The sequence below is a fragment of the Diplotaxodon limnothrissa genome, linkage group LG15 (assembly GCF_057381915.1).
Source record: "Diplotaxodon limnothrissa isolate DT_005_m linkage group LG15, D_limnothrissa_male_GT1.1, whole genome shotgun sequence".
Classification (NCBI taxonomy): Eukaryota; Metazoa; Chordata; class Actinopteri; order Cichliformes; family Cichlidae; genus Diplotaxodon; species Diplotaxodon limnothrissa.
The window spans coordinates 27,029,646-27,170,227 of record NC_140610.1 but is presented as its reverse complement, the minus strand read 5'-3'; the positions used below and the strand labels follow the sequence as shown (position 1 = coordinate 27,170,227).

Genomic DNA, 140,582 nt, shown 5'->3' with positions numbered 1-140,582 from the left:
GCCCGGTGCCAAACAACTCACGGACGGGAACCGGTCCGAGGGCCGTGGGTTGGGGACCGCTGCAATAGAATACAAGATGTATTCATGGCTGCAGGATCATAAGCACTCTGAGTTTGCTGACAATCAGAAAATCAGCACAATTACATTTTCAAAGGGGTTATTAAACGTGTTGTTCTAAAAGCAGCTCATCTATAAAATCTGTTATCTGTGTTCTGTCAGAGCTGATTTACAGCAGCCTGGTGTCTTAAAAGGTAGAACAGCTCTCTGATATGACAGCTGATATCCAAAACATTTTTAAACATATACAAAAAAAGCTAAACAAAAGTCACATGTACAGCAGTAATCTGATTTATTAGATGAACAGTAATATGACTAAATTTTTTCAGGGTTACACTTTGTGTTGTTAGTGCATAGGCTATATCAGACTGGTAGCTGCACATATGTCTTTCATCTAAATGTAAATGCTGGATTTCAAGCATTGTGAATTATGAAGAAAAACATAGAAATGCTCCGGCCTCGACCTACTTCTACTTCAACAATCAAAACAACTTTATTGTCCACGTTTGGAGGACAAAATGCCTCACAGCACATCTCACGTGACCAAACAGACCCTGAGATGCAGCTACTTAAACATTTGTCGATAAAATATTAAACATAAAAACGTTCATAATAATGTTATGTTAGTTTAAGAAATAAAATGCTGGATTTATTCGGCACTGCGTGGACTTCGGGTCCACACTGACGTCACATAAATGACTGCAGTCACTGACGCCGCGGCGGACACACACCGACCTGTTTGATCTTAACAGATACTCAAAGGGTCTCGATTTCTGACGTTTCTATGGTAACACGGTTACAGCAGTAATCTGACAGCACGAGCAGAACCTCGGAGACAAACACCGGCACGCGGACCTCACTCACCTACACAGATAGGAAAGACGCTCCGCGGAACAGCAGCCGGACAAAGTGAAAGTAAACCGAGCAGGAAGTAGAGGGAGAAGAGGGAGGGTTCCCTTCTACAACGTCACATTTAAACAGCTGGAGACAGCACGGTCTGCTACAGTATTCACTGTGACTCGGTTTAATCTGAAACCTAACAGATCAAACATGGAGTCATTCTCCTCACCGATGTATCAAAATAAATGGTAAATGGCCTGTATTTATATAGCGCTTTACTAGTCCCTAAGGACCCCAAAGCGCTTTACATATCCAGTCATCCACACACACATTCACACACTGGTGATGGCAAGCTACATTGTAGCCACAGCCACCCTGGGGAGCACTGACAGAGGCGAGGCTGCCGGACACTGGCGCCACCGGGCCCTCTGACCACCACCAGTAGGCAACGGGTGAAGTGTCTTGCCCAAGGACACAACAACCGAGACTGTCCAAGCCGGGGCTCGAACCGGCAACCTTCCGATTACAAGGCGAACTCCCAACTCTTGAGCCACGATCGCCCCAAATAAAGGCTGAAAGAGACCGCTCGTCTCATTTAAACATACAAACGTTTCTGTGAGTCCTGACGGTTTGAATAGATCCCTCCTCACAGCAAGTTTAAAGAGAAATATATCACACTTCATAGAAAGTCACACGCATTTAGGTAAAATCACGATGATAAAAATTCACTGTACATCAGACATGCCTGCATATAACAGCCTTAGAGAAAAAATATGTAAAATCACATAATCGCAACAGGATTCAGTTTTACCTGAACTGTAAGGTTTGAGTTTAATTTGTGGCGGAGATGTGATGCTTGTATTCCAGTGGTCTGGAAAAATCTGCCAGGCAACCTGAGCTGTCCCAGTTCTCTGAATCCTAAGGAAAAGAGCGTCAATGCTTCCTTTATTGCCTTCTTTAGAAAAGGACACACTGCACCACCCTTTATGATCATATTATTTATGAATATATAAGTAGACGTCACATGTGCCAAATATGGCTGCTCTCCAACCTCAGACAGAATAAAGGTGGAATTATGGAGGTGCTTGATTATCTTAATCATTTTTTTACACTTTATATTTATTATTTTTTATTAAAAAAAATTTAATTATTTAAAACCCTCTTATACTGACAGTCTTCATCATGGTAGACAGTTACAAGCCATCTCTCTCTCTCTCTCTCTCTAGTATGACAAATGACTGCACAACAACCTAAAAATGAAAAACGTTTTTATGCCTGATCACCTGTGTTATTGCTGACAGTTTACCTACATACAGTGGGCTTTGATCAGTGGTTGTTGATCAATGGTCATGACAATTTGCATAATTACGATTAAGGAACTGACCTCCCAGCCCATTGTTCCTCCAGTGGGCTGGTTTCAGTCATGCAAATGTACTGTTTATAAGATTGGGGAAACCTGCAGTCAGCTGAGACTGAAGAAGTCACTTGGATGAGTGACGAAACGTTTCTCCCACTGAAAACGCTACGTCCAGATGAACAGAATCAACTTTTGGAGATTTACCTGGATGATTGAGCATGCTTTTCAAGTGCCATTTTCAAGTGCCCTCATCATTTCAAATGTTAATAACTAAAGACAGTATTTTGGCTGTTGTGTAGACTCACAACTTAGGAATAAGCAAAGTGCATACAGCATACATAAATTAAATGTTTTAAAAATTAAATTTATTCAAAACCGACGTCGGGATTTGGGTTGTGAGAGCATCTGTGTTGAATTTAGAAGCCATGCCCAAAGTTCACTCTGACGCCTCTGTCTAAATGGAAGGACCATAACTGTGTGTGTATATGCAAGCGTGTAAAAACTGCAAATAATAAGATTAACAGCAACAGTATTTTGTCTCTATCTGCCATTGTAGAAATTCATCTCATGTAAACAATGGGGGTGTCCAAATTCATAGGCTTGCAACCTCCTGAGGATGCGGTCTTTGTGGGCTGGGTCCTCCAAAGGCCAGGAAGACCAGAAGTGAGTGGCTGTGAAATTGGACGGTCTAGCCTTCAGATGAACTTTTGCAAGTTTATCTTGATTTTTTTCTCTCCAGTGTCCCTTGCGGGCCTCAGTAATTATCTAAAATGTAACAGGACACTGGCGTAAATTCTCGAACATTTCACACTTCTGTTTAATCAATTTTCAGTTTGACGTTTATTCAGCTGTAATCTCAGGGAAACCAGTTTACTCACGAACAAATAAAACACTGAAAAAGTCAAACAATAACATTTTTAAGTTATCTAAGTGACTTATATATCACCTTTAATCTGAGTAGCGACAGATCGCAGGGGGTTTGAAAATGATGTGCCGGGAGTTCGCTGTTCTGCTAGCTATCGAGCAGGTGGGTAACAGACGTCTCCGAAAACTTTGGAGCACTTTTGCAAATATGTGATGTCTTGACAAACCGAGCAGATATTTGAAGTTTACACAGCTACATTCTGAAATTTGAACATTACCTAATAAGACTGATTCAGGACAGACAATTAGTTCTATTAAACTTTTCTAGCAGTCCTTCACAAACAGGGAACAGTCTGTCTCTCCATCTGTCAGCTGGTGCTGACTCTTCCCCCTCCTCTTCCTCACACACTGCTGAGTTTGTCCTGGTGGATCATCAGGGGTGCAAAGCCTCACAGATGATGAGCAGCAGTGGGTCCCTCAGTCTGTCCTCACTCTGGACACTTGCAGTTGTCACACATGGAAATCAAATGTGTGATAAGCTGCAGAATTCAAACACAAGTGTAACTTATAAATACATGTTCAGACTTTTATTCCACAATCAGAGAGAAAGAAACAGAGAGAGAGAGTGCAGGACAGACAGAGAGGTGACAGTCTCAGGTGTATACACTGCTACAAAACAGCACAAGAGAAGGAGGATTTAGTGTTTGTGTTATTACAAGTGCTAAACAAGAAGAGTTCCCAGATGGTACAGTGGACACATGTGTGACTCCTGTGATTAAAGCATCTTTCTTTCAGCTTAACGAGTGAACCGTCAGCTCTTTCAAACACACGTTAAAATCCTTTTGGCTCGACACCACCGAACAGAGGCAGCAATATAACATAGCGAACATTAACAGTGCAGTGGATCCTGCTTGTGCCGTGATATTCAGGACTGCAAACCGAGCAGCATCACTGACTTTCTGCTTGTTGTGTTTATGGATATATTGCTGACTTTAATTATCCATAAAATCATGGCATTCTCTCTAAGATTAAAGTCAACTATTGAACGGAGTATATTTTAAAGTAAAGGCTTTAAAGCCAAGTTAGTACAAACATTGCTAATGTCACATAACTTTGCCGACATGTGGCCAACAGTAATGTTTTAATGTTCTTTGTTATTAAGCATTTGCACATAAATAAGTGACATAATATTCAGTACTTACTTTTAAGAGTTTACTCTTTGGCTGCCCCGCTTCAGCCGTCCTCTGTTTTTTTTTCTGGCAAAATTATCCAACACCAGTGTTTTAGCTAGCAAAGCGGCGTGGCTGATGTGGAGCCACGCACACGCACTAACACATCCTCCAACCACACACACCCATATTTTGCTCCATTGCGGTTTATTTCACACCTCAAACATTTAGTAAACAATTAAGCAAGTACAAGTAACCTCCAATAAATGACAGTTAGTAATAAAATAAACTACTAACTCTTTTACGCTACGTCCGCACCTACATGGGTATTTTTGAAAACGCATCCACACGTAAACGGCGTTTCGAATCACTGAAAACGGAGAATTTTTAAAACACCTTTTTTTTGCGGATGAGGAATACAGAGTTTGTCTGGCAACGTCAAAGGAATGTGCCTCTTTTCACGTCAGGCTGGGCGCCACGTTATTGTTTACATGAGATGAATTGCAGAATGGGACATAGAGATGAAATACTGTTACTGTTATTCTGACTGTCTTCAGGTTTTACACGCAGTTACTGTCCCTCCATTTACAAAGGCAGAAGCTTCACGGTGTGATTATTTTACATGTAGTTGTTTTTTTTCTTCTGTGTAATAATATTCAACATTGCTATCAATACATTTTTCAAAAAATGCCTCTCTGTGCAAAATGGGTTTAAAAACATAAACAGCTGTGGGATACTGTTAGTCCGTGATTTGAACCGGGGGACAAATCCTGGCAGGATCAACCTGATATTATTTTTATCTCGCTGTAACTTTACTGTATACAGAGCTAACATCTCCAAAATGTCAGGAGTAGTTAGTCATTACAACAAGTGTTTGTGAACTAAAAATCAAGAATGTGGGATACTGTTTGTCCGTGATTTGAACAGCCCAGCGCATGCTCCCGACAAAGGGAAAACCAATTCTGCAGGGGAGACCTACCTTGGCACTTGTGCAGGTGAAACCAAAGGGAAGATATGCTTCACCATATTTTCTAGTCTTTGGCTTAGAATGAAGTTGGTTTGGAAACTTATTCAGCGATGCTTCATCTCCTGCTTTGCGTTTCTGTGGGCGCCTGTGCTAGCAGTGTCCAAGCGTTTTGTTTTTTTCCTTTTCATACTGCCAGTCTAATGGAAACACCTAAAATCAAACTGATTTTAGGTGTTTCCATCAGCATAACCGGCTTCCTGAAATAGGGCCCAGGGCCCTATTTCAGGAAGCCGGTTTAGAAAACTCAGAGTGAAAAACGATACTCAGGGTTGAGTAACCCCGAACTGTCCAACTCGGAATATTCGGTTTCAGAAAGGCTGATAACAATTAGTTCAGTCAACGCGGAGTTGCTTTAACCCCAAGTTAAGCGCGCGCACGAGGATACATAAAGCCCTGATTAGTGGAGCACAGATTAAGCGAGTCACCATGGAGACGGAGGGAAAGAAGGCGCGGTCAATGTATTTTACAGCGCTTGAGGCCGAAATTCTGATGGCAGCATATGCCGATAACATGCAAATTCCGCGGAAAAAAAGTAACACAGCCTCAGCTGCAAAAGAAAGGGAGCATGCATGGCAAAACATAGCCGACAGAGTCAATGCGTGAGTGTTAATTTAAACATTGAACTAGGGATTTCCACCCATTTAACACGTTATTTTATTCTATTTTATTTTATTTTTTATTTTATACATTTTATTTTGTGATGTGATTTGAGCGCAGGTGCAACCCAACAGGCCCCAAACGTTCCTGGCAGCAAGTAAAAATGAAACATAAAAATATAGTCCAAACAGGTAAGGTGTAATTGTATTAGTGCTTGGTCTGTTTGTCCGATGTAAATCAATTGCAGTTAGATTCTACATGAATTTTCTTTCTGTAAGCACTTATTGAAATTATCTGAGCACATTACAAGTACATATTTGCTTACTCTGTATGCTCAAATGTGACCCGCTATAGCCAACAGAAAAAAAGCGGAGGCCCGAAAAACAGGTGGGGGTCCTCCACCACCACCACTCACAGAGGCTGAGCAGTTGGCTTCCACATTTGTGATAATGTTGGCAGCATCACATATGATCTTCACAGTGCAGAGAACACAAATTAGCATCCATTACTATAATGAAATAATTTGTTAGTTTGAAATGCTACAGGGAACTATGTACCTGTACATTAATGCTGTGGAAAGACTTCCTGTTCACATAGTCTCCTTCATTTACTAAAGGAGCAATGATTGGAATGTGAGTGCCATCTATACAGCCAATCACGCCTGGGAACCGTGAGAATAAATGTAAAATTTAAGTAGTAGTTCAAATATCACCACATCATGAATTACGTTTCGTTCATCCTGATACCTGCAATTTTGTGGCATCCCTCTTTGATAAATGTTGTAGGTCTATGACCGGGGAACACCACAAACGAGTACAGGAGACATTTCAGTGCAACTGTAACATTCCTGACTGCCCGACAGACGGTAGCCTTGGAAACGTGCTCAGCGTCACCAATATTATACAGAAAGCTCCCGTTTGCAAAAAACCGAAGTGCAATACAAATAATATGTACAGAACTGAGAGGATGTCCGCGATGTGTCACATGAGCAATCAGGGATTGTAATATCTAGTCCTTTTACTGAATCTGATTCATTGTATGAGCTGTTTTAAACTCCTTAATCTCGAAAGCACAAATGCAATCATACAAAACCCCATAGCCACAAAACCAAAGTACTCAGCTGGATGGATCATAAAAGGTCTCAGGTACCTCCACAGGTTTACATATTGAAAAAACTAAAATGTGACATAAACGGGAGTCTAACTGCAGTGGAAGCAAAGTAGAATTTTTAAATCCAAGAAATCTGAACCCCCGAAGACACATCTGAGGAAGTGCTGCATAATTAGAAGAGCAATAAGACAAAAGAAGAATTAATTCACAAATTAAACATTTAAAGAGAGCGAAAATAGAAAATCTGTAATGGTTTAATGATATGAGAACTCCTCAATTGGTTTTTGTAATGTTCAAAAATAATTTCAGATATTCTACCTGAACATAACAATAAAACTCAACAAGATAACACAATATTTTCTACTAGCTCAACTATTATAAGAGCTGTTTAACAGCAACACCCACTCACACTAAAATGATTTAAGATTAGGTTTACTTTTGGATGGTGGAAATAAGAGAAAGTCAAATTATTCATCCAACAATGAGACTGACCAAAGAGGATAAACATGTAACTCACACCATTCAAGGTTTTTAAGTGTGTTAGCTCTTAACTCTTCAAATTCAGGGGCTGCCTTAAGGAAATCTGATAACAGAGCTGCACTAACAGTCACATGATGACCCTTGAACTCTTTAAACTCATTAAACATTAACTGTATAAATCTTTATGTCAGATCATAACTCTCTGAATTTGCAGTTGGGAATTGATAAGAACTTATTGATATCAACTTATCAATTCTCTGTTGTGCTCTGAGAGTACCGTAAAAGAGTCTCAGTTTTATTCTGGGAGGAGACACAAACCCTGCCTCACTGGGTCACTCAAGTGTACTTACAGGCAGTGTCAAGCCCAGATAAACAGGAAACCTGCAAGAAGGGTGCTGTTGTGATCCTTCTGCAAATAAGCAAACACTGAAGGTACCTTGCCTCCCAGTAGTGGTATCCACTACCAGCCTAAAGTAGCTATTAAAGAAGGGCAGCTGTGGTTCTCCTGTATCCCACTGGTCATCCTGCTGAAGGTGTGTGGTTAACTTAAGAGCAGGTGTAAAAAAGTTCCATCAGACTTGCCAACAGGGTAGTTGATGATGGCGATACATCAAACCTGTTTCTTCCTCTAAACTCCTACTGTGTTCATGTCAGCGGTCGTGTTTTAAATGGGTTTTAACATTTTGTCTTTTTTTATTTACAGAAGCAAGTCATTAAAAAGATTCAGCCCATCAGCCCTATCATAACGACACAGATAATATTATGAGTAATACAATAAAATAAATACATATCTAAATTTAAGAAAGTAACAAGAGGATCCTGTAGAGAGTCTATGTCTCTCCTCTTGGTAAACCAAATGTGTTTGACACAAAAAAAAAGCAGAATAATAAATTTAAAAAACTCAGTTTAACTATTAACCTTCACGGCTTTATATATTTGGTGTCCTGATACCAAATCTGTAAAAACATTTGTTCAGCTACTTCTGCTTATAAGATAGAACAGCATTAAATCACAATCAATGATTTGAACGTTTGACATTTCTATTACAGACTTTGAGATTGTGTCTAAATGTCCAAAGGGTTTTCTTCTTCTTCATTCTTCAAAGAACACAGAGACAATGTGGAACCATAAGACCAGAATCCAAACCCAGGATACACAGGTTCAGTGAATGTTGTGTTGACTGTGTGGAGGTGGATCAGAGTGTCAGAGGAGACTCTGTAGAACGACAGAGTCCCAGCAGGACAGTCCACGTACACTGCTACTCTGTTAGACATGGAGGATGAGGAGGGCGAGGAGAAGGAGATGGTTGTAACTGTGTTATTGTGCCAGACAGAGTAACCAACAGTATCAGAGCAGCTCAGACTCCATGACCGATCATTCTCTCCAAACCTGCAGTCAGTTCTGTGTCCTCTCCTTCTGATTCCTCTGTAACTAATAGATATGTGAACTCTTCCTTTCCATTCAACCTCCCAGTAACAACAACCAGTCAGACCATTTCTACACAGCAGCTGCCACCAACCAAATCTGTCTGGATGATCAGGATATGGTTGCTCCTCCTCCACAACTGTCACCATCTTGTTGTCTTCAGAAAGTTTAAGGTTTATGTTTATTGAGTTTGTGTCCAGTTCAAGATCACAGACATCTGAAGGCAAGAATAAATAAAAAGTTTACAAGAGGGCACAGTTTTTATCTTACACATCTAATGGCTTTATTCTGTAATTACTGATATGCTGTCATTTGTAGAAAGTTTAATGATAATGATTTGGATTTAATTAGAAAGTTTCACATCATTAGTCAAACTTACACTTCCTCAGACCAGGTTTTAACCACTGTTCACCACTATGGTCCACCCTGGAGAACAAAATGCAAAAACAATGATTGTCTATCCAACTTTCAACGCGTATTAAATGTTGAACATGAACTGTACAATGTTTAATTTAATATAGTCATTTATATAGTATTGCTTTGAGTTTTTAATTTATTTTTTAAAAAAAAAGATAAATGGACAGCTTTTATATTTGGGAAACTTTTCATAGCTCGAGAAAACAGAGGGTATCAGAAAACTTCACAAAGCCTTTTATAAAATGAAAGGTTTCAACAAGCGCTAGATAAAAGAGCTTATCGAGATAAACAGAATCCAAGGGGAATTACCAAATAACTGTCCAGATGTATGGTTAATTCAATAAGCTAGAAATGAAGATTGGGGCCTCTCCTCCTCCACAGCCTGTGCTTCCTAGTGTGGTGTGATGCAAAATATGTTGATGAGTCTACTCATTCACTGGGGACATTTGTCACTCAAGGAAAAATACTTTGTGTGTTCATTACCTGAGAGTTTCAAGTGTGGAGAGCGGGTCTGTCAGTCTAGCCGATAGCAGCCTCACTCCAAAGTCTCCTAGATGGTTGTAGCTCAGGTCCAACTCTGTCAGATGGTAGGGGTTGCCCCTCATAGCTGAGGCCAAAGCAACACAACCTTCCGCTGTGATCATACAACCTGAGAGCCTGGTTTAGACGATATTAACACAAAATGTAAATATTAATAAAAATTAAGTGACATAAACAGAAAACAGGCTTTAATTGATCCAAAATTAGCTGTAATCTGACCTGAGAATTTTCAGTTTGCAATGTGGATTTTCCAGCCCAGTACACAGCTGCTTCGCTCCTAAATCCTGCAGTTTGTTGTTACTCAGGTCTAGCTCAGTCAGCCTACAGGACTGGGAGCGGAGAACTGATGACAAAGCTTTACAGCTTCTTTCTGAGAGATTACAACAGCTGAGCCTGAGAAAGATTTAAGAATGAAAGCCAAAAAAAAAAAAAAAAAAAGGCTATTGCTCAGATAGTAGAATTGAATGTCCACTGATCACAGGATTAGTGGTTTGATCCAATATTTCTTCGATCTGTCTTGGACAAGACATTGAACTGTAAGGCCACTTTGCATGGCACCTTGACTGCCAGGGGTTTTTCAATGGACGAATAACACATGCAGTTCAAACCTCTTCATGGAACATAGGTAAAGTTAAAAGGGTCATTTGCAAATAATTAAACTCCGACTTTTTATTGAAATGTATACAAAGGCAATATGTCACCTGTTTAAACTGAGGGAAATTGAGCAGTAAACAATCTATCCATCTGTTTTACATCATATCTTATCTTACCATATTTATGGGGATCTCAGTTTAATTTAAATCATTTTTGAACATAAGAACATGTTTATAGAACACTTTGATTTGCATTTATGGAAGACGACAATGTTCTTTAAAGTGTCTGTGAGACCCTCCAATGATTTATTTTAACAAAAGGTTCTTTTGCTTAGATGATCCTTGTTTCCTGCATTTCACTGGATTCTGTGAACAATTAAATTTCCAAATTATCTGCAGTTATGCAATGAGAAAGATTTTTAAATTATTGAACTACACTGAACAAAAATATAAACGCAACACTTTTGTTTTTGCTCCCATTCCCCATGGGATGGACGTAGAGACCTAAAATTCATTCCAGATACACAATATAACCATCCCTCCCAAACAGTGGTCACAAATCAGTCCAAATGTGTGGTAGTGGGCACATCTGCTATATTGAGATAATCCATCCCACCTCACAGGTGTGCCACATCAGGATGCTCTTCTGACATCATGAGTAGTGCACAGGTGTACCTCAGACTGCCCACAACAAAAGGCCACCCTGGAATGTGCAGTTTTGTCTCACAGCAAAATGCCACAGATGCCACAAGCAATGAGGGAGCGTGCAATTGCCATGCTGACAGCAGGAATGTCAACCAGATCTGTCGCCCGTGCATTGAATGTTCATTTCTCAACCATAAGCCGTCTCCACAGGCGTTTCAGAGAATGTGGCAGCACATCCAACCGGCCTCACAACCGCAGACCTCGTGTAACCACACCAGCCCAGGACCTCCACATCCAGCAGGTTCACCTCCAAGATCGTCTGAGACCAGCCACCCAGACAGCTGCTGGAACAATTGGTTTGCACAACCAAACAATTTCTGCACAAACTGTCAGAAACCGTCTCAGGGACGCTCAACTGCATGCCCGTCGTCCTCATTGGGGTCTTGACCTGACTCCAGCTCGTCGCCGTAACAGACTTGTGTGGGCAAATGCTCACATTAGATGGCGTCTGGCACGTTGGAGAGGTGTGCGCTTCACGGATGAATCATGGTTCACATTGTTCAGGGCAGATGGCAGCTGAGAATGTCCCAGTTCTTGCATGGCCAGCATACTCACCGGACATGTCACCCATTGAGCATGTTCGGGATGTGCTTGACCGGCGTATACGACAGCGTGTACCAGTTCCCACGAATATCCAACAACCTCGCACAGCCATTGAAGTGGAGTGGACCAACATTCCACAGGCCACAATTGACAATCTGATAGACTCCATGCGACGATGTGTTGCACTGCATGAGGCAAATGGTGGTCACACCAGATACTGACCGGTTCTGGGTCCCCAGACCCCCAATAGCGCAAAAAACTGCACATTCCAGGGTGGCCTTTTGTTGTGGGCAGTCTGAGGTACACCTGTGCACTACTCATGATGTCAGATCAGCATCCTGATGTGGCACACCTGTGAGGTGGGATGGATTATCTCAATATAGCAGATGTGTCCACTACCACACATTTGGACTGATTTGTGACCACTGTTTGGGAGGGATGGTTATATTGTGTATCTGGAATGAATTTTAGGTCTCTACGTCCATCCCATGGGGAATGGGAGCAAAAACAAAAGTGTTGCGTTTATATTTTTGTTCAGTGTATTTGTCCTCCCCGTTTTTATTTTAAAAAGTTTCAGTTTATTTGTCATGCTCTTTTAATACCCTGCATAAAAAGAACATTAGTCGTTTTAGGTTTTAGATTGCCCAGTCTTTTTTTCTTCTTTTGTTTTTTGCCTTGATGCGTTACTGATATTAAATACAAAATGAAAACCTTTCAAACAGTGATTTTAATATTAGTACCATTTTCAATGACTATTGTAATAATTCTGTGTTTAGGTTTTCTTTTATTTCTACTTTATACTGCACAAACATTTCTATACATGGGTTTGTAGATGTCTTGTACTCACAGAGCTTTGTTGGAGGCTTTGACCACTGGCAGCAGCCTCAGAAGAGCCTCCTCTGAAGAAGAGTATTTTTTCAGGTCAAATCCATCCAGATCTTCTTCTGATGACAGTAAGATGAAGACCACAGCTGACCACTGAGATGGAGACAGTTCATTTGTAGAAAGACTACCATATCTTATGGACTGTTGGATCTCCTCCACTAGAGAACGATCCTTCAGTTCATTCAGACAATGGAACAGATTAATGCTTTTCTCTGCAGAAAGATTCTCACTGATCATCTTCTTGATGTACTGGGCTGTGTCCTGTGAGTTACTTCCCGTCTGTGTCAGCAAGCCTCGTAGGAGAGTCTGATTGGTCTGCAGTGAAAGACCCAGGAGGAAGCGGAGGAACAAGTCCAGGTGTCCATTTGGACTCTCCAAGGCCTTATCCACAGCACTCTGGTAGAGATATTTTAGTTCATGTATTTCTGTAAACACTTCAGGCGAATAAGATGTTGCCTGTTGATCTTCCAGCAGGTTGACTCCAGAGTTGATGAAGGTCAGATGGACATGAAGAGCAGCCAGAAACTCCTGAACACTCAGATGGATGAAGCAGAACGCCTTGTCCTGGTACAGTCCTCTCTCTTCTTTAAAGATCTGTGTGAACACTCCTGAGTACAATGAGGCTGCTCTGATGTCAATACCACACTCTGTCAGGTCTGATTCATAGAAGATCAGATTTCCTTTCTGCAGCTGATCAAAAGCCAGTTTTCCCAGAGATTCAATAATCTTCCTGCTCTCTAGACTCCAGTGTGGATCTGTCTCAGCTCCTCCATCATACTTGACCATCTTCACTTTGGTTTGAAGCACCAGGAAGTGGATGTACATCTCAGTCAGGGTCTTGGGCAACTCACCTTCCTCACTGGTTTTCAGCACATCCTCCAGAACTGTAGCAGTGATCCAGCAGAAAACTGGGATGTGGCACATGATGTGGAGGCTTCGTGATGACTTGATGTGGGAGAAGATCTTGGTTACCTGCTTCTTATCTCTGAATCTCTTCCTGAAATACTCCTCCTTCTGTGGGTTAGTGAACCCTCTGACCTCTGTCACCATGTCAACACATGAAGGAGGGATCTGATTGGCCGCTGCAGGTCGTGTGGTTATCCAGATGCGGGCAGAAGGAAGCAGTTTCCCCCTGATGAGGTTTATCAGCAGCACATCCACTGAGGTGGACTCTGTAACATCAGTCAAAATTGTAGTTTTGTGGAAGTCCAGAGGAAGTCGACACTCATCCAGACCATCAAAGATGAACACAACCTGGAAGTCTTCAAAGCTGCAGATTCCTGCTTCTTTGGTTTCAGTAAAGAATTGGTGGAACTTGTTCATCACTTCTTTACTGAAACCAAAGAAGCAGGAATCTTCTGTGTTAGGACTGTTTTCCCAATGCCAGCCACTCCCTTTGTCAGCACTGTTCTGATTGGTTCATCTCTTCCAGGTGAGACTGTAAAGATGTCTTCTTGTCTGATTATCGTTTCTGATCTGTTTGGTTTCCTGGATGCTGTTTCAGTCTGTCTGACCTCATGTTCATCATTCACATCTGAAGTCCCTCCCTCTGTGATGTAGAGCTCTGTGTAGATCTGATTCAGAAGGGTTGGGTTTCCTGCTTTAGCGATCCCCTCAAACACACACTGGAACTTCCTCTTTAGGCGAGTCTTGTGTTTTTGGCGAAACTCTGCAGCATCAGGGTTTCCTAAATGAACAAATAAGAAACATATCACAGTTTTGATCATTTTTCTAGCGTATATGCATGTTTGTGAAAGACCAGAATTTTAAAACCTGCAACATCAAAGCTTTTTTTAAATTTTCTTGTGCATACATGAAAAGTTAGATACAGCAAGAGCAGCAACAAGACACCCCGTAACAGCCACACCGCATATCAGGCACTAAAAGCTTCAAGTAGAACATATAAGAAAATGTTTGGACAGCTTTTATTGCAGTAAGATTTGTTGTATATGCAGTCCAAATGTTTGTTCATAGTAAAGGCAATGTTTGTTTTATTCCAATATAATATAATTTATTTTATTATATGTGTGCTGGGAACGTCTAGCAGAGGCCCCAGTCCGCGAGATCTTCAACGCACACCTCCGGCAGAGCTTCAACAGCATTCCGAGGGAGACTGGGGACATTGAGTTCGAATGGACCATGTTCAGCGTCTCCATTGCCGAAGCTGCTGCATTGAGCTGCGGCCGCAAGGTGGTTGGTGCCTGCCGTGGTGGTAATCCCCGAACCAAATGGTGGACACCAGAGGTGAAGGGAGCCACCAGGCTGAAGAAGGAGTCCTATCGTGCTTGGTTAGCCTGTGGGACTCCGGAGGCAGCCGACAGGTATCGACAGGCCAAGCGGAATGCGGCTCGGGCAGTGGCTGAAGCAAAAACTCGGGTGTGGGAGGAGTTCGGAGAGGCCATGGAAAAAGACTTTCGGACTGCCTCGAAGAGATTCTGGCAAACCGTCAGACGTCTCAGGAGGGGAAAGCGGTGCTCTACCTGCACTGTGTATAGTGCTGGCGGAGCGCTGCTGACGTCGACTGAGAAAATTGTCAGGCGGTGGAAGGAATACTTCGAGGACCTCCTTAATCCCACTGACACGTCTTCCGAGGAGGAAGCAGAGTCTGGGGATGAGGGGAATGACCCGCCAATTTCCGGGGCCGAGGTCACTGAGGCAGTTAAACAACTCCTTGGTGGCAGAGCCCCTGGTGTTGATGAGGTCCGCCCCGAGTTCCTGAAGGCTCTGGACGTTGTAGGGCTGTCCTGGTTGACACGCCTCTGCAATGTTGCGTGGAGATCAGGGGCAGTACCTGTGGACTGGCAGACCGGGGTGGTGGTCCCCATCTTTAAGAAGGGGGACCGGAGGGTGTGTTCCAACTACAGGGGGATCACACTCCTCAGCCTCCCTGGGAAAGTCTATGCCAGGGTGCTGGAAAGGAGAGTTCGTCCGTTAGTCGAACCTCGGATACAGGAGGAACAATGCGGTTTTCGTCCTGGTCGCGGAACACTGGACCAGCTCTTTATCCTCTCCAGGATACTTGGGAGTTTGCCCAACCAGTCTACATGTGTTTTGTGGACTTGGAGAAGGCATTCGACCGTGTCCCTCGGGGTGTCCTGTGGGAGGTGTTGCGGGAATATGGGGTGTCTGGCCCATTGCTACGGGCCATTCGATCCCTATACAACCGTTGCAAGAGCTTGGTTCGCATTGCCGGCAATAAGTCGGACTCGTTCCCGGTGGGTGATGGGCTCCGCCAGGGCTGCCCTTTGTCTCCGGTTCTGTTCATAATTTTTATGGACAGAATTTCTAGGCGCAGCCAAGTGGCGGAGGGCTTTCGCTTTGGTGGCCTCAGAATCTCATCTCTGATTTTTGCAGATGATGTGGTTCTGTTGGCTTCATCGGGTGAGGGCCTCCAGCTCGCACTGGAACGGTTCGCAGCCGAGTGTGAAGCAGCGGGAATGAGGATCAGCACCTCCAAATCTGAGGCCATGGTTCTCAGCCGGAAAAGGGTGGAGTGCCCACTCCGGGTCGGGGATGAGTTCCTGCCCCAAGTGGAGGAGTTCAAGTATCTTGGGGTCTTGTTCGCGAGTGATGGGAGAAGGGAGCCGGAGATCGACAGACGGATTGGGGCTACAGCTGCAGTAATGCGGACGCTGCACCGGTCCGTCGTGGTGAAGAGGGAGCTGAGTGTAAAAGCGAAGCTCTCAATTTACCGGTCGATCTACGTCCCTACCCTCACCTATAGCCACGAGCTGTGGGTAGTGACCGAAAGAACGAGATCGCGGATACAAGCGGCAGAAATGAGCTTCCTCCGAAGGGTGGCTGGCCTCTCCCTTAGAAATAGGGTGAGAAGTTCGGCCATCCAGGAGGGGCTCAGAGTAGAGCCGCTGCTGCTCCACATCGAAAGGAGCCAGCTGAGGTGGTTCGGGCATCTGACAAGGATGCCCCCTGGGCGCCTCCTGGGTGAGGTGTTCCAGGCATGTCCCACTGGGAGGAGGCCCCGGGGCAGACCCAGGACATGCTGGAGAGATTATATCTCTCGGCTGGCCTGGGAACGCCTTGGTGTTCCCCTGGATAAGCTGGAGGAGGTGGCTGGGGAGAGGGAGGTCTGGGCCTCTTTGCTTAGGCTGCTGCCCCCGTGACCTGGCCTCGGATAAAGCGGATGAAGATGGATGGATGGAAGTTACAACTATTTTACTAAATGTTGTAAAAAATGACTCGAAAAAACATGTTTTTGTAAGTTTTAGAGCTAAATGTGGATAAATGTTGCCGTTAATTTCGGCATGTTTCAGTTTACAAACGGCGCCCCATAATAGTCAACCTTATTCTTACAGAGATGTGATTATTTTATGGATAATTAAAGTCAGTCATACATCCACAAACACAACAACTGCTCGGTTTGCAGTCCTGAATATCACGGCACAAGCAGGATTCACTGCACTGTTAATGTTCGCTATGTTATATTGCTGCCTCTGTTCGGTGGTGTCAAGCCAAACGGACTTTAACGTGTGTTTGAACGAGCTGACGGTTCACTCGTTAAGCTGAAAGAAAGATGCTTTAATCACAGGAGTCACACATGTGTCCACTGTACCATCTGGGAACTCTTCTTGTTTAGCACTCGTAATAACACAAACACTAAATCCTCCTTCTCTTGTGCTGTTTTGTAGCAGTGTATACACCTGAGACTGTCAGCTGTCTGTCTGTCCTGCACTTTCTCTCTGTTTCTTTCTCTCTGATTGTGTAATAAAAGTATGAACATGTATTTATAAGTTACACTTGTGTTTGAATCCTGCAGCTCATCGCACATTTGATTTCCATGTGTGACAACTGCAAGTGTCCAGAGTGAGGACAGAGTGAGGGACCCACTGCTGCACATCATCTGTGAGGCTTTGCACCCCTGATGATCCACCAGGACAAACTCAGCAGTGTGTGAGGAAGAGGAGGAGGAAGAGCCAGCAGCAGCTGACAGATGGAGAGAATAGACAGACTGTTCCCTGTTTGTGAAGGACTGCTAGAAAAGTTTAACATAACTAATTGTCTGGCCTGAATCAGTCTTATTAGGTAATGTTTAAATAATTTTATCATTCCAGTGTTTTCAGTGTGGGAGAAAGTACTCAGGGCCTTCAAGTTACACACTATGAAAGGCAGCAACAAGTTTAATACTCAGAAACCTAAAGTATGTATCAGCAGCAGAATGGACCTAAAAATAAATGTTTGTTTCAGTTCTATGAAGCTTTGAGTATTTTGGATTAGTAGTACTGCTGTGTTTGTCGCATCATATTGCTGTAATTGTTTATATGCTTTATATATTCTGAGGTAAGTTGATCTATAGTGTTACATCATATTTTATAAGGATGTTATGTGTTTGTATACTTTCTGCCCAGTTTGACCCATTTAGCAGAATTCAGCCTGTTTAAGGCTCTGATATCTATTCTGTATGACTTAAAGCAGTTATGACATGGTCTGATTTTCTCACCCAATAAAGGAATATTTCATATATCAGTCTACTCTTCATTCTATCAGAAACAGTTATCACAGCTCGTACATTTGCTTTTTACACATATATGTAAGCATTGAGCCAAATGTAATAATGCCAACATACTGAAGGAACAACATTTGTCTCTTATATATGATACATCTATATATACACTGTCAAAGATACTTGAGTGTCTTTGAGTGAAGATTTAAGGTGATGGGACATATAAATAGCTGCAACTTGAATCTTTACTGAAGCTCAGTATTTGACACAGAGTTCACTCACATGTGCTGTACCAGTGTACCTGCACATGTGATGTGACAATAGAAGTGATTTGATTTGAGAGTTCAAACTCACTGCTGTAATAACTAATAATGATTAGTATAATAACTATAATATTGGCCATATCATATTTACACTGACTTTAGTCTCATGAACAACATTAGCTAATTGTTATTTACTAGCTAATCTTAAACGACTGTTCAGTACAGATATGAAGCCCAACAATCATGTTTTACAGTCCTGTGGTCTCAGCCTCAGATACTTATTAAATCACACAAAGCTCATGTAGAAACAAACAAACGAACAAAATATTTTCTCCTTCATTTCTGTCAACCACACGTTTCCAGCTATCATGGTTGCTAGGCAACCTGGGCAGCGCTACGGAGGCTAGACCATCCCATTTCACAAGCCTCGCACTTCCGGCCTTAGCGGTCTTTGAGTACACGGCCCTTGAGGACCGTTGAGGCTGCGTACTTTAAGGCTGCAGACCCTGAATTGGGATACAGCCCATGTGTACACCTAAGAGGCTGACATGCAGACCAACAATGCTGAATCTAGAACCTTCTCCCCGTGAACATGGAGCCAGATGTGTTTGACGCATCTCAAACACAACCTCACCTGAGTCAGAAACCACATCAGATGATCGAGTTCTACCATCTGTCCACTAGATGGAGATGACTGACAAAGATATCAGCACAGGTCTGAAAGCATGTGTGGATCTCACACAAATGCACACAGACAGTTTATTAGGCACATCTGTTCAACTGTATGTTAAAGCAAAAATGTAATTAGTCTGACATGGCAGCACCTCCTGGTTCAGGACCGCCTGCTGGAGTTCAGACTGAGGGATATTCCGGCTCAGAGCCTTTCTCTTCGTTTAACACGATCAGCACACAGACAGGATTTACCTCAGTGTGACAGGAAGGCTTTTATGCTTTCTGTTTGGTGAAGTCACCTGATTAAACACGTCACCTGTTCACGTCAGTGATGCCTGTTTGAGTTCATCACAGTGTAGACCAGGCTTGTAAAACATACAGCCCAGGGACCAGATTCTAAAAGTGTGAACAGCGATCTTCATAAGTTTTACAGCTATTCCTACTGATACAGATCAGTGCCCATTCATGCTACAGCAAAGTAACGAAGTTGTATCTATCCATCCATTATCTTCTGCTTTTCCTTGTCAGGGTCGGTGAGAGATGGGGGTACACTCTGAACAGCCTGAAGTTACAGATTTCTGTGATTTTACACTTTCACTTCTTAAAATAAGCAAAGAGTTGAGCTTTTCATTTTTTTTATTTAATCTCAGGGATTAAATGTGTAGTTAAACGTCTGTGCACTGGCAGAAAGAATGTTTCACCGGTCCGGCCCACATAAGATCAGAATGGGCTGGATGTGGCCCGTCGTGTAAAATGACACAAGTTTACGTATGGGGACCTCCAGAGCCTTTCCAACGGCTGCGGACCTGGAGGAAAGCAGTGTAGTGGAAACGACACACTCTTCACTAGTTAAAAGCTTTCTTCTTTGTGAATGAGCGATACATGTTTTTATTAAACATTTGAACATAATACTACACAAACTCTCGTATAAGATATAAAGTCAGATACATGTTTTGAAATGACGCATAGAGCAGCTACAAAAAAATGATGTACAAACAGAGCGCTGCGGTCAGCGAAAGTTTGGGTCCTTCGCTCCAGCTAGCGGTCAGCGCAGCGCGTGCCGTGTCCTGAGAGGGCCTTTAGACGTTTTTAGTAAGGCTGTGTGCTGGTGAGCCTCACAGCTTCCTCGTGTTGTTTCAGTGTCCCTGCTTTTATGGCGTGCGTGTGTTGGGGGATGTCTGAGTGCTCTAAATATTAATGGTAAATATAGTTCTCTGCAGCTAAGTGAGAACACTGCTGACCAAAGGGTTAAAAATAAAGGTGCATTATACTTTTCGGGTGTTCCTTTAACCGTGTCTCATTAACACCGTTTGTAAAAATTTAGAGGACTTCACACTTTAAACATCATATTGTTCCAGTCCCACCCTGATAGGACTGTGAAAATACTGTGTGAGTGTGTGTCTCTCTGTGTGTAGGTGTTTTGTCTGTGTGTGTGTGTGTGTGGGGGGGGGGGGGGGGGGGGGGGGGGGGGGGTATGTACCTGTGTGTAAGTGTGCGTGTTTGTGGTTTGCGGAAACAGCAGCAGGGTGGGAGCGCCCTTCTCTGTCCCCGCCCCCTCAGTGTCCCCGCCCCTCTCCGTGCGCTTCCTGCTCAGGTGAAGCAGCTGAGGGTGTTGGAATGTGTCGGTGCTGTCGGTGATTCGTGCTGCGGGACAAACATGGAGGTCGGACTTCTCCTCTTCCTCCTATGACTATGAGCAGCGACGCGTGCGGGAACAGCAGAGGATCTTGGCTGTGACGCTGCGGGCACTCTTGAGGCGTCCAGGTGTGGCTGCTCCACCTGCGGCTGCGCGATCACTGCTGCAGTTTTGACGGGATTTTTGCGCCCCCGGTCAGTTTGCGTCTGCCGGAGCTCACCATGCCGGAGCTGATCAGCGTCACGGAGTTCATCGACGAGACCAATGAAGACTACAAAGCTCCAACCACCTCCAACTTCACTACCCGGATGGGCCACTGCAGGAACGCGGTGGGAGCTCTTGAGGAGGTGAGGAAACAAGGACACACACACACACACACACACACACACGGTTGGAAGTCGGGGATTATAAGAGTTTAATAAGGTGGTAAAAAGGCTTCCACTGAGCCTCTCTGTAAATACCCGGAAAGTCCGGTTTGTTCCTTTTTTCATGAACGTGGTTTGTTTTCCCGTGTGTGGGATTGAAGAGGGTTTTAGTCACAGCCTGTTTTCACTGTTTGTGGACCTACAGTGTGAATAAACGGTGATTTCTACTGCTTTTCAAACTTTCCAAGCAACAGAGCGTCAAACGAATCTGTTTTATTCGAAAGAGGAACTGAGAGAAACACTTCCTTCTGTAGACATTTTGTAAGATTTAACAGCTTCTTTTTATTTTCTTTTTGCAACACGATGATGAAGCATATTTCTAAAACTGAAGAGATGAGGAAGCAGAAGTTAAAGGTCAAAGGTTTCAGGTGGGAGAATAAGATGGGGCTGAAGGCTTTCCCCACAGGGATGCCCTGGGAAAAAACAGGGCCGCCCTGGGAAAAAACAGGGCCGTGGGCACAGACATGTGAAAGGCCCCAAACTGCCCTCAAGCTCAGGAGGAAGTCGTCACTGGCTGTTTTTAGTCGTATTTAGAGAAAATATCTTAAAGTAAATTAACGTGATGATTGTACTGTAAACTCAATGATAATATTCATGAAAGGTTAAGGTAGTATTAGCGAAGCCACTCTTCCACTATCACCAACTCGGCTCAACTCGATTCACCTAGACTGGATCGTTTCAGTTGTTTTCCATTACAGTGGAGCACCACCTCAGTGTGGGTGAGATTGTCATCAGTGAAGGACAGTGAGGAGATTGTGGACCTGGTGCTAAACTGAGGTTAAATGTCTGCAGCACATCGTTGGACCATGTCGTTGGGTTTTGTGCAGTGTTTCACCCATATTGGAAAATAAAAAACAGACCTTCAATAGAAGCATATTTATGAGCAGCACATGAATGAAAAGTCTGACAGCCCCCAATTTTAAACAGAATTAAAAACACAAGTAATGATGATGCTGGCGCAGTTTAACGTGGAAGGGAATCTGTTTACACGCTGCAAAGAGGCAGAGCCATTACTGAGTTGGTGAGCTCAGGTTGAGTGGTAGAAAACGTGTTTCCAGCATCCACAGCAGCTGTTCCTATGATCAACATTTTTTTTCCTGTGACCACCATTAAAACCTTTACTGGGAAACAGCGAGCGGGAGTCCTTTGTCAAAGCAGCTAACACATTTTAACATGAAGAAAAGCAAATTCTGCAGCTGCTCCGCCCGCTCCTGTTTGTGTTACATGGAGAAAAATCTGCATAAGCCTCCAGAAGTTGTATTAAAATTTGCAGATGAACTGTTAACTTAGTCTGATACATGTTTAAATTATACAGCTAGCTGAAGGCTGACGTTCTATTTTACATGGAAGCGGTGTTACATGGTGTGTGTTATCTGGCTTCATGGATAGATAGAGTTGGGTGTCATTTGCATAGCAGTGAAAATGTATGCTATTCCTTCTGATAATACTGTCTAAGGGAAGCATGTATAATGTAAATAAAATTGGTCCTAGCACTGAACCCTGTGGAACTCCATGATTAACCTCAGCATGTGAAGAGGACTCTCCATTTACATGAACAAATTGGAGTCTATTAGATGGATATGATACAAACCACTGCAGTGCAGTACCTGTAATACCTACAGCATGTTCTAATCGCTCTGATAGGATATTATGGTCGACAGTATCGAACGCTGCACTAAGGTCTAGCAGGACAAGCACAGAGATGAGTCCACTGTCAGAGGACATAAGAAGATCATTTGTAACCTTCACTAAAGCTGTTTCTGTGCTGTGATGAGCTCTGAAACCTGACTGAAACTCTTCAAATAAGCCATTCCTCTGCAGATGATCTGTTAGCTGTTTGACAACTACTCTTTCAAGAATGTTTGATATGAAAGGAAGGTTAGCAATTCGCCTATAATTAGCTAAGACTGCTAGGTCTAGAGATGGCCTTTTTAGTAAAGGTTTAACTACTGCCAGCTTGAAGGCCTGTGGTACATAGCTGATTAATGGAGGTGATTGACAAACATTGATTATGTTTGCTTACTAAAGGAGTTAGAAACTCCTCTATATCAAACATCTTGGCCGAGCATAAGAAAACACACGCTTAGGTCGTATTAGGTGTGCTCATTTAATTGTTTCACAAATCTGGCCATGTCTTTGAAAGCTGACCTCAGGGCAGGAAAAGCTTAGGCGTTAGTGATCACACTTTGTGCATACTGGCCTGAGACTGTTAATGGGACAGAAAGCTGTTCAGTGAGGACGTTGTTGTTGTTGTTGTTGTTGTTGTTGTTGTTGTTGTTGTTGTTGTTGTTTTAATACATATATGCTCTTTTGTGGTCATGTTTTAGTTTTTTTTCTCTCTTTGAGTCTTTGATATCACGTTATAGTTGCCAGCAAGTCTTTCAGGACAGGAGTCCATTGGTTATTCATGGCTTCCTGTCAATAATGAAGGCATTAAATATTTTTTTCACAGGTTTCCTTGTTGATGGATAAATAGAACAGTGTGTCAGAGAGGTTATTTATTAATTTTTAGCATAAAGAGTCAAATGCTCTGAAAAGAAGAGACAACCTGGATCTTTTTTAGGGAGGTGATCACGTGATTCAGGGATGGATTAAACAATCTCTTATTTCACTTTGTGTGTTTTTGTGGGGACTTTTGTTTGGGTTCCTCTTTTCTTTTTCTTTTTTTAATGGTTTCTAGTTTTTCAGATTCCTTCTGAGACTTTATTGGTTCTAAGGACAGTAAATATTTTTCCCCATCGTTGTAGAGGCCATCTGTTGTTGTTGAGGAGCTGTTGGATTACAGCTCAGAGCACAGAGTTGAACGCTGGTTCCTCTCAGCATAAAGTGAAGAAATCTATGTCCTTGCAGCGAATGCTTTAAAAGCACAACTGAAAACCTGACGTGAGGTCTGTAGAAATCGCAGGTCTGCTGATCATGTCCTCCTCCTCCTGTTGCATGCTGGGATGTTCCCACTCAGTAGACCCGAGGCGATGGTAGAGCCTCACTCCTCTGATCAAGTCTCGACATGATTCGCCTCACCTTGGTCCTCCTGCTGTCTCCGATCTTTGCTTTCCTCTCAGTTAAATCCCTCCATTCTCTCCTCTTTCCTTTGTCATCTTTCTTTGTCTCGTCCTCTTTCTCTCTCTCCTTTGGTCACTTTTAAAGCTCTTCTCTTCACGTTTGAAGCTCATCTCTGTTTCTGTTGTGTCTCAACTTGTCTGAAGTGATGTGAAAGGAATTAAAGTCTCCAATAAATCATCAGCTCCTCCCTCATCTTCAGACGGTAGAATAATTACAGTAAACACATGAAATCAGCATCAGTGTGCTGAATGGTAAAAACAGCAGATGAGTACTTTACACAGTCCCTGCTGGTCTGATCAGTGTTGTGCCCATTCAGGTTTCTTTATCTGCTTCATCTTCCACTCGTCACACTGATCTGCTCACCTGCGTTCACTAATGTAAAATGAGTGTTGTTGCACGTGTTAAAAGCAGCTGAGCAGAGCTGGTGTGCAGAGGCTGTGAAACTGAGGAAACCCTAAAAACAGGAAGCGTCTCGGCTGCTTCTACTGTCAGAAAACTGCTGTGAAATGTTCTGTTTTGATGATTGCCACTCTCCAAATCCACACTTTGGCTCGTGCCTCATCCTGTAGACCTGAGACCTCTGTTTGAATAAATATCACCACTACTGTGAGCTTTAGCAGCTCTACATTGTTGCCACTCGGTTACAGGAAAATTCATGATGATGATTACTTTTAGTCAATAACTGTAATCTCAATGATTTTACAGTCATTACATTAACAGTTTTACAGACTGTTTCTTTGAACTTCAGTGTAAAAACCGTGAGGGTGGTGGGGACATGCGACGTCCTGCAGACAGTTTTAGACACACGTTGGTGGACGTTTCTGACCTCACAAGACAAAGCAGCGCCCCTGCTCGCCTGCAGCCTCCAAGTCAGGATGTCTGCAGGTGGAGGTGGGGCGAAAAGAAGTCAGGGCACCAATAACCTCACCTGCCTTCAGACACCTGCATGCATGCTGAGAGTGATGAAGGCCAACTACCAGTCAGTTAGTTATGATTAGTCAATTGGGCATCTTCATCCATTAACATCCTCCTAGATGTTTGCCTGCAACCTCATAGTAGGTTCCAAAGTCCAAAGAGCTGCATGTTGGGATCACTGGTGATTCTAAACTGACCATGAGTGTGATGTAGATAAGGGGGGGGAAATGATGTACTTGATTTATAACACAGGGAAAAACCAGAGCTTTGTGCTGAAAATGAATTCAGTAGGTAACAGGGGTAATTACCATTAATTATCATTAAATATGAATCCTCTGACGTCAGCCTGAAACAGTCTGAAGGGGCTGCTGGTAAACTTTGATCAGACAGTTTGACTGACGTATCAGCAGAGGAAGTGATCCCCCTTTATCTTTGCTGACCAGGTCAATGATCTATGTGGTGTACAATCATGCACTAAGTTACTATATTTAACCTTTATGACCTCTTTACACCCTTGCAACACCCTTATTAGGGACATAATGAAAGCTCGTGGGTGGGCTGCTGTGACATGAGCCTGTTGGCGTTTGTACCAAGATTTCAACGCTGTCCTCAGAGACCTGCCCTGTGTGTTGTTTGTGTGTTTGCAGGCGTTTCATTGAGATTATTGCATCATTCATCCTGTAGGAACGGTGTTTTCTACGTTTAACCCGTCCTGTAGCTCTTTTTCAGTGAGTGCTTTGGTGAATTTGCAGGTAAACTCTCACAAACACAAGAAGACCATGAATATTTATCTAGAAGGCCCTGCCAGGACCTCAGTGCTGTGAGACCATCAATCATCCACCGTACTGAGTTGAGCTGTTTCTGAGTTCTTTGTATTTGTGCTCGATCTGTTGTTTGGTCTTTGGCTGAGCTGAATGAAGTCGCTGCTCTACACCTGAGCTCACCTGTCGCCTCGCTGTGTTTCTGTGCAGAGATTTGAAATCGGCTCCGGTGTTTGATGAGTGGCTCATCTTGAACCAGTTTTTGGTCAAAGAATAACCAAGTGCATGTTTTTCTCTCTCAGTCATGGACCTGTGACTCAGAGCTGTAGACGCTTAGGTGAACCCCACAGATGAGGTCGGCAGGAAAACACCTGAAGGTCATGTGACTGAACCTCTGTGGTCTCATCAGTCATGCAAACTATGGTAAAGGCTTAGATCGCATGGCCTCTTCAGTCTCCCTCCCACAGCCTCGGGTTAGACACAAGCAGACTTCATGTTCCTGACTAACATGAAGCTAATGCTGTAGCTCGTGTTACCACTCAAAGGTTTAATTTAGGCTGCGTTTTAGCCTCAGGCTAACGAGGAGAGTTTCAGGAACTAGTAGACGTTAGCTTTCAGATCAGCTCTCCTGCAGGCACGCCGGCTTTACAGAATATGAGCTCCCTTTGGGTACGTCAAACAGGTGAAAGAATTCCTTCTGAAGCCCTAACCAGATTCCTGTGAATACAGTGGGCGTGGCTATGTCAGGTTCTGTGTGTTCGCCAGAGCTGATCGTGCCAATCAATACAATACTGATGATTCCATGTGATGTCCTGCAGATCACAGAAGCAGCGCTCTTATTTTAGGGACTAATGCACCAAACTGTACCGCTCAGATGAGAAGGGACACAGGAAACAGGAACAGCACAGAGAATCTGATCATTTTCAGAACATAAGATTCAGTTCATTACAGATTTATTAATATACAACAATGCACATCTCAAGGTGCTTTGTAAGATAAAGACCCTAAAATAATAAATATAATACTACAATAATACCCCCTGTGAGGAAGCACTTGGTGACAGGGGGGAGGAAGAACTTTCTTTTAACAGAACCAGGCTTATGTTTGGGGGAGGCAAAAGTTGATGCAACAGTAAAACACAAAAAGAACTGACTAAACTTTATGAAATGCTGCCAGCATTCTAAAGCCTTGAGAAGGTCAGTAGCTGTGGCCGCTGGGCGCTGTCCCTCAGCAGGCGTCTTCGGATTATGTTGAACTGCAAGAATAAAAAGATCTGCTTCAAAGGTCTGAATGAAACAGTTTCTGTGAGTGAGAGGTGTCTGCTAAAAAAAAAAGCACCTTTAATAGCAGCACTGTTTTCATCAGTCTCTTATTAGATGTGTGATGTCTTGATAATAACTCTGCTTCGGGTAAAACATGCAGACTCTGCAGTCCGTCCACGCACGTCAGCTCAGGGTATGAAGGGTGACAGTCTGAGATGAACACCAGCAGTGGTGAACGGTTCATACTGACTATAAACACACTTTTTCTTTAACTTTGACGTGTAAGCATTAGAGGCATGGCTCCTAATCTGCGTGCTGTTTCTTCTCCTCAGGCTCTCGACTTGGACCGGTCCGTTCTCTACAAGATCAAGAAGTCGGTGAAGGCCATCAACTCGTCTGGTCTGGGTGAGAGATGCAGTTTCATGTCAGTCTGACCCAAAATAACAACGCTTGTCACCACAGTCTCACTTTGACTGTCACTTCCTGTTTGTGGTAGCACACTGCGCTCAGATACAAACTACCAAAATAAAAGCAGTTTTTTTATTCAGGTCAGTGCGGGTGGGGTGGGTTCGTCAGCAGCCGCGTGCTGCTGGTGGGTCTCTGCTCGGGCCGGTGGAGTCTCACCTCCAAACATTCCTGTCATGCTTCCCCGTGTCCCGGCATGCTGAGGGATACGCCCACATCCACACTACAGTGCAAACAGAGGAAAGGCCGAGTCCTTCACACACTCAGCAAACACACAAGATCCGAACATTATTCAGCACTTCTGCAAAAACTGACAGGAAACGCATCATTCAGCAGTTTCACAGACAGAAGGCACTGCATGACCAGAAGTATGTGGACAGCAGAGAGGTTCTGAAATATTTAGCTTCTCTCTGTGACCTGCAGGTTTATGTTGGAGGTAAATCTCCATGTATATACCAAAGATTCAGAGCGGCTCGGTGCCTCAGCTCGAGGGGAACAGGCCATTTTCTCTGCTAAAGAAATGCAGCGGGTACACACAGACATGTCCAACTGAAGCCCAATAAACACTTTTAAATCATCAGAATTATTTAAAGCTGAAAAATTATACGAAAAACTGTAAAAAATTAAGATTTTGTTTCTCTCCTTTTATTTTTCTACTTTTAATTTTTCGTATCAAAAGGGACTAAATTAAATTAACTAGAAATGTTTTTGGAAAAATCTTTTGTTGCAATATAAAATTCATTTAAATTAATTTAAATATAATTTCAATAAATTTACATTTATTTTAATACATTCACATTCATTATTTGTTTAAAATATTTAAAATAAATATTTATGTTTTAATTGTTTAGATTTGTTTATTTTAATTTGAGGTGTGTATTTTATTTCTGTTCATTTATATATCTCCAGTTTTTCTCAGTATTTAGTATCATATTTTTATTTATTCTCTTTGTCTCCTCTTATATTTATTGTTTTTAATTACTTTTTATTTTATTACTTTTTTATTCACACGTGTTTGTTGTCCTTGTTTTTTCCACATGGTGGAGTGGATGGTTTTTGTTTTCACACAGAGTTTAATCATTTTTGTTTTTGGAGTTAAATGAAAGATGATCCGAGCTGCAGTCCGCATTTATTTAAAGTGTTTTCTGTGTCGTAGCTCACGTGGAAAATGAGGAGCAGTACGTTCAGTCCATGCACAAGTTCGGGGAAAACTACCTGACCCGGGGTGACAGGGATGACGGCGATGTCGGCTCTGCCTTCATCAAGTTTGTCGTTTTCACCAGAGAGCTGACAGCCCTCTTCAAGAACCTGGTGAGGAACCAAAGTCAGCCTCAGAGAGTGAAACATCAGACATTTTATTGTGAAAAGTGTTAAATGTAGAAAGTGTGGTGTGTTTTGCGCATTTGTGCTGTGACACAACTTCCTGTTTGCAGCTGCAGAACATGAACAACATCATCACATTCCCTCTGGACAGTCTGCTGAAAGGAGACCTGAAAGGAGTGAAAGGGGTTGGTGTCACTTTCTTCTTCCTGCTGAAACAAACCCGCAGACACTCGCTCAGTTACACTTCACTTCCTGTTACTGTGGCTAAAAATGAATCATGTTTGGTTAGATGACATGTTGACTGTGTATTTACAATAATTACATCAGAACTGTAATCATTTTAAACACACAGCTTCAGATTTAACAAATAAAATCACGCTGGGGTCCCACATTAATGTCTAAATATCTTTGTACCACAGCAGCAAACCAGCCACTGTAAAATCCTCCGTTTCCTGTCATACGAAAAAACAAAAGCAGGAAATCGAAATAAAAGATAATTTTTTGTTTTTTCTGATTTATTCAATATTATTTTTCCTGCTTTATGCTCAGTTTGAATAATTTTAAAAAAAACTGCTTCTTGAATTATAAAATGTAGGCATGTTAGGTAAGGTGGCCCTGAGGTGCCAAATACAACATTTAATTTCTGCAAAACACTGAACAGTTTTTCTTGTAGTTGTGCGATGAGCATAACTTCCTGTTTGTAATGGTGGTGTCGTCCTGCAGGCTGTGGCTCGTGGCATAAAGACTAAATGGCTGAATTTAAAACACCTCTGTTGTGACACGGTCACCATTGTGTTTGTTTTTCTAATCTAACGCACATGCTATCATCTAGAAATATTTCCAGAGTGACTCAGAGGTTAGAGTCCTGTGTGTGTGTGTGTGTGTGTGTGTGTGTGTGTGTGTGTGTGTGTGTGTGTGTGTGCGCGCGCGCGCGTTTATGAACTGTGACTGTGTGACGTCTGTTTTTCCTGCAGGATCTGAAGAAGCCGTTCGATAAGGCCTGGAAGGATTACGAGACCAAACTGTAAGAAGGGCTCATTATCAGCTGCTCTCACTGAAATGTTAAATCACGGAAACGAGAACACGTTAACCAGTCGACTCATTCAGCATTTAAATGAGAATGTTTGAATAAAGTTATCTTTATTGTTTCTGTCTCCACAGACTGATACATGCTCTTTTTTTCCTGTTTTCTCAAAAAAAGAAGAAAAGATAAAATATGATGATTGAAATCATGGCGTTTCTTGGCTTCTGTATTTTAGCATCTTTCTATTTTTTCTTCTCCTCAGTTTGTTGTTTTGATCACATTTTTTTGTGTTGAGATTTTAACATGACCTTTGACCTCTGCAGAGCGAAGATTGAGAAAGAGAAGAAAGAGAACGCCAAGATGCATGGCATGATTCGGACGGAGTTCAGCGGAGGAGAAATCGCAGAGGAGATGGAGAAGGAGAGACAAATGTTCCAGCTGCAGATGTGCGAGGTGAGGTCAGAGGTCACACAGGTGACCTGAATGCTAAAACAATCATCTCTATCCTCTGAGGTCAGACCGAGAGCAATGTTTGTTTTACTGCCTCGACCAGTCAGCGCAGATTTTATATGACGTGGAAGATTTGGTGGACAGAGGTCTGTGACGGATTCTTTTCAGAAGTTTTCCAGTTTGATGGTTTTCAGGGTTTGTAGCTTTTTTGGCTTCATCAGGCGCTGATCTTCAGCTCAGTCTGTGTTTCTCGTGGTTTTTTGTTGGTCATGAGTAGAGAAGGAGTGGAGGGTGAATTCTGTGGATATGCTGGTAAAGAGGTGACAGAAAAAAAGCCGTGAAAACGAGCTTCCTCTGAAGGCTGTCCAGGCTCGCTGTTAGAGACCCGATGAGGATCAGCTCAGAGTAAAGCCAGCCGAGATGGTACTGACCAGGATGCCTAAACAAGATGAGGTTTAAAGGCCAGGAGAAGACCCCGGGCAGACCCAGGAAATGCAGAGATGATCTCTCAGCGGTTTGGGAATGCCTCAGTGTCCTCCTAGAAGAGCTGGAGGAGGACAAGGAAAGACTGGTCATGCAGTAACGGTTATTTTCTTCAGTTTTTCTTGATTCTTTGGCTTTTCTCTGCAGTACCTGCTCAAAGTGAACGAGATCAAAGTGAAGAAAGGAGTAGACTTCCTCCAGAACCTCATCAAGTTTTACCATGCTCAGTGCAAGTATGTCCAAACGTGACCAACAGGTCCATGTATGAGTAAGGTGTTAAAGAAAAGATAATAAAGTGTGAATATTAAAACATTAATTTTGTTATTGATTCACTTTTTCCTTGGAGGTTCTCAGACGTTTTTTTCTTCAGTTTTTTCCAGGATGGACTGAAAGCTGTGGAGACTCTGAAACCGGCCGTAGAGAAACTGTCCACAGACCTGACAGCGGTGAGGACGCTTGTGTTCCCTGCAGGAGCATTAAAGCTCACAGCTCACTTACCGATCGCTCTGTGCGAACACAAAAATGGGCTTAAAGTTAGAGTTTCTCTTCCTCTGCAGATCAAACAGACTCAGGACGGCGAGAGGAAGCAGCTGGCTCAGCTCCGAGACACCCTGAAGGCGGCACTGCAGTCCGATCAGAAAGAGGTAAAAAACATCAAACATGGTGTAACATCCATTTGACTGATGGCACAGACCGAAAACATGAACACAGTTAAAATGCAGGATAAACACGAGGGTAAAGAGTCGCTAACATGCGCACAGCAGTTAGAACAAACATGGTCTGAACAGATGTCATGAGTCTGATGGTGAGCATAACCAGGTGAGCTCTGACAGGCTCACCTGTTACTGGAAAGGAAGTTGATTAACAAAGCTGTCCATCAAACAGAGGCTGCTCTGAGCTCTGAACTCTGTGTAGGGTCATAGTTCTCACGTCTTTCTGTCATAAGAGCTGCTTCACATAAAGTGTCTGATTTATTGACAGGACGCCCAGGCCAAACAGAACGCAGGTTACAGCCTCCATCAGTTGCAGGGTGACAAAGCCCACGGCAACGAGCGCTCTGGTTTCCTCTACAAGAAAAGTGAAGGGTGAGCGAACTCAGTGTCCCAGAATGCCATATGAATGTGACTGACATGCACATGCAGTTCCTGTGACGTCCAGCAGAGGCAGCATTTAGTCAGTCTACACAGACTCAATGTTAAATGTAACATATTTACAGATTTAACATGTTTTCCTCCTTCTGCACACGTGTGTTAGTGGTAGCTGCCTCAGTCACGACTCCACTCTATGACCTTTCACACTAAAAGCTTTGTCTCTCTCCTCGTCAGACTGAGGAAGGTGTGGCAGAAGAGAAAGTGCTCGGTGAAGAACGGCTTCCTGACCATCTGTCACGGGACGGTAAGGTCCTCTTCTCCCATTGGTCCATGACAAGCCCCCGCCCTCCAGCCTGCACTACATGTCCAATCAGAAATCTCCTCATGAGTTTATCGTCTACATCAGGGGTAGACAACTCCAGGCCTCGATTGCCGGTGTCCTGCAGGTTTTAGATGTGTCCCTGTTCCAACACAGCTGATTCAAATTGCTAAATGACCTCCTCAACATCCCGTGAAGTTCTCCAGAGGGCTGGTAATGAACTAGTCATTTGATTCAGGTGTGTTGACCCAGGGTGATATCTAAAACCTGCAGGAACCGGCACTCGAGGCCTGGAGTTGCCTACTCCTGGTCTACATTAAGTGGGGTTAAATAGTACATTATCTATTTATTTATTTTTTTAGTTTCTTTTCTGCCTTCTGTTTTTTATTTTGAAGTTTGAGCAGTCAAATGGCCAATCAGGACTGAGCTAGCAGAACACAAAGAGCAGAAGGAAAATGATTAAAAGAAAAGGGTGGGAAAAGGATTTGATTTGAAATCTGAGGGCTGCTGGAGAGAAAGTTTCTAATTCTTCTTAACTGTTTCTCTTTAACTTTCAGCCTTTTGTTTCTCCTTGAGCTTGCTGAAAAGCAAATTCAAAGAAAAACAAACCTCATATCTACAGATTCACAGTAACACATATCTTCAGTTCTATTTAAGGTAAATTTCAAGATTAGACTCATGTTTCTGAGAACCGGGTTTCCAAGGTAACCTACACCTTCTTGATAGCTGTCGGTACATCCTTGGGTACATCCCTCCTTCAGAGTAATGTTCCTTCATGAAAGCATTCCTTCAGAGACACGTTTCTTCAGCGTAACATGTCCAGGATTACGCCAACCCTTCACAGCTGGTAGAAACCTTCCACATTTACCACTCAGACTCAAATGAAGACAGGTACTGCAGACAGAGTCCTCGCAGTGCTCCATCTGAGGTCAGCTCACCGAGTTCATCCGTCTTATGGTCCAATGTGCACTTATTCCCACTCCCATTCCCACTCCTTTCTGAGGATAGGTGAAGCGATATTGGAGGGTATTTCTAGTTTAGTATTTCTTTTTTCTTTTCTTTTCCTAAATTGCATTTTGTTTACATGATCAAAATGAATTGAACACAAAGATACAAACGTTGCGCATGATGATCAGCTCCAGCTCTGAAACCTGACTCTTGCCTTGCTTTGGGGAGTAGAACCGTCAGCTGCAGAAGATCCTCTGATATCAAAAATGTGAAGGAAAAACGTCATAAAACTTTAGTCTACCAGACTTAAAACGGGTCCATGGGCCCATAGTGGGTATGTATGGGTGAACTGTGGGGCCCGCATGGTACGCCCATTTAGGGAGGCAGGAGACAGTGGTGGAGGCAAGAGGAGGAAAGGAAAACCCTGTGGTTCATCAATAGTTTCCTTATGAATGAGACGTTTTGTGGCATGAAAAGCCAGAGGATCAAAAGTCATCAGGCTTCAGAAAACAGTAGAAAATGAGATTACAGAAAGTCACTGAGGTTAATCATCTCAGAACTTTAAATGATATGTGCAGATGTTTTGCAAGATGAGGGAAGGTTTTGAGTTGTGCAGCTTAAAGTCCTTACAGGTTCTTGCTGTGGGCTGAACCTAACTGGGATCCAACTATTGTCCATGTTATGGTATATAGCAGTACAGACTCTGTGACAGTTTCAGGATCTTTTCTCTGTAACGCTGAATGTTTGATATCTGAGTGAGGTTCAGTCAGAGCTGAGCTCTCACCTCCTCTCGTTGTCTTGCAGCCAAACAAACCTCCAGCCAAGGTCAACCTGCTCACCTGCCAGGTGAAGAGGAACCCCGATGAGGAGAAGAAAAGCTTCGACCTGTTCTCCCGTATGCTGCAGACTTCCTGCTCACATGTTCCTCTGTATATATGTGTGTAAAGTCTAAACTCTGTCTCGTGCCCCCCCCCCCCCCCCCCCCCCCCCCCCCCCCCCCCACACACACAGATGACCGGACCTACCACTTCCAGGCCGAGGACGAGGCCGAGTGTCAGATGTAAGTACGAGCAGGCATGGCCTGAGCTGCCGGGCTTCGCGCTACTGCGAGCGCTTATGGTTTGGTGTTTTTTAGCTGGGTGTCGGTGCTGCAGAACAGCAAGGAGGAGGCGCTGAACAAGGCGTTCAAAGGAGACCAGGACGAGGGTGAGAACAACATCGTCCAGGAGCTGACCAAGTCCATTGTGGGAGAGGTGAAGAAGAGGACTGGAAACAACAGCTGCTGCGACTGTGGAGCTGCAGGTCAGAATTATTCAGAAGTCTCTCTCAAACAAACACCACTCATGAAAGGAAACAAAATTCAAAGATTAAACACGGAAGTCCAGTCACTCACGGTCAGGTCAAAAAAGTAGTGACGCTTGAATGAGTCTTTCACCTTTCCATCTGGTTTGAGGGTCTGGACTTGGATGCGTTTCTTTCAGAGGATGCTGATTAGACTCACGGTGGTGGCCTTGACAGTCTTGTTTTAATTTTAAGGCTTCCTGCACATACGCAAAAACCAGTGACAGCTTAGTTCTGCCGGCGTTCTAACCCCACTGACCTCTGCAGGACTGCTTGTGGAAAGCTCTGGGCCTTCAGGCAGTTTTTTTCCTTTGCGGTTGTTTTGTGTGGGGTTTTTTTGTTTTTGGCATTGAAGTTGTTTTATGCAACTTTTTTAGTTGGTCTGTTGCTTTAAACCTAGCTGATATTCTTGTAGATGATGGTTTTACTGAACTGCACTGTGAACACTTGATGTGGAACTTCATAGCACTTCTATTTCCTGTCATGGTTTACAGAAGTGAGAACACGTTAGTGTCATGAGAGAGGGCGCATCAACAGTCTCTCTAATAACACCACAAAACACGTTTTCATCTGTTCATCTCAGCACGTCCAAAGATTAGATTAATAACATACAGTTTTTTTTATCAATTATATATTCAACATTCACTATATTGCCAAAAGTATTCACTCAGCTTCCTCACGTGGACCTGTAGTCCAAACACATTTCTGCTCAGAGCTGCAGAAACTTCCCAGAATTCTTTTCCAGGTTTGTCTGTCAGCAGATTGTTAATTCATCTCATTCACTTTGTTGTTTCTTTAGTCTTGAAATTACATTTTGAGGATGTGAAGGCACCGCTTGTTGTTTCTGTGCCCCCACCCACCCTCTACAGATCCCTCCTGGCTGTCCACGAACCTCGGGGTGCTGATCTGTATTGAGTGCTCAGGGATCCACAGAGAAATGGGGGTCCACTACTCCAGGATCCAGAGTCTGGACCTGGACGTCCTGGGAACCTCTGAGCTGCTGGTGAGTCCACTTCACTGTCCCGACAGAAGGTCAGAGCATTCTGTTTGTCAGTTTGCGGTGACTCATTTCATCATGACTTTAATCTGTTAAATAAAATTAAAATATTTGCAGGAAAAAGCCAAAAAAGCAAAGCAAAAAACCCTCAGATTTTTACCATCCTGCAAGACTGTCTCCTGATTCGTTTAAAACTGTTTCTTTGAAATCTCTTAACCTCATTATATTCACCTGTGTGAAGACGTGAATGGAAGGGACATTCTGAATGTTTGCAAACCTTTTCTGGAACAATCAGGGAACCAGAACCCTTGCCGAGCATGTCAGTCGTCTTCAGCTGTGAAGAATCAGGAAGTGTGATCACGTGTCTAATCTTAGGAGCTACAGCCAGAACCGAACCAGAGTTGATGTTGGGCTTTTGTTGCCTTTTAGTTGGCGAATAATGTGGGAAACGCCAGCTTCAATGAGATCATGGAGGCAGATCTGTCAGCGCAGGAAGTGACCAAACCAACTCCAACCAGCGACATGTAGGTGACGGCATCAGGAGGTGAGTCTGAGCTGTAGTAGGATGTCGTAGTGACTCGTCCGTCTGGTTTGCAGGCAGATGAGGAAGGACTACATCACAGCGAAGTACACCGAGAAACGCTTCGCCCGGCGGAAGTGCACCGACGCCGCGTCCAGGCTGCGGGCTCTCTACGAGGCCATCAGGAACCGAGACATTCTGTCGCTTATCCAAGTCTACGCTGAGGGGGTGGACCTGATGGATGCCATCCCACAGCCCAACGAACATGTATGACCTCCTCATCTCTAACACGAGTTTGACGGACTGACTCATGCGTCTCTCTGTTGTGTCTTTGTGCTCATTTTGTGTCTGTTTTTACTAAGCTTTTACTCTTAAGCTCTGCTTTGTGTGTCCATTCAGTAACACGTAGACACAGCTCTGTGCAGGTGTCCGTTGTTGCTCTGCAGACTGACTGTGTGTGTGTGTGTGTGTGTGTGTGTGTGTGTGTCAGGAACCCGGGGAGACGGTGCTCCACCTGGCGGTCCGAATGGGCGACAGAAACTCGCTCCACATTGTCGACTTCCTCGGACAAAACAGGTGTGACTGTTCAATTAAATACCTGTTCTCCAGGTGTGTGTATGTGTGTAGTGACCGGGTCTGTGTTTCAGCGGTAACCTGGACAAGCAGACGACCAGAGGAAACACGGCGCTGCATTACTGCTGCCTAACCAACAACAGCGAGTGCCTGAAACTGCTGCTGAGGGGGAAAGCTTCAGTGTCCATCAGTAAGAACACACACACTTGCACATATATCAGAGCGTGCTGAATGCTGACGATGAGTGACAAGTGCTCATATCATTCATATGAGCATTACACACTCAAATGTTGCTTTTTATGATCTTTTACCATACGACTGGTCTGAAATCTGTCCAAACTTGAGGTTTTAAGATGTATTTATGCAGTGTGTGATTGTTCTAAACTTTATGACATCGTTGTAAAGTCGTTGGATGTCATTTTAGAAAAAAAAAAGAAAAAGTGTGTGGTACAGCTCTTTTCATGCCCTTTAATATGATATATCACTCGATAAGGTTTCTTGAAATGTTTTATAAGAGGAACTTTGACATGGGCGCTAATGATGAAGGTCAAGTTCAAATAACCAGCCAACCTGGCTCTAGTTTATTGTTGTGAGGTTTGAAGAAATAAAAGCAAGTTTCACAGCTGGTGTGACCCTCATCTGGGGCCGTTATTGTTTCTACCATCACATAAAATTTAAATGATGTCTTGAGAACAAACAGAGCTGAGTACTTTGTCTTTTCAGGGGGAGAAAAACCTGCAGTAACACAAGAAAAGTGCAGATCTAATCATCTTTCCCTTTTGGAAACAATGTGCTGACATAATTCACCAAAAGTCTGAATGACTGAATTTGTGTCCACAGCTAACGATGCAGGAGAAACACCGCTGGACATTGCCAAACGTATGCGACACAAAGAGTGCGAAGAACTGGTGAGAATCCAAACACTTCCAGGCTGTTCAAAGTAAAGCAGTTCCTGTGCTGTCGAGTGTCTGTACCAATAAAGTTTGATTGATGTGTTCCAGCTGACTCAGGCTCAGACCGGAAAGTTTAACGTCCATGTTCACGTCGAGTATGAGTGGCGTCTGCAAAACGAAGACCTGGATGAGAGCGATGACGAGATGGAGGACAAGGTAGGCTGCTTTTCTGACGTCCTGCATTAAACTTTCTGTTGGCTTTAAGTGACCGTGTACTTCCTGTGTTTTCTGTGGGTCCTGCAGCCCATCCCACAGCGGCGGGAGGAGCGCCCGGTCAGCTGCTTTGTGCCTGGAAGTGGACCCGTGCAGCCCAACCTGGCGGCGCTGGCGTGGGATGTTGCCTCCCTGGCATTAGACAAGCAGCGGCCTGCGATCCCCAGCACCATTATTAGCAACGAGACTTACGGCACCATGCTGAATGTGAACCTGCCGCCCCCCGGCCCAACGCCCCCGCTTCCTCCCCGAGGACCCAGCAGAGGTCAGAGGGCGCCTGGGCTGAGATCAGCTCTGCTGTTCAGACCCTGTGAAGCTGTGAGGAAATAAAACTGATCTGATTCTGTCTTGTCACCATCAGGTACCAATAAAGGCACCTCCGTGGAATCAGTAGGCAGACAGCGGTCGTCCTCCGACCCCCCCAACCCTCAAACGCCGGAGAGGAACTCCAAGTACGGTGGGTGGACTTCCTGTCAGATCCACAGCGGAGGGTCTCGTTTGTGATGTTTTTCTTTGCGTCCGTCAGCTTTATTTGGCTTTGTTGCTTTATTTTCACGAAAAGAGCAGACAGTTCTGTCCTCTTTCTGAGGTATGAACCGGCTGTATGAGGCTTTCAATTCAATTCAAGTTCAGTTCAATTTAATCCAGTTCAGTTCAATTCAATGAATTTAAATTCAGTTCAATTCAATTTTAATTATACATGGCCAAATCAAAACAACAGTCGCCCCAAGGCGCTTAATATTGTAGGGTAGAAACCTAGATACATACGGAGAATACCCAACAATCATATGACCCCCTATGAGCAAGCACTTCGAGACAGTGGAAAGGAAAAAAAATCTCTTTTAACAGGAAGTAAGCTCTGGCAGAACCAGGCTCAGGGACAGGCGGCCATCTGCTGCGACCGGTTAGGGTGAGAGAAGGAAGACAAGATAAAAGACATGCTGTGAAAGAGAGCCAGAGATTGATAACAATTATGATTCATATGATTCATTCATGATTTATTCATGATGCAGAGAGGTCTATTAACACATAGTGAAGGAAGAAGAAGAAACACTCAGTGCATCATGGGAATCCCCCAGCAGCCTACACCTATTGCAGCATAACTAATGCTGGGCATACACTGTGCGACTTTTGGCCCATTTTGAGGCAATTTTTTTTTTCAGTCGTGTGACCATTTTGGTGATCGGCCCGAGTTTCACCTTCATCGTGTGTCATGCGTCGTGTAGTATTGTGACAAAGTGGCTAGGACTGAATTCATTTACCATTTGTCACATGCATAAATTGTTATTTTGTGTTCTGTTATCTTATAGAACACAAAATAAGCACATGTAATCTTGGCTCTACATACTATCCCGGGTCTGTTTGTATTAGCATTGGTTATATTCATTTCATCTGTGCAAATGTTCTTAAAGCTAAGAACAATCTTTCATTTGTTTATATAGTTTGGTTATACTTACCATTGTGTGTTCCTTTGAGCAGGTCCTATGTGTAAAACAGGTATGTGGGAAGGGCTGCCCCAGTACTTCCTGATTTTATAGGTTATGATGTCATTGATCATGTCAATTGGGTGTAACCAAATGTTTCTTTTGTGTAAAATTGTTTATTTCATTTAAAATAACCTCATGAGTCAGATTAAGTGAAGAGATTGACTTTTCAAACTGTTTAATTGGGTGAATGAGTTTGTTAAGTGGAAAAATTATTTTTTTCCTGTTTCTGATGGTGGTTGTATGTCTGTGTGAATGAAAGACAGAGAGGGAGAGCGAGAGACAGATTTTGTTTTATAACCTTCATGTTAGGGATGCACAGTGTGAGCACTGAGGTCGCATCAGAGCATCAGGCCGCATAGTGTGAGACCCTGCATGGTGACCTACAAACTTCTAACCCCTGCAAGTCAATTGTACAGTTTGAGCAGAAGCTGATTAACGTGACTAAAAAAATCGCACAGTGTATGCCCAGCTTAAGGGAGGATTCAGGGCCACCTGATCCAGCCCTAACTATATGCTTTAGCAAAAAGGAATGTTTGAAGCCTAATCTTAAAAGTAGAGATAGTGTCTGTCTCCTGAATCCAAACTGGAAGCTGGTTCCACAGAAGAGGGGCCTGAAAATGGAAGAATCTGCATCCCATCTACTTTCAAATACTCTAGGAACAAGAAGTAAGCCTGCACTGCACGAGCAAAGTGCTCTAATGGGGTGATATGGTGCTACAAGGTCATTAAGATAAGATGGGATCTGATTATTTAAGACCTTGTATATGAGCTGGATTTTGAATTCTGTTCTGGATTTAACTGGGAGTCAGTGAAGTGAAGCCAATATAGGAGAAATATGCTCTCTCTTTCTGTTCCCTGTCAGTACTCTTGCTGCAGCATTTTGGATTGCTTTCAGGCTCTGACTGTGGAGGTGTGCCTGGAGCCACTGCTCAGGGCTTTCTTGACTCTTGTTCTGCCCTCTTCTCCCAGTGCTCTCACTGGTTCCTCCTCCTCCTCCTCCTCCTCCTCCTGGGCCCAGCAGGAGAACCGGCATGTTGGAGACCAAAGCCGCCACAGCCAAGACTGCCCCCCTCCCTCCTCTGCCTCCCCTGCCGACAGGACTACCTACAGCACCTCCAGTCCCGCCACCGCCCTGCATCCCACCTCCATCACCACCCCAGCATAAAGTTCCTCTCCTCCCACCCAGCCACCAACACAGAGGACCACCAGGATCCAAAGCCCCTGTCTCTCCTCCCGCGTACGTACTGGTCTGATTGAGCTGGGTCTGCTGGGAGGAAGCACACCAGTTTAATGTTGTTCTTATGATTACAGAGCAGCGAGGGTTCCTCCTCCTCCTCAGAGACCTGCAGGCACGATTCCGTTGGAAAAACAAGGTACACGCACACACACACATGAGCACACACACTAAAATATCCACAATCAGTAACATGAAAATATTTGAATTTCACTCAGGCTGCAGCACCGCCTTCTTGGATGTTAGTACAGTAACTCACAGCAGCATATTATTGGTCGTAAGATGTCATTAAAAATGCTCTAAAAGGCTCCAGCAGCACAAACATGGTGCAGACATCCAGTTCAGGTGAAGCTAGCAGACAGCTAGCAGCTACAGGCACCTGTGTCAAACTTTAAGCCTGAATATGATGTAAGCAGGTGTGTTATAAAAACATAACTGCTGTTAAAAGGCTGAAACTTTTGTGCTTTGACAAGGGACTGTTAATAGAGCTCTGTGGAACACCACGACCTGCAAGAACACACTCACATGATCTCTGATGTCACTCATTCAAGGAAAGCTGTGATTATGGTGTACAATACATCAGTGAAATACCCCCGTCATGGTTTAATGAGGTCAGGTGCTCATTAAACCTCAACACTGGATGTTTCTCTGTGTGAAACTTAAGGGTATCTTTGCAGTTTCGTGCCATGTCAGATATTCTGGTGCTTTACTGCAGTGGTTCCCACCCCTTGGGTCTGTGAGTGGTTTGGTACCAGGCCATGAGAGTTGAGGCTCGAGTGTGAAATTCGTGGTTTTCAGGGGTTTTATTGTTTTTTAGCGTTAACTCTGTTTCCCTGGGTCTTTTCCCATGTGATAACATAAGATAACATAACCTTCATTAGTCCCACACATGGGAAATTTGTTTTGTTACAGCAGAAAGTGGATAGTGCAAAGTTGCATAGAAAAACACTGGAATAGGATAAAAATAAGATACTGTACACAATAGAATAAAATAAAATCCAAATGCAATATACATCTGACAGCAGTGTGGAGGAAAGACCTGCGAAATCGCTCTGTCCTACACTGTGGAGCTGCTCAGTGCTGTCAGAGTCTCCTGCATGGGGTGAGAGATGTTGTCCACCAGGGATGACAGCTTAGCCACCATTCTCCTGTCACTCACCACCTCCACTGGGTCCAGCGGGCATCCTAGAACAGAGCTGGCCCTCCGGATCAGCCTGTTCAGTCTCTTCCTGAACCAGCAGAGATGCTGCCACCCCAGCAGACCACACCGTAAAAGATGGCTGAGGCCACCACAGAGTCATAGAAGGTCTTCAGGAATAGGCCCTTCACTCCAAAAGACCTGAGTCTCCGCCGCAGGTACAGCCTGCTCTGCCCTTTTCTGTAGAGGGTGTCTGAATTATGAGTCCAGTCCAGTTTATTGTTCAGATGAACACCAAGGTACCTGTAGCTGTCCACAGTCTCAATGTCCATGCATCGAATGTTTAGTGGTTGCAGTGGAGGATGTTTGTGCCTGCTGAAGTCTACCACCAGCTCCTTGGTTTTACTAGTGTTCATCTGGAGGTAGTTCTGCTGGACCCAGTCCACAAAGTCGTGGGTCAGTTCTCTGTACTCCCTGTCGTCCCCATCACTGTGGCCAACTATTGCCAAGTCGTCAGAGAACTTCTGAAGGAAGCACTGGGTGGAGATGTGGGAGAAGTTGTTTTGTTGAAGCTGGTTCTCCATCTTCTGCCTGTAGCTGAACTTCCCTTTCCTTATCAGTCCTCCAGCTCTCTCTGCAAGGCCCTCCTCTTCTGCTCGAGGACGGTTAATCCAAGGTTTGTTGTTGGAGAAACAGCGCACAGTCCTGCTGGGTGCAACGTTATCCACACAGAAGTTGATATAGTCCGTAATGCATGTCACAAGGCTGTCAATGTCCTCTCTGTGGTCGTCACAGATCACCTCCCACACAGTAGACTCAAAACAGTCCTTAAGAGCCTCCTCGCTCTCCTCTGACCATCTCTGCACTGTTCGGGCAGCTGGTAGCTTCCTGCACAATAAGGGCTCATACACAGGTTGTGATGAGATCTGCCCAGGGGAGGGAGAGGTGATGAACTGTATGCCTCTTCTGCATTGGTGTACAGTAAGTCCAGTGTTTTATTGTCTCTGGTTGGGCGTGTCACATACTGGGTGAAGGTGGACAGTGTGGAGTTCAGTGAGACATGATTAAAGTCCCCTGATATTAGGAGAAGTGATTGCGTTTGCAGTCTGCTGACTACAGAGTGGAGAGAGTCACTGGCTGCATCCGCGTTGGCCGAGGGGGGGGACATGCGCTGTTATCGTGATAACATGCGAGATTTCCCGGGGGAGCTAGTACGGACGCATGCTAACGGCTAGAGGAATTTCAATACACAGCAGTATATTCACAGTTTAAACCAGATATTTACATACACTTTATGGAAAACACAAGAACATTTTTTACTGTTAAACATCAATTTAGAGTAAACTTGTTTTGGATAAATAAATATTGAAAGATCTTTTGAATTAGTTAAATGTCGGAATAAGAGAGAGAGCTGTCATTTTATTATCACTTTCATCAAATTTAGGAGTGCATATACACTAAGTTTATTGTTAATTAATAAGAAAACTGCAGACGATTCCATTCTGAGCTGAAGAAGCTTCTGATAGGTTCGTAGAGTCCATGTGAGTAAATTGGTGACACACCTGTGGATGCATATAAGGCAAAACACAGAGCCTGTTTCTTTGAAATGGGAAAATCAAGAGATGTCAACCAAAACACCAGAAAAAGAACTGTGGAGCTCCATAAGTGTGGCTCAGTTTTGAATACAATTTGGTGCCATTTACAATTAAGAAATACAGATAGTTTCTCTCTTTACTCTTAAAGTTAACAAATATGTTTTTATATTTATCAATCTAAAAAAAATAAACATTTAGTCTGATTTGATGTTACAATTAAAAAAGTGTTTTTATCTGAAGAGTATGTAAATATCTGGTTTCCACTGTATGTTTGATGATGTTGATGTTTGCCGTGATTGTCAGCACAAAGAGGGAGAGAGAGGAACAGAGAGGGAGAGAGAGCAGGTGAGACACACATGTTAGTCAAATGGTTGTTTGCCAAAAGTATCACCGTATCATAGGTCCTCATGTATCTCGTACCTAGTGTTTCTTTTTAGGTTTACTATTTTTCAAATTCTACATTTATTAAGTTATGCAGGCTTGTTTGCACAACAAGGCTAAATAATTATATAAACTTTTCTCAATCTAAATATTGTACTTTGGTAGAATTAAAAAATAAGTGTAGTGCAGGTCTATGATGATTTTTAGTGCTACTATCATCTAGTTCTGATTCTGGTTCTGTCTTGGTTAAGTCCTCAGTAGTCCTGATTTTGAACTGTTGTGTCCTGTTTTAATTCCGGATCAGTTCTGGGTCTGGTTGATTTGGGGTTTAGTCCTCGTGTCGTGATGCAGCCCTGATTTTGTTCTGCCTTGCTGCTTAATTAAAAAACTAGTTTAAGGTGTCCTGCATATGTGATATATATTTTTCCCTATATGAAGGCATTCCTTTTTTTAACAAAACTCAAAACAGAGCCTATTAATCTTTCAGTCATTTCTACCCCCCCCCCCCAATCCCACATGCATACTACCCTTTAGGCCTAAGCCCCGGGTGTATCAAATGTCTGCCTCCGCCTCTGGTTCAAACAAAGGTGAAGTTACAGAAGAGAAACTTTTTTCTGAAGTCTGTGGGGGCTTTATCTCTCTTTGGCAGGTCGTCCGATCGTGTCCCCTCATAATCCGTCTCCTCCACCCCGCAAACCCAGAACTACATTTTCTGTAAGTCCTCAAACACACCACCTCATTTATTTCTGCACACAGACACAGTCATCATCACAAGTCCAGCATGTAACACAGCTTTACTGCTAAATGTGTGCGTGCGTGCGTGCGTGCGTGCGTGCGTGCGTGCGTGTGTGTGTGTGTGTGTGTAGAAGCAGAGGCCTCAGAGGGTGAGGGCCATCTACAACTGTGCAGCGGACAGTCCAGACGAGCTGACGTTCAGCGAGGGAGAGCTGATCGTGGTGGACGGCGAGGAGGACAGCGAGTGGTGGGTGAGTGAGAAACGCCTCCAGCACAGGAAACGCATCATCAGCACAACTTCATTCACTTCACAACATTTATTACAGCATGTGTGTGCGTTTAGATGAAAACCCACCTGAAGAACAATCCTGACCCGTTGTCCAGGTTGTGATTTAACCACCGTCTGCGTTTCAGATCGGTCACATCGAAAGCGATCCGACCAGGCGGGGAGTGTTTCCTCGCACCTTTGTTCACTTCCTGTCGGAGTGATTCGTGCCTCCAACTGTGGTCAGACTGAGGGCACATCTGGATCCTCCTGTGGACCTGAGAGGAGAGTCCGACATCCAAAGAGATCTGATTGGGGTCTCGATCTTCACTCATGCTCTTCCTCAAAAGCTGTCGGCCTGAGTTTGAAATGTTCTAAAAGCTATGCAGCGGACACAAAAAGGGCAGACCAGACCAAAAGTATGTGAACAGTGTTCTTCAGTGATACGTTTACACACAGCAGAGCTACGTTAGTACAGCGCCTCCACAGACAGAGAACAGGAACTACAGCTGAACACAGTTACAGTAAAATCCTTCACTGCCTTAAAAAAACGCGACGAAACAACAGCTTTGTTTTTTTCTGCTTCCTGTTACAAAACCAGCTTCATTTATAGAAATAATCAGTTTACTATGAAAGGACTTCATCTTCACTCTGTCAGGATGACCGCACCGGCACAGCGTCCACATACTTTTGGCAGATGTGATGTACATTTCTGTGGTTCTGCTGCTGGGATCTAGCTGTGTTACATCAGGAACATTCAGCTTGTTTGTAAAAGCTTCAGGATGAAATGATTTTTATTATTTTAAGATCAAACATGTAATCTGAGCAGAAAATCTGAGTGTCCTTTAAATTTTAATGTATTTTCGACTTATTAAAATCATCATAAGTGTACCTGTGAGAGTCTGTCCTGTTTTTCTTTCCCAGCACTCACTTTTTCACTCTCATTTATTTCCCACAAGTTTTGTCAGTGGCACAGATTTGTTTAGACGCTTCACTGCTTCAGTTTTTATTTACATTATTATTTTACATGTTTCTGTGAGTCAGTGAAGAGCAGTCTGAAGCATTTCATAAGTTGGAAGACAAATAATTGGCAAAAAAATCAAATGTAAAGAAATGGTCAAACTCTGCGATCACTTAAAATATTTCAGTTTACTCTCATATGAGTGTTACCTAAAACAATGACATATGTTCAGTTTTATGTGAGCGGAGCCTTTTCATTTTCTACATACTTGGAAAATCATCAGTTTGGACTTTCAGACCAGCTGGAATTACAGATAATCAGGCAGACATACCTGTGTACTAACAGGACATCGCTAATTACACCGACCATCTTAACCACACCACACTGTGGTCAGAGCAGGAATTACAGCCATACGGAACAGAACAACTACTGATGATCTGTGAAGGATCTAGGGCTGAAACTCATCAGAAACATACACTCTAAAAACTATTGTTTAAGCTCAACAAAAAAATTAACGCAACAGTTTCCATTACTCTTTTTGAGTTATGATAACTTATGTTGAAATTAGATTGAACCAACAAACTATATTGAGTTACGGGAATTAAATTATCCTCCATAATCAAAGGTGATTTTAATTACCATTTACGTAATATTTGGTAGCTTAAAAATCATTTCAAATAATGTGGAAAAAGTAATTGGAGGAACATAATTTTTATGAGTAAACAACTTAAAAATATGTTTTTAAGTGTTATGTAATTAATTACAGCAATTACAAAAACAATTTTTTAAAGTTCATTATTTAAAATATTAAGTTGCTGATTTTCATCATTATTATCATCATTTTAGCTTTCTCTTATTTTTTTTTTTATTGTAATAGCTTTTAAGAAAGGAATTCATTCAACATTTTTTTTTTATCAAATAACTTTTTTATTTTTTAACAGTAGGCATTTCAACACTTTGTATTTAAAAAGTGAAAATAAACCAGAAATTTAGATTTATACCATCACAGCCAAGTTATAGAATATGCCTTTATGTATTTAACACCACAGAAACAAATGTGTTCAATTGGTAAAAAATCTACTTAGAAAACATTTTGTTGCAGTAATACTTCCATGCAAGTGTTCAGTAAATGTTAACTTTCAATGCCTACCAAACTTTACAAGATCTTGCATCTTTCTATTACACAATGCAGCAAACACCTTTAAGATCAATTTTACACATACAGGATTCAAAACACAATGGTTGCAGTCTTATGGTTAGATCCACGGGTGTACCGGTTACTGATGATGGCAGTTTTCATCACCTGCCTTAAGTTCTTCAGTGTCCTTGTAAAGCAAATTTTAAAAAATAGGTTAGTGAATTATAGATTAGACTTTTATACTTACTGAATCTTAATGAATTCAGATGATCAATGGATACCCCACATACACACACACACACACACACACACACACACACACACACACACACAATGCTGAATTACTTACACCAAACTCCAAAACTCCATGAAAAGGTCCTCGTCCTTCTCTCCAAGGAAAGTGATAAGGCAGCAGATGGCTACTTCTCTGCATGTTTCAATTGTATTGTGCTATTTAAGAAAAAATAAAGTATGAGTATAAAATACATGGGTGACTGCCAACAAAGTTCATTTCAAAGCTACCCAAAGTCTAAATAGTTGTCCTACCTCAAGAAGCATGTCCTTGATCTGCCTGATTCTCACTCCCTTAGCTCCTCCCCTTGATAAAATGACATCCATCAGTTTTGGGGTGCAATGGTCAAGTGTAGCCATTCAAGGCTTACAGTGGTTATTCTCTTGAACTCCTCCTGTATCTGTAGACCACACAAACAGAAGAATTAAACCTTGCAGACTATTAGCTATACTGCATTAATGAATGCTGTAATACATTATTTAAAGAGGATAGATGTGATCTAAGGCTACCCCAAGTTTTGAGGGAACAAAAACAATCTTGGTGAAGACAAGGGAGACTTCCCCACCATAACCGTGGTGTAATCTGTAATGTTTTAGCAACCCTGTTTTTGCAGAGGTTTCGAATTTACACATTGTTCACTCCCAGCCCATTTTGTAAAAAATGTGTCCCAGTTTAACAAAGCACTAATGACCCCAGATTATCACACTATACTAACTGCTTACATAAAGTCTTAATATTAAGTAGATTCACATAGCCTATGCCAGAATAATGCTATTGGAATGACATTAACAATATTTCACACAATCTGATTTTTTTTAAAAAAACAAACAAAAACAAAGATAGCTACAGCTCTTAAGATCAAGAACAATACTTACTTTAAGCTGTATCACAATACTAACCAAAATCATTTACAATGTAATATTACGTATAGGTCATGCAAGTTTTATAAAGACATAAAATAGGTGAGCCAGATGGAAAAAAGAAGCCTCTAGGTTATCCCTCTGACAAAACTATTCACAGTTTAAGGCTTCTAATTTTGGTAAAAAGAAAAACAAAATCAGCCTATGGTCGAAATTAGATTGCACTGTGTAGCAAAACTTTAACCACGCTTTTCCTAGCCACAGTTGCACTCTCTAGCTGAAGACTTTTGTCAAATGAAACTTTATAAGTCTTATCCTCTGCTGTGCTAAAGTTTAGAATGGCTAGCATTAGCTACATGTGGTAGTGCAAAGTATTTCCTTATCTGTATGAGCATCACATCATACACAAATCCACTACAGGTGACTAGCACAAATGCTTTGCTTTGGTAGAACTGTTATTTGTAAATGAAATGTTACTTACCTTGAAATGTCTTTTACAAAAGCTTGCACCATGCAACCCAACATGTGTGAATTTGCCCGGGCTAGTTAAGTCGGTAGGGGAGGGAATTTGAAATCAGAAGTTACAGTGGAAAAAAAATAAGTTATCTATTCAATTTCTTTAAGTAATTACAACTTGAATTTTATTTTGAACCCACTAACATTGGGATTTAATTTCAAATTACATATAAAATTAATTTAATGTAATTACCAACATTATTATTTCAACACAACCCAAAAAAATAAAGTTTGCAACTTAGAAGGTCTATCTTAATCAATAAATTAGAATTTTTATGTTGCAGCCATGGATTTAATCAAGTGGTGGTAAAAGGCCTGATGAATTACTTAGTCAAAGAAAGCACTCCTGTTCTGAGATGGACCTGTAAAGCTCTTTGTCAGCGCTGACACGTGAAATAGACTAATAACTGGGAGATGATGAATCGATACACAAGAGAAAACTGACAAGGACACACAGGATGAACAAACTGTGAAAACTAAACGGCATTAAAAAAAAAACCCAAAAAGGCATTTCCAGGGGAACAAATGGGTTTTGAAATGAATAAAAACAGAAAACATGTCAAAATAAAAAGCTGGTGTAAAACAGCTGAGGAAAGAACAACGTGGTTCTATAAACAAAGTGGTTCACACAAAAATACTCAAGTTCAGTCTAAACGTTTCCTTTAGTGCATAAAAGAGTTTCTCACTTCGAGACCTGAAAGCAGCTTCGGAGCTGAGGACTTTACTAAGAGCCGAGTTTAACACAAACAGCTTTTCGCTGTGAGCTGTTCGGTGTCCGTGTTTTCCTACATCACTCTTTCTAAACTTCTCAAATCTGTTAAAGTTACTGCATCACTCTATTTATACAAACTCGAATTATCCTGGATCTTTTCAAATTAATAGTCCTATAAAGTCTCGCTGGTCAAAATAACTTTCTTGACAGAGCTTTTATTGTGAAACATTTTTAAGAACTTGTATGAAATTCAAACTGTTTCCACCTTTTATTAGAAAACGATCAATAATATTCATGCCATATCTGTGGCTCTGATGTTCATCCTGATTATTCTAGAAGAAAATCAGTGAGGGGGGAAGCATCAGCGAGCAGAGCAGGATGCATTTTGTCAATGTTTTTATGTAAACCATTTGTTTTTATTTATTTATTATTGTTTTTTAATACCTTGAGTACAAAATATTTAAATACTCAAATATAATACACAAAAACATAGTCATGTATATGATTTTAAATTTAATTAAAGCCAATTTATAGAATGAATTTGTTTAAAGAGTTTTAAAATCTCCTAAATTAAAAGTGCATAGACTTAAAGAGCAAAGATACAAAAACGAAAATAATTTTTGTTTGTAATTATTAGTAGTATATATTTAGTTAATAATTAATTTGAGCATTTATTGATGAATACTATTTATTTATTTGATACATATTAATCTGATTTTTTTTTAAATATATTAGATTGCTTTAAAGCACACTTCTCCTCCGGGATTCATCGCGGAACAAAAAGTTAGGACTAATGTTACTACACGGAAAGATTTCACTGGGGACCGGAAGTTACATATTAGTAAACCTTGTGGAGCCGCTGTTGATAGCAGGTGGCTAACTAACGGAGTGATGACGGAGTTTGTTTGTTTGTTTTTCGGCGTGTGGAAGTAAACAACATGGCGGCCAAACGTAAACCCGACGCGACGGTTCCGGCGGAGGAGAGCGACCAGCTGCTGATCCGCCCGCTGTGAGTTTAAGGCAACTTCAGCTTCTTTCTGTGTGCGGGCTCCCCCTCCTCACAGAACTACATTCAGAAAATCACTCATTCAGGGTTCATAAATAAACTATAAAACACGTAAAACACACAACTTAAAAAGGTCCGCGGAAGTTTCCAGTGAAGCGCTTTGATTCAGAACTCATTTAACAACACTTATAATCTGAAAAGATCTCCCTGCCAGCTTCGACACAGCTGATAATTAAATATAAGGTCGTCTGTCAGTGCATATTTAATCTTATGAGTGTAGTCATGTGGCTCCAATTCTTTCAGGGTTTTGCTCTTTTACAAATAAAAATTGACTGATTTTTGAATGGAGTTTGGTTTAAAGTGAGTTTGAGCTGGATGTTGGGGTGAGGTGTGGAGTGTGGTTTCAGTGTGTGTCTATGTGCAGGGGGGCCGGTCAGGAGGTGGGACGGTCCTGCATCATCCTGGAGTTCAAAGGAAGAAAGATCATGGTGAGATAGTGAATATGAACCTTCCAGCTGTGAACGTGAAGCCTCAGTGTGTGTAAAGGTCTGTGTCTCTTTGTGTGTGTCAGCTGGACTGTGGGATCCATCCTGGTCTGGAGGGGATGGACGCTCTGCCCTACATTGACCTGATCGACCCAGCTGAGATCGACCTGCTGCTCATCAGCCAGTGAGTTCACAGCCTCCGAGTGGTCACATGACTGCCTGCAGCATGATGATACTGATGTACCGCAGATGTTTATGCTGACTCTTCCTCCTTCCATCAGCTTCCACCTGGACCACTGCGGCGCTCTGCCCTGGTTCCTGCAGAAGACCAGCTTTAAAGGTCGGACGTTCATGACACACGCCACCAAAGCCATCTACCGGTGGTTGCTGTCCGACTACGTCAAAGTCAGGTGAGACTCGCCGGTAGACACGTTGACTCTGAGAATGTTTTTAACGGTTTAATAAGAGTGTGGGCGAATGCTGGTGAGCCTCACTTTTGGGTTACCTCGAACGAGCAAAGGTCAGTGTCAGGTCAGTGATAAGCAGCTTTAAATTAAAATAACAAGACATCCAAAGGAGGGTTATTTTAAACTGGAGTAATGCAAACCTGCTGTAGGAGTTGTGAAGCAGAGGTAAGTGCTGTTTGCCGTCAAAGACGCTGCTGATGAGTTGCTTAGAATCTTTGACGCTTGATTGTCTGAATCGTGTCTGCAGTAACATCTCAGCTGATGACATGCTGTACACGGAGACCGACCTGGAGGACAGCATGGAAAAGATCGAGACCATCAACTTCCACGAGGTGAAGGAGGTGGCTGGCATTAAGTTCTGGTGTTACCACGCCGGCCATGTCCTCGGAGCCGCCATGTTCATGATCGAGATCGCCGGCGTCAAGGTGAGTTCTTCAGACATTGATCCAGCCTCCTCTGAGTGTTTGCGCCTCTGTGGGCGTGTTGCTACATGTACACACTCAGAGTTTTTATGGACATTTAGTTGCAGTTTAAAAACTACAGTTCAGATTCTTTGACCTTTTTTTTAATCACTGCAGCTTGTTAAGAAATAAAGACGCTGCAAGAACTGAAAATAAAGGTGAAATAAGTTCCTGTGACTTCATGTGAATACGATGAGGGCGAGGCTGTCTTAGACACATGATCAGTGGGGTGATGCTTTGTCGCATCGCAGTCGGGTTTTTCTGCGTTAAACAGCAGAGAAAATGTGCTGGTGTGTTCCAAAACTATTGTCTCTCTGGAGGGACCACCTCAGACAGGCACTTTGTTTTTGTGAATGAGTGAGTTTACTGAGGACAGCATGGCCACAGCTGCTAATCGCGCATGGTGTGTGTGTGTGTGTGTGTGTGTGTGTGTGTGTGTGTGTGTGTGTGTGTAGCTGTTGTACACAGGTGATTTCTCCCGTCAAGAGGACAGACACCTGATGGCAGCAGAGATCCCAAGCGTGAAGCCGGACATCCTCATCACAGTGAGTGATTCTGAAATCAGAAATCAACTGTTCAAAGTTTATGGCAGCTTTGCATGATCCGTCGTTCATAATAATCCTCCTTTATCTGATTCTGGGCTGGTTTGTCCTCTTTTAGCTACGCCCAGTTTAAGCCTAATTTCTCCTGATTGGCTGCCTCACAGAATCCACATATGGGTGGAGCATCTCAGTGACATCATCCAGATCCAAGAGTAGAAAAAAAAACTGATATTTTAGAGCAGCCTGAACTTCACAAGGAATAAATTTACTTCTGAGGTCATCGTTAGAAACATCGACCACAGAAACGTGACAGAAGAAGAAGAAGAAGAAGAAGAAGAAAGTGTGTACTTTATTGGTCCCCGTGGGGAAAATCCCTCTCTGCATTTAACCCATTCACTCAGTGAAGCAGTGGGCAGCCATTGGGCGCCCGGGGAGCAGTGTGTAGGGACGGTACCTTGCTCAGGGGTACCTCAGGGTAGCTGTTCAGGGGAATCGAACCCCCGACCTTCCGATCATGGGGCCACCACTCTACCTACTGAGCTATCCCTGCCCAGGAAACGGAGTAAAACCATGAATGAGGTGTAACCGCCTCAAATGTCTGTAAGATCTGACATCTCCACATGATCCCGTGTGTGGAGATCACACCCTAAAGGTGAAACCTGGAGCTGCAAACACCTGCTGTTACTACATCATGTGACTGCTAATCTTGATGCAACTGTGATGAATCAGCGAGCCAAGCATACTCAGTAATGTTTCCTGCTCTGCATTCAGGAGTCGACCTATGGCACTCACATCCACGAGAAGCGTGAGGAGAGGGAGGCTCGTTTCTGCAACACCGTCCACGACATCGTGAACAGGGAGGGCCGCTGCCTGATCCCTGTCTTCGCCCTGGGACGGGCTCAGGAGCTGCTCCTCATCCTCGGTGAGGTCTTCTCTCGGTCTCCTCTGCCCATGAGCCCGGCTCCGACCCTATTGACCTCTGATCTGCTCGTGTTTTTGATCCAGACGAGTACTGGCAGAACCACCCGGAGCTCCACGACATCCCTATCTACTACGCCTCTTCTCTGGCCAGGAAGTGCATGGCTGTGTACCAGACCTACATCAACGCCATGAACGACAAGATCCGCAAGGCTATCAACATCAACAACCCCTTTGTCTTCAAGCACATCAGCAACCTCAAGGTCAGTGAATGCAGTCCGTGGGTTGTCAGTTGGCTCATATCATTATACATGCAGGATTTTTACATGTGTGTGTTTCAGAGCATGGACCACTTCGATGACATCGGTCCCAGCGTGGTGATGGCATCTCCTGGTATGATGCAGAGTGGCCTGTCCAGAGAGCTGTTTGAGAGCTGGTGCACCGACCGCAGGAATGGCGTCATCATCGCCGGATACTGCGTGGAGGGGACGCTCGCCAAGGTGAGGTCAGCTTGGACTATTTTAACTGTGGAGTCAGGAAACTGCCCTGAAGGACAAACCTGAGTGAGCCTGCTTCTGAGGCTTTTCCAACATTTTCCCGTTTCTGAGTGGAAAATGTTTCCTGAGAGTCTGATTTTCTTTTCGGGGAGTGGCGGAAAGCCCAGACCTGCAGATCTGCTCTGATTTAAACCGTCTGTGTCAGGGTTTAGGCATTAATAATAAGGCAACAGTGCCCCCATCAGGCCAGAGTGAAAATGACACAATCATTTAAAGCCTTCAGAGAGCCGAGTTTCTTTCCTGATTCCTTCGAGGTCTAACGGTTTGTCTGCGTTTCTCAGCACATCATGACAGAGCCCGACGAGATCACCACCATGTCGGGTCAGAAGCTTCCTCTGAAGATGTCGGTGGACTACATCTCCTTCTCAGCTCACACAGACTACCAACAGACCAGCGAGTTCATCAGAGCTCTCAAGCCTCCTCATGTGGTAATCAGATTTATTCACTCACTCTCAGCTTATCAGTAAACAGATGACAGCGTTTCAAAAGTGCTAAAATTGTAGCAGCTGTATAATTGTTAATCATGACTCAGTCCAATCGCTCAGCAGAGCAGAGATCATCTAATGAGAGTAAGACGTCTGTGCGCTGTGGACCTTCGCATGCAGCTTCAGTCCTGGACCTGGAGTTTTTCTTTGTTGCTCTACTGACTGAAACTGTGCACAGCACTCGGTCTGATGTCGGGAACAGGTGAGTTTAGTTTAACGTGTGCTGATCCTGGGTCTGCAGATTCTCGTCCACGGCGAGCAGAACGAGATGGCGCGTCTGAAGGCGGCGTTGATCCGCGAGTACGAGGACAACGATGAGGTCCACATCGAGGTGCACAACCCGAGGAACACCGAGGCCGTCACGCTCAACTTCAGAGGAGAGAAACTGGCCAAGGTCCTCCTGAAAACCATCCGCAGCTTTAAGCGTGTCTCGTTTCACCTTCTGCCACCTTAACTCCCAGCATCCTCTGCTGCAGGTGATGGGCTCCCTTGCCGACAAGAAGTGCATTCAGGGTCAGCGGGTCTCTGGGATTCTCGTCAAACGAAACTTCAACTATCACATCCTGTCGCCCTCCGACCTCTCCAGTCAGTAACTCAGTTTACCTGCACTAATTATTCCAGCCTGATGCTGGTCCCTGAACGCATCGCCTGTTGCTTCCTGACATTTGTGCTCTCTGTACAGACTACACTGACCTGTCGATGGGCATGGTGACTCAGACGCAGGCCATCCCATACACCGGACCCATCTCACTGCTGGTCAGCCAGCTGAGAAACCTCGCAGGTAAGAAAGCAGCAAAGCTCACCTGGACTCACCTGACTCGGGTCATCCAGAGTAAAACTTAAGCTGGCTCCTCCCATTACCGGAAGTTTTGTGAGGCGATGCATTAGAAATATTTAATGGGATCTTTGGTCATGAATTTTTCTGCATGTCAGACTTGATGATACGTGGGCTTAAAAATGTTCATGTTAGTTTCTGAAGGTGTTTCACCTCCATCAGGACGTTTACAGAGAATGATGGAGACAATGTCTTTACAATACAAAGCACCTTGAGGCAACTGTTGTTGTGATTTGGAACTATATAAATAAAAGTGAACTGAAGTTTAATTGAACACGGTCCACAGAGCGTTCATGAGCTGCTCTTTGTGTTTCAGGCGATGTGGAGCAGGTGGAGGGAACTGAGAAAATCACCGTGAGAATCTTTAAGAGCATCACGATGGTTCATGAAGCCAGCATGGTGCTGCTAGAGGTCAGACACACACACACACACATACACTACAGCCCATGTGAGCAGAGGTGCTGTGATTTCTTACAGCCTTTGTTGTTCATGGATGCAGCTTCAGTGCTCTGTCTGAAACAAAATGTTCAGATTTATTTCAAACAGGAACTCACTGATTGGAGGAAAATTAATTTTGCTTCATATTTAAGCAGCTGTTGAAGTTTTTTTAATTTCAGATCTTTTGTTTCTTTGTTGTAAATTTGTTTTTTCGTTTTTTTTTTAAAGTGTTACAGATCCAGAATTTTACCAATTAGTTCACTAATTTCTGTTTCATTTTGCCATCATTGAAGTAAGTAAGTGTTTCTTCTTGATTTGTTTCCTCAGTGGATCGCCAATCCGCTCAATGACATGTACGCTGACGCCGTTGCCACTGTCATCCTCGAGGTCCAGTCCAACCCCAACGCCCAGAAGTGTCAGTAAACACAGTACGGCAGTGCAATGTTTGGGGACAGTGCAGAATCTGTAACATCTGTGTGTTTGTGTGTTTCAGTTGTGGAGGGGAAGAAGGAAAGTTTCGACATGGACGTGTTTGTGGAGAGGCTTGCGCTCATGCTGCAGTGAGTCGCTGCTACACACAGACATGTGCACACACAAACACCACACACACCGACACACACAGACCCAAGAAAGGATTTCATTTCTAACTTAGCATTTTCAAAATTTTCAAAGTAAAAGTCCCCAAGTGGTAGACTAACTTGTATTGTGTTGCAGCGACATGTTTGGGGATGACTGCGTGAATTTCAAAGATGGTAAAAACCTCAGCGTGACCGTGGACGGCGTCACAGCGTCAGTAGACCCAGAGACCAGAGTGAGTATGAGGAGTGGGCAGAGTTAGACCTTCTGACAGAACACAAAACTCTGACCTTTAGCACAGGGGGCTGTGCAGTTTAAGCTGCATTAAGGTCATGTGACATAAATCTGGTGTTAAGGATCATTTTGTTTTAAATCCTCAGACTTCCTGTTACAGAACCCGATCTGTTCATGAAAAACCTGAAAGTATGGGTACTTCCTGTTCCCGCTGCAGGGCTTTATGTTAAGTTTAAACCTCAAAGCATGTAAATAAGAGACGGCGCCTCTGAGATGTCATTGGCTGAAGTTCTGTCAGGCTGCACTCACACAGAGAAATTACCTGACCTTCATGCGACTGAGATCAGCTCTGATCAGTCATTATTACATCATGACGGCATAAAAGTTGTTGGGTTGAGTTGACAGTTGCATGCTCTCTGTTCATGATGACACAGATTAACTGATAAATCAGGGAACATCAAAAGTCTGTGTCCATCTGAAAACCAAAATTCACTTTAACTTCATACATTCAGAGATCTGAAACAGATTCTTCCACAGATAACAAACACAGATCCTCGCCAACCTTGCTTTCATATAGGAACACACCCAGTTAGCAACCACTGGAGTCCCCAGTTGTAAAGACTAGTTAGTTGCACTCAGACCGATTGCAACTCATTGACAAACTGGCTTTCTACTAAATCTGATGCTTATCATTTGTAAACCTTAAGCAGTCTGTGTGATTGCAGTGACTCTGACCTCCCAGCAGGCAGCTGTGCAGTTTCCATGAGACTGAAAGTCAGCTGCTGAACAGGAAGAAAACTTCAGTGCAACTGATTTTTTTTATTTTCTCTGGAGTCCAAAATGTGTGAGGAATTGGGGGGGGGGATGTGTAGCACACACGTGATTTTTTTCTGTCTGTGTTCAGACAGCAGTATTGAGTGAATGCTTCATGATACCGTGATACACAAAATATCCCTGTAAAGCTCGCCTTCTCTCATTTCAAAAGCCCCTTGAATTTTCTTTCTAACACACACAGTAACATTTAAAGAGCGCCTGTAAGGTAAAGCCTGTAAAGGGCTAAACTGAACTCAGACTTGCTCAAGCTTATTTTCTCAGACTACTATACAGTCACAGTCAGTGCTACTGAGCTTAACTTACAGTTGCTTCCTGGTTATGTGTGAAATTAATAGTTTCACATATGTTATTTATGCAAGTATTTTGTTTGTTTCTGTAGAAAATGATGTAATACCCTTTATTTGACCTCTGTGTGTTACTCTGCAGTTGGTGTCATGCGCAGAGGACGAGACTCTAAGGGAGATGATAGAAGTCGCTGTCCATCGGCTCCATGACGCCCTAAGCCCTGCTTTCTGACAGGCCACAGTGATGTCACAGGGGATGCTTTTGTACCTCCAGGAGATGCTTTTGTACCGATTTCCTATAAAAATGAATGCTTCTTTTTTTTATGTGTAAAATAAACTTCAGTTGAGTTTCTCAGTCTGTTTCCTTTAGACCATCAAAGCCTCCGATGGCCGCTTTAAAAAGGTTTACACTTATTTCAGTCATGCTGGCTTATTCTGGATACATAAAACATCATCTCCAATGGTGTTCTGCAGATCTGTTAGCTGTAGCTTCACAGCCTCAGACACTGACTGTATGTAACAGATGGACATTTGTAGACCACATTTGAACAAGAGGGTGGAGTGCTAGGTGATCAGCTATTCCACAGGCACAGATACCTGCTAATTAGTGCAGTATTATCTTCAACACACAAACAGTACAGAGTCTTAGAAATGTCTTCATTTTTTAATCCAAAAGCAGAATTTTCTAACATGTAATGATATATTAAATCCGACACCACTTCAGTGATGTGACAGTAAACAACGTGTAGATACAGCAGAGCATCATCTGCACAGAAGAGCACATGAAATTAAAAACACTGGCTCTATTGCATCAGGATACCAGATAAGAAGAGGAGCTCACTGCTGACTGATTGTCGCTTTTTAAATAAAAAAAAATGGATTTACGGGGAGTTCAGCTTTGGTGCTTGAACCTGGTTTGTTTTTATGCAAGAAAAAGTCCTGCTTTTCTTTAGAAAATTAGAACAATATTCATTTTAAATGTTTTGTTTTATTTCCACATTTTCCCTGTTTTTTTTTTTCTCCTAAAAGTCTTGTAGACTTTGAAACTCTTGAAGGTGAGCATTAAACTTTGCCTTACAAAACAGTAGAAAAAAAAAATTTGAAAAAATATTCAGAAAACCATAAACTGTAATTTCGCCAACCCTGAATCTGAGATGCACGAAGTGCTTTAAAAAAAACAAAAAGCCCAAAACAAACAAACAAAAACACATCAGCTTAATTTAAACGATTAAAATGAGGCTCCAAACACAAACAGTCCAAAGGGCTTTGCAGGAGGATAAAATATTTTACGTTCATATATTTACAGAGGCTCAGCACGTTGAGCAAGGCACGAACACTGACAGGTTTGATTCCCGGAGCTGCTGAGTTGCTTCACTGAACAGGACGGGTTGTTTTAGAGCAGGGGTGGGCATCTCCAGGCCTCGAGGGCCGATGTGCTGAAAGATTTAGATATCACCCTTGGTCAACACACCTGAATCACATGATTAGTTCGTTACCAAGTCTCTGGAGAACTTCAGCAAATGTTGAGGAGGTAAATATAGCCAGTTGAATCAGCTGTGTTGGCTCAAGGACACATTTAAAACCTGCAGGACACCAGCCCTCGAGGCCTGGAGTTGGCCACCTGTTTTAGAGGAACACAAAGAACTGGCGTGAAAGACTAAAGTGCAAAACATCGGGAAGGAAAATGAACAGATACAAGAGCTGCGATGCCTGTACTGAAACCCTGCCCCCAACGACACCATTATTGAGTAACAAGTGAAATCGAGACACGAACGCGTCAGGAGGTCGTTTACTGAGGTCAACGGTCAAGGGAGCAGGAGTCTCCTTTAGACACTGAGGAGGCGCCCCCTGCTGGTCACTGCTGCAGGTTTAAGGCACTACAGTGTTTTTATATTGTAATAAGGACATTTTGTCCACTGATAGTGAATAACGATATAAATCAAAGCACGTTATCTGAAGATTTCTTTGTTTTACTTTTTGAGTTTACTTTCTGTTGTACGTAGAATTTAGATTCATTGAAACAACTGATCCCAGACCCTGCAGTTCCTCTATCATCCAATAGAGGCGCCAGCAGGCTACCATGTTTTTTATATCAGTATTTAAAACATATTTTCGGGGCTAAGTCCATCTTGTATACGTCTGTGGTCTGAGTGCCAGCTGTTGAGGCTTTTGTCTTACAGAGTATGACACTCTGCAGTCTGGAACGGATCCTGACGAAGATGCAGCTAAAGGTGGAGCCGGGATTTCGTTGTACATGTACAATGGCAAAGAGCTATTCTATGAAGGTGGAGGCACTCGCCGCCTCAGCACTGTGTCTCCTTGCTGTCGATCTGATGCTGCCTCTGCAGCCTGAACACCTTTGCCTTCTCACTGCGACTCATGTTCTCTGTCAGGTCCTCGAAGGAGCGCCGGGTTGCCCCTGCTGGACGTCCGAACGCCTCCTCAAGGGATGCCTCCTCCAGGTGGGAGTCTGAGCTGGGGTCCTCTTGGATGGTGGCCATGCGGGGGCTGTCCAGAGGAGGTGGGCTTTGGGCTGGGTCGGCGCCAGTCTGCTCGGGGCCACTGGGATGAAAGCGAAGGGGGCCGGAGGAGAACGTTGGAGATTTGAAGATCCGAACGGAGGCCGAATCCAGGCTGCTCAAGAGCTCGGCATTCTGGGAAAACAGAGAGACGTGTGTGAGAGCATGTCCGAGAATTAAATTTTAAAAACCTTCTTTACTCAGATATTTGTGCTCACGCTGGGGAACAGGAGTGACTTGGTGGTCTGCTCGTACTGCCTATCGAGTTTCCGGTCCTGAAACCAAAGAAGTGCGACAAAATTCAGACTTCAAAGGCGACCCGAACCCTCCAGCCCCCCCGCAGATGCGATCACAGATGCCACTCACCACACAGTGCACCAGGATGCTGAAAGGAACCCAGAACAGCAGCGAGAACGCCACCACTGAGCCCACAATGTTATCAGCCAGAAACTTCCAGAACGTGTTGATGTCCAGCTTATCGATGAAGTCCCACAGACGCTCCACCACGTCCTGCACCTGCTTCATGCATTTTCCCTGCAGGCACAGGAAACGGTCATCACTTCCTGTCGCCTTCAGTGTAAAAGCTCTGAATATTTAGCGATGGTCTCACCGCTCCATCGCAGAAACCCACGGTACAGGGTTTGCCCTTCCTGAGAAAAAGGAAACTGCCTGATATGTCCTGATAGGGGGTGCAGACGCCGCCGCTGCTCCGACAGCAGACTTTACAGGAAGCGTTGGTTTCTGAGAGGAACAAAGGCAGAAACAATGGCTTTAGCTGCAGCATGAAACGGACTGAAACTACCTCCAGGAGAAAAACAAAACAGAGTTTGAGAGAAGAAGCATCGCACAAGTAACTGCAGATGTGATTCTCTGCAGTCAGCTGGGTTTTTTTTTTTTAAAGTTTATTTTGTTTTAAAAAAAAAAAAAAAGAAAAGAAAAAGGATATTGTATTTAAATTCATACCTGCACTTTCAGACTCATGATATGAAGCATCATCGCTATTTTTTATTTTTGCAAAAGGGATCAATGCCAACGTCATTGCCATCTTAATTAAACCACATCCTCTTCCTCCTCATCTTCTAAACTGAAGTCAATATACAGGCAGTGCAGAATTATTAGGCAAGTTGTATTTTTGAGGAATAATTTTATTATTGAACAACAACCATGTTCTCAATGAACCCAAAAAACTCATTAATATCAAAGCTGAATGTTTTTGGAAGTAGTTTTTAGTTTTAGCTATTTTAGGGGGATATCTGTGTGTGCAGGTGACTATTACTGTGCATAATTATTAGGCAACTTAACAAAAAACAAATATATACCCATTTCAATTATTTATTTTTACCAGTGACACCAATATAACATCTCCACATTCACAAATATACATTTCTGACATTCAAAAACCAAACAAAAACAAATCAGCGACCAATATAGCCACCTTTCTTTGCAAGGACACTCAAAAGCCTGCCATCCATGGATTCTGTCAGTGTTTTGATCTGTTCACCATCAACATTGCGTGCAGCAGCAACCACAGCCTCCCAGACACTGTTCAGAGAGGTGTACTGTTTTCCCTCCTTGTAAATCTCACATTTGATGATGGACCACAGGTTCTCAATGGGGTTCAGATCAGGTGAACAAGGAGGCCATGTCATTAGTTTTTCTTCTTTTATACCCTTTCTTGCCAGCCACGCTGTGGAGTACTTGGACGCGTGTGATGGAGCATTGTCCTGCATGAAACTCATGTTTTTCTTGAAGGATGCAGACTTCTTCCTGTACCACTGCTTGAAGAAGGTGTCTTCCAGAAACTGGCAGTAGGACTGGGAGTTGAGCTTGACTCCAACCTTAACCCGAAAAGGCCCCACAAGCTCATCTTTGACGATACCAGCCCAAACCAGTACTCCACCTCCACCTTGCTGGCGTCTGAGTCGGACTGGAGCTCTCTGCCCTTTACCAATCCAGCCACGGGCCCATCCATCTGGCCCATCAAGACTCACTCTCATTTCATCAGTCCATAAAACCTTAGAAAAACCAGTCTTGAGATATTTGTTGGCCCAGTCTTGACGTTTCAGCTTGTGTGTCTTGTTCAGTGGTGGTCGTCTTTCAGCCTTTCTTACCTTGGCCATGTCTCTGAGTATTGCACACCTTGTGCTTTTGGGCACTCCAGTGATGTTGCAGCTCTGAAATATGGCCAAACTGGTGGCAAGTGGCATCTTGGCAGCTGCACGCTTGACTTTTCTCAGTTCATGGGCAGTTATTTGGCGCCTTGGTTTTTCCACACGCTTCTTGCGACCCTGTTGACTATTTTGAATGAAACGCTTGATTGTTCGATGATCACACTTCAGAAGCTTTGCAATTTTGAGACTGCTGCATCCCTCTGCAAGATATCTCACTATTTTTGACTTTTCTGAGCCTGTCAAGTCCTTCTTTTGACCCATTTTGCCAAAGGAAAGGACGTTGCCTAATAATTATGCACACCTGATATAGGGTGTTGATGTCATTAGACCACACCCCTTCTCATTACAGAGATGCACATCACCTAATATGCTTAATTGGTAGTAGGCTTTCGAGCCTATACAGCTTGGAGTAAGACAACATGCATGAAGAGGATGATGTGGACAAAATACTCATTTGCCTAATAATTCTGCACTCCCTGTAAACGTGCTCATTTATTCCTGATATTGGGGCTTAATGTCAGCAGGTTAGACATGTGATAATGAGCTAACTGAAAAACAACAGCTCATTATAACCAAACATTATACTAGATACTACTAGATAACGCTGAGGTAAACAGCCTTCCTGCTATCAGAGTACACTCACTACAGAGAAAACTCAGGGGTATAAACCTAAGTTTAAACTGTTTGCAAATTGAGAGCGTCGTACCGTTACAGGCGCAGGGCTGCAGCTTCAGGACGGCCTGACAGAAGGGGATACACTCTCCATTCAAACACTCGCCACTGTCCAAACACGCCGTCTTATCTGGAGCATTTTCTGGAGGAGGACACTCGCTGCTGTTTCCTGTCAACACACAACACTTTATATTACACTATCAGCGTTTCCACCTACAGCCATTTATCCAACCTCACTCTCTGCTTCTTCTGCTATTGGTTCAAAAACATTTATTTTATTAAGATAATTAGAAGAAGTTTTCATTGTGATGACTAAAATAAGACAACTACGTATTACTAAACTGAGAATTGCAAAAGATTAGAAAGGATTTAGATTCATTGAAACAACCGATCCCAGACCCTGCAGTTCCTCTATCGTCCAATAGAGGCTCCAGCAGGCTCCCATGTTACATTGTTCAACTTTACAGCAGAAATAATAATAATAGCAATAATAATAATTTAAAAAATCTGCAGTCGTCTGACGCTGTCAACTGAAAGTGTTGTGTGGTAACTGGAGCTCACCTGTGCAGTATGAGTGTCCTTTACAGGTGGCATCGATGGGCTCCTGACAGACCGCTCCTTTGGCCTCGAACCTGCACTCCCTGCAGCAGGCGCTGTTCCTGTCACTGAACACAGACAGCAGGGGTGAGCCGAGAGCACCGCTGCAAGAGAATCACCTCACCTGTCAGGTGTATCTCTGACCTGCACTGAGCATCGGCCTTCAGCCTGCAGTTGGGCGTGCAGCAGAGGTCTGAATTGATGTGCAGCAGTCCTGGGTCGCACTCCTCGCCCTGCTCCACCCGGGAGTTCCCGCATACATTGATCTTCCTCTCTTTAAAGCAGGACGGTGCTTTCAACCTGAGACGCTTCACGATGGAGCGCTTACTGCAGTCAGAGAACATCTGGAAGCACACGAGAGGCAAACACAGACTGTAATTCTGCAGAGGTTCACTGTCGCTTCAACTCATAATCAATGTGTAAAGAGGCGCTAATAAACATGCAGGTGGAACAGTGAGTTTAAAGACTGAAATCCTGGATTCAGCATTTTGCACCTTGTTGTTGACGTGGTCTCCGCTCACGGCGATGGGATACATGACATACTTCCCACCCTGGTCCTCTCGGGGGGCACACTCCGGTTTGTCCGGGTCGTGCTCTGCGCCGAAGTTATGGCCGAGTTCATGGGTTGTCACCAGGTCCGCTTCCTGTGGAGATGACGAACAATTCCTGTGTCACACACACACACACACACACTCAAACAATTCTAAAGGAGCAGGCATTAACCAATCAGAACGCCTGGTTCATTTCCACCTTGGTCAGGATGGTCTTGCCGTAGTTCTTGGTGCTGGTGAGGCCAGTGTTCAGGTAGATCACTCCCTGCTCATTTAAGGTCGAAGGACTAGCTGTGGTGGAAGGAGACAACAACGTGAGTCACACTTCCACCTCCATCTACCAGGGACTCTGGGGCGGAGCCACGGGACTCACCTTTGGAGCAGAGGCCTCCAGCGATGTCGGCTTTAGACGGGGCGACGTAGGCAAGCCCCAGAGTGCCCTCGTCAAAGTCCTGATAGGTGAAGAGATGAGCGAGGCAGACGTTGGAGGCTTTCCCCGCGATGTCCACACTGAATTGCTGTGAGAGGATGGCGAGCAGAGACCTCAGAGAGCTGACCGATCCAATGCATCCGACACACTCCACATCACAGCCTGCTCTACTCACACTAAGCTGTTTCTTTTCAAATTAAATGTCGTTTTCACAAAAAAACCTGTGTTCACAGACCTAAATCTTGAACTTGTTTCTCTAAATGTGAATATGGACACAGTTACTCGGTGGCGTGGCAGTGTCAGCTTCCTGTGGTTACCTCTAGCAGCTTCTTCACATCCCAAACGTCTCTCCCCTCCACTGGACTTCCCTTCATGTTGAAATGAGTTTTTCCGGGATCCACAGGAGTCGGATACTTCTTGATGATGATCTGATGGCAGGAACGCGGTGTCACGTTAAAAATCACAGCGTCCGAGTTTAAACACAAACAGGAAGCGGAACAGAGCATGCTCACCTGATCGATCTGGACGCCGTACCCGCTGAACCCCTCGCCCCATGACGTGTTTCTGTAGATGTCGTCGACACGGTCAATCAGCTCGATCTGAAACACATTTGGGAGGGGGCAGGGTTCAGTGTCAGTGGATGGGAGAGGCGGGGGTGATGAATGTACAGGTGGTACCGACCAGGTAGTTGAGGGTGGTGCTCTCCTCGTCGCGGCCCATGTGTTTGAAAAAGCGATGGTCGGCTACCAGCAGCAGAGGACACGAGTTCTTCTTGTGGTCGTGCACGTGACGCTTCACTCTGAACGCCGACTCTAAACAAGAAACCACCGAAACACGTCAGACAATATTATTTATGCATTTGAAACTGAAAGCTCTTTTTTTATTTGTTATTATTTATAAGTGTTTGAATGTGTCAAATATTAAAATATATGTTTTTACAGTAAAATCTCTCTTCTCTTTTTTTCCCCCTACCTTAAAAATATTTTTTCAGATTTTGTATTTTTTCATTTAAAGCTCGAACTTTTCCTTCGGTTGGAATGGCGAGCTCTCTTTTGTTTAAACAGCTTTTACTTTGTGATTTTTTTTCACATTAAAAGTCTTTTTTCTGATTGACTTCCTGTTTGTGTCGCTCGCTCTGTACTCAGTTCAGATGAAGGTGTTTCACTGGGCACCTTTGTGCTGAGCAGTGACAGGAAGTTCTCGCATTCTCTGTGGTTAACGCGGTTCCTGTGTCACCTGGGCGTGGTCACTTTGGGTCAGTGTGAGCTTTACCCTCAAACAGGAAGCAGTCGCAGTGCTAAGTTCAGGTGAGGAGCTCGCTTCTCACCTTCTTCCTCCTTTTCCTCCATCACAGCTGCTTTTACGCTGTCAGGGAGCAAGTCACTGGGGTCAGAGGTCACGTAGCCGCAGACCGAAGGCTGCTGCAGGCGGCTGATGTTGCGGATGTCTTCCGAGCGATAGATTAGGAGGCGACCGCCAGAGGGCGCCGATGTGAACCTCCAAAGAGGCTGAAGAGAGCAGATGAAGGTTTAGGGACTGATCACTCAGCAGGCGTTTACTCCAAGTCTCAGATGTTTACCTCGACATTGTACTCGGCCTCATCAGTCAGGATGTGAGCGGAGAACTCGTCATCTTCGATGTGCGCCTGAACACGGGAGTTCTCCTCCCCTACAACACAAAAACTCATTAAAGGAGCAGTTACTCCATGTTAATCCTTTCAGCTAAAGGTCACCACACACATTCCACACGTGTGTTTGAAGTACTTTGGACCAGCCCGACAACATCTACAAGAAGCCTGATAAGGCCTTGTGAACCTTCTCAAGAACATCTGGGGATTTTTTTTAATTACTCTGCAAGCTTTACAAGAAACCATGAAGTAGATTTCTCAAAACTCAGAGGACCCCAAAAACCTCCACGAGAGACTCTAAAACCCTCTGAGGACACGTGAAATCCCCACATGGACTCTAAAAACCCCATAAGAACACCTAAAATCTCCATGAGACCTCTTTAATCCATTCAAGGAGCCCAAATATCCCTACAAGAAACCAAAAAAGACCTCTACAAGGACCTTAAAAGCCTCCATCAAGACGAATACAAAAAACAAAACAAAGAAAACAAACAAACAAAAAAACCACCAGAAGGACCCCAAAGACCTCCCACAAAGGCTCTGCTTAAATAGTTTACCGATGACGTGTCCAGTGAAGTAGTTGTGCCTGTTGACCGGGTAGGTCGACTCTTGGCCGTTCTCGCTGATGACCACGGCTCTGAAGTCGCTGGTGAAGAGCTCATCGTTGGTCCTCAAGTAGAGTCTGAAATGCCTGTAGACACGAGGAGGAGATGTTCAGATTTTACAAATCAAAGAAATGGCACAGAGCTGCATGGACGGACGCCGCCATCTTACCTTTGCAGGGCGCTGAAGCTGATCAGCTTCTCCACGTGCGTCTGAGTCTGGACGTCACGACGGCGGACGGAGTGCGTCTGCAGGCTGGAGAGAGGCAGCACATCAAAGTCATCCAGCATCGCTCTGAGAGACACTGCGGAGGAAACGCAGACCTGCCTGTTAGCATTGAAAATCCTGTGAAATACCTCAGCTCTACCACACGCCAACAAGTGACCAAACTCAACACATCAGTTAATAATTAACACAAATGAAATGCTGCAGACTTTATATTTAATAGAAATGTAAGTTTTTCCATCCACTTTTTCCTTTTATGAAAAAAAAAGTTTGTAACGATAAACGAAGTTAAAATATTAAACTTCAGTACTCTGCACTTTTTATCATCTCATTTCCTGTCAAATGATGACATCATGATTAGAAACCAGTGACATATGCTAACATCGTTATGGCACAGCATTATTCTTGGTTTTGCTTTTTCTTTCTTAAAAGGCACAATTAACTCCCTACACTTCTCTTATTATGACTTTTTTATTTTTAAGTTCATGTATTGTGATTTTTTTATAATAGTTAAATATCTGGTCAAAATGTTAACTTTTAATCTCATTTGACTTGATTTTCCATTTAATAAACTACTATCATGATCCAGTTGAATAATCCTGCACTCAGCCATTTATTTAATTATCTGTGATTTTTATGCGAATTAAACTTTTGTTTGACATGAGCGGTCCTCCATACATTCTGCCTCAAACATGAACTTTTCCGGCGGAAAGGCGGCTCTCACAAAGGACACATTTACGATTAAATTCAGTTTTAAACACTCACTGAAGTCCTGCTCCGTCGTGTCCGGGGGGACGGCGGCCTTCGTTAAAGCGGTGAAAGCGGCTAAAAAGGCGAAAAGCAGCCACATGTTGAACCGTCGGGGCGGACTGAATGAAGACCTTCCGCCGCCCGCTTCAACGTCCTAGCATCAGATTAAACTCCAACCGCAGCTCAGACACAAACTTAAGCTTTAAAGCTCATCTCTGGACCGACCTCACTAAATCTCACCCCACTCGAGTCTTTGTTGTGTTTGGAAACGGGCAGAACAAACGCCCCCACTCACCAGGAAGTCAGAGAGCGTCCGAGTGAAGCTACCGAGAGCCGAGGAAGCAGGGCGGAAGTAGGCCCGAGGGCTTTCACAGTAAAAGCAAGGGATTTTAAGGGTACGATTAAAAAAGTATTAATTCGATTAATAATCAATACTGTTGAAAACAAACGCACGGTAGCTAATAGTAAATATTTCAATAAATTTTAATGATGGAAATCTTTTAGACTGGAGGGGGAGTGCTGTCATCTTAACTTTAAAACTAAAACAAGTTTTAAAAAAAGTTCATTTTAAAGTAATAAATATAATACAACATTTAATTAATTTAATGAAATTAACTTGATGAATAAATAACAAATAAAAGTATACTATTTAAATTTAAAATACAAATAGTAATGTATACATACAAATGTGTTTCTAATTAATAAATAATCAATTTCTTTTGTTTAGTGGGATGTCTGTGTTGTATAGCCCTCTTTGCTTTTCTTTTAATAGCAAAGCAATAATCAAACCTTCAGTTGTTTTAGAAATGTTTCACAAAGAAAAGCGTTTACCCGCACATGTTTTATTTTGAAAATCTATCAGGCGTTTGTGTTTGTTTTGTTGTAAGCTTTGCACACGAGTCCAACAAAAAGCTCGCGAAACCATTCCCGTGACAGTGATTGATAACAGCTGATCCGCCTCAGCTAGATCAATAATAAAAAATCAATCAAACCATCATTCTGTCTGTACGTATATGTGTGTGTATGTATGTGTGTGTGTGTGTGTGTGTGTGTGGGGGGGGGTCACCTTATATAAGAGAATCAGAGAGACATCTGGCATCTATTTATAACCTCTGACCTCATCAAATCCGCTTAGAAACACAGAGCACATCAGGAACTCATCATCATCATCATCTGGAGGAAGAAAAACTCTCACTAAAGTGATTTAGAAACATCCAGAAAATTAATACTTAGTATATTTATACGAGGAGATCTAAAAAAAAAAAAAAAAAAGTATAAAAGACACATTTATCATTTGTTATTTTAAACACATTTAACACAGTATAGCACATGTATTATTTTTACTTACAACAATATTTAAATAAAGCATATTTATTTTTATTTTATTTTACAGCTGAGTAGAAGTAGTTGAAGTATGTAATCTGGCCTGTGGTTGCAGCAGAGAGGCGTTCAGTCTCACAGAAATCATGCGCGAAGAAGAAGAGTCCCAGCGTCTCCAACCAGAGGCACGTGCGGTTGTAACAAAGTGCTGACAAAATCCAAAGTTTCGTGTTAAAGCTGCAGTTTTCTACTCAGGATGGATGACGAACACACGGTGAGTCTCCCGGTGCTCTCATAAACCGGCCGTTTCATTTTACGCAACCTACGGTGAACGCAGTTGTCAGCTAGTTTGGTCCTACCAAACTCAATTAAAAATATTAGTGTTTTAAGATGATTGGCACGACATTCAGTCTCCAACTTTAACTTCAGACATTTAACAGGTTTGTGTGACTCCGCAGCCGTTGAGTAATTAATCGGCACACATTTAATAACTGTTCTCTTCAATTAAAATCCGTTAGCGTAATATCAGCGACAGTTTATCCATAATGTTCAAAATAAACTCCTCTACCAGTACCTGTGAACTGTGTACGCTTAATGAGTTTTGATTTAAATTTTGATTTTAACTACATTGTGTGTCGAAATACTCAGAAAGTCTCAAAGAAGCCTTAAAGTTAACAAATGAAAACGCAAATAAATATTCCCGATAAACATAGACGGATTATTTTAGCAATCGTTGTTAATGACGTCTAGACTTTTGTGGGTGAAGTGTTTAGGATCTGGAGGTTTAATTGTTGACCTTCTTTCCCGTGGGCGCTGCTGTACAGTTTCACCAGCTGTTGTACATAAATTTGTTTTCAAAGGCATTTGAACGTGAACATTAGCTCTGATTTCTCCTCCGCTGTTCATTAAGAGCTGAATGCACGAATATAAGATAAGATAAGATAACCTTTATTAGTCCCACACGTGGGAAATTTGTTTTGTCACAGCAGGAAGTGGACAGTGCAAAAGTTATGAGGCAAAAATTAGAATACAATAAGAATAAATACAGTACACAACTGTACAGAATAGAATAAAATAAAATACTATATACAGTAGAATAAAATAAAATAAATATACAATAAGATAAAAATAGAATACAAATACTATATACAACTGAGTAAAAATACAACGATGACAGAAAGGATTATTGCACTTAGTATTATATAAAGTTAATAAAAACATGAAGTACGTTTTTTGTTTTTGTTTTTGTTTTTTTAAGACTGAAAGATTAATTTATTCATTAGAATATTTACAGAAACACCTGAGCATTACCGTGTGTCTGTGTATGTGTGCGCGCGTGCAGGCCGAGTACACGGTGCCCTGTGCCCAGTGTTCAGCAGTGGACTGGGGCATTTCGGACGAGGGTCGCTTCTACTGCAGGTCCTGCCACAACGTGATCGAGGTAAAAACATCTTCGTCATTATGACCTGTACAGTGGTCTGTAACTGGAGGTTGAGGTGTCAGGGTCTCTTCAGTGCCCTTTCAGAGACACTCTTTTTACTACACAGGTGGATGAGTATGAATTTGTTATGGGGATATAGGGAATTCAGAACTCCATAAACATGCTTTAAGATGCTTCTTTTAACAATATGGTGTTGGTGGTTAAGCCCACGTGTAGAGGACCTCCTTATTCTGTTGCCTAACATGTGACTGTGTCCTCAGAGGACCCGGGAGGTGGTGGACCTGTCCTTCTTAAAGTTGTCCAGCAGGGTGTCGACCATCAGAGGACCCCGCAAGAAGCAGGCCGGTCAGTGTCCGATCAGCAGCAGCATAAATCGATGATGTCATATCCTGTTTAACGTGTCTGTTTGTCTTAGAGCGTGGTCACGTGTGGATGGTCTGCGAGGGTTTCCAGTTTATCCTGAAGAACCAGGCCGATGCTCTGCTCGCGCTTGGAGTCCATCCTCAATTTAAGGTCCGTCTCCTCTCTGTTAACCACAAAGCAATCAATCAGAGGCCTAACTGGTGTTACGGTTTCAGGATGATGTGCTGTGTCCTCTGTGGAGGTGTTACCTGCAGAAAAGTCGCCAGGCCTACACCCACGACCCCGTGAGGAGCTGCAAGTTCAGAGTGGTGAGTTTTTATGGTGGTGCCTGGAAACTGCTTGTCAGCTTTATCTATCTATCTGTCTATCTGTCTATCTATCTGTCTCCTGGCAGTTTCACCTTTGTTTTTAATCCATTTTCATTTCTTTTTTGTATTTTTATTTGATTTGTGTATTTTTAATCCTTAATTTTGATTAGTTTTGTCTTTATTTTCTTATTTATTTCACTTTTTTTAAAATTTGTATTCTTTTTGTATATTTAATCATTTTATTTGATTTTCTATGTTTTACTTCATCTACTAAGTTTTATTTTATTTTTTTTGGTTATTGATTTCATTTGATTTATTTCATTTTTTGAGATTTAATAATTAAATCTAAATCCTCAGAGAGCTGTGGGCTCTGACTTGGAGAGCGCCAGCGAGGGGATCAGCTGCACAGATGGCGAGTCGAACCCAGCAAGCACGGCGGGCTCAAACACAGGTATGGTGCTGGAAGCGTCCTCAGTCTGACAGGAAGCTCCTGTAAAAGTTTCAGTGTCAGGTCATATGACCAGATGAGGTTTCCTGCGTTAGTTGACTGCTCGTTTAACCTCAGAGAATTCTGGTTTTTGGTCCGGCTCCTCGGACACCCTCACCTACCTGTCGGCCAGGAAGAAGCGGAGCCAGAGTCTGCTGAGCATGAAGAAGACACTGTCTCTGATCTACCTGGCTCTGGTGTGGAGCCGTGAGGCGCTGACGCTCAGCGACCTGCTCAGGTACCACTTGCACCCACCTGCACTTGCGTGGCTGAGGGGTTTTAACCAGTGTGTTTCACCTGGATGAACGTGATGTTTCGCAGGCTTGTGAATGAGGGTCACATCCCGTACTTGAACGCCTATGAGCAGCTTCCCGAGGAGATGAAAGTCACGGGGAAGGACTCCCTCATCTTTGTAGTTGAGGTGAGAAAGCCGCCATCTTGTTTATTACCTGGCCCTGGTAATGATGCGTGACTTGGCTCTCACCTGGTTTCTGTAGACGGTCCCGTCTCATCACGCCGTTCATAAAGAGGCCGAGACTCTCATTCAGTTCCTGCAGCTGCCTGCTTTTCCTCCAATCAGTCAGCAGACCCTGCTGCACCCGGCGCTGCTCAGCCTCAGATACCTGTCCGATGTCAACCTGCCCGGTAACGACTACTTCAGTGTTCTGACCGATAATGGTCTCTGCTGGAGGCGACCTTCTTTACATACAAACACTGACAGTGTACCTGTACACGCCTGTTTCCTGTCAGATGAGCTCCACCCCTGGGTCTGCAGGCTGTTGGAGCACACCGGTATGATGGATCAAACGCTCCACACATTTGACCCCCACAATCACCCCACCCTGCCACGGTATGACGTGCAAGCCGCTGCCCTCATCATCGTCACTCTGAAGCTGTTCTTTTGCCTGGACGACATGACCGAGTGGTACGTATCTTTCATGCCGTCAGACGACCTCCGGCAGGGCTCCAGGTGTGCTGACTGTGATTGGTTCTATCTTTCAGGCATCTGTCCAATGATCTTGGACGACAGAAGGACTCAGGTTGGGTTTATATTTATTAAAAAAATAACATGGCACAGATGTAAGGAGCTATTCGATAACATGATCAGTTTGAAAATCAATGGCTGACTGCACGTGTTTGTGAATGACTGTATACAGATGACGAACTATGTCTGATCTTGGAACTTTTCTGCCCTTTTGACCTTTGAGCGTGACCCCTTCTAGACGTGGCTTGTGTGCGACTCTGTCTCTGTGTGGATCCACAGGTAAGGTGTTTAACCTGAGGAGGTGGTACAAAGTGATGCAGGCCGCTCTGATTCGAGCTCAAGAGAGGAGAGACCAGAATGTCTCCAGGTAGGACATCAGCGGTATTTCCCCTGAGGTGGATCTGTGTGCAGAAATCAGATTTTAGTCCTGATTTTAAAGCGTGACGTCATTGGCGTATCTGCACACAGGAAGTTTGCAATCTGTGTGTTACGTTAAGGAATAATGGGCTCTTTTATTTATTTATTTTTTTTTTTCTTTGTGTTTTTATGTGAATAATGTGAGTTTGACTCTGGTGTCTGACTCGGACACCTGCAGATGTGGAGACATTTGAAGCTGCTTAATAGCTGCTTTTGTTCCTTTAAAAAAAAAAAAAAAAAAAAAGATTTTTTTTTTTTTAAACCCGTGCTTTCTGTTTTTGATGAAGAGTTCCTGATATGCTTTTTTTTTTTTTTTTTTTTTTTTTTTTCTCTCCCCGGCAGGAAGCAGTGGAAGTCAAAGAAACAAATTTACCCAAACAAGAAAGAAAAGTGTTCGATGATTAAAAAAAAAAGTAAGAAATTTAATTGGCTGATCTTATTGTGAAAGAGAGGTGAAGTCCTGTCCTTTCCTGTATATTCATTTCTCTCTGCAAAATTAATCTGAAGCACATGAAAAAACATCCTGAGATGCGACACGCTCCCTCTGTTGTTTGTGCAGGAATTGCAGAGCAGGTCCAGCTGTGTTTCGAGAAGCTGGCTTCCTGTCCATCGGGGCTCCAGGACGTAGGACCATCGAGCTTCATATTCTGCTGGGGGGACGAGGAGGAATCAGACGGTCCCAGTCTGCACCACATGAAGCTGGACGAGGTCGTGACCCGTAGATACGACTTCCTGACTCCGCTGAACGACATGTACTGGCACCCGGCGCTCAGACGCTGCTTGTGAGTCACTCACAGCTTCAGTCTCAGGTTGAAATATCAAAATGCACAAAAATCTCAAAATGACCAAAGAGGAATATTTTCTCCAGAAACTTGCCTCAAAGAGAGAAACTTCCAAAGAGGAAAGTGAAGATTTCACACTTAAGAGTGTACTGCTGCTTGTATAGAGCAAAAATAGAAGATTGCACGACATAAACATCAGCGCTTGTAGATCGCTGGTCATCAGCAGTCAGCTTTATGAAATAATTCAGTAAAAAATTGAGATTTATAGTTTTAAACCTTGGAGAATGGCCAGTAAAGGGAGTAGTACACATCTTGGCTTGAGATCTTTTGACAAGTTGTTCTCAGAGGACAGAAGTTCTGGTGAGTCTATTTGGTCGTTTAAGGCTTTAGTCATTTTAAACTGAGCTGATGACAGAGGACTGAAAATAGCGATGCATGAACAAAGAATCTTAGTGTGAAGTGTCAGGAAGAAAAAAATTGGGTGGAGGAGGAAGTTACCTGCCAAGCGTGGTGGAGTAATGTGATGGTTAGGAGTTGTGAGCTCTATGACGTTCACTGGCTGGTTGAAGTTTCCCCCTCAGGGTGATGACAAAGCGGTGATATATGGAGATGTACTGGTGTTCTGTATGTCATGAAGGTTGGACTGATGTTGCCTCACAGACTGGACGCTGGGTTCGATCGCTTACAGAATGACGCTTCTTACCTCATGTCTGTGAAGGGTTTCGGTCATCCAGGTCATCATAGTCTAAGGAGCTTAGAAAAGCGTCTGGACTTTAAATTTCTTGGGAAGCTTCTTCAGTTCTTACTGAAGTCAAATGGCCCCGGATGTCAGTGTCTGGGAAGGATCTCAAAACTGGATTATAGATGGCAGACAGTTGGTGTCATAAGCCCCGCCCTCTGTTTAAAGATGGTTTTCACAGTAGACATAGGTCGTGTCCAAATTCATGGGCTGCATCCTCCCGAGGCCGCATTTGTAGACCGATTACGTCACAGCGACGCGCCGAAGGCTGTCCAAATCCGTAGACTCCTCCGAAAGCAGCCGACAAATGCGTCCTCCTTTTCCCGAATTTGAAGGATGGGTCGGGTGTGTCCTTCGTGGCCTACCATATCCCAGAATTCATAGCGCGGCCCAGCCAAACTCCAGTTTCCAACAATGGCGGCCGCTACTAAGTTTTAAAATTACTCGTACTAATCTTTCTGGGTCACAAAATGAACTTTTAACATATTTTCAGGCGAGAAAGTACTTATGTAAACATCAAATATCTGCTCGGTTTATCAAGATATCGCATATTTGCAAAAGTGCTTCAACGTTTTCGGAGCATCTGCTACCCACCAGCTCGATAGGAAGCCGGGAGCTCGAGGGTCACTGAAGCCGCCGAGAACAGCACAACTCCCGGCACATCATTTTCAGATCACCGCAGAGTTTCGCTACTCAGGTTAAACGTAATATATAAGTCACTTAGACAACCTAAAAATGTTATTGTTGGGCTTTTTTCAGTGTTTTATTTGTTTGTGAGTAAATCGGTTTGGCTGAGATTAAAGTTATTAGATTAGATAAAATAAAACTTTATTAATCCCCCGGGTGGGTTCCTCCGGGATCTTCACACAGCTGAATAAACGTCAAACAGAAAACTGATTAAACAGAAGTGTGAGACGGTTGAGAGTTTACGCCAGTGTCCTGTTATATTTTAGACAGCAAGGAGCAGACGGCTGAGTTTATTAAACTCCACCGAGACAGCGGTGACGCTAATCAGAAGGCTAGACCATCCAATTTCCCCAGCCGTTTACTTCCGGCCTACCCAACCTTCTGAGGACCCGGCCCACGTAGATCGTGAAGGCTGGGTCCTCAGGAGGATGCAGCCCATGAATTTGGACACGACCATAGATGGCTTTTTTTTTCCACTCCTCTTTCAAACCAGAGAAGACATTCTCTGTCCAAAATGTAGACATTTGGGGCATCCTTTCTCTTGGGGAATCAACAATTGCTCTTAGAACTGAAGATGCTTCTCAGATGAGAACGAAACGTCTTCAAGAAACTTAAAGAAGTCCAGATGCTTTTCTTTCCAAGCTCCTTCGATTCCTTCGATGCTCATTAGTGGGTTTTAAACTGATTTGCTGAATGAGATCTCCTGGAAGACCTCAAACTTGTGACTAGGCCCGACAACAAACTGATCCCACATCATAATGCCAAATTTCCCCTCATCTGTTCAAACGTTCCCATGAAGATGCATTGACACTTAAATCTTGCCTCCTCCTGCAGGTGCTACAACAGTCATTACAAGGAGGTGGAGGCAACGCTGCCACGCTCCTTCATCTGGCTGCTGCAGCTTTTCGCCTTCATGTTGGACGTGAAGCCGTTTTGCCTCTATGAGGAGGTCCTGAGTGTGGAGAGGAGGATCTTTGACACCAGACTGTACAGAGGGAAGAGCAAGGCCAATGCCGGGGCTTCGGCTGAGACCGCCGGGGCTTCACCCGAGGCCCAGGCTTCACTCAACACCCGGACGTCACCAAGGAGGACCCGGACATCACCCAGGACGGCTGAGGCTTCAGTCGGGACCCGGGCTTCACACAGGAAACGGCAGCGAAGTAGGAAGAGCTGAGAATTTGCAGCATCTGTGGGACATTTGGCTGTTTCTGCTACCTCCGTGTTTTTGTTTAAACCAAAGACATTTTTAATAAACCTAAAAGGGCTGCTCTTGTCTTTGATTAATTGCATTAAAACAGATTTTTCTGTCAATAGGAAGAAAATTTGATCAGAGCGTTTCCTAAAAAGGAGAGAGATCTCTCTAAAGGAGGAAAAGATTTGTAGTTTGAACAACAGGATCTGATGGAGAGTTGCAGCATCGGGTTGGGAATGGTATCTGCAGGCGGGGAGCACGCAGTACCTGGAAGACTAATGGATGTGTGGCATGTGATGAGGGTGTAGTTCTGCATGTGTGTGGATGGAGCTGGAAGAGCTTTTAAATTGTGTAGATTTAAAGTTGTTAAACTTGCTGTCCTGAATATTTGAGCAGACTGTGTGACTCTCCAGGGGACTGCCCTGTGTGCCATGGATGAACAGGAGTGCTGCACTGACTAAGAGTGACCAGCAGGAGGTGATGTTCAATCACACTAATGGAGAGCAGCCTGTTACAGGTAGCACACACTGAAACTGCTGAGGTCCATTACAGCAGCAGCGCCGAGCAGCTGGCCAGATGTTTGTGGAAAAGTTGAGCTCAGAGCTTCTTTTGGCTGCTTGATTCTGTGGCTCCTCCTCCTCCCTCTGCAGCTGAATGTTTTTTGGGCGAGTTTGAGATCTTCTGGCTTCAGAAGCTAGAAAACAGCTTGCGGTTGTAGTATGAAGGGTGGAGGCAGCTGTAGTTTAGAGGAGGAGCTAAGGACTTATTTACCTCAGCTGACCTCCATCTGACACAGGGTGACCTTTACTTCATGTACAGTCTGCGCCGTGTTAATATATCTTGACCTCAATGATTGAAATGATTGTGAACAGCTGTCTCTGCTGCTGGGCAGATGGCGGCAGCAGCAGCAGAAACAGCTGTACTAACCCTAACTGTTGACCAACCAAAGGTTAAAGGTGAAGCAGTGTTTCAGGTCTTACTCTGGTCTGTTACTTGTGTCAGTCCTGAGGAAGCGGAACTGCTCACCTCTGGTTTCCACCTGCAGAAGAAGAAACTGTGGCCAACACGTGACCTTTTGTAATGTTTTCTTACTATAAACCCCTGAATTGTGCAGGTTTAGCTCATAACTTATCTTTGTGTTTATATGTGTAAAAACCACAACCAATATAGTCTTCACTCTCACAACGTCATACAAATGATTTTTTTTTTTTTTTTTCTTAAAATCAAAACAGAACATAGGAAAAGAGACTTTGAAATACGCTGTGCCTGTTTCTTGGAATTATCTACAGAAGGAACAAAATGGAGTTTAAGTCCATTTTAAAGAGAGAATAACTCTTCTAGTCAGTGTGACTGTTTTTAATGTCGCTCTTAATGATGTTTTTACATATAAATGTATTTGTTTTTTACTTGTTATGTCTTGTAACTTTTGCTGCCATGATGGCCACTGGAAAAGTTTTAAATCTCAATGAGACATTCACCTGGATAGATAAAGGATATTACAGTGTGTCCGGGGATGGGTGTCCAGGTACACACCGGCTCACTCCTTGGTGGCTGCTTGTCGGGGCCTGGAGCCTGGGGCTCACTCGGGCCACTTCGGGGGTGGGGTGCTGTCAGCCTCTCGGCCTGGGGCTCGGTCACAGGCACAGCTGCCTGCCGACGGAGCTCACGGGCGCGTCACTGCAACCCCCCCCTGGCTTCTGCTCCGCGGCTGCTGAGTGACCCCTCATCTGGGGCTCTCCTCAGCTCTTTCTGGGATAGCAATTCTCTGATGATGTGCTGCAGCTGGTTTCTAAAACTATGTAAAGACATCCAAGTTAGAAGACGTCTGAGGCAACCTGAGCCAACTGTTTGACTTCAGGTGTGCTCGCTCCATCGAGTCGCTGCTGCTATGGCCTCTCCTCTGCAGGTCATTTGAGTTAATCAGAAAACAAAAATAAAATGAAAGTAGAATCAAATACAATAAAGTAACATCAGCATCTCATGCTTCATTTTTAACTTCATTCATTTGTTTTCACCAGTTGTTTGTCCACCTTCATTTACCACAGCTGTTGCTAGGGTAACATTACAGTGTTGGGCAGGTTGCCATGGTGATACTACAGAGAGTAGCCATCAAAGAAGCTTTGTGTTGCATTCACTTACAGTTGGTTGACACTGGCATCGAGTCCTCAGATGAACTCTGAGCTGTAAATGTTTTATTGAATTTCTCTGTGTGCCATAAACGCCATCGTACTGCATTCAAGGCCTGCTGGTTCATCTCAGCTTCAGTACTTTGTGAGTAGTACTTCCTGTATTGGTTGGCGCAGCAGACGATGTACAAAAATGTCTACAAGGAGCCTGGTCACCAGCTCCAAGCATCTGACAAAATAGAAGCTTTGTTTCTTTCTAAACGCATGATCGTAACCATCGTGTATAAGACAGAGCTCGCTTCTGTCACATCACCTTTTGGTTTTTCCCAATCCTCAGTCTTTTTTTTTTTTTTTTTTTTAATTTCATTTTGATGCCATTTTGTTTCCAGTGCTCACCATATTTGGATGAGATTGCACAGCATCCATGTTATTAGTGAGATCATTAAAAAGTGCCCCAACAGCACAAACATAGCCCACAGGTCCAGTTCAGGGACTCTAATTAGCTGAGGTATCTGCTAGCAGACAGCTAGCAGCTACTGGCACCTGTGTTTTGTCATTCACCGGTCAGTCAAAAAGGCCACACCCCTAATAATGCAAACTTTAAGCCTTAATACAATTTAAACAGGTTGTGATATCTGTATCTTACTTCTGATATGAACCCAAACAAACTGTTAGACTCTGTTCTTCAATGTGTAAAATTATGTAATCTGCATATAGTGACACCCTTCTGGTTATTCTTTTACTTCCTTTTTATTCTGTAGCAAAAGTTTAAAATGGGTGTTATGAAGGGGGAAATTCTCTGTAGAGAACAACCAATTTGTGTATCAGGCTGTAAACATGTTTATTTCTGCTGTGAAGTTTTAACATGGGAGTGTATTGGGTACTGCAAGGTTGTTGTTGTTTCAGCCTCAGAAGTCTCAGGTTGTTTTTTCCCGGTTGAGTTTGAAATCGTTCATTTACTCAAGTACTAACCTGCAGCGTACCATCACCATTGCTGTAGATTCAGAAAATAAGAAGTCACACTAAACGAGTAGTTTAAATAACTGACTACTGCATTAATCTTTTAACTGGAGAGGCTTCAGGTCTGTCTTTTTAACCTCTAATAATATTCAAATAATCCTCAGGAAACAGATGAGCTCTCTCGGCTCAGTTCTGTGTGCTGACTGTTAGCTTGTGTTTTTGCAGCTTTAAAAAAAAAAAAACTTTCAAAAAAACCACACTTCCTGTTGAAAACTGTGAGTTCAGCGCTCAAAGAGCCAACTCCGCGTGGACCTTAAACACATCAACTCCCCTGCCATCACAAACTAAACATCTGGAAGAAGTCCAGATTTCACTCCACAGTTCCTGGAAAGAAACTTGGCTCTTTGCAAAGGATCTCTGTCATCTGACCCCTATTTAAACAAACTTAGAAATTAAAAATCAGAGGACATGAAATTCTCAGACTGAGTTTCAACCTAGACTTTTAAGCCATTTTTACCTCATGAAATAATAATCTTTGTTCTCATGTCAGTAAAACTTTATCGACTACGTCTGCACTTTGTTTCTGCTGTGTTTAAGGTTGGTGAACGTGAACTGCACAGAAGCAGAAAGTTTGACTCTCAGAGGATAAAACTTGAGGTAGGATAGATCTATCAGTGATCGATAAACTAATAAATCAGACTGCAGGTCAGAATATACCGTCCATATTTCGTTAATTTCCCCAAAAGTAGAATTATTATTTTTTAATCAGGAAAAGATTCTTCTCAAAACTACAAACATCTTTTTTTCTGAATTATTGATACTGATTTCCAAACAAAAACCAGTTGACCTTAAACGTCTCAGTGTGTCAGATTTAAATGAGAAGATTTTATTTAAAAACCACTGACTTCAAAGAAATTCAAAGATTTTTTCTTTCATTCTGGTGCTCCAAAGAAATGAATAATTTCAGGGTTTATTTCAGTAAAGTGCAGATTTAAATTTTGTTCAGAAAAAAAGGAAAATGTCTGTTTGCTGTAAAGAATTTAAATCAGATTAAATTAAAACCAAGAAAAACTTAATGTTTGTGTCGCATATTTTAAAAACATTGTTTAAAAAAAGACTGAAATCAAAGAAGAAATTCAGGTTCTTCAGAGTCACAGACTTTGATTCTATTCTGCTGGATGCAGAGATTAAACCAAAACTTCATCACAAACTGTCAGAGAAAGAAGCTTGAAACACTTTTTTTTTAATGTAGCAGAAACTCAAATATTCAGACCCAAAACTGAAAGTGACACAAGAACAAATACAAACACTCATATTCTGTGGAATGTTTTTACCTGTTTAATGTCCGTATTAAAACGTAGATAAATGAAATTTCTTCCTTAAAGCCTTAAAGGTTTGATGTATTTTTGATTTGCTCTGAAGCTCAGACTCTATCCTCAGTTTTAATCCCGACAAAAAAAAAAAACAAACTTAATGCCGCTGCATGAAGACTAAAGACTAAAGCACGTCTGAGAGGAAAACAGGAAATACAGTTTCATTTCAAAACTTAAACTGTAAAAACAGAATCAGAGGGGTTGTTTTTGTCCATCTGATTCCCTCGTTTCTGTATTGATTCCTATTTTAATCACAGTTGGAGCTTCAAATATGAAAACATTTAAGTTCAGTGTAAAGTTCTGAGGATTAAACCCGGTTCTTGTGAGCGTTGTTGTGATGATGCGTCTGCAGTTTGATGTCTGCTCTGCTGTTCCCTCTGTCACACACCAGGACCATCCACCAGGCGTCATTAAAGTGGCCAAACAGGAAATGAGCGACACAGGAAATGTTTGTTTACACTGGCCTGGAATCAACTGACTCAGCTAAAGCAAAAAAATAAAAACTGATGAACTGACCGTGGAGGACGAAGTGAAGAAGGCCAGGAGAAGGAAACAAAGTAAGAGAAGGAGGGAAGGAAAACAGGGGTCTCTGAGAGCCCTCGGTCCGGCCCCTGCTCTGAGCCTCTGTTTCCCCCTCTGCAGCACCACAGAAAAAGAAAACATTTGTACAGTGTATGTGTTGAGGGCGTTTGGTGCGCCGCCCGCCTTGTACAGGATGACGGATGGAGTTTGACCTACATTTGAGTGACCCCACCCACCCCCTCACCCCCTCCTTCCTCTCCCTCACACATGTTTAATAGGGCTGGGTGTGTCGCTGGTCGATGAGGTCAGCTGGTCTGACTGCACAACTGAAACCTGCAGACATGTTTCAGACTACTGCAAAACTACAGGGAGTGCAGAATTATTAGGCAAGTTGTATTTGTGAGGAATAATTTTATTATTGAACAACAACCATGTTCTCAATGAACCCAAAAAACTCATTAATATCAAAGCTGAATGTTTCTGGAAGTAGTTTTTAGTTAGTTTTTAGTTTTAGCTATTTTAGGGGGATATCTGTGTGTGCAGGTGACTATTACTGTGCATAATTATTAGGCAACTTAACAAAAAACAAATATATACCCATTTCAATTATTTATTTTTACCATTGAAACCAATATAACATCTGCACATTCACAAATATACATTTCTGACATTCAAAAACAAAACAAAAACAAATCAGCGACCAATATAGCCACCTTTCTTTGCAAGGACACTCAAAAGCCTTCCATCCATGGATTCTGTCAGTGTTTTGATCTGTTCACCATCAACATTGCGTGCAGCAGCAACCACAGCCTCCCAGACACTGTTCAGAGAGGTGTACTGTTTTCCCTCCTTGTAAATCTCACATTTGATGATGGACCACAGGTTCTCAATGGGGTTCAGATCAGGTGAACAAGGAGGCCATGTCATTAGTTTTTCTTCTTTTATACCCTTTCTTGCCAGCCACGCTGTGGAGTACTTGGACGCGTGTGATGGAGCATTGTCCTGCATGAAAATCATGTTTTTCTTGAAGGATGCAGACTTCTTCCTGTACCACTGCCTGAAGAAGGTGTCTTCCAGAAACTGGCAGTAGGACTGGGAGTTGAGCTTGACTCCATCCTCAACCCGAAAAGGCCCCACAAGCTCATCTTTGATGATACCAGCCCAAACCAGTACTCCACCTCCACCTTGCTGGCATCTGAGTCGGACTGGAGCTCTCTGCCCTTTACCAATCCAGCCACGGGCCCATCCATCTGGCCCATCAAGACTCACTCTCATTTCATCAGTCCATAAAACCTTAGAAAAACCAGTCTTGAGATATTTCTTGGCCCAGTCTTGACGTTTCAGCTTGTGTGTCTTGTTCAGTGGTGGTCGTCTTTCAGCCTTTCTTACCTTGGCCATGTCTCTGAGTATTGCACACCTTGTGCTTTTGGGCACTCCAGTGATGTTGCAGCTCTGAAATATGGCCAAACTGGTGGCAAGTGGCATCTTGGCAGCTGCACGCTTGACTTTTCTCAGTTCATGGGCAGTTATTTGGCACCTTGGTTTTTCCACACGCTTCTTGCGACCCTGTTGACTATTTTGAATGAAACGCTTGATTGTTCGATGATCACACTTCAGAAGCTTTGCAATTTTGAGACTGCTGCATCCCTCTGCAAGATATCTCACTATATGACTTTTCTGAGCCTGTCAAGTCCTTCTTTTGACCCATTTTGCCAAAGGAAAGGAAGTTGCCTAATAATTATGCACACCTGATATAGGGTGTTGATGTCATTAGACCACACCCCTTCTCATTACAGAGATGCACATCACCTAATATGCTTAATTGGTAGTAGGCTTTCGAGCCTATACAGCTTGGAGTAAGACAACATGCATGAAGAGGATGATGTGGACAAAATACTCATTTGCCTAATAATTCTGCACTCCCTGTATACTGAGGCGGTTCTGACCAATCAGAGCAGCCACAGCCAGTCAGAGGAGGCCAGGTGTGTTGGAAAAGTAAAGAAACAACTTTAATCAGTTCACTTTAATGTGTGACAGAGACCACGTCAGCTGACGGCACGCCAACACTGGTCACTGGTCAGGAGCTTAACTCAGGAACGGGCTCAGAACTAACCTTAGAAATAAACTTGGAGCCGTTTTCTGCTGCAGGCAGTCACCTTCAGCAGCATTCAGTTTCAGTTTTCAGTTTTATTTGTCATATGCAAGTTAGCACAGGGTCAACATTGCAATGAAATGTGTTTGACAAGCAGCAGTCACTCAGCAGCATGATACAGTAGGAGAAAATATAATAAAATAAAATAAAATAATAAAAAAAAATAGAAAAATAGTAAGGAGCAAAATATTAGAGAGACATGGTAAAAGAGAAAAGATGACTAAATATATATGTATCTATAAATATAAATATATGTACACTAGTGATTAAATAAGAAAATCTTGAAAAGAAATATGACGGGAGGGCAGATGGGATATTGCACAGGAATGAGCAGCAGAAATATAAATATCAATAACAATAAAGTGAAGTGACCAGTACAGATTAAACAGAGTACTCATGAAGCTGCAGGGTAGCTTCTGAGTGCTGTGTTGTGTGTGTTTAAGTGTTGTGGTTGAGGTGTCGTATGGCTTGGTGGTAAAAACTGTTTTTAAGTCTTGTAGTCCGAGCAGACAGGCTCCTGTAACGTCTGCCAGATGGTAACAAGGAGAACAGCTGATGTGCTGGGTGGCTGTGGTCCTTGATGATGCTGTGTGCTTTACGGAGGCATCGCTGGAGATAAATGTCCTGAATGGCAGGAAGCCTCGTACCAGTGATGTGCTCTGCTGCCTTCACGGCTGCTGGCAGAGCAGCTTCCGTACCAAACTGTGATGCAGCTCGTCAGCAAGCTCTCAATTGCACACCTGTAAAAATTTGAGGTGATGTTGGCATTCATGCTAAACTTCCTCAGCCTCCTCAGGAAGTAAAACCGCTGGCGAGCTTTCCTGATAGCAGTGTCTGTGTGAAGGGTCCAGGAGAAGTCCCCAGTGATGTTGACTCCAAGGAATTTGAAGCTGCTGACCCTTTCGACCTTGACACCGTTGATGTGGCTGGGCTGGTGTTCTCTGACTGGTCGTTTCCGGTAGTCCACTATCATCTCTCTAGTTTTGCTGATGTTGAGAGTCAGGTTATTTTCCAGACACCACTTGTACAGTGCCATCACCTCCTCTCTATAGGCCGTCTCATCATTGTCTGTGATGAGGCCTATGATGGTTGTGTCATCCGCAAACTTGATGATGATGTTGGAGTCGTGTTTAGCAACACAGTCGTGTGTGAACAGGAAATATAGGAGGGGGCTAAGCACACAACCCTGTGGCGTACCTGTGTTTAGGATGAGTGATGAGGACGTGTGCTTACCAACTCTCACCACCTGGGGCCTGTTTGTGAGGAAGTTTAGAATCTATCTGCAGATCGGTGTTCCCAGCCCAAGGTCGACGAGCTTCGTGGCAAGTTTCAAGGGGATGATGGTGTTAAATGCCGAGCTGTAGTCGATGAAGAGCATCCTTGCATATGTGTTCCCTTTCTCCAGGTGAGTGAGGGTGGTGTGCGTTGCCAGGGCGATGGCATCCTCTGTGGCTCTGTTTGTCCGATAGGCAAACTGAAGAGGGTCCAGTGTGTCAGGGAGGGAGGAGCAGATGTGACCTTTGACCAGCCGCTCCAGGCACTTCATGATGACGGATGTCAGTGCAACAGGACGGTAGTCATTCAGACAGGAGACCACTGATTTTTTGGGAACGGGAATGATGGTGGATGCTTTGAGGGACGTGGGGACCACTGACTGCCTCAGGGAGAGGTTGAAGATGTTGGTGAACACCTCTGCCAGCTCGTTTGCACACACTCTGAGTAGTCGGCCTGGGATGCCGTCTGGTCCTGGAGCTTTGTGAGGATTTACCTTTTTAAAGGTCCATCTCACAGCTTCTGTTTTCAGAGTTAAAGTTGCAGCCTCACTGTCCTCCTGAGGGTAGAGGATCTGCTCTCTGTTGTCTGCGTCAAAACGAGCATAGAAGTTGTTAAGCTCGTCTGCAACAGATGCAGTGGGCTGAACACTGACTGTGTTGACCTTCTTGTAGTCAGCATTCACCTGCTCGCAGCGGCTGAACACAAACCCTGCTGCTGTTTTGTTGGTCTCAGAGTTGTAGTTTTAGTTTTTCATCAAAGCTCTTTAAACTCATCACTGTGTGAGTCGAGTGGATCTCCAGCCTTAAACTAACTATCCTAACCTATGAGCAGCTGTCAGTGGTTAAATAAACCAGACGAAACCCGCTGAGCTTGGTTTGTTTGGGTCAGGTTTGGTTGGAGGTCAGCTCATGTGCGAACACAAACAGTCTGACACACCTGAGCCGGGCAGTGGACGCCCATTAAAGACTGTAGGAACATTGCCATGGGGGGCTGTAATTCTTGGAAGTCTGGGAGGAGGAATGACCTTTGACCTTGCAGTAATGTGCACCCCTGCTCCCGTGGAGCCGAGGATTTCTACCTGCTGTTCACAAACTGTAACCGACATGGAAACTGAGTCTAGGGCTGGGCCATATCATACTGTTCACGGTAATAGCGGTGTAATGTTGGGCAACGATAAGAAAATGAAATATCGCGATAGAATATGGGCAAAACGCGCATGCGCAATGCCTTTGTTTTCATACGCACATGGCGGAAAAAGCATGGCGGCGACGGAGAATGAGAAGGGCGAAAGCGGATCGTTGAATGAAACTGAAGAATTGGTTTGTAAAAATGCTGCAACTTCAGTGGTGTGGAACTGGTTTAGCTTTCGTCCGTCAGATACACAACAAAGCACTATTTTTGGTAGAGCATGCTAGCGGGCCGTCGTTATTACCGTGTTCTTTGGAAAATACGGCACACTTAAAATCAATCCTTTGATTTTTCTGAAAATCGACAGCGCCCCTTATAATCCCGTGTGCCCTATGTATGAATTCTGGTTGTGTTTACTGACCTCGAAACAATTTTATGTCGTACACGGCGCTCAAAAATCTGTCAAATGCTTTAGTACGACTTTGCTACGAACCCGCACCGCTTGATGGCTTGTCAGAGCATTACGGCTCTATTTGTGGATATTTTACATGGTTATGCCGAGGATATGTCGGCCAATTTCCACTGGAAATGCCTTTTGGTTAAACTGTCAGCAAGGAATTTGCATTTGCACTGTTAAATTTTTATATGACTTTAATGCACATAAAAAGCAGCTAAAATCTGCTCACGTCATCAGTGTTTTTCACTTTTTAAGATTATGTTCACATGCATTTGTCATTTCAGCCACTAAAGCTTCAACTTTTCCACAAAACCCAAATTTTATTTTTTTTCTCCAGAAATACACGTGCGTCTAATCCTTTCTGTATTGACAGCAACATGTCAGTGATGTCAAGCTGTTTCTATGTTTTTATGCCGAGGATATGTTGGCCAATTTCCACTGGAAATGCCTTTTGGTTAAACTGTCAGCAAGGAATTTGTATTTGCACTGTTACATTTTTATATAACTTTAATGCACATAAAAAAAAAACAGCTGCTTGTTTAAGTGAAAATACATTGATTTTCTTTTTTTTTGCACTAATAAAGTTGTGGAGCTGTAAAGTATTTTGTCTAGTGTCAATTATATCATCAGTTATATCGTTATCGCAAATTTTCACTCCAGAAGGTTCACATGTTCAGAGTTGCTTCTAGAAAAGATTTTATATATTAAAAAAAACTTTACTCTCTTCACAGGTATGTGAAAACAAAGTACTTTACATTTCTGTTGTAAGAACATTATACTTGTATTCATGTTACTCTTTATTGTTGCAGAAAAGTCTTGTGTTTACAGGACATCACTTTAGAGATGAAATCCTAGAATTTTACTGCTCAGACGGTTTGTTAGTACAGCAACCTCACAGCAGCCAGGTCATTAAAAATGACCAATGACATGGAGCATTTTTAATGTCAGGAAAAATGCTTTAAAACACTCCAACAGCACAAACACGGTCCCGAGGTCCAGTTCAGGGTGAAGATGGCAGACAGCTAGCAGCTACGTGCCACCTGTCAGTCAAAGAAGCCACTTCCCTAATAATGCAAACTGAAGCCAATTGTGATATTTGTCTCTGACTTCTGATATGAAGATAAACTGTTGGTCTCCTTTGTCTTCAGTATATAAAACTGTGCCACCTGTATATAGTGATACCCTTTTTTTGCTTATTCCTCTCTTTTGCTTTCTCTTTATTCTGTAACTAAAGTTTAACGGCAGTTTTATGAAGAAGGAAATTACTTACAGAGACTAAACAGTTGGTGTATCAGGCTGTAAACATGTTTATTTCTGCTGTAAAATTTTAACATAGGACTGACTCACTTTAGTGAACCATGGTCACTAAAAATGCAAAGATTTATTACATGTGTGTGATGTCATGATTCAGACTCTCAGTGTTTCTATGAATTATAATCAGTAAAGTGAAAACGTGTCCTTGAATACTTGAAAATCTCTGCACCTCTACCTCTGTACCTCCTCTCTTGAGTTTGGAGAGTTTTTAAATTTGAGGAGGTTTGAGGGTGCCGTCACCCTGAAGACAGATTCTCCTTTGTGTCTCTAGACTTGTGTCTCTAGGCTTAGCGCTGAGGTTCAGGTGAGGTCCAGGTGAGTTTCCTGCTGCAGAGCTGGGACATGGCTCACTGAGCGCGCGCTGTGGTTTCTGCACTCTGACTTCATGCTGCAAACAGCTGAGCTCAGCCTCCTACTGCACAAGCCTGCGACTGTTTTCTGCCTGGAAACCGTTTTTTATGGACGGATCGCCCGTCTGTGTTTTTCTCCCCCCTCCTTCCCCCTTTTTTCTCTTTTTTTACTTCACAACCTCACTGAACTTGGAGTTGAAAATGAACTCACATCACCCCGGCCTGCTGCCTCTGTTCCACTTTCATCTCTGCAGCTTCTCTGACATCCAGGATGTGTTTGAGCCGCCACCGCCGACCTGAAGGTGCTGTGAGGCAGCAGGTGAAGCTGAAGGTGCATCTTTGTCTGACTTAGACAGGATGTCATCACTTCCACCACACGTGTCAGAACGATGACGACTGTGGTGATGATAATGATGCGGCTGCTTAAAGGGTTAACCTGCAGCGACAACAAAGGAGGGAGGAAGAGGAGGCAGTGGGTGCTGCCTTTTAGCCCCGCCCTGAAATTCTTTATTGGAGAGGCTGTTTACAACCTCGCCGCATAGGAGTCCCCGGGTTCATCAGCCCTGCGGGGAGGGGGCGAGGAGGAGGGCTCACGAGAGCGAGGAGAGAAATGTTACAGGAAGAAGACAATAAGAGACGATGGTGAGGCCTCCAGAGCCGCCGCTTTGTTTCTTTGTCTCGTTTCTGTGAATTTAACGTGCACATGTCTGAGGCTCCGCGCGCACGTGAGGAAGAGGAGGGAGAAGAAGACGAGATTGTGTAGTTTCAGCTCTGCAGTGAAGAGAAAGTGTTTACATGTCCCTGCTGCAGCATGAAACAGTGAGCACATCACAGCCACGCCACACCAGCTTCACTAAAGAAGGAAAATCTGCTCACGTCGTCAGTGTTTTTCACTTTTTAAGATTATGTTCACATGCATTTGTCATTTCAGCCACTAAAGCTTCAACTTTTCCACAAACCCAAAATTTAAATTTTTTTCTCCAGAAATACACCTGTGTCTAATCCTTTCTGTATTGACAGCAACATGTCAGTAATGTCAAGCTGTTTCTATCATGTCACCAGTAAAATTATTTTTTTGTCTTAGCAGTGTGTCTCATTTCTGACATTAAATCATAAGAAAGCATTTTTAAAATCTATTTCTGTTTTACATGATCACGATTCAAAGAATATGTATGTATATACACAAATTAATTCCTAATAGAAAACATGTGAAAGTAAATGTGCCTGTGTTTGACAGAAAAGACCTCATTAAAAACACTCAAAAATAAGATTCTGAGTTTTCAGTTAAATATAGAATAGTGTAAATGCACCATAACTGTTGTATTTTAGGTAAATGAGTGTGAATAAACAGGTATTTCTTAATGATACTCCATATTTAGAGAGGCTGAGACAGTCAACACGCTCCACACTCAGTGTATTTACTAACGTTTTACCATGATTTTAACCGTAAACGTTTAAAAACATGCCGGTGACGCGGTGTTTCTGGTGTGGCCGTGTGTCTGCAGTGTGTTTTCCTCGGTTTTACCTGCTTTCACCTGTCCTTTTTTGTTCCTTTTTCACTCCATCTGCAGTTTACATGCCTGTCGCGCGCGTCCCCGCGGTCCCGCCTCGCGCCTCCCAACCTTTCCCCCAGTTCGAGCGCGCCGCTGGGTTCACCGGGTTTACTCTGACACCGCTGACTCCGCGGCCACGCCCCCCGACAGCCACGCACCCCGCCGCGGGCCAATCGCGTGACGCTCACGTAGCGATCACGCACCGCCTCGCCCGTGATTGGCCGCGGCCCGCTACACCTTTGACTTTGATTGGCTGCGTGTTACCACCCGCCAGACCGCTCTGAATTTCGTTTCTGTGTTTTTTGTTTTTTTTCCGGTGCTCTCAGCTGAAGCCAGTCTGCTGGCAGCGGCTCAGCGCTCCGACTGAAGCTCCAGTAGCTGTACACGGAGTTGCCGCCGACCCTTTCTCCACTCCTCCGTCCGCTCTTTCTCTTCGTCAACTCAGCCTCGCTGCTGTCAGGTCAGTTTCCAGAAACTTGGAATGTTAGAACTGTGCGGTACCGCCCGGGGCTCCAGAACCTCCGGGTTCGGGGTCCGGGGACGGAGCGGTTCTGCAGCCCCGGTCGGGTTGTTTCGGCTCGGCTCGGCTGGGCTGTGTTGGCGCTGTCTGCTGGTTTATCTGAGGTCACAGTGAACCCAGTCACTCCTGTGTGCGCGCGCGCGCGTGAGCAGTACCAACAGTTGCATCCCTGCAGTGCATCGCTCACCGCTGCAGAAACTTTACAGATGTTTTCTTTGTTTTGGTACAGTTGATGCTTTCGGTTCCGTGTCGTCGATTAATTAGCCGGACAGGATTGACTGATTTGATTGATTTTGATATTTTCGAGCGGCTCTCAGCGTCGTTGTGTTCAGTTTGTTTCTTTGGCTTGTGACAGTGAAGCCAGTAGTTTGAGTTTCACCTGGCATGTTCTCACTGTTCTCTAACACAGATTAATTGATTAATCCGATTTTAAATTTTTTAGTACATTTTTTTTTGTCTAAGTTTGTTTTTGCAAGTGTGTTTCAGTCTCTCGTGTGCCAGTTTGTTTTTCTTTATTAAACATGACATTAATTTGATTATTTTGATGTTGATCATGCAAATTTTTCATTTCCTTTAATATTTTGGCTAAACAGTTAAATTGATTTTCATCCTCTTAATGTGACTGTAAATTAATTATTTTGACAATGATCAGATGATATTTTCTTTGGTTTGACTAAACAATTAATCCATTAATTGTAAACCTGTTGAGCAAAATAATCTATTATTAATTTGATGACTCTCATGAATTTAGATTCTTTGGTCTGAGCTCACTGTAGTAATTAAAGATCGGTTTCACTGTCACTGACTCAATAAAATGTTAAAATCATTTACATTCATTTTGATTTGCATTTGGCTCTAATAGGAAACGCCTGCTTCATTACTGCTGATTTAAAATAATCACGTTTTCATGAGTGCATGTTTTACCTGTTTAAACAGTGTAAAGCAAATATTTGCACCTGAAGCTGACGTGTAAAATTCTGTGTGTTTTTGTTCTAAAAACCAGTTAAAGTTCCATAAAATAAATCCTAATGTGGCGTCTCTGATTTTCCTGCGATTTGACTGTGTGAATCAGACTCAGCCTCAGTTTCATCCTAGAAATCTGCACTGAACACAAAGAAAATGCAGAGGAAGAGAAACCTGACAACACACCAGGAATCAATCCGAGTCACGCAGAAAAAAAGATCTCAGAATTAAAAACAGAAAGTGTGTCTGGAGCAATAAATGCATCCCAAGCTTCTCAATCAGGTGTGAGTGTGTCGGGGAACAGGTGTTATTAATCGTGGAGCCCAGTTGATTATTAGCACATTAAAGGCAGCGAGCGGCGTTCATTTATGAGTAAACCTTGTTGTTTCTCTGTCAATAGGTGTAGTGTGTTTTTGTGGTCGTGGGGAATCAGAGTGCGGGGTCTGTGTGTGTTTGTGTTGAAACGGATTGTTTTGTCCAACTATACTTCCTGTCAGGAGCTTCCTCTCTCTATCTCTCTCTCTCACAGGGAGAGTTGGTTCATGTCAGTGTGGGAGGAGGAGTGGGCGGGGCTTGTTCATGATGGGGGTTTTTTGTTTTGTTTTGTTTTTTTCTCCTATTTTTGTTAGCACCTCCCGCAATCTATTCTGGGTGCAGTGAGGTTCCCCGTCAGGCAGGGTGAGAGGTTGGGTGTACCCACTATATCCCCCCCCCCCTCCGCCTGTTCTCTCTGTTTACATCGTTATCTCTCGCCCCTCGCTTGCCCTCCTCCCCCTCTTCCTCCCTTCCTGTACGTGCTGCTAAGCAGATGCCAGCCAAGCAGCCAGGAGCCCTTTGTCCCCGAGTCACCTCCCATCTACAGTTCTCGCCCCTTTAATTAATTAATTTATTTCCTGACGTGGTAGATGCAGCTCAGCCGGAGGTGGGAAAACTGTGACATCATTGGTCATTAGATGGGAGGTGTTTGGCTTTATCCGTGGAGTAAGAGGAAGAAAGAAAGAAAAAGAAGCTGGGCTGTGAGGCAGACGCTCAACAGTTTATAGGATAGTGAGCACTAACAGTGCGTTTAAGTCATATGGGAGAAAGAAGACGGTCCACTGCCTGCTTGCCATCACCCTCAATTAGCTTCCAGAAGTTGCCTGTGTAGCTAAAGCCCAACAGAAACTTCGATGAGACCAGAAGAAGCAGCTGGTTGTGGCTGAACTACCCTCTGCCCATGTCTCTACCCATGCCCCTCTTTAGGTTTCCAGAAGCAGTCCAGTCAGATGAAAGTGGGCTTTGATTGGAGCATGACTGATATACCTGTGAAGCTGATATTGGCTATTTCCCAATATATCATTATCAGAATGTATAACAGCCGAAAAATAAATCAAAGTAAGGAAGACACGGGAGAAACGATTACTTGTCCACGAGAGGACACTCTGCAACTTCCCTGTTGGCAACATATGTTTGGAAACTCCCACCAAATTCAGTCTTTAAGTCTGATGTTATTAGCCATTTCCGGGTCCAAACTTTGCTTCAGGTCCCAAAGTCAAATGAACACTGTGGCATAACTGAGAGTTAAAAACTGTCTAAATTCTTTCATGTTCAATAAAATGGTCAGTGTGGTTTCTTTACCAGGTGTAACAATTACATTTAACATCCGGGCATCCATGAAAACTGAATTTATGAAGTTTAACGGAGTTTGAAGTTAGCAGGGAGTTAGCTCGCTAGCTTCCATGTTTAAAAGTTGCTACAGTGGTAATAAAAACCCAGAGACCGACAGTGATTACTGACCATTTTGGGGTCTTGTTCATATTAAATAGAACAAGATACAAAACATTAAAATATGTTAAAAAGACAACAGCTTAATAAACACACAGCAGTTTGAACCCGGAAGCAGGGTTCATACGTCATCACTTAAGAAACGAATAGCAACCAGCTATTGATCCATGCGGAGGTGGGCGGAGTGTAATCAAATGATCCTTGACTTGTGATAATAAAATAAGGTTACTTTTACTCCATCATCATAATATTGCTGCAGAGACTCATAAATAACAACCTAACAAACGTCTGGGAACTTTGTTCATGTTTCCTGTGTTTTAAATTTTTACTTTTATATTTTGAATCAGGTTTAAACACACTCAGGCTCTAGCTTTTAGGGTAGAGTGTAGCTGAATGTGCCAAAAACTGCAGTACCTCTAACATCCAGCAGAGGCTCCAGCAGCATTCAAAATGGTAAATGGCCTGTATTTATATAGCGCTTTACTAGTCCCTAAGGACCCCAAAGCGCTTTACATATCCAGTCATCCACCCATTCACACACACATTCACACACTGGTGATGGCAAGCTACATTGTAGCCACAGCCACCCTGGGGCGCACTGACAGAGGCGAGGCTGCCGGACACTGGCGCCACCGGGCCCTCTGACCACCACCAGTAGGCAACGGGTGAAGTGTCTTGCCCAAGGACACAACGACCGAGACTGTCCGAGCCGGGGCTCGAACCTGCAACCTTCCGATTACAAGGCGAACTCCTAACTCTTGAGCCACGATCGCCCCAAAACAAAAAATGGGGCAGAGACAGACATGCGGCAAAGAGCCACGGGTCGAACTCGAACCCGGGCTCCCCACTCTCCGGGCCACCAGCGCCATTTGGTCGTAATTCTGCACTTCTGAGCTGATTTTTGCTTTAAAATCACAGAAAATAATCCGATTAAAGTGACGAGAAATGCTAAAGTCTTTTAAAACTGACCTTTGACCTCTCGACTGTTCTCAGGTCAGCCGTGTGGACAGACAGACAGCAGCAGCCATGGAGCAGAAGTCGTACGTCGAGTACCATGACCTGGAGGCTGCCGAAGCGCTCGTCAGCATGAGCTTCTGGGGTCAAAGGTCGCACAAGCCCCGCCCACTGACGCCCACCTCTGACTCCTGTGACTCTATCCAACTCCACTCGGAGGGCACAGATACACCAAAAGACCTGATCGCCCTCTCCTCGCTGGTAAGAACCAATACAGTCAGAACGTTAGAAAATGTTAAATGCACACGCATGACTAAATGACCTCATCAGACACATCGTTACCATATTTATAAAAATGTAACACAAAAAATTCTTTCTAGGTTTTTCATTATTTAGTTAACTACTTAATTTGTTTTAAGTAATTTTCTTCTGTGAATGAATTCGTAGCATTTGGGATCCGTCTGTCTAACACCTGCTTTCTCTCTCAGTGTATAACTCCGCCTCAAAGTCCAAGCTTCGCCGAGGCCTCTGCAACCCCCATCCTCACCATCGCCTCCAAACCGCACTTACCCTCCCCCGCCCTTCACAGTGACCCCCATGCCGTCACTTCAGAGACCTCAGCACTTGCACCTCACTCAGAGTCAACCTGTGTGGCTCCGCCCAGCAGAGCGATGGCCACCAGTGTCATCCGCCACACCGCTGACAGCCTCAGCCTTCCTCTGCCCAACACCGAGCTGTCAGAAACTTCCACGCAGCCTCTGCCACCACTTCTGCAGACGCTTCCAGAGGAGAAGGACGACCCTCCCCCAACTCCCGACACCCCCCCATCGCCTCCCGCCTCAGCTTCTCCACCTCACTCGCTGTCTTCCTCACCGCTGCTCTGCCAGGTTTTCCCGGTGAACGGCCGAACGGGGATGATCTCCGCCTTCGTCCAGGCCCCAGTTCAGGTGCAGGGGCCGGGCGGGCCCAAGCCAATCCTTCCCCAGTCTCCCACTTCCAGCTTCGCCCAGCCGCTGCTGCTGGGCTCCGCCGTGCCACAAGGGACTGTGATGTTTGTGGTGCCACAGCCACCCGTGCCCCAGCCACAACCAGGCCCGCAGACCGTCATGACCTTGGGCAACACCAAGCTCCTCCCACTCGCCCCAGCTCCTGTTTACATGCCGTCAGGAGCGAACAGTGGCACCTCGCAGGCAGACTTCTCTCGCAGACGGGACTACGTGTGCACCTTCCCTGGGTGCAAAAAGACCTACTTCAAGAGTTCACACCTCAAGGCTCACCTGCGCACACACACAGGTATGAGTCACCTCAGGGGAAGGAGAACCACAGACAGACACTCACCTGTCTTATAGACATGAGCTAACCACTTACGTGTCCTCTTGTTCCACAGGTGAGAAGCCATTTAGCTGTCACTGGGAGGGCTGTGACAAGCGGTTCGCCCGCTCCGATGAGCTTTCCCGCCACCGCCGCACGCACACTGGTGAGAAGAAGTTTGTCTGCAGCGTGTGTGAACGGCGGTTCATGCGCAGCGACCATCTGACCAAACACGCCCGACGGCACATGACTACCAAGAGGCCGTCATCGTGGCCCGGCGAAACCCGAGACCTCAGCAAAGGCGCCCTGCCAAAGGGTCAGAACAGAGGACCGGCACTTCCCGTTGGCGTGCTGGTTCCTGCTGCCAACTAACTAACAGACTAGTGTCACTCACAGGGCCATCTCAGGAGCCCCGGGGGGAGGGGCCAAACACCGACCAGACTCTTAAAGAGTGACTGTGACTGGTTGTTTCAATCAGCTCCGCCCACCACATCAGGACGATGTTTTGTACTCGGCTACGTTTACACGACCTCAGAACAGGGTCAGACACACCTGGACTCATTTTACAGGGACCTGTCCTGCTCACTTCCTGCTCTGAACGGTAGCTTAGCATGAATGGCAGTTTAAAATAAGCCATCCATTCATGATCTCTCTAAAAAAAGACGCCATGGCTCAGTTCTTACTGGCTTCTCATTGGCCAGGGTCTGGAAGCCTGCTGAGGGGAGAACAGTAGATTTACTATATTACTATTATAGATAAGCTATATTAGTATATGGAAGTTCAGGAAACAGGCGCCATTGAACGAGGGCGTTTTGTCCTTAACCGACCAATCAGCTTCACTGTGAGAAAAATTGAAGGACCTTTATTACCAGGAAGTGATTGCTCTTCTATATAAGGAGATCTGTCACTAGCTGCTGTCAGCTTGTCACAGAAGTGACAGGAAAAAACCCAAAAAGACCCAAAAACCCTGTTGGTCCCATGTTTGAAGTTTCAGCACATGTATGACGCAGACAGGAGAGCAGAGCAGGTCCCTTCAGGAGTTTAAGGCCGTCCTTCGAGTGGAGGAGGCGCTCAGATGAATCCAGTTCTTTTCTATGTTCATGCTGCCGAGAGTTGAACGATCTGAGTGCCGCCGTTTTCCTGTTACTTTTGTTAACGTAGACATAGCCGTCATCAGCAGAGGACGGCAAGCTTTCTCCACCATTCTCAGGACATTTTATTCCCACGATCCACAAACACACCGCCGCAGGAGGAGGAGGACCTGAAGGCACCAGGCTGCTACTCACTCACAGACATCCACACAAAGCCGATGTTGCACTGGAATATTTTTGAATCTCACTTGTTTTTGTACTCTCTCTCTCTCTCTCTCTCTCCCTCTCTCTCTCCCCCGCCGTGTACCATCACGGCTGCGTCTTTTTAGCGACTCGTTAGCGACCTGTTAGCGACTCGTGTACACTCTTATTGTTTGCCAAAGCCTCAGTATCATGCTTCTTAGCCCACTTCTGTTCTGACTGTAAATACTGTAAATATCTTGATATCTATATGAGTGTTATGTGTAATCCAATCTACATTTATTCACAGTACGAGATATTAATATTTTAAGAGTCTGTGGACAGTATTCATTACTGTGATACTACCTACTATCTTTGCTTTACACATTATTATTATTATTATTATTATCATTGTTAATATTATTATTATTATTATTATTATTATTATTTAATAAACATTCGTTGAGGAAAGTGCTGTTTTTGATAGTTTGATTTGGCCCATAGTGTAGCCAGTAAAAATACCTCATGTTATTAAATGTTATTCTTAATAATAACAGCTTATATTAAAATAATCCTTTTCTTTTTCTTTCGAACATTTACCTGTACACCACGGTGATGGTGAAGAAAATGGCTTTTATAATAAAATGTTACCACGAGGCTGGCACCAGCTGTTTTTTGCGTTTGTCTGCAGTCATTGTTTCACTGAGAATTTCAACAGCTGGAAAAACTTTACTCATCAATACTTTTGTGATTTTTGACTAAAAGTCAAATTTTGTACTTGGCGTCTGTGTTTTAAGCAAAACTAAAATGCTGCAGTGAAGCACATTGCTCCAGCCTGGCTCATGTTACTGATCCAACTCCACAGTAAACATGCAGCACATTTTCCACGTGGATGCCCCGGGGGTATTTGGGGTTCAGTAACTTGCTCAGGGACTCTTCAGATGGATGCAGTAGCTGAGGAACCTCAGAGTGATTAGCATCTCGCTCTAAATCTTGAGCCAGTCTAAGCACCGTGATTTTTAAAGGCGCTATATAAATACAGGCCATTTACCATTTACCATTTTTTTTGGAGGGGAACCCTCAGGTCGGGTGTAGCTTTTCAGTAAAGTCCCATACTGGATGTTTCTTTGCATGTAGGCGAGTGAGTGAATTCAGTGAATAATCAGCATTGTTGACCTCAGTATAAACTGATGTCTGATTTGTTGGTGTGTAAACTCCACCACAAGCTGCACTGACCTGTCTGTATGTAATCACCATACTTCAATCTGTTTTTCACCATGTTTAACATAATTCAGCAGCTGCACATCCTGTACAGATCCAATATCTGATTTTAAAAAATGTATTTTATGTTCACATAAAACATTTACATTTCCAGTTTAACACGTCACTTGCTCTGCAGTGCTTACCTTTAAAAATAATCTCTCATCTTGCTCAACTGTCCTCCTTTTCCCCATCTCGGAGTGAGGTTCTCATTCGTCTTCCTGCCTGTTGCACAGCAGCTGGGCCTTTGTCACACAGCATGTCTGAGAGCTAAACTGCACACTAAGAGTCTGTGTTTGCTTACATTTGATGAACTCATTTAAAAGTTGGATTTTAAATTTCCTGCCACTTAAAAAGCTTTCCTCCCTTACAAACAAACAAATGACCTCTAAATTCAACTTCTACACATACAAACATGTGATTTTATGATCTGACATTAAGATCAATTAAAAGGTAAGTCTAATTTACTTATTTAAAATTATTTTTTCATTTGCCAGTGGACAGCCATCTTTAAAATGGCCACCATCTTGAGTTTTAAAATGGCTGGTGGGCTTTAAAAACAAAACTGTACAATAAAGGAGTTGATGTGGCCTCAGAGCAGGAAGATCCTGGCTTTGAATGCACCAGCCGGGGTTTTCCCTGTTCCTTGGTGGGTTCTCTAGCTTCCTCACACATGTGGTTTAGGTTAACTGGTAACTCTTGGCCAAAGCTGTGAATGTGAATGTGAATCTCTTCACTCTCTGACAGCTGGATGGATAGTCTCCATGTTAGCTGGCATATATGAGAGAGATAAGTGTGTGTACTTATATCCCCCCAGGAATAGTCTTCCTGTAAAGCTCAGTTATCGGCTGAACTATTAAACATTTTAAACCTCATTAATACATGAAAATTAGCACCTGTTCTAGGCTAACTCGCACTTGTGTAATGTTTCTGTTAAAATGGTAAAAAATAAACGACATCAGCATGTTTTCACAAATTAAAGGAATATTTAATGTTGTAATATTAGATTAACAGAATAGAACAGTAAAGATTGCTTATAAAATATATATATTTTAGGCTTGCTATAGCAAATTTAAATGTTATGTTATGTTTAAAATACTTTTTAAAAATAGTTTGGGCACAAAAAATTAAAGCATTAATTGGCATTAAGGACATAACCAGGTTAGCGTTGCATAAAGCTAGCTAGTACTGGCTTCATCCACAGGTCAGAAATATCCAACTGTTTAAAACTGACTGTAGGGTAATTCTGAAAATACCACACAAAGAAAACCCTCAAAGCAGGACCGAAAAAGAAGATTTGGTTGAATGTTTTTATTTTTATGTGAAAACAAGTCGGACACCACAAAGTCAATGCTTTTATATATTTCCGGTATAAAGTTTGGCGCTCAGGAGAAAAACAAAGGAAAGGGACGGGGGAAAAATGACCATTGGAACTGCTCATCCCAAAATGCATCCCAACGAATGACCTCTGATAATTTTTTTGATTTCAGTAAAAACAAAATACAGTGTGTAATTTGTGTACTTACTGTTGTGTGTAACTGTATTTGGGGCTGCGTTTTGTTCCTGACTGCAGTGCCCACTTTTTGACTTTGCTGTTAAACGTTTCCATGGAAACAGCACCCTGGACCAATCAGAGACATTGCTTTTTGAGTTTAGGATTGTGGGTAGAGTAGTTCTTTTTCTCGACATCGTTAATAAGAGTGTTATTCTTCAAACATCGTAGCTGTCAATAAGACGCCTGTGGATGGCACATAACCAGAGTCCCTGTGGACATTTATAAAGGTTACTGCTAATAAATAATAAACTGTTTAAACTAACACAGGTTCTTCTGTGTGAAGGTTAGCTAATGCTCACAATCCAATATCACATGCTGCACCTCCACCCACCAGTCTGTCAAGCTAATCAAGTTTGCAGATGACACCACCGTTATTGGGCTCATCTCGGACGGGGATGAGTCTGCCTACAGGAGGGAGGTTGAACGTCTGGTGTCCTGGTGCAGCCACAACAACCTGGTGCTGAATGCCCAGAAGACAGTGGAGATTATTGTGGACTTCAGGAAGCACACAGCCCCACTCCCCCCCCATCATCCTGACTGACACCCCCATCACCTCTGTGGACTCATTCCGCTTCCTGGGTACCACCATCACCCAGGACCTGAAGTGGGAGCCCACCATCACCTCCGTCATCAAGAAAGCCCAGCAGAGGATGTACTTCCTGAGGCAGCTGAAGAAATTCAACCTGCCAACACGGACGATGATGCAGTTCTACACCGCAATCATCGAGTCCATCCTCACCTCCTCCATCACCGTGTGGTACGCTGGAGCCACTATCAGGGACAAACAGAGACTGCAGCGTGCTGTGCGCTCTGCTGAGAAGGTGATTGGCTGCAGACTCCCATCTCTGCAGGACCTGTACACCTCCAGGACACTGCGGCGTGCAGCCCGGATCTCAGCTGACCCTTCTCACCCTGGACACAGTCTGTTTGACCTGCTCCCCTCAGGCAGGAGGCTCCGGTCCATTCGCACCAGAACCTCTCGCCATAAGAACAGTTTCTTCCCCTCTGCTGTTGGTCACATGAACAATAACCATATGACTGTCCCCGCCACTAACACATGACCCTACGCTGTGTCACTGCATCATTCCATGTTTGGCACTGATCACCACCTGCACTCATGTATATATCTTTCTACATAGCACTCATAATTCTTATTCTCATGTATATATCTCATGTATATCCCATGCACATATCTTTCTACATAGCACTTTTAATTCTTATTCTTACTTTTATTTTTTTTTTCATGTCTATTTAAGTGCTATTTATGACACTATGTTTGCACTGAAGCACCGCAGCAATTTCCTAATGTTGTAAACCTCAACATCTGGCAATAAACCCCATTCTGATTCTGATTCTGATTCTGATTACAAATGAAACATTTCATTCACATGCAAACATTCACGCTCACTTTTCTGATTGTTGTTCCTATACATTCAGAGGAATGCATAAAAAATGAGCCTCACACATATCAAGTGAAACTCGTATGTTTTGTTGTTATTTTTTGTCTTTTTGGATCATTTTAAACGCCCACCGTGTTCAGTCAGCGGCATTCATAAATAAATCACAGCCAGTCCTCTTTATTTTCCTGATTTTAAGTCCTTCACTGGGCAAAATGGCGGCTTCGTTGCGCTGTGTGGAGATAAATGAGGTTAATTCTCCGGCTTCACAGTTTCGTTTCCTCCGTGTGTGAAGTTTCTGCTCCACGACAGCAGAGTTACACAACCTGAGCTCCGCGCTCTCTGCCCACACCACCAGGTAGCAACCGCCATCCAATCACCACGTGGGGCTGAGGGGGTGTGACCAATGGGAGCACACGTCGTCATGACTTGGCCCGTGAGAGGGGGCGTGTCATCTGTGTGGAATGGTTTCCGCCCCTTTGTCTTACTGACCGACATTCGGCTGGAGCCAAAGTAAAATATAAAGTAAAAATAGAAGAAAAAACAGTGGAGTCTGGTGGAGGCCGTGGGCGGGGAAACAGTGACGCCATGTGGTAATGTGAGGTATTAAACGCACTACAGGACAATAAAACAAACGATTATGACATAATCACAAGTATTACCCCTGAGAGCAGATATGTATGAGCCTAATCTGGCTCAGTTATGGCAAATGACCAGTGGGCGCTGGAGAAAAGTAAACATAACATTAAAAACCTGAACAAAAACCATGTAAACCTTAACACATGGGGGGAATATTATTCAGCAGTAAAATACTGTGATCCACAAATGATTTCAAAAGGTGGGTTCAGAGGATTTATTTTACCCCCAAACAGATTAAAATCAACCCCAAATCTTCAATAAATGACACATTTAATATTTCAATTTGCAAAACAAAACAAGGGTATGGAGGGAGGAGACACTGGAGGGAGAGGGGTGAAGCCAAACACCCCTCTCCAGATGGAAATCTGACAACAAACCTTTGGAGCAGAATATTTCTGATGTGGCTTCTTGTTTTCATGTCTAATGACAAATATAAAAATGACTCTCAAAATGCCTCAACACTGGTGTTTTTCTGCATCAAGTACAGAAAAGATTTAAAGAATGCTGACCAGTCAGTGGTAGATGCTCCTGGATTGGGAGCTTTGGCTACTGCACACATGGCTTTCCTTCGTGATGAGGGAACTGTTGTTGATGCTCCCACTTTAGGTACTGGGAAATAATGGCTACTCATTTGGCAGGCAAGCGGGAAAATGGGATCTGGAAGGGCTGTTTTCAATCTGAAGTCCAGCATTATCTCCACTGTTTGGCAGAAGCTCCAGGTTGTTGTATTTCCCTCCTATAGCCAAACTCATCTCTAACTGAGAAGTGCCCAATGAGTGTGGTGTCATCTGCAAACTCTAAATTTTACTGACTCAGTTGGTCAGTTTTCCTAATCTTTCCATGAATGGTCTGATGGTGTACTGCTATAAATTATGGGATGTAATGGCCTCTTCTGCCTCTATAAAGGATCCTTCAGTGTCTCCTCTACTAAAGGAGGTAATAAAGGAAACACTGAAGCTCCTTTCCTCAGTATTTAGAGGATTCAATCAGCTCTGATTATGGCTGCACAGACTTCTAGATCAGTCTCTACATTTGACTTTCAAAGTTTGTTTCTTCTCTGTAATGTTTGAGCAAAAATGTTCAGCTCTCATTTCAAGACACACTTTGGATCACTGTGTTGTGTTTTTATTTGCTGGGGAAAAAAACACAACATCTCGCCATTAAATTTCCATTCTGCTATACATATGAAGGAAATGTACTGCTATGTGCTGGCAGGGTTTAATGGATTTATTTGTTTTGATGATACTAAACTGGATATTTTCATATTGATGACTCTGAATTCAGCTGCTGGAACCTCCAACTGATATTTGATGGAAAAACATTCAGTATAGAAGAAAACTGGCAGACTAATCAATAATAAAAGTAATGTTTGGTAGCAGGTTTGACTGAGCTCAGAGGCGGGATGGAAGAAGCTTCTCATTAACAGTAAATCTGAAGCTTTTAACACTGCTGATTGTTTTTTGAATTGACTGAATATTAATGGACTGAAGCTTCCAGCCACAGTGATTCATTGTGTGTCAGTGAATGCATTGCGTGTGCTGGGCTGCAGCTTCATGGTTCCATCTAGTGGACTGATAGTAGAAGTAGAGCAGCTGATGGCAGCTTCCTCTGCCTCGCACTGGTGTCTGACTGCATTCAGCTGACATTGAGAGGAAGCAGAAAAGAACTGGCTGATATTTGGACAACACACATGATGGAAAGGAGGACTTCAGTTGATGTGCACATGAATGATTTGTGTTTCCTCTGCAGGTGAACTTAGAAAGTGAGCGTGAGCGGATGTGAATGTGAATTCAGCAGCATGGAGCAGTGTGAGCACAGAGAGGAGGGAGTTCCTACCCTTGAATCCACCCTGTGTGGGGAATATGAGAGCCAGACCAAAGCTTGGAGGTGAGAGGACAATCTCTGACTGCCAGGACTCTTCTCCAGGTCACAGCTCAGCACTCACATCACTGCTCTATCAATATTCACAGGAACCTACCTGATGATGATGATGAGATGATGAGATAGCCTTTATTTGTCAGTTGCAGGTCTTTTGCCCACAACCAAGATGACAGACCTTGCCGACCGTACATACAATACAAACATCACATTGGGGAGACAGGTCAGGCTAGGTAGCGAGGAAAAAAACATTGAAATGTGTAACACAGAAGGATAATGCAGGAATACACAGGTATCAACAGACCATAACACAATAAACACAGACAGCAACATGGGAAAGAGTTCCAGTGTGTACATCTGATCTGGGACCGCTGCAATCTTTCGACTGCGCCTCCAGCTGACCCGATGTCCACATCATGGGGGAGGTAAGCGTTGGAGGTGGCGTTGGATCCGGGGTAGGGAGGGTGATGCGTCAGTGAGTGCTTATCAGTATCAGTATATGTATGTGTGTGCGTGTCCATAGTTCAGCTGAGACAGTGTCCTTCGCCCCGCCAGGCTAAGTAAACAGTCTTCCAGCCAACCCAGGTGGCCTTGTAGGGAATGGGAAGGAACAGACTCAACACAGTCGTTATCAGGGAGTTTTTGTTCGGCTCCAGCCTTGAGCCCACAGCTGGCGCCGAAGGGGTAGCCGGATTGTGATGGTAATTTTTATTTTGCAAACAACTCATGAGAATTTCAAGCTGTTTTTAACACTCCGACACTGGTCTCTCAATGTCCCGTTAATAGCTGCGAGTTTCTCCGTGATGTTATTAGCCGTCGATTCTGTGGTCTTGTCACTCTTTTTTGCTCACATAGCAGATTCTGAGACCTCACGACCGCAGCCAACTGATCCGAGATGTAGCTTCCACCCAGAGATGTTGTTCTGAGTTGATTCTTTCCTGATGTAATGTAAACCTGGACCTGGACCCAGCTGTGTGTACTTAAACGGTGTAAGCCAACAACCCTGTACTGCAGAAAGAGGAGCTGTTGTTCGGAACTCACTGATAGCTGTCAGTTTTGAACATCTGATGTTGTTTCTAGTCTCTAACCAGCATCTCAAAGGAAGCCACTGAGCAAGGAATTCATTTATTCTATTAAAAAAAAGTCAAAGATCCTGAATTTTTATATTATTCTGAAGAACAATGGATTTCCTTTTTAGAGAGGAACAATACACCAGCTTTATCTGCATATACATTAATGTAAAGGTGGTCTGGAGAGGTAAAATAATTTCATACTCTTCATATAAAAAACTAAGACACTGAAACATGCACTTCAGGAGGTGAAGAAACTGGAGACCCTTCCTTAGGGATTAATAAAGTATTCTGATTCTGATTCAGCCACATGCCAACAGAAATTATTTGTAAACTTATTAAAAACACAGAATCTAAATACTTTCTTTTTTTTTTTTAAACAGCAATAAAATGGAAAACTGTTCTGTTCTCTAATTTAAAAAAAATAAACAATCAGAAAAATCGTCAACAGAAGATGCATCTGGACACATCACACAAGATCACAGGGTAACAAACGTTTTAGACAATATTACTCAAAATTAAACACTCAAGAGGGAGGAAACCTGTAGGGGGTATTTTACAAGCCTGAACATTCCAACTAACAGGCAGATTTTCCAGTGCCAGTGCAGCTAGCTAAACAATGAGGAATCACTTACTACTAAAGAGACAGACAGTGAAAGTGGACAGTATATTTGACTTTATATTCTTGGTATACTCTTTGTATTCTTCTGCTATCTGTACCTGAGCAGTGGTAATGCGCACTCTTTGGTTTTAACTTAAACGTGACGAGGGGCAGCACAAAAGTGATCAACTTAAACTGATTTTTAGTTTTAGCATCCTTATTTTTCCCAGAATTATTGGTTCTGTAACTCGTTAAGATAGGATAAGATAAGATAAGATAACCTTTATTAGTCCCACACGTGGGAAATTTGTTAACAGACAGAGATACATCTATGTCCATTTTTGATGTAAATTAGCCTTTATACATTTAGTGTTTCATTTCAAAAGGTGTTTAGCCTCTCTCACAACTTTAGTCAACCTGTATTTCGACTCTTTGAAACTGTCACTGATCCTACTCCAAGAGTGTTAGTAAGTCTGGAGATGTGGGACCTGATTCACCTGAGTTGCTGACCAGAGGGAAGCAGGTCAAACAGGTAGTGGGCAAGGTGTGAGGTGTCACCTGTGATGGCCCTGGTTTACCTGAGACAGGAAGATCTGGCGATGGCCTCCAGGGTTGGTTGGACCCTCAGTGCAGCCTTCCTGTTCTTACTCATAGCCCCTGAGTACCAGACATCAAGCTGGAGGAGAGCACGCTCTCCAGTGAGGAGTTGTAGAAGGCCAGCAGCAAATTCTGGTCCAGGTTATTCTTCCTCAGGACATGGAGGAAGTGCGGCCGCTCCTGGGCCCTCTTTACTAGGGCAATGGTGTTGTGGGTCCAGTTGAGATCAGCAAATATGTGGATGCCCAGAAACCTGAAGGTGGAGACAGATTCCACTCATTCTCCATTGAGAGGGGAGTGAACCTGTCTGTGCCTCCTGAAATCAATGACGAGTTCTTTTGTTTTAAGGACATTAAGCTTCAGGTTATTTTCTGAGCACAAGTTCTCTACCTCCCCATTCTCATCTCCATCAGAGGTAAGCCCAACCACATTGGTGTGATTGGCATACTTGATGATGGTGTTGGTTGGGTGGGTAGGTGCACAGAAGGGGGCTGATCCTGTGGGGATCCGGTGCTGAGTGACAGTGGTGTTGAGAGGTTGGGCCCAAGTTGGACTGATTGAGGTTGGTTTGTGAGTCTTCAGTCTGACTGAGTCATTCATAAAGTATTCTGTTCCAGCTTCTGGAGGACAACATCATCACTTTTGTAAAGAATGAGCGGAAGAAGATCCAGAAGGTTCTGAGTCCAGATTATCCAAAATGCTCAAAGAGACAGAGGAAGGATGAGGAGGTGCTGAAGATTAAGGATGAGGAGCAGAGGAGGTGCACAGAGTCATTCATGACAATCACATTGTACTTCTTGAGGAGAATGAAGCAGGAGGAGCTGGGCGATCAACTGCAGAGCAGTAAGCAGATTTCTATAAAGATTACTGTTTTTGCTCTTTAGGGGAAAGAAATTGTCATGTAAACTTTATAAAGCATTAACTGATATTCTGATTTTTTTTTTTAATTCAGAACATGTTGCTGCAGTTTGTCAGTGAAGCTGCTGTCTCTGGGACTTAAGAGTCCTCACTGTAAACTGGAAATTCTCAGGTTAGATCACACTGTTGGATTTGAGATCTGTTTGCCAAATAGACATTACATTTACTTTAGTAAGTAAATTGGGGGGTTTTAGTGCTTCGTAAGAACACAAAACAGACAAAGTGCTTTACAGTAGTATCAATAAAACCAAAGCAATGCCCCCAAAACAATAGGGAAACACATACATCAAATAAAATGAACACAAAGCTATTCCACGTTTTTGAAACTAAAGTTTGAAAATTTGGCCAATCGACCTTATTTTTTAGATGGGTAAATGCAGGAACTAGGGTGTAAGCTCGGAGCCATTCAGTAAGTGGGTGCCTCAACCCATATGGCCATAAAAGTAAGAATCCATATTTTAAATTGAAATCTAAACCTAACAGGTAGCCAGTGCAAAAGCTTTAAAAGCGGGGTAATGTGTGATTAATAAAACAGAGTGAATTGTAAACCTTTGATCAGCATTTAGGGCAGATTGAAAAAGGCATTTAATAGATGCTTCAATCAAACCAGAAAACACTTCATAACAATAATCCAAATGTGAAGAGATAAAAGCATCAGGAATCTTCTATTCAGTTTATAAGCCCCATTTATATGTTTCCCTTGGGACATATTTTTGAAAGGTATAATTTTTTTGTTATCACTGCTTTGCCGATGAGATTCAACACTATATTCCAGTCAAAGAAAATGACAAAGGGTCATTTTAACCACTGCTTAAGTGATCTAAAAACTTTATATGTCTAAATGAGAATAAGACTGTGGTGGTTGTTTTTGGTTGCCCCAAACAGCTCAACAACTCTGCTTGCACTCTTGGCACTTTAGCTTTTCACACTCAATATTTGTAAATGTAATTAAGTAGGGTCATCTGCTTAAATGTATCTATCAGTATTAGGCTAATGAATGTGTGTGTGTGTGTGTGTGTTTCAGTCGCTTTGTTTTTATCTTTTTAATGGTAAACTTGCTTAAATCAGTACCCTGTGACACTATCACCACTCATTTCTTTCCCATTACCTATGTTGGGTAAAAAAATCTAGTCATTTTATTTGAACTTTTTTTCTTGGAGTATTTATATTTCTTTATTTAATTAGTAAATTATTGGAAGCTAAGGGATTTATTGTGATAAGGGCAAAGAGTTAAAAAACGCACAAACTCAGAAGTTCTAACAAAATATTTTAACACATTGTTTTTTCTCTTGTCCACTATTTTACTTTTCAGGTTGAGGAGCTGCAATCTTTCAGAGATAAGCTGTGAAGTGCTTTCTTTAGCGCTCAGCTCCCAGTTCTCTAGTAAGAACACCTCGCAGGATTCAGGAGTGAAGCAACAGTCTACAGGACTCAAGAGTTCATACTGTACACTGGAAACTCTCAGGTCAGATCAACATATACATTTGTTTATTCCTTCAGAAATTTAAAAAATAAGAATTGTAGCTACCAAATACAGGTTAATTTATGTGTTATGTTTTACTTCTATCTACGTTACTTAAACTGTCAAATTTCTTAACTGCTTAACTAAACAAACTTTGGGAAGGGAATTTTTTAACCATCACCGAAACAAGATTAAATATTGCAGAATATACTTCTTCCTGTACCATGATTACGTGTTAAAACCAGTGTTGTCTTATTTTTTTTCTTATTAATTCTTCCAGACGAGAAATTGTAGACTCTCACAGAGAAGCTGTGAAGCTCTGTCCTCAGCTCTCAGCTCCTTGTCCAAGTCTTAGAGAGTTGGACTTGAGTCACAACGAACTGTGCGGTTCAAGGGTGAAGCACCTGAGGAGTCCCAAGTGTACAATTGTCAGGTCAGATCAAGAGATATTTTTGATTCTTTGAGAAAATAACCAATGAGAAAAGATGTTGTAAACATTATACCTTTTAAACATAATTTTCACTGTTAGTATTGCTAAGTGTTCTCTAACAAGACTGAAGCATTTTCATCTGTGAAAACACAGAATTTCATAATCTAATAAAATTTTTGGCAGATTTGCTTTGATCTCATATTTTCACAATACTTTAAAAGTAACTATCAGTCTGTTCTGGCACATTGTGATGAAGCAATCAGATTATAGTATACAACATCACTGAAAATGCTCACTATCATGCATTTTTGCAAAAGCTGCAGTAAAAAACTATGGAAACTGTTTTACTGGTAAATGATACATAAATAAATAGGGCAGCACGGTGGCACAGTGGTTAGCACAGCAAGAAGGTCCTGAGTTCAATTCCACCATAAGGCCTGGGGTTCTCCCCGTGTTTGCGTGGGTTCCCTCCGGGTACTCCAGGTGTCCGTCCAAAGACATGCAGTTTGTGGGGATAGGTTAACTGAATATGCTAAATTGCCCATAGGTGTGAATGTGAGTCAAACAATTTGTGGTAACTTGCTATTTTTAATTGAACAACAACAAAAATAACATTATGTTTTATCATCGTTTAACACTGAGATTTCTACTACAACACTTAATAAACCACTGTACATAAGTATCATATCTGTAATGCAATTATTTAGCATTATTTAATAAAACTTAATTATTTAATTTCCTTCTAGAACCACCTAGGCTGTTCTAAAATATCTGTTCATTACATTATTTTTGTGACCATAGACGGTCACGTAAGGGTTTCTCAACAAACACATTCAGTTATGATCAAATATGTTCACAGTTCGATTAAAATTGATCCAACTGATTACCATTATTGTATGGAACGCCAGGACTGCCATAATGAATTAATTAAATACACCATTAAATAATTAATTAAATGTGGCAATAATTAATTAAAATTGGAATTAATTAATTAAATAAATAGTTATGATATATGTAATTAATTAATTATTGACACATTTAATTAATTATTTATGTATTTCACGTTTTAATTAATTATTGACACATTTAATTAATTATTTATGTATTTCACGTTTTAATTAATTATTGACACATGTAATTAATTAATTATTGACATATTTAATTAATTATTTATGTATTTCACATTTTAATTAATTATTGACACATTTAATTAATTATTGACACATTTAATTAATTATTTAATGATATATTTATTTATTTCATTTTGGCAGTCTTGGCGCCTGGCTCTCATCATGAAATAATTTTATCTGTCAGCCTCACCCATCAAACTCAGGGGGCGGGGTTAACGCTGATCGAGTCAAAACCATTGCTTTGGCCTGGTGGCCATTGTTTCTAGCACACAACAACCGGCATGTGGAAGCTAACAGAACTGAGCTTTGAAAAACCCTGTTTGTGTGTTACCAAATACCGTTTTAATATTTTTTTAGCCGAGAATGTAGTGGTTTAATCTTCATGTGTCTGGTCGGTTTGTCAAGATACAGCCTCTTTGCAAAAGTGTTTCGATGATTTCGGAGATGTCGTCCCAGTCTCACGGCAAAGCGTGGGATAGACCCGCTCGCCTCGCAAGCAATCCCACCGACAAAGCGCAGGCCCCGGTACACAGCTGTAGTAACCCCCGCTGACTTCTTTTACTGAGGTTATATTTATCGGTGTTTTATTTCCTGATGTTCTTATGTGTCCTACGTGTTTCAGTCGCCAATTCTGAATTATAACTAACATTAAAAACATGTTTAAGGAGGAGAGAGAGCAAATAAATCTGTTTAACATCTGATCTTTGGGTTTTTGTTCAGTAATCAGCGTGACCTGTGTATAAACGCATAAAAGAGATAACGTTGGTGTTTCTGTCATGTAGTAACTGCTGGCTTTAACTGTACAAAGGTTGTTCGACACTATGAAACACATACAGACTTCATGATGTTCGGCTAATATTTTTATTGTGAATATTAATCATGCTGACCTCGCTCTGTACACCACTCAGCGAGGTCAGCATATCCACGATATCCTCAGCTCCATGAGTTAACACAAAGTTTCCCAGCTGACTATCTAACTGCCAACTATTCCAGAGACGTGAAAATATACAGCATAAAGAAAAGTGTAAGAGACTCAGCAGCAGATTAGAATAACAGTTATACATTTAATAAATCACCAAATGAATCCAAGAAACGAGCAAACCTGTTCCGACAATTTGAATTTGTATTCCCTCAGCTGCAGACTCGCTGCTGTTTAAATGTTTGAAAAGGAAGATTAGATATAAACAAACGTCAAACATAGACTCAGTCTGCCTTCACATTTGATATGAGGCCAGCACGTATAGTGGCCTCAGCAGGCTATTACTGAAATACACGTGCTATATCTTAAACTATGATATAAACAGGGAGGTCCTATTAACATGTTTAGTTTTAAAGGACACCTTCCTGCCTTTAGTCTCATTCATGAGCAGTATTCGTTTTCTTCTAACATCCAGAAGTCTGCACAATGTGTTTCATAGTTTGTAACAAGCCTTTGACAGGTAAACATAACATGACCGAAAAAGCAAAAAAAAAAAAAAAAAAAAAGAGAGAGAGAGAGAGAGAGTGTGTTGACATAAGAAGAGAAAATGCTCTCAATTATGGAGACAGGCAAATGGTTCATTTATGTTTGATGTGTGTTTATTCCTCCCTAAATATCGTCGGTGAAGTTCGCCATGCACGTCAGATTTTCCTGCGCATTTTTATACCTCTGCCAACAGAGAGAGAAAAAAATCACATTCTAACAGACAGCTGGTGCTTAGAATACAGTTGAATAACTATTAAAAAACAGATGATATTTAGATGATAGTTCAGTCTAACACATGTGCCAGTGAACCATTAAACGTCTGTGAAACTATGCAGTTATGAAACGTAACTTTAACCTCAGCCAAACCGATTTGCTCAGTTGTAAATAAAACAGCGAAGTAAACGTGACCCGACAGACAGAACCTGAGTGAATGAAGTCCAGCGTTTAACCACTGAGAGCTAAAACTCAGCTGAGGTTTGAAAGCTGTGTGCTGGTGATTGGACATCAGCCGCTGATAAAGCTGGCTCGCCTATAAAGTGCTCTGTAAGGAAACAAGCTCCAGCAGCTCTGCGCTCGGGGAAAACACTATATTTACTTATCTTGTGCAGTTAAACTGTGACTATCACCAGGTAACTAGGCGTGTTTCTTGAATTAGCAGCAGGTGTTAAACAGCTGACAGATGAGGAGGAGGATGCATGCAGGTAAACTGAGGGTCTGCTGAGCTGATCGCTGGTTTCGTGAGAAAAATGTCAGCTCGTTCTTTATGTTACAGAAGCACAGAGACACAAGACCAGGCGGAAAGAGACGATCGTTCGGTGAAAATGAGAATCTGCGAATGCAACATGTGGAACACGGAGAGTGGAATATGTAAACAAACCGGTTAATGTACCCCCTCGGTGCGCTCTGCATGCTAACTGTTAGCAGAGCTAGTGAAATCTCTGAAAACATCTGAGCACTTTTGCAAGCATGTTCTATGTTGACAACCTGACCAGACATACGGCGCGACATTCGCGGCTAAAACACTGTTAAAAGTGTAGCTGGTGACAGAAAAACGGGGTATTTTAAAACTACACCACCACCATTGCTGCCTGTGATTTGATCTGCATTCTGGGATAACTGGCTGCCCCAAGTCTACACAAGCAATCGATTATCTAGGATCGACCTGTTTTGACTTACTTTGCACGGCAACCAATCAAATGTTAGAGAAGCTGCATGGGCAGCGTTAACCCCGCCCCCTGAGTTTGATGGGTGAGGCTGACAGATAAAATTATTTCATGACGAGAGCCAGGCGCCAAGACTGCCAAAATGAAATAAATAAATATATCATTAAATAATTAATTAAATGTGTCAATAATTAATTAAATGTGTCAATAATTAATTAAAATGTGAAATACATAAATAATTAATTAAATGTGTCAATAATTAATTAATTAAATGTGTCAATAATTAATTAAAATGTGAAATACATAAATAATTAATTAAATGTGTCAATAATTAATTAATTACATGTGTCATAACTATTTATTTAATTAATTAATTCCAATTTTAATTAATTATTGACACATTTAATTAATTATTTAATGGTGTATTTAATTAATTCATTATGGCAGTCCTGGCGTTCCATATTATTGCTCAGTAGCAGACAGTAACTGCAAAACTGAGTCATTGTCCATCCCGGACACCAGGGGCCGAAACTGAGCGACCCTTTCTCCTGCAGCCAATTAGATAACCCGGAAGCAGTAACAGGAAGGTCTCCAGCTGGATATGGGTTTGATGAGGTCTGATTTTTGAGGAAAGTGAAGCTCAAAGTTTGTCTTCAGAGGCTAAAAGCTGCTCAGATCAAAGATACAGAACATAAATCAGCCTTTAAATCAATTTATTTCTGCTCGAGTGACTCAAAGAAACCGACTAATTCCTGCAGATTCGTTTTTCGTTTACATATTGCATATGTTTACAGATTTTTGTTGATGCCAGTCTCTGATATGCAAACACACAGGACGCCTGTAAATGGAGAGTTATTGTAATGTCGGGCGTGTTACGTGTATTTGGCGCTAAATCTCCATGGTGACAGCTCATTTAGATGAGAGGGAAGCAGAAAAGGCGCCGTTGACTGAGCTTTAATGTGAGTTTAAACGACAGCCCTGATGACAGACACTTTAAAGCAGAAATCAGTTATTCAATGTCCATATGAGGATCCACATGATTTGGAACAATCCGCTGAACTCAACTGCACGAACACAGATGTAAATCTTGACTCTTTCGGCGTTAATGTCTCATTACAGAAGCCTTTTTCTTTTCTTTGAGAGACATTGTAACGTGTTTTTAGAATCACAGTTTAAAATGCTTAATATGAAAAAATGCGAGGAGCCCTGAAAGGTTTCGTAAGCGCTCGTTTTAATCACTTTGTAAAAGCGGTTACCTACAGTTTTGTAACCCGCTAACAGAGTTTGAATTTCCCGCAATCGTTTAGGGGTTACGTGAGCACTTCTCTCGACCTGACTGGCTGCTTCTTCTTCTTCTTCTTCTATATAGGGTTTACTGGCAGTTGGCAAACAGCAAAATGATGCATTACCGCCACCAACTACCCGACTTGGTCCCTCCCGACGGTTTAAAGGGACTCCTCGTATTGGCCAGCAGTTCTGGCGCCAAGATTCCAATAAAAGGGCCAGCTGAAGCAGAAGCCTTTCACTGTCTCCGTCTGTCCGCTGCTGCTATCTTTGCTTTCGGCAACTTTTAGCTTCTTAGGTTTTTTCTTTTCTTCGTCCTTTCGAACCCGCGAATTCACAATGCTGACCGCGCGCTCCCCGCTCTCCGTGAAGAACGAGCAGACCCTCAGCGGGCAGCTGGACAAAATGTCTCTGGACAAAGAGAACACGGTGAGGCTGCTTCAGGTTCCCGCTCACAGAGGCCGCCGATTCTCTAGCGTCACCGATCAATCACAGGTATTGATAAAGAGTTGCTGTGTGTGCTGACGGTCTGTGTCTCCTTTCAGCCTCCGGGCCCGAACAGCAGCCGCATCCTGGCGTCCCAAACCGCGCGGAGGATCTTCGACGCTGCTGCGGTAAGTGAGAGAAAAGCCGCAGGAAGCTTCGCACTTTTAGCGGATTCCTCATATCAGCGGACCGAGTTGATGCTGAGCTCACTGACGGCAGCTTCGTGTGTGTTACTGTGCAGATGTGGCGCCTAAACTGTGGCCGTGGCGCCAACAGTGAGCGGCAGGGCTGAGGTCGGTTCAGGGTTCTAGTTTATTAGGAAGAGCTGCTGTGGTGTTCAGGTTTTATGCCGTTTCTGTTATTTTGTCCACCACCTTCAGATCAGTGAACGATACAGGCAGCAAATCTGCACAAACTTTAACTTTTCACTTTTTGCTCCAGAATCGATGAATAAGCTAATCAATAATCCTGAGCAATGATCTTTGTCTTCAGCCCAAAGTGAAAAAGAGCAGCAGCTCGCAGGAGGAGGAGCCTCTGCTGAAGGACAACCCTCGCCGCTTCGTCATCTTCCCCATCGAGTACCACGATATCTGGCAGATGTACAAGAAGGCAGAGGCGTCCTTCTGGACGGCAGAGGAGGTAGGTAGAGCTGTAATGGGGCGGGGCTTGATGCTGGACGCCGTGATGCTGACGTGCCCTTTCTGTGCAGGTGGATCTGTCCAAGGACCTGCAGCACTGGGATGCCATGAAGGACGAAGAGCGCTACTTCATCTCCCACGTGTTGGCCTTCTTTGCCGCCAGCGACGGCATCGTCAATGAGAACCTGGTGAGCCGCTGCGCCTGCTCTTACAGATGGTTTTGAGGTCACGGACCGCTGTAACACTCTTGTTGTCGCTCTTTGACCAACAGGTGGAGCGCTTCATGCAGGAAGTGCAGGTAACGGAGGCCCGGTGTTTCTACGGTTTCCAGATCGCCATGGAGAACATCCACTCAGAGATGTACAGCCTGCTGATCGACACGTACATCAAGGACCCCAAAGAGAGGTACGCAGGAGGCGGGGCCAAATACTGTTCTGTAGTGGCTTAACTGGCCTGTACTGATCTAACTGGTGAGTCACGATGTGTTCCCGCCCTCAGAGAGTACCTGTTTAATGCCATCGAGACGCTGCCGTGCGTGAAGAAGAAGGCTGACTGGGCGCTCAACTGGATCGGCAACAAGAACGCCACCTACGGTAAATAAGCTGCTGCCCATTAGGCCACCTGACGCAATGGTTCCACCTCAAGCAGCTTCATTGATTATTGTCTGTTTATTGATCTGCAGGAGAGCGCGTGGTGGCCTTTGCCGCTGTGGAGGGGATCTTCTTCTCGGGTTCGTTCGCCGCCATCTTCTGGCTGAAGAAGAGAGGCCTGATGCCCGGCCTGACCTTCTCCAACGAGCTCATCAGCAGAGACGAGGTGAGGCGCCCTGTTGGTGTCAGATTGCAGGTATTGATCCAGTGATGATGTCACTCTTAACGTGTGTTTGTGTGCCTGCCGCGTTTAGGGTCTGCACTGTGACTTTGCCTGTCTGATGTTCAAACACCTGGTGAACAAACCGCCCAAGGAAACTGTCATCAGCATCATCAAGAACGCCGTGGAGATCGAGCAGGTGAGTCCCAGCTGCAGGTGAAGCTGCTCTGCTGGGCCCACTGGTTCATGGTGGATTTACTGGTTCAGGATGGCTTTAATGGGTTTATTGGTTTGTGTGCAGGAGTTCCTGACTGACGCTCTGCCCGTCAAGCTCATCGGGATGAACTGCGACATGATGAAACGGTACATCGAGTTCGTGGCCGACAGACTGTTGCTGGAGCTCGGCTTCTCCAAGGTAACGCCCCACACAGGTCATGTAATCATGTGACTGACTTAAAGGCAGAAAAACAGCATCACAACACTCATCTCAGTGACAAGCTAAACTTAAAATAAAACATGATCAGTTCTCCACACAGACACATTTCAGGAACTCTTTGACCTCAGAGAGCAACGTGATGAAAGTGATGGTGTGAGTGATGATGAAGTGCGCAGGGGTACGGACCTCAGCCAGTGATGGGGGCTGAGTGCTGCTGCAGAGTCTGATCAGAGGACGAGTGGTTCTCTGATGGGCAGCGGCAGTGCGACACAGACGCCTATCTGAACTCGCCCATGGGTGGGGGCGGGTGACCTCAGGGTGGGGGCAGTGGGTGGAGCTGACTGACATGGTGTTTCTGTGTGCAGATCTACCGGGTGGAGAACCCTTTTGACTTCATGGAGAACATCTCCCTGGAGGGAAAGACCAACTTCTTTGAGAAGCGGGTGGGCGAGTACCAGAGGATGGGCGTGATGGCGACGCCCACGGACAACACCTTCCGGTTGGACGCTGACTTCTGATGGTGGAGCGTCCCTGCCGTCACACTACCTCCGTCCCGGTGCATGCTGGAACAGACTCTTGGACTTTTAGGGTCAAATGATGAACTGAATCTTTATTTACAGACTTGAGTCTGTGAGCCGCAGCATTAGACCTGATCAAATCTAACGCTGTGGCTCAGCGCTTTGTAAATATGTCAGGGTTTTAAATGTGTACAGTTTACATTTGTTTTTTTTTAGTGTATTTTTAATACTGAGCTTTAATAAATGACTCCGTGAACAGGAACCAGCTCTGGTCTTTTTCTTCTGACATTAAGTTGAACTGAAAAGTTTAAAACATTTTTAAAATCTGGTTCCTCAGGTTTCATCTGATTTGACTGCGTAAACTTAAAGTCATGTTCATAGAGAAAACTAATCTGAACTCAACATCTGACCCAGCGTCACGGCTGGGCGATGATCTGGTCCCTGTTGTGGCGCCAGCACCACTATCATCAGCAGCTGCTTTTGGAACAAAACAGCTGGACAGATGTGAGGAATGACAGACTTTTATTTTGAAGACACTGGACAAGACATGGGTTTTTAGTAAAAGAGGAAATGAAGTTAGAATCTGTTAAATGATTGGTTACGGAGGAGGCGTCAGTGGTTTTTTTATGGCTTCGTGTTCATGATGGTTAGCAGGCGCTCAGAGGACTCTGACGACAAGCAGTGTCACATCTCCTTTCACCTCCACCTGGTTGATGGCGCTCAGTTCCTTCATACGGTGTTTGTAATCGAGCTGGTGCTGCCCATTCATGGCAACTCTGAAGTGCTGCGCGTCGCAGCGGATGATCATCTGTGGGGAGATGACAGCAGGTTTTAAAAATTAAACAAAAAAACCCATCACAACATGTGGATGTTAAGGCAGGGGTCAAAGGTCACCTCAAAGTACTGCCCCGCAGTAAAGGGAAAGGAAGCGAGCGCCATCTCCTCATGACCCCAGCAGTCGGACAGAAAGGAGTTCCTGACAAAGACACGCTTCTTCAAGCGAGGGTTCAGGTGGAGAGCGATGTCGGACCCGGTCGCTGGACGCAAGTTCACGCAGAAACTGTAACAGGAAGTGATGTCATTAATGAGCCATGAAAGGCTAAACCGAAACTCTGAACTGCTTCATGTTTACTTTCTCTGCAGGTTCATGCAAGGTGGTCTGTGATGATCAAGTGACGGTCACATAACTCAATTTAAATTTATATTTAAATAAAACCTGTAAACTCTGAAAATGTTTCAGTGACTTTAATCCAAACATTGCACTTCAGTTTAAGCTAATCAGTTTCTACTGGCGCCAGACTTCAGGTTTACTACATAGAAGTTATTCATCACAGTCAGGTTTTCATTGTGTTAGTTGGCTCAACAATACCTAAACCCCACAAACATAATGTCTCTGAGCAGCTTGTGGAGTCAGCTTGTAAATCAGAGCCTGTATTCACAAAGCTGTGATTAATTTATTATGAATTTAAGAATATAAAACTTATGTTGTTATTAACAAGAACAAAATTTTTACTAAAGTTAATTTAAGTTCTGATCGATGCCTCACTGATTGTCGCTTTGATCAGTTTCTGTACTGGGCTCCCACAGCTGTTTATTATCCTTACCTCTCTGCGTTCTGATTGGTCTCTCCTTTGATGATGATGCTGCGTCCGACTGTCAGCCCATTAACCAGCTGACCTCTGAACGGGATACTCTGTAGGAAACAGAGAGTCAGACACACTAAAACATTTCCCTTTTTTTGGCTTTATAGTTTTAAATATAAATTTAGATCTGTGTTAAAAGTTAGAAGATCATTTGGTATCAAATAAGATCAGTGATCTCACTGATTAATGTAAGATCAATGGGTGAAATATGATAAATCATTTTCTTTACCAAAATATGATTTCAGGCCAACCATGTGGGCTGATATAATATGACTGATATAAAAAACAGATTTTAATTGATCATATTTATGTTAAGTAAAATAAGCTAAAAGTTGCTTTAAAAATAATTCATTCAAATTTCTTTGTATTAAACTGTTGTTATTGTAAGAAATAAATGCATCATCAATCAATGATTTGATCAGGAAAACTCACCAAATCACCTGATGAGGAGAACACTGGCTGAAACGCATGGAAAAAAAAATCTGATTAAAATCTGATCGACTGATGCATAACTCTAGCCAATCAGACCACATCCGACGCTGATCAAAAAACAGACGCAGTTTCTCCAGAAAGGTCCACATTTCCGCTGCCCTGTGATGACTCGTGTCCTGTGCTATGAAGATACCCACGTTATCTTTCTGTTATGATCCACTTAAGCTAACAGTGAGGGTCAGAGTTCACACCAAGCTGGTTATCAACTGGGTAAGTAACTCAGGATTTGACCTGTGCAGTCACATGAAAGGGGCGGGGCTTTCATATTTGGAAGCATTTCGCAGATCACGTGACTTTTCTTCCACAGAAAACAATCCTTATGAGTGCCAGCCATCCAGAGATGCTATCAGACAGTGATTTCAAATCTTTAGCTAACATAAAACTATACTAGTGAAATGCAACACAGATATTGAAAGGACACCTGATCAATTATTGCTGATTCGTCTGTGTCCTTATTGGGCGGACTGCCAGCGGGAGAGGTGGGGCTCTGAAACAAACAAACAAACAAACAAACAGGTTAACCCTCTGATGGTAAAGCTGCAGGTTGCCACGGGTTACAGAGACACTCACTGAGCTCGGGGAAAGGATGCCCACAGCCTGAACTTTGACTTTTCCTGAGATGCTGATGGTGTCAACACGCTCCAGCTCCACTCTGTGTTTGTACTCCAGCAGGTGGGCGCCATTCACAGCCACCTGAACACGCACGGAAAACAACACATCGCTGGACACCAGTTTGACTTGCATTGAACAGTTAAACTCTGCCGTGCTGACTCTTCTCTGACACCTGATTGGTCGGCTCGTCTCTCACCTTGAACTGGTCTTGGAGGATGAGGATGATGAGCTCGAAGTCGACCTCGAGCCTGAAGGGCATCTCGTAGTGGATCTGTTCGCGGCCCCAGCACTCTTTCGTCAGCGTGTTGCACACGATGGACGACTTTTTGATCCTCGGGTTGAAATGGAACGCTACGTCGGCCCGCGGCTTCACGCTGCTGCCGCAGGTGAAGTCCACCTGGAACCTGTGAGACAGCGAACAGAGAGAGAAGATCCCGCTTTAAGAATCTGCACCCCGACTCTGACGTTTTTTTTTTTTTTAAATATCCGATTGATGATGAAGATCGGCATCCTCACCTGTCAGCACCAGACGGCACAGAGCCCTTGATCAGAACCATCTCACCTGGCAAGAACCCACCCAGGATCGTCCCAGCAAAGGGAATCGACTGTGGACAGAACACCACAAACATGAGGAGGGTCAGATGACCACAGAGAACACCTAGAAACACCTGAGAGGAGGGACTAGATCGGTGTGAATGAACCAGAGCTCAAAGCTCCGTCAGCAGCTGATCAGATTAGAATCTGAAATTAGAATGTAACAGGAGAATCACAGAAATTCTCCTGCTTTCACTTAGAGACGCTCAGAGAAAACCTCCACCTGTTTAAATATATGAAATTTGTAGATACGTGTAGAGGTTTTTCCAAAAGTTTGATTTGGCACAGATTTTATGCCGAATGTCCTCCCTGACACAACCCTCCTGTTTACCTGGGCTCTGACCCGGAGATGGGTGTGTCTCCCCTCCTGGGCTTGAATGTGTTACCCTGTATGCAGCACAGATCCACGTCTGTGGATTTGAAATAAAGTGAAATAAACGTGTCTAAACAGATTCAAGAAACGTGAAGAAGTGAAGTGAAGAAGCTTTTCCATGAGACGAGGTGAAACGTCTTCAAGAAACTTAAAGATGTCCAGTCGCGTTTCTTTCCAAGCTCCTTAGACTACCATGACCTGGATCACTGCGAACCTTCACAGACAGCTTTGATTTGATTATAAAAAGATAACTAAAATAAAAGCAGAGCAGTAAATAATCTGCTCTCAGGTCTTTGGACTGTCTGTCTGTATCAGGCCGTCAGTTCCGCTTTCAAGTCCAAAGTATTCTCATTAAGCTTGTTCCGCACTTGTAGTCAAACGATTCTGACTCCAGGTAAAGACACCTGCTAGCTCACTTGAGTCACCACAGTAAGACTGTGTGACGAGTCATGTGCAAAGGTGGCAAAAGTGCTCGCTCATCTTGGCTAACTAGATGCTGAAGTACAGCAAGCGCAGTTTACGGACACCTGCAGTGGTTCTGGTCTTCATGTGACATCCTCAGGGGACTAATAAACGAATAGGACTGCCTGTCATGTGTTTCTGTTCAGGCTCAGATAAGTTTGATGTTTGAGGCTCACAGTGATAAAATAATAACTCCCCCAAAGACGTCAAACCTGAAGTCCGTTCTGAAAATGTGAGGAGCAGAAGGTTCAGGTGTTTGTTTCAAATGTAGGGAGTGAAAATAAAAAGAAGTCAGAAAAAAAAAAAAAACTACTCAAGTACCAACAAAGTATTTGCACTTTACGTCCCACCTCTGGTCATGTGATCATTATTATTAAACTTCAAACAGTACTCCACCTGCAGGAGAATATATAAGTTTATAGGTGGATCTGAATTGGGTGACCTGTCCACCCAAAGACGACTGTAATTGTAAACTGGTGCTAAAGAAAGAAAGTTGAATTGAATTACAGTCCTCAAGTTACTTTACTTTTGCCCACAGCTCTGCTAACATCCCAACAAAGAATCTCTGTTGTTTCTCACATGTTTGAGCTGAATTCAAACCTTTTTCTTTTTGACTGTTAATAATCATATCAGCAGTTTTATGAAGGGCAGCTTTCAGCAGCTGAGTCACTGATTTAAAGCTGGTTTTGTTCTCTCAGCAGGTCGAGACTTCCTGCAGGTTTTATTTGTCTAGATCTGAAGGCCTGTTTTTACCTCCTCTTGTTCACTGTGAACATTTTCTTCCTGCTTTCATTAGTAGATTTTATCCTGGCGGGTGACTGAATTTTTTGCACGAATCACATGTTTTATTCATATTGGAGTTTTTTGCTTTTAGTTTGAATCATTTAAAAAAAAACTTCTCCATTCTCAATCTTCATGCACAAATATCTCCTCTACATTTCAGAAGAAGTTATAAAAAATGTAACAGAAAGACAGAGCAGATTTCTCCTATACTGACTTCCCTTCATTGGCACTCTGTTAAATACAGAATTCAAAATCCTGCTCCTCACATACAAGGTCTTAAACAATAAGGCCCCAACTTATCGTAATGACCTTATAGTACAATATGTACCATATATCACACTGCAGACTTACTTGTTGTTCCTAGAGTATTTAAAAGTTGAATGAGAGGCAGAGCCTTCAGTTTTCAGATCCCTCTTCTTCTAAACCAGTTTTCAGTTTGAATTCAGGAAACAGACACCATTTCTACTTTTAAGTTCAGGCTTCAAACTTTCCTTTTTGCTAGTTACGGCTGGATCAGGTGACCCTGAATTCTCCCCTAGTTGTGCTGCAATAGGTGGAGGCTGCTGGGGGATTCCCACGATACACTGGGCATTTGTTCTTTGCTCACTATGTGTTAATAGACCTCTCTGCATTTAATTATTAGTTATTATTAATATCTGGCTCTCTTCCACAGCATGTCTTTGTCCTGTCTTCCCCCACAGAGCAGATAGCCGCCCCTCCCTGATCCTGATTCTGCTGGAGGTTTCTTCCTGTTAAAAGGGAGTTTTTCCTTCCCACTGTTGCCAAAGTCCTTGCTCATAGGGGGTCATATGATTGTTGGGTTTTTCTCTTTATGTATTATTGTAGGGTCTGCCTTACAATACAAAGTGCGAATGCCGTTGTAATTTGGCACTGTATAGACAAAATTGAATTGAAATTAATTGAACTCACTCCTTAAACTAGACGAAAACCCACTAAAATTTTTGCATATTTTAAATTTTCTATATATCCAACCCACCAGATCAGATCAAATCAAACTGTGCCGACCTGTTCTTTAATTCGGTCTAAAATAAAACACGAACAGGGTGACATGCGACTCTAAAAATGATGCTGGGCGGAGGCACTAATCTTTAACACAGTTTGTCCAAAAAGGTTGACGAAACAAAGTTTTCAGTGGATGACACTAAAGCCGGAATCCCAGGGGTCAGTTATTATATTTACACGATGTCACACGTGATGTAGAAGAACGATTCATGATAAATAATCAGTGTCAAACTGAATACAATTTTGAAGATATTTTACAAATTGTCTCAGATGTGTTCACATCTAAACTCAAACATACTTAAAATCACACTTTAAATACATGGTCTCTAATTCAACCTGAAAAAACAAAACAAAAACACGCTTAACCCACACAGCATCTCATGTGACCGAAACTCATGTCAAGCCAGCCTCTCTGAACGTGTGTTCCGCAGTGCGGCAGTACCAAAGGTTTCCTATAAATAAAGTTTTTAGCGGATGATATTGAATCCGAACTCTTTCCGTTGTTTGTCAGTGTATTTAAAACACTTCGAATATTTTTTAAAAGAATGTTTAACATAAGATAGTCATTGTTTAAGGCTGTTAGGTGAGCTAAAATGCTAACTGGTCCCTTCACAGAAGCATCGTCGATCAACAATCGATTTATCCTTGAAAATGAGAATGAAAACTGATGATAGAGATCAATTCGAAACCATAGGATATCTTACCGGGTTGTGGAACACCTGCCTCGGGTTGGAAATCGACATTTTTGCGCAGAATAGCGTCTCCGCAGCTCTTTCTGACTACTTCGTTTGTTTACTTCCGTTTATGACGTCACGCGGATCACGTGTTCAAAGATAAGACCAAAGACTACAGACCCGAAGATAAAATCAGAGCACACAGTAATGTCAACTGAATTCTCGTAGAAATATAGTTAAACCCACTTTAAACTAAAAAGCGTGTTTTTGGTCTAAACTGTTGTTATGTAAAACACGTTGTGGTCCTTGGTGATGACGTCACTGTCCTCTCCTTAGAGACTGCGGAGGTGGAAAAATCAGTCTCGTGGTTCCAATAAATGATTGATGGGAGACTGCGAGGTTTCCGATTGACCTCTGAGAAAAAAAACAAACAAAAAAAAAAATATGAGGAAATCATCTCAGTGAACATTATTGTCAAAATGTGGTTTGCTGAGTGATTAACACTGAAAAACTTCTGGAAAATGTTTTTATTTATTTTGGAATAAATAAAATGTATAACTGCTCAATTATCTCCAAACCTGCTGTCAGCCACCAGGACAAACAAGACATGAATATTATCATGTCTGAGTCACATGTTTATAACGTATGAACACTGAAGCGCCAGCCTTTTATCCAGAACAGAGACAGGTTATATCCTTCCTTACATCCTCCTGTGAGTGACAAATTAAAGGAAAATCCTTAACCTTTGACCCTCCACATCACATGTTGCTGGCGGCCTTGACATCAACTTGATGCAGCCTGTTAGTTTAACAGATACAACACTGGACCTCAAAGTGTACACTGAGTACAAACTACATATCCCATGAGTACATCCAATTCTGTCTCACAAAGAGATGCCATCCCACCACTGGACTGCAGGGTTTTTGTTAAACTAGAAACACCAGTGCTGTCTTCATTATGAAAATAAAATATTCTCAAAAATGATCAATATCTGAAATATTTAAATGTGCAGATTACCGCTGTTGTTTTAGGACAAACTGCCACGGCTGTTGTTCCCTCTACAACTCATTGTGTAGAGAAGTCAGTGCATTGTCTTCATTTCAAGAGGCTGCAACCATGATGGGTAAAAACTTTGGGGACACTTGGGGAAATTTTTGTAGATTCTCGGAAAACTTGTTTAAGACTAAACAACCCCAAAAGTCTATTTATACACGGCTGTGGTTGCTCAGCCTCAGAGTCTTAATTCAGATCAGATGAGTTGTACAGAAATGAAGATCATCTCCATTTCTGTACAACACATCTGCAACTGTGACAGCAGCAGCACATCATTGGCTAGGCTGTCCAGTGCAAGTCGCTCACTTCCAGCCTTGTCCGGCCTGAAATGATGGGACTACGGTGATTTAGAAAGATGTTACAGATGTGAAACTGAAGAGTCTGCTTTTTACAAACAGTTGCTTTATTACAAAAATGTACATATTTAAAACTATAATAAGACTTAATAAAAACTCTACAAAGTCTATGTACAAAAAGAAAGAAAAAACAAACAAACAAACAAACAAACGTTTGAACCCGACTGCAGTCCTGCCTGCAATCCAACTGGCTGAAGTCCAAAGAGCAGCCGCCGCCTCAGAAGTCAGCGTCCAACCGGAAGGTGTTGTCCGTGGGCGTCGCCATCACGCCCATCCTCTGGTACTCGCCCACCCGCTTCTCAAAGAAGTTGGTCTTTCCCTCCAGGGAGATGTTCTCCATGAAGTCAAAAGGGTTCTCCACCCGGTAGATCTGCACACAGAAACACCATGTCAGTCAGCTCCACCCACTGCCCCCACCCTGAGGTCACCCGCCCCCACCCATGGGCGAGTTCAGATAGGCGTCTGTGTCGCACTGCCGCTGCCCATCAGAGAACCACTCGTCCTCTGATCAGACTCTGCAGCAGCACTCAGCCCCCATCACTGGCTGAGGTCCGTACCCCTGCGCACTTCATCATCACTCACACCATCACTTTCATCACGTTGCTCTCTGAGGTCAAAGAGTTCCTGAAATGTGTCTGTGTGGAGAACTGATCATGTTTTATTTTAAGTTTAGCTTGTCACTGAGATGAGTGTTGTGATGCTGTTTTTCTGCCTTTAAGTCAGTCACATGATTACATGACCTGTGTGGGGCGTTACCTTGGAGAAGCCGAGCTCCAGCAACAGTCTGTCGGCCACGAACTCGATGTACCGTTTCATCATGTCGCAGTTCATCCCGATGAGCTTGACGGGCAGAGCGTCAGTCAGGAACTCCTGCACACAAACCAATAAACCCATTAAAGCCATCCTGAACCAGTAAATCCACCATGAACCAGTGGGCCCAGCAGAGCAGCTTCACCTGCAGCTGGGACTCACCTGCTCGATCTCCACGGCGTTCTTGATGATGCTGATGACAGTTTCCTTGGGCGGTTTGTTCACCAGGTGTTTGAACATCAGACAGGCAAAGTCACAGTGCAGACCCTAAACGCGGCAGGCACACAAACACACGTTAAGAGTGACATCATCACTGGATCAATACCTGCAATCTGACACCAACAGGGCGCCTCACCTCGTCTCTGCTGATGAGCTCGTTGGAGAAGGTCAGGCCGGGCATCAGGCCTCTCTTCTTCAGCCAGAAGATGGCGGCGAACGAACCCGAGAAGAAGATCCCCTCCACAGCGGCAAAGGCCACCACGCGCTCTCCTGCAGATCAATAAACAGACAATAATCAATGAAGCTGCTTGAGGTGGAACCATTGCGTCAGGTGGCCTAATGGGCAGCAGCTTATTTACCGTAGGTGGCGTTCTTGTTGCCGATCCAGTTGAGCGCCCAGTCAGCCTTCTTCTTCACGCACGGCAGCGTCTCGATGGCATTAAACAGGTACTCTCTGAGGGCGGGAACACATCGTGACTCACCAGTTAGATCAGTACAGGCCAGTTAAGCCACTACAGAACAGTATTTGGCCCCGCCTCCTGCGTACCTCTCTTTGGGGTCCTTGATGTACGTGTCGATCAGCAGGCTGTACATCTCTGAGTGGATGTTCTCCATGGCGATCTGGAAACCGTAGAAACACCGGGCCTCCGTTACCTGCACTTCCTGCATGAAGCGCTCCACCTGTTGGTCAAAGAGCGACAACAAGAGTGTTACAGCGGTCCGTGACCTCAAAACCATCTGTAAGAGCAGGCGCAGCGGCTCACCAGGTTCTCATTGACGATGCCGTCGCTGGCGGCAAAGAAGGCCAACACGTGGGAGATGAAGTAGCGCTCTTCGTCCTTCATGGCATCCCAGTGCTGCAGGTCCTTGGACAGATCCACCTGCACAGAAAGGGCACGTCAGCATCACGGCGTCCAGCATCAAGCCCCGCCCCATTACAGCTCTACCTACCTCCTCTGCCGTCCAGAAGGACGCCTCTGCCTTCTTGTACATCTGCCAGATATCGTGGTACTCGATGGGGAAGATGACGAAGCGGCGAGGGTTGTCCTTCAGCAGAGGCTCCTCCTCCTGCGAGCTGCTGCTCTTTTTCACTTTGGGCTGAAGACAAAGATCATTGCTCAGGATTATTGATTAGCTTATTCATCGATTCTGGAGCAAAAACAGTGAAAAGTTAAAGTTTGTGCAGATTTGCTGCCTGTATCGTTCACTGATCTGAAGGTGGTGGACAAAATAACAGAAACGGCATAAAACCTGAACACCACAGCAGCTCTTCCTAATAAACTAGAACCCTGAACCGACCTCAGCCCTGCCGCTCACTGTTGGCGCCACGGCCACAGTTTAGGCGCCACATCTGCTGCCGTCAGTGAGCTCAGCATCAACTCGGTCCGCTGATATGAGGAATCCGCTAAATGTGCGAAGCTTCCTGCGGCTTTTCTCTCACTTACCGCAGCAGCGTCGAAGATCCTCCGCGCGGTTTTGGACGCCAGGATGCGGCTGCTGTTCGGGCCCGGAGGCTGAAAGGAGACACAGACCGTCAGCACACACAGCGACTCTTTATCGATACCTGTAATTGTTCGGTGACGTTAAAGAATCGGCGGCCTCTGTGAGCGGGAACCTGAAGCAGCCTCACCGTGTTCTCTTTGTCCAGAGACATTTTGTCCAGCTGCCCGCTGAGGGTCTGCTCGTTCTTCACGGAGAGCGGGGAGCGCGCGGTCAGCATTGTGACTTTTCGGGTTCAAACGGACACAAAGAAAAAACACTAAGAAGCTAAAAGGAGCAGAAAGCTAAAGCTTAGTAGCTGCAGATAGACGGAGACAGTATAGGGCTTCCGCTGCTCGCCCTTTTATTGGAATCTTGGCGCTAGAACTGCTGGCCAATGGGCACGCAGCTAAATGAGCCCCTTTAAACAGTCGGGAGGGACCGAGCCAATCAGGTCGCGAGAAGTGCTCTCGTGACCCCTAAACGATTGCGGGAAATTCAAACTCTTCGTTTGTGCGGGTTACAAAACCTTTCGTAACTGCTGTTTACAAAATGATTAAAACGAGTGCTTACGAAACCTTTCAGACTTTGATAAAAAATATTGCATTGGTTCATATTAAACATTTTATACTGTGATTCAAAAACACTTTAGAATGTTTCTCAAAGAAAAAACGCTTCTGTAATAATGAGACTTTAGCGCCTAAAGAATCAAGAATTACATCTATTTTCGTGCAGGTTAAGTTCAGCGGGTTGTTCTAAATCATGTGGCTGGATCCACACATATTAACGGATACTAACCGATTTCTGCTTTAAAGGGTCTACCATCAACTCGCCGTTATTTAACCTGAATCAGTCTTTATTTCTGCTGCCGCCATTTCTGATTTCCTCTCATCTAAATGAGCTGTCATATCAGAGAACAAACACTTGCATCAACAAAAAATGTAAAAGTGCAAAGAGGATTCTGGAGGAATGTCGGTCACTTGAGCAGAAAAAATGGATTTAAAAGGAGATTTATTGAGTCTTTCTGGCTCCCATCACCTGAATGTGTTGTAACTGCGGTCTGAGTAGCTGTCAGCCTCTGGAGACAAACTTTGAATTTCATTTTCCTCATGAATCCGATCTTATTAAACCTACATCTCCTTCCAGCTTGAGAGCTTCGTGTTACTGCTTCCGGGTTACATCTGACGAGATCGGGTCGCTCAGTTTCGCCCCCTGTAGTGCGGGATGGACTTAGTGACTCAGTTTTCCAGTTGTTGTCGGCAACAGTCATGATCCTTTTGATGCATTTTGTAATCAAACTGTAAACATATTTGACTATAACTAAATCTGTCTGGATGAGAAACCCTTATCTGACCCTTTATCTCCAAATAACAAAAATATCTTCAGTAATAATAAACAACTATGAATCAATGAAAGCTTTAATAAAAGACTTAAGTCCATGATTACACAAAGCACAACTTATAAAACCAAAATGAAAATATAAAAATATATTTAAACATTAAACCATATTACAAATATAATGAACACAGGCCCAATGCTACAAACAGTACAATTAAAAGAAATCAGTTTACACATAAAGTCTTAAACCAGCTTCCTCAGACTGGATAAATGATGGGAATAACTCACAGTAGGATTTGTGAGTGCTGAAATCATAGCGTTAGCCGGAGCATCCAAATACTCTACAAAAGTGAACATTAACTTCTTCAAAAGTACTTTAAAAGTACAAACACCCTAACCTAACATAAACATCTGACTGGCACTCCCTCCTCTAGGTAGATGGTAGGTAGGATTCTCATTGCATCATTGTAAGTGAAATGCAACTTCTGCATGCTATGAATGCTGAATGACCAACAAAACATTTTTTCTCTTTCATTTATGTCACACAATGCTGTATGAAACATTTCTCGCGGGCACTTCTCGTACTTATAGTACGCACCGTACGTAGTACGCGTAGTGCACGTACTTCAAGCATGCAGATCCTGAATTGGGACACAGCCATAGTCTAGTAAAGTACCAGGAAGGGGTGGGGCTTCCTGAAAACTCCAGATACTTTATATTTAAAAAAGTTTTCTTTACTCTGCTAATGCATTTCTAAGTAATGTATAGTGGTTGTTTTTCATGTGGATGACTGTCTTCTGGCTGGATTTATAAATGGGTAGGCTATTAATAGAAATATTATGATTGTGCTGTTTTGTTTTTAAGACTCTAATGACTCATTTCATCACACTGATATTCGGACATTCCTTCTTGTTAAGCATGAAGGTGCTCCGTTTACACTTCACTCTGTCCGAGCATAAATTTATTTTTTATTGTTAATTGATTTGTGTTCATTTTATATTCAGTGTTTCACATGATGGTAAATGGCCTGCATTTGTATAGCGCTTTTCTAGTCCCTAAGGACCCCAAAGCGCTTCACACTACATTCAGTCATCCACCCATTCACACACTGGTGAAGGCAAGCTACATTGTAGCCACAGCTGCCCTGGGGCGCACTGACAGAGGCGAGTAATTGAATAATGATAATTGATAAATGTAATTGAATAATACTTTTAAGCTGGTCAGATTTCATAACTCATTCATTTGAGCAATAGTCATATGCAAATTAGTTATATTATATCTCCAACAACGATGAGGCGGGCTACATGGATGAAGTGAAGAATCTGGCATCGTGGTGCCAGGACAACCACCTCCAGCTGAACGTCGGCAAGACCAAGGAGCTGATGGTGGACTTCAGAAGGGGTCAGCAGGGACTACAAGCCCATTATCATTAATGGAGCTCCAGTGGAGAGAGTGCAGTCCTTCAAGTATCTCAGTGTCCACATCTCCTCAGACCTGACATGGTCTGCCCACATTCAGGTCCAGACCAAGAAGGCTAGGCAGCACCTGTACCACCTACAACAACTGAGGAAGTTCAGGGTCTCTCCAGTGATCCTCAGGACTTTCTATACAGGCGCTGTGGAGAGCATCCTCACACAGAACATCACATCCTGGCATAGCTGGACTGGCCATCGGGCATACCGGGCATTTGCCCGGTGGGCCACTGGCGATTTTTTGTTTTTATGGGCCGATGGATTTTTTTTTTTTTTTTTAGGAAGGGTATATATAATGAAAGGTGTTGGATTGGCCAATTGGTCATGATCGACTCTGGGCTGGACCAATTACAGCCGAGGAGGCCGGATGCACCCTCCCCCTTGTTTAGCAATCACGTGATTTTCGCGCATTGCATGCCGGGAACTCGTGGCAAAACAATCCAAACACCGCATCAAATGCAAGCATTTGCAGCACCGCAAAACGTTCATTCTCCGGTTCCAATACCTTCTTGTTTTTTTCTTTGCCGCACAAAAAAGGAATGTACAAAACAAAAGGAGAACAATGCCGGTCCGTACAAAGACAGACTCGACAAAAAGACAAAGAAAAGATACGAGGAAAAAATAAAAGGAGTGAAAGGGTCAGACCCTTAGGAGCACACAGAGTGGACAAAAGACGTTAGCGTGCTGCCCAACTTTCACCACGCTCAGATTTATAATTATACGGTTCTTGGAGTGAGTGCATACACTCATGAAGTTTAGTAACTTCAGGTCACTGCAACAAGCCCAGGTACAGTTTACCGACGGATGTGACAGGACCTTGAAATGCACCGTGTAGAACGAAAGACCATCGTACGAACAAAGGTAAGTTTACCAGTCTCACAAATCATCGTCATAAATACACATTCGTTAATCAAAGGAGCTTGTAAAGAAAGGCGTCTGGACTTCTTTAAGTTACTTGAAGACGTTTCACCTCTCATCCAAGAAGCTTCTTCAGTTCTAAGGTCAAATGGCGGAGAGTCCCAGATATAAACCTAGTGGGAGTGACCCCCCACAGAGGGACAAAAGGACCCCCTGATGATCCTCTAATCGCCTGAGCCAAGGTGTGAAACTGGGTGTGGGTCCCAATCAGCCAGAGTTTCGGGTGTGTTCATTGTGAAACCTGGCCCCACCTTATCATGCGAATTCCTGAGATCAGATGGCCCAGGATGTGAGTGGGCGTTAAGGCGTCTGGGAAGGGATCTCAAAACTGGATTATAGATGGCAGAGAGTTGGTGTCGTAAACCACCGCCTCTGTTCAAAGATGGTCGCTCACAGTGGACATAGATGGCTTCTTTCACTCCTCTTTCAAACCATCTGTCCTCTCTGTCCAAAATGTGAACATTGGCATCCTCAAAAGAGTGTCCTTTATCCTTAAGAAAGATGCAGATGGACAGCTGAGTCTTGTCCTGTGGAGGTGGCTCTTCTGTGTTGTGCCATGCGCTTGTGAAGTGGCTGTTTGGTCTCTCCAATGTAGAGGTCTGAGCATTCCTCGCTGCACTGTACAGCATACACCACATTGTTAAGTTTGTGTTTTGGCGTTTTGTCTTTCAGGTGAACCAGTTTTTGTCTGAGCGTGTTGCTGGGTCATGCTTGGAGAAAACTCTCCTGAGTTTTTCTGATACACCGGCTACATAGGGGATGACAATGTTGTTGCGTCTGTCTTTCTTATCTTCCCTCGCTGGTGTCTGGACTTCTTTTCTGTGCCTCTTTGCTGACTTTAAGAACGCCCATTTAGGATAGCCGCACGTTTTGAGTGCTTCTTTACATGTGTGTGTTCCTTCTTTTTTCCTTCAGGCTTAGAGGGAACATGTTCTGCCCGGTGGTGTAGGGTCCTAATTACTCCAAGCTTGTGTTCCAGAGGGTGATGGGAGTCAAAGAGGAGGTACTGGTCCGTGTGTGTGGGCTTCCGGTAAACTTCGATGTTGAGGTTGCCGTTCTCTTCAATGTGCACAGTGCAGTCCAGGAAAGGCAAACAGTTGTCCTTTGTGTCTTCCCTGGTGAACTTGATGTTTTTATCCACCACGTTAATGTCACAGCGGGGTGCGCCGATGTGTGCGGAAACAGGACCCAAAAGCAGATGATGACGAGGAATAGTAATGATTAACAGAAAAGTGAACCTTTATTGCGATGACGGCAGGAAATGAACCAAGAGACCAAAGCAAACAGGCAAAACACTAAGAAACAAAACACTGAACTGGCAAAACACTAAGAAACAAAACACTAAAGGTACTAAGACCAAAAACTATAACTATGACCGAGGTGGAAAAATAAACAGGCTATGACTATGACTCTGGTGAGAATAAACAGGCTAAGACTATGACTAAGGTGGAAATACAGACGAAGACTAGAACTATGACTGAGGTGAGGTAAACAGACGACCCGACAATGACATGCAGAAAACTGAGGGCTTAAATACATACATGAGGTGATCAGGGGAAGTGGAGACACATGGGGGAAACAGCTGACTGACATAAACCTAAATGACAGGACCAGGAGGAGGAAAGCTAAATGCAATGAACAAAGAACACATGACACTGTCAGAATAAAACAGGAAATACTAAAACTAGACATGACAGCACAAACTAACAGACCTAATACATAATGAATAAATACAAGAACCCAAAACATAGAAAACCAGAGGAACAATAAACAAAAGCTGCCCAAACTAAAGACAGAGAGGAAATGACACAAAACTAATCACATAACAAAATGAGACAAATACAAACATGAACTCAGAGCGCTGGGTCAGAGACCCAGCCTGTGACAGTTAATGTGCGCAGTGAAGGATTCCACTTCTTGTGTCTTGATTTTGACCCAGGTGTCGTCCACATATCTGTACCAGTGGCTGGGTACTCTTCCTTTGAACTTTCCACTTTCCTTTCCACTTCCTCCATGTAAAGGTTGGCTACAATAGGTGACACGGGGGAGCCCATGGCACAGCCATGTTTTTTTCTGTAAAAGCCTTCGTTGTACTTGAAATATGTAGTGGTGAGGCAGAGGTCTAACAGTGTGCAGATCTGATCGGGTGTGAAGTTGGTCCTGTCCTCTAAGGAGCTGTCTTCTTGTAGTCGTTTTCTGACAGTCTCCACGGCCTCCGTGGTGGGTATGCAAGTGAAGAGAGAGACTACATCAAAGGACACCATGGTTTCATCTGGATCCAGGGTAGGTTTCTGGACCTTGTCGGTGAAGTCGGTGGAGTTCTTGATGTGGTGTGGGGTGTTCCCCACAAGAGGAGCAAGGATGGTAGCAATTTTTGCCATTTCTCCACAACAGTTGCCCATAGTGGACCTCATCACAGCCACAGAATCTGTCATACGGATTAATAAATTATCACAGACAGAAGCAGAGCAAATCAGGATGAAAGTCTCAGCCACGCTCCCTCCATCCAACCTCACAATACAGGAAAAGAAGGCCGTCGCTTCCCTGAGCAAAGACCACAACATCACTGTTTTACCAGCTGATAAGGGAAGATGCACCGTGGTCCTAAACACTACAGATTACCATACAAAGATCACTACTCTCCTCAGTGACAACAATACCTACGAAGCCTTAAAGCGAGACCCCACAAGCAGCTACAAAAAGAAAGTTATAGCTTGCCTTCAAGACTTTGAAAAGGACAAAATTATTGACCGCCTTACATATCACCGCCTTTACCCAGGGGATGCGATACCCTGCATTTACGGACTTCCTAAAATCCACAAGGAAGCTGTCCCACTCAGACCCATAGTCAGTAGCATAAACTCAGCCACTTATAACATTGCTAAACACCTAAAACACTGTCCAGACGCCTTTCTTTGCAAGCTCCTTTGACTACGATGACCTGGATGACTGAAAACCTTCACAGACATACACATTTGTTAACCGTTTATTAATATAACCTTTGAGCTCAACGGTAATTAGGGGGGCGATCGTGGCTCAAGAGTTGGGAGGTCGCCTTGTAATCGGAAGGTTGCCGGTTTGAGCCCCGGCTTGGACAGTCTCGGTCGTTGTGTCCTTGGGCAAGACACTTCACCCGTTGCCTACTGGTGGTGGTCAGAGGGCCCGGTGGCGCCAGTGTCCGGCAGCCTCGCCTCTGTCAGTGCGCCCCAGGGTGGCTGTGGCTACAATGTAGCTTGCCATCACCAGTGTGTGAATGTGTGTGTGAATGGGTGGATGACTGGATATGTAAAGCGCTTTGGGGTCCTTAATAATAATAATAATAATAATGGATTGGATTTATATAGCGCTTTTCAAGACACCCAAAGCGCTTTACAATACCACTATTCATTCACTCTCACATTCATACACTGGTGGAGGCAAGCTACAGTTGTAGCCACAGCTGCCCTGGGGCAGACTGACAGAAGCGAGGCTGCCATATCGCGCCATCGGCCCCTCTGGCCAACACCAGTAGGCAAGTAGGGTAAAGTGTCTTGCCCAGGGACACAACGACCAGGACAGAGAGCCCAGGGATCGAACCGGCGACCTTCCGGTTACAGATGCGATTCCCAACCCCCTGAGCCACGGTCGCCCCCTTAGGGACTAGTAAAGCGCTATATAAATACAGGCCATTTACCATTTAATTAATTAGTAGTGGAAATAATTTCTGGTTCGCATTACAGAAATGTAGCAGTGACAATAATACTGTATGCTGTAATCGTACTGGGCAATTAGTGATACAAAACAACTGTTTTATCCTGTGAATAAAAGTATATGTTTTTGTCAATGTACCATAATAACAGAAGCGAAACGCAATATTGTGTCAGGACAATTCACTATTTATGCACAATAAATAAAGGAGCATAGCGCCACAATTTCTGTTCAGCACCAGACTTGCTTGTAACCTATATCACCAATTATGTTAAGAAAAATTACGTATTAACTACTACAAAACTCTGACCTTTGTGGGAATGCTTGGAGCAGACTAACATGTGAGCTGGAGTGTTCTGAGATGTTATATTTGGTATATCCAGACCATCCGTCGCCTCTTTGTTACTTCGGAAACATGGCTCGAACAATTTCTCTTCAACGACGTAATCCGATAACAACCGATCTCTTTACCCGTCGGCTTCCCGTGGCTGTCATGCGACCGGCTATTGCAGTTAATAATACAACAGCTTCTTGCCATCTTTTGGGTTTCTTTTAAGCGCTGTGTAACTGAGTTCAATTGAAAGCCTGCGTGCGCTAGTACCTCTTGCCACAAGTTCCCAGAATCCTTTGCGGTTTTTACCCCTGAATGACATCACATTTTCAATCTTTATCCTGGTGGGCCGGTCTCTAGTCAAAATGCCCGGGCCGATTTTTTGTCCCAGTCCAGCCTTGCATTCTGGTATGGAAACAGCTGTGTCAAGGATAAAAAAGCTCTTCAGAGAGTGATCCGTATGGCAGAATGCTGCTGCAGGACTGCTCTCCCTTCCCTACAGGTCATTTACTTCAGGAGATGCTGGACTAGAGCAGCTCAGATTTTGAAGGACCCATCACATCCCAGTAACGAACTGTTCCAGCTTCTGAAATCAGGCAGAAGGTTCCGCATCATCCGAACAAAAACAGAGAGGCTCAAGAGGAGTTTTTATCCTAAGGCCATTCGTGGGCTGAATCCCCAGGATATGGTGTCAGTGTGTATCGAGGGTAATTTAAGGAGAAGGCATTGCATTCCAGAACTGCAACATTAATATCAGTTAGGCAAGCATAAATTTAGATTTGTTTATAGATTGGTTTACTTAAATTTTTCTTTTGTTTGCAGATTTTTTTTTTGGTACATAATGACATAAAGATGTGGCTTAACATTTTAACTTCAGGAGGAGACAACACAGTGAATAGGTGGGGGTCTAGGAAGGACAAACAAACAGGTTTGTGCGTCTGTGTCATCAGGGTTATATAGTAGACCTTATTTTATGAGATGGTCATGCAAAGTTTGGAGCTTCAGAAAATCAACAGTTTGTTGTATGTATGTAAAATCCCTCGTATGTAATATGTGAGGTTTTCAAACAGAGAGGCAATACTTTGAAAACCTTGAAAGTCATAAAACTGTATGAAACTGTTCATTGTGTTCTTCTGGCTACAGTATTAGTACATATATATACTTTTGGTTGACATGAAAGTCTGGAGTGCCCATTCTGGGCACTCCAGGATGATTGTGAATATAAAGAAAACCCATTTCGAAGACATTTTTTCCTGTGTCCTCTATGCCTTCGCTGCCTGGTCCCTCATACCCTGGGTTGAGGATCGGGTCCTGACTGTCGTTTGAGTCCCCAGCCTTCCAGTCATTCAGTACCATCAGGCCAACCCTTCTGGATGATACGCTGACAGCGTTGCAGGTGGATGTGTCTCTCATGTCCCAGATTGTTGATTACCTGTCAGGAAGACCACAATATGTGCATCTTCAACATTGTGTGTCTTACAAGGTGATCAGCAACACAGGGGAACCACAAGGGACCGTCCTCTCCCCCTTCCTCTTCACCCTCAGCACCACAGACTTTAGCTACTGCACAGAGAGCTGCCATCTTCAGAAATTTTCTGATGACTCTGCAGTGGGTGGATACATTAGTGAGGGTGTTGAGATGGAGTATTGGGCTGTGGTCAACTCCTTTGTCACATGGTGTGAGCAGTATCAGTGTGACAAATAACAAAGACTTGATTGTGGACTGTAGGAGGACCAGGAAACGTGTGACCCCTGTTTCAATTCAAGGGGTTGATGCGGACATTTTGGAGGACTATAAATACCTCGGGGTACACACAGATAATGAACTGAACTGGGTTAAAAACACCACCACAAAAAATATCAGTCTGTTACTGTTATTATTGTCTTGGAGCAACTGTAACCATATAATTTCCTTAGAAATTCATTGTGACACATGACCCACAGACGGACACTTCTGCGTTTGTCAGTTCAGTAGTGCTTTATTTACAACTGTGATTTTTTTTGGAAGGTCACTTCTCTGGTGGGGAAGGAGCCTGAGTTAGTGCATGAGGCTGAGAGGTACTAGATATAGTCAGGCTCACCTCAATGCATAGCTTGGGCTCTGGAACCATTCTCCTGGAGAGGGGTTGGACTCTATCTTAGTCTGGAGTTGCTCTTGGTGATAGGCGGTGGGCTGGGTTGGGTATCCTAGTATCCCCTTGGCTTGCTGCCTGTACTTTAGGGTTTCTCCCAGTGGACAAGAGGGTTTGTTCCCTGTGCCTTCGGGTTGGGGAACGGGTCCTGACTGTGCTCCACCAGGGGACTCTGTTGTCCTACTGGGAGACTTTAACACTAATGTGGGCAACAAGAGTGAGACCTGGAAGAATGGCCTTCCGGATCTGAACCCGAGCAGTGTTTTGTTCTGTCCAAACCACAATTTGTCCACACCATGTTCGAACATAAGAGTGTCCATAAGTGCATGTGGCACCAGGACACCCTAGGCTGCAGGTCGATGATTGATTTTGTAATTGTATCACCAGACCTGCGGCCATATGTTCTGGACACTCAGGTAAAGAGAGGGGCTGAGGGGTCAACTGTTCACCACCTGGTGGTGAGATACATTGGGTGGTGGTGAGTTGGATCGGGTGGTGGGGGTGGATGCTGGACAGACCTGGTGCACCTAAACGTATAGTATATACCTGGGAATGCCTGGCAGAGGCCCCAGTCCGCGAGATCTTCAACTCACACTTCCAGCAGAGCTTCAACAGCATTCTGAGGGAGAGTGGGGACATTGAGTGCACCATGTTCCACACCTTGTTTGCTGAAGCTGCTGACTTCGAATGAAAACATTGTTGGGCAGTGGGAGGAAAACTTCAAGGACCTCCTTAATCCCACTGGAACGTCTTCCGTGGAGTTAGCATAGTCTGGGGACGAGGGGGACGGCTCATCTATCTCTAGGGGTGAGGTGGCTGAGGCAGTTAAACAACTCCTTCGTGGCAGAGCACCAGGGGTGGATTAGGTCTGCCCTGGGTTCCTGAAGGCTCTGGATGTTGTAGGGCTGTCTTGGTTGACACGCCTCTACAATACTGTGTGGAGATCAGGGGTGGTACCTCTGGATTGGCAGACCGGGGTGGTGGTTCCTATCTTTAAGCAGGGGGACCGAGGGTGTGTTCCAGCTATAGGGGGATTACACTCCTCAGCCTCCCTGTGAAAGTCTATGCCAGTGTACTGAAAAGGAGAATCCATCCGTTAGTCCAACCTTGGATAGAGGAGAAACAATGCGGTTTTTGTTCTGGTCGTGGAACACTGGACCAGCTCTTTATCCTCTCGAGGATACTTGAGGGTGCATGGGAGTTTGCCCAACCAGTCTACATGTGTTTTGTGGACTTGGAGAAGACATTCGACTGTGTCCCTCGGAGTGTCCTATGGGAGGTGCTTCAAGAGTATGGGGTGTCTTGCTCATTGCTAGAGGCTATTCGATCCTTAAACAACCATTGTAAGAGCTTGGTCCACATAGCCGGCAATAAGTCGGACTCATTCCCGGTGGGTGATGGACTCTACCAGGGCTGCAATTTGTCACCAATTATGTTCATAATTGTATGGACAGAATATCTAGGCATAGCCAAGTTGCGGAAGGCTTTCATTTGGGTCTCAGAATGGGAATGAGAATAAGCACTTCCAAATCTGAGGCCATTGTCCTCAGCCAGAAAAGGGTGGAGTGCCAACTCCGGCTCAGGGACAAGTTCCTGCCCCAAGTGGAGGAGTTCAAGTATCTCCGGGTCTTGTTCACGAGTGATGCGATAAGGGAGCGGGAGATTGACAGATCAGAATCAGAATCGTGTTTATTGGCCAAGTATATGCACAGACACATACAGGGAATTTGGTTCCAGCAGATGGTGGCTCTCAAGCACAGCAATGTAAATCACACACACACACACACACACACACACACACACACACACACACACACACACACACACACACACACGTGTCTATATACACACATTACACATACGTACACATACATACACAAAGCTGTGTAAACCAACTATAAATAACTAATCTAAACTTATATACATAAAATACAGAAATGAAATGAGGTGGAATGAATACTACAGAATGTACATAAGGTGCAGTTGCAGTCTGGCAGTGGGAGCAGTGTGACAGGTCAACTGTTAAGAAGGGAGATGGCCAGGGGAAAGAAACTGTTCCTATGTCGGGTAGGCTTCTGTACCGTCTGCCAGAGGGCAGCAGATCAAAAAGTCTGTGTCCAGGGTGTGAGGGGTCTGTGATGATTTTCCCTGCCTGTTTCCTGGTTCTTGAGAGGTACAGATCCTGGATGGAGGGCAGGGGGGCGCCGATGATCCTTTCTGCTGCCCGTACAGTCCGCTGCAGTCTGCTCCTGTCCTGTTTAGTGGCTGCTCCATACCAGACTGTGATGGAGGAGCACAGGACAGACTCAATGACCGCAGTGTAGAACTGGATCAGCAGCTCCTGTGGAAGACTGTACTTCCCCAGTTGTCTCAGGAAGTACATCCTCTGCTGGGTCTTTTTGAGGATGGAGTTGATGTTGGTCTCCCACTTCAAGTCCTGGGAGATGGTGGTACCCAGAAACTTGAAGATCTTCACAGTCGACACAGGGCTGTCTGATATGGTGAGGGGGAGCAGAGTTGAGGGATGTCTCCTGAAGTCCACTGTCATCTCTACAGTCTTCAGAGTGTTCAGCTCCAGATTGTGGTGACTGCACCAGAGTACCAGCCGCTCAACTTCCTGCCGATATGCAGACTCATCACCATCCTGAATGAGGCCAATGACAGTGGTGTCATCTGCAAACTTAAGGAGTTTAACAGCCGAGTTCTTGGAGGTGCAGTCGTTAGTGTAGAGGGAGAACAGTAGTGGTGAGAGAACACATCCTTGAGGGGCACCAATACTGAGGGACCGAGTTTCAGAGGTGATCTCCCCCAGCCTCACTTGTTGCTTTCTGTCTGTCAGGAAGCTGGTGATCCACTGACAGGTAGCTGGTGACACGCTGAGCTGGGAGAGTTTCGAGGAGAGAAGTTCAGGCACAATGGTGTTAAAAGCCGAACTAAAGTCCACAAACAGGACCCTGGCACAAGTTCCCGGGCGGTCAAGGTGTTGCAGGATGTAATGCAGCCCCATGTTCACTGCATCATCCACTGACCTGTTTGCCCGGTAGGCAAACTGCAGAGGGTCCAGCTGGTGGCCTGTAATGTCTTTCAGATGGGCTAACACCAGTCGATCGAAGGATTTCATGACCACAGACGTCAAGGCAACAGGTCTGTAGTCATTCAGTCCTGTGATGGTGGGTTTCTTGGGAACAGGGATGATGGTGGAGCGTTTGAAGCAGGAGGGAACTTCACACAGCTCCAGGGATCTGTTGAAGATGCGAGTAAAGGTGGGAGCCAGATGGATTGGTGCTGCAGCTGTAGTGATGCGGACGCTGTATTGGTCCGTTGTGGTGAAGAGAGAGTTGAGTGTAAAAGTGAAGCGTGCAATTTACCGGTCGATCTATGTCCCTACCCTCACCTATGGTCACGAGCTTTGGGTAGTGACTGGAACGAGATTGTGGATACATACTGTAGAAATGAGCTTTCTCTGAAGGATGGCTGGCCTCTCCCTCAGAGTAGAGCCGTTACTCCTCCTAGTGTAGGAGATGTATAAGCTGGAGGAGGTGGCCAGGGATAGGGAGGTGAATAAACTACACCAGCTTAATGTCAGTGATGCAGAGGAACAGAAACAAGCACCAGTACTCTGGATGTTGAATCTGTATCTTATAATTCACTGGACTTCAAACTTCAAAAAGTGTGTTTTGGGCAAACTTTCAGGACTCATCTTGGCTTGCTGCTCAGAATAGGTTAGAACATATGAAGGAAATACTTTTTACCTACATTTTATACCAGGATCATCTTGTAGCTGTGATTCCGTCTGGGTAAAAACAATTTTTGTATATATTGAAATTTTAAACATGGATGAATTTGGAGTCTTTAGTGCTTGTTTCCAGTCTTCTCTGACAGTGTTTTGTTCTTTTCCTGTCATCCTGGCTTCTATCATTATCTTATTTATTTCAGCTGCTCTACTTCTACTATCAGTCCATTAGATGGAGCCATGAAACTGCAGCATACATGATGCATTCATGGACACACACTGAGTCACTGTCACTGGAAACGTCAGTCCATTAATATTCAGTCAATTCAAAAGGATCAGCAGTGTTAAACCTTCACACCAAGTATTCTGGCTTCTGGTTTTCTTCTATACTGAATGTTTTCCCATCAAATATCAGTTAGAGGTTCCAGCAGCTGAATTCAGAGTCATCATTATGAAAATATTCAGTTTAGTATCATCAACAACAAATAAATCCATTAAACCCTGCCAGCACACAGCCTGTGTGAAGCACAAAATACAACCTGCAATCTGAATAATTAGGATTAATTTCCTGTCAATCAATTATCGAGTGACTCATCTGAAGG

At 43.6% G+C, this 140,582-nt stretch overlaps 9 protein-coding genes and 2 non-coding genes across 16 annotated transcripts; 6 read left to right on the top strand and 5 right to left on the bottom strand.

Moving 5' to 3' along the window:
* Nucleotides 1-8,565: 8,565 nt before the first annotated feature.
* Nucleotides 8,566-14,128, bottom strand: LOC146617667 (uncharacterized). Its single transcript, XM_085373504.1, has 8 exons — nt 14,124-14,128; nt 13,648-13,741; nt 13,312-13,485; nt 12,840-12,924; nt 10,103-10,253; nt 9,827-10,000; nt 9,306-9,352; nt 8,566-9,143 (listed from the first exon to the last, which is right to left on the bottom strand). The coding sequence occupies exons 1-8, from the start codon at nt 14,126-14,128 to the stop codon at nt 8,566-8,568; spliced, it is 1,308 nt and encodes a 435-aa protein (XP_085229630.1).
* Nucleotides 14,129-20,763: 6,635 nt separating this feature from the next.
* On the top strand, nt 20,764-45,145 carry asap2b (ArfGAP with SH3 domain, ankyrin repeat and PH domain 2b). The gene is made up of 28 exons (XM_085372665.1): nt 20,764-20,985; nt 27,397-27,469; nt 28,686-28,840; nt 28,963-29,037; nt 29,827-29,876; nt 30,200-30,329; nt 30,957-31,042; nt 31,180-31,255; nt 31,367-31,453; nt 31,791-31,894; nt 32,135-32,204; nt 33,972-34,062; nt 34,179-34,227; nt 34,303-34,469; nt 35,378-35,511; nt 35,935-36,029; nt 36,103-36,292; nt 36,516-36,601; nt 36,673-36,788; nt 37,439-37,506; nt 37,600-37,707; nt 37,795-38,029; nt 38,126-38,221; nt 40,221-40,488; nt 40,563-40,624; nt 44,249-44,313; nt 44,466-44,585; nt 44,749-45,145. Exons 1-28 carry the CDS (start codon nt 20,860-20,862, stop codon nt 44,821-44,823), a joined length of 3,057 nt encoding a protein of 1,018 aa, XP_085228791.1. The 5' UTR covers nt 20,764-20,859; the 3' UTR covers nt 44,824-45,145.
* Nucleotides 45,146-49,918: 4,773 nt separating this feature from the next.
* Nucleotides 49,919-57,503, top strand: cpsf3 (cleavage and polyadenylation specific factor 3). 2 transcript variants are annotated; one of them, XM_085372668.1, is made up of 19 exons: nt 49,919-50,087; nt 50,509-50,572; nt 50,656-50,753; nt 50,851-50,979; nt 51,284-51,461; nt 51,953-52,042; nt 52,811-52,961; nt 53,045-53,220; nt 53,299-53,457; nt 53,796-53,942; nt 54,063-54,083; nt 54,241-54,393; nt 54,476-54,584; nt 54,682-54,780; nt 55,151-55,245; nt 55,600-55,687; nt 55,766-55,832; nt 55,987-56,083; nt 57,343-57,503. In XM_085372668.1, the coding sequence occupies exons 1-19, from the start codon at nt 50,017-50,019 to the stop codon at nt 57,430-57,432; spliced, it is 2,082 nt and encodes a 693-aa protein (XP_085228794.1). In that variant the 5' UTR covers nt 49,919-50,016; the 3' UTR covers nt 57,433-57,503. The 2 variants fall into 2 exon arrangements, with proteins under 2 accessions (XP_085228794.1, XP_085228796.1); XM_085372670.1 differs by lacking the exon at nt 54,063-54,083.
* An 838-nt stretch (nt 57,504-58,341) lies between these two features.
* Nucleotides 58,342-67,658, bottom strand: adam17b (ADAM metallopeptidase domain 17b). The gene is made up of 18 exons (XM_085372666.1): nt 67,361-67,658; nt 66,542-66,674; nt 66,325-66,458; nt 65,720-65,808; nt 65,468-65,648; nt 64,822-64,952; nt 64,653-64,739; nt 64,458-64,568; nt 64,084-64,228; nt 63,910-64,001; nt 63,654-63,803; nt 63,304-63,503; nt 63,124-63,227; nt 62,597-62,731; nt 60,330-60,460; nt 60,086-60,253; nt 59,938-59,994; nt 58,342-59,854 (listed from the first exon to the last, which is right to left on the bottom strand). The coding sequence occupies exons 1-18, from the start codon at nt 67,443-67,445 to the stop codon at nt 59,504-59,506; spliced, it is 2,484 nt and encodes an 827-aa protein (XP_085228792.1). The 5' UTR covers nt 67,446-67,658; the 3' UTR covers nt 58,342-59,503.
* A 1,181-nt stretch (nt 67,659-68,839) lies between these two features.
* Nucleotides 68,840-76,134, top strand: taf1b (TATA box binding protein (Tbp)-associated factor, RNA polymerase I, B). Its single transcript, XM_085372671.1, has 15 exons — nt 68,840-68,939; nt 70,008-70,106; nt 70,367-70,451; nt 70,522-70,619; nt 70,685-70,777; nt 71,135-71,228; nt 71,343-71,502; nt 71,586-71,685; nt 71,762-71,909; nt 72,015-72,189; nt 72,267-72,304; nt 72,529-72,616; nt 73,009-73,079; nt 73,226-73,448; nt 75,709-76,134. Exons 1-15 carry the CDS (start codon nt 68,922-68,924, stop codon nt 76,046-76,048), a joined length of 1,830 nt encoding a protein of 609 aa, XP_085228797.1. The 5' UTR covers nt 68,840-68,921; the 3' UTR covers nt 76,049-76,134.
* A 13,570-nt stretch (nt 76,135-89,704) lies between these two features.
* On the top strand, nt 89,705-96,370 carry klf11a (Kruppel like factor 11a). The gene is made up of 4 exons (XM_085372673.1): nt 89,705-89,736; nt 93,517-93,738; nt 93,966-94,770; nt 94,865-96,370. The coding sequence occupies exons 2-4, from the start codon at nt 93,550-93,552 to the stop codon at nt 95,158-95,160; spliced, it is 1,290 nt and encodes a 429-aa protein (XP_085228799.1). The 5' UTR covers nt 89,705-89,736; nt 93,517-93,549; the 3' UTR covers nt 95,161-96,370.
* A 16,877-nt stretch (nt 96,371-113,247) lies between these two features.
* LOC146617660 (ribonucleoside-diphosphate reductase subunit M2-like) lies at nt 113,248-115,796 on the top strand. 3 transcript variants are annotated; one of them, XM_085372674.1, is made up of 10 exons: nt 113,248-113,337; nt 113,454-113,522; nt 113,887-114,033; nt 114,104-114,220; nt 114,304-114,437; nt 114,531-114,625; nt 114,715-114,848; nt 114,937-115,041; nt 115,144-115,257; nt 115,644-115,796. In XM_085372674.1, the coding sequence occupies exons 1-10, from the start codon at nt 113,248-113,250 to the stop codon at nt 115,794-115,796; spliced, it is 1,158 nt and encodes a 385-aa protein (XP_085228800.1). The 3 variants fall into 3 exon arrangements, with proteins under 3 accessions (XP_085228800.1, XP_085228802.1, XP_085228801.1); XM_085372676.1 differs by having other exon boundaries at nt 113,454-113,526; nt 113,894-114,033; XM_085372675.1 differs by having other exon boundaries at nt 113,454-113,540.
* Nucleotides 115,433-115,568, top strand: LOC146617661 (small nucleolar RNA SNORD94). The gene has a single exon (XR_014906907.1). It is a non-coding gene; the product is annotated as a small nucleolar RNA SNORD94 (small nucleolar RNA).
* Nucleotides 115,797-116,307: 511 nt separating the features above from the next.
* On the bottom strand, nt 116,308-122,566 carry LOC146617659 (galectin-8-like). Its single transcript, XM_085372682.1, has 9 exons — nt 122,483-122,566; nt 119,060-119,148; nt 118,740-118,947; nt 118,502-118,624; nt 118,353-118,418; nt 117,872-117,898; nt 117,401-117,489; nt 116,691-116,856; nt 116,308-116,604 (listed from the first exon to the last, which is right to left on the bottom strand). Exons 1-9 carry the CDS (start codon nt 122,519-122,521, stop codon nt 116,455-116,457), a joined length of 957 nt encoding a protein of 318 aa, XP_085228808.1. The 5' UTR covers nt 122,522-122,566; the 3' UTR covers nt 116,308-116,454.
* A 1,512-nt stretch (nt 122,567-124,078) lies between these two features.
* On the bottom strand, nt 124,079-126,610 carry LOC146617657 (ribonucleoside-diphosphate reductase subunit M2). Of its 3 annotated transcripts, none has more exons than XM_085372677.1 (10): nt 126,521-126,610; nt 126,318-126,404; nt 125,842-125,988; nt 125,655-125,771; nt 125,438-125,571; nt 125,250-125,344; nt 125,027-125,160; nt 124,834-124,938; nt 124,618-124,731; nt 124,079-124,231 (listed from the first exon to the last, which is right to left on the bottom strand). In XM_085372677.1, the coding sequence occupies exons 1-10, from the start codon at nt 126,608-126,610 to the stop codon at nt 124,079-124,081; spliced, it is 1,176 nt and encodes a 391-aa protein (XP_085228803.1). The 3 variants fall into 3 exon arrangements, with proteins under 3 accessions (XP_085228803.1, XP_085228805.1, XP_085228804.1); XM_085372679.1 differs by having other exon boundaries at nt 125,842-125,981; nt 126,332-126,404; XM_085372678.1 differs by having other exon boundaries at nt 126,336-126,404.
* On the bottom strand, nt 124,307-124,442 carry LOC146617658 (small nucleolar RNA SNORD94). Its single transcript, XR_014906906.1, has one exon. It is a non-coding gene; the product is annotated as a small nucleolar RNA SNORD94 (small nucleolar RNA).
* Nucleotides 126,611-140,582: the final 13,972 nt, after the last annotated feature.

Bases quoted from the DNA above. Each gene is read 5' to 3' on its own strand.
- LOC146617667 (XM_085373504.1), bottom strand. The intron at 12,925-13,311 runs GCTTTTGATCAG...CTTTCACTGCAG, and splicing joins TTGAATCTCTGGGAAAACTG to ACCAATCAGACTCTCCTACG. The intron at 10,001-10,102 runs GTCAGATTACAG...CGTCTAAACCAG, and splicing joins TGCAAACTGAAAATTCTCAG to GCTCTCAGGTTGTATGATCA.
- asap2b (XM_085372665.1), top strand. From the start codon at position 20,860: ATGCCGGAGCTGATCAGCGTCACGGAGTTCATCGACGAGACCAATGAA. The intron at 31,256-31,366 runs GTGAGGACGCTT...CTTCCTCTGCAG, and splicing joins TGTCCACAGACCTGACAGCG to ATCAAACAGACTCAGGACGG. The intron at 37,708-37,794 runs GTAGGCTGCTTT...TGGGTCCTGCAG, and splicing joins ATGACGAGATGGAGGACAAG to CCCATCCCACAGCGGCGGGA.
- cpsf3 (XM_085372668.1), top strand. From the start codon at position 50,017: ATGGCGGCCAAACGTAAACCCGACGCGACGGTTCCGGCGGAGGAGAGC. The intron at 54,394-54,475 runs GTCCTCCTGAAA...CCTCTGCTGCAG, and splicing joins GAGGAGAGAAACTGGCCAAG to GTGATGGGCTCCCTTGCCGA. The intron at 56,084-57,342 runs GTGAGTATGAGG...GTTACTCTGCAG, and splicing joins CAGTAGACCCAGAGACCAGA to TTGGTGTCATGCGCAGAGGA.
- adam17b (XM_085372666.1), bottom strand. From the start codon at position 67,445: ATGTGGCTGCTTTTCGCCTTTTTAGCCGCTTTCACCGCTTTAACGAAG. The intron at 64,569-64,652 runs GTGAGCATGCTC...TCCTGCCATCAG, and splicing joins ACGGCGTCCAGATCGATCAG to ATCATCATCAAGAAGTATCC. The intron at 63,504-63,653 runs GTGCAAAATGCT...GTGTGCTTCCAG, and splicing joins GAGACCACGTCAACAACAAG to ATGTTCTCTGACTGCAGTAA.
- taf1b (XM_085372671.1), top strand. The intron at 70,620-70,684 runs GTCCGTCTCCTC...TTACGGTTTCAG, and splicing joins GAGTCCATCCTCAATTTAAG to GATGATGTGCTGTGTCCTCT. The intron at 71,503-71,585 runs GTACCACTTGCA...GATGTTTCGCAG, and splicing joins ACGCTCAGCGACCTGCTCAG to GCTTGTGAATGAGGGTCACA.
- klf11a (XM_085372673.1), top strand. From the start codon at position 93,550: ATGGAGCAGAAGTCGTACGTCGAGTACCATGACCTGGAGGCTGCCGAA. The intron at 93,739-93,965 runs GTAAGAACCAAT...TTTCTCTCTCAG, and splicing joins TGATCGCCCTCTCCTCGCTG to TGTATAACTCCGCCTCAAAG. The intron at 94,771-94,864 runs GTATGAGTCACC...CTTGTTCCACAG, and splicing joins TCACCTGCGCACACACACAG to GTGAGAAGCCATTTAGCTGT.
- LOC146617660 (XM_085372675.1), top strand. From the start codon at position 113,248: ATGCTGACCGCGCGCTCCCCGCTCTCCGTGAAGAACGAGCAGACCCTC. The intron at 114,034-114,103 runs GTAGGTAGAGCT...CTTTCTGTGCAG, and splicing joins CCTTCTGGACGGCAGAGGAG to GTGGATCTGTCCAAGGACCT. The intron at 114,438-114,530 runs GTACGCAGGAGG...TCCCGCCCTCAG, and splicing joins ATCAAGGACCCCAAAGAGAG to AGAGTACCTGTTTAATGCCA.
- LOC146617659 (XM_085372682.1), bottom strand. From the start codon at position 122,521: ATGTCGATTTCCAACCCGAGGCAGGTGTTCCACAACCCG. The intron at 118,625-118,739 runs GTGAGAGACGAG...GTGCGTGTTCAG, and splicing joins TCCTCCAAGACCAGTTCAAG to GTGGCTGTGAATGGCGCCCA. The intron at 118,419-118,501 runs GTGAGTGTCTCT...TGTTTGTTTCAG, and splicing joins GCATCCTTTCCCCGAGCTCA to AGCCCCACCTCTCCCGCTGG.
- LOC146617657 (XM_085372677.1), bottom strand. From the start codon at position 126,610: ATGCTGACCGCGCGCTCCCCGCTCTCCGTGAAGAACGAGCAGACCCTC. The intron at 125,772-125,841 runs GTAGGTAGAGCT...CTTTCTGTGCAG, and splicing joins CCTTCTGGACGGCAGAGGAG to GTGGATCTGTCCAAGGACCT. The intron at 124,939-125,026 runs GTGAGGCGCCCT...TGCCGCGTTTAG, and splicing joins AGCTCATCAGCAGAGACGAG to GGTCTGCACTGTGACTTTGC.